This window comes from Panthera leo, chromosome F3 (assembly GCF_018350215.1).
Source record: "Panthera leo isolate Ple1 chromosome F3, P.leo_Ple1_pat1.1, whole genome shotgun sequence".
Lineage (NCBI taxonomy): Eukaryota > Metazoa > Chordata > Mammalia > Carnivora > Felidae > Panthera > Panthera leo.
The window spans coordinates 52,167,067-52,311,245 of NC_056696.1; the positions used below are offsets into that span (position 1 = coordinate 52,167,067).

General features: G+C 34.1%; 1 long non-coding RNA gene across 1 annotated transcript; it reads right to left on the minus strand.

Moving 5' to 3' along the window:
- Window positions 1-994: 994 nt before the first annotated feature.
- LOC122212382 lies at window positions 995-71,539 on the minus strand. The gene is made up of 3 exons (XR_006199120.1): window positions 71,257-71,539; window positions 1,448-1,513; window positions 995-1,220 (listed from the first exon to the last, which is right to left on the minus strand). It is a non-coding gene; the product is annotated as an uncharacterized LOC122212382 (long non-coding RNA).
- Between the last annotated feature and the right edge of the window lie 72,640 nt (window positions 71,540-144,179).

The window sequence follows — 144,179 nt, forward strand, 5'->3', positions numbered from 1 at the left end:
CTAAATGCTGAGATTACAAATATAAATAGGATATTGCTGTCATATTAGTGATGCTGATTAACTCTGGTTCTTATAAGACATAATCAAAATATCTCATTGTGTTAACAAATTACAAATTTACTTCTTATAACACAGTCTGACTATAGTGTTCAATGGAAAACATTACATGTGGTGTTTCAGGATCTTAGTTTCTTCTAAATTCTGACACCACTAACTTTCAGGGCTATACTCTCTGCTACCGTAGCTATAAATCCTATGTAGGTCTTTAAGTTTAAATTAACTTAAGTTAAAAATTAAGTTCCTCCAGTGCAGTATCTACCTTTCAACTTCTCAACAGATACATGTGGCATTTGGCTACTATATTGGAGAGTGCAGAATCATTTCTTCTTTAGCCTTTCATTCATATATAGGGCAAGCAAAGATAGTTCAGTGAAAAAATAACATAGCCTCTGCTATAGTCTAGTTTTGTAGTTACTAATCACTTACTCCATTTTCCTTAAATGGATAAAATTTACTCACATACATGCTTCCCAAGAGAGACATCCCAAGGACCCATACAGTCCCTGCTTAAAGCCCACATAAAGTTCCAGTCTAAAGCCCATACCTATTACAGACACAAGTCTCATTATAAGAATAAGCATCTAGGGGTGCCTGGGTGGCCCAGTGGGTTAAGTGTCCCGCTTTGGTCCAACTTCAGCTCAGGTTATGATCTCATGGTTTGTGAGATTCACACTGACAATGCAGAGTCTGCTTGGGATTCTCTCTCTCCCTCCCCCCCTCTCTCTCTCAAAATAAATAAATAAACAACAACAAAAAGAATAAGCATCTATCATAATGGCTAAATTAGCTGTGTTGTTTAAAGATATATTTAAACCCTGCAACTGTGATTCAAGACGAATAATATAAGTTATATTATAGAGGAGGTTACAGACCAATTGAAAATGAAATCACTGTTCTTCTTGATTAAAAATATGAATAAAGATTTCCACATAACTATAAACACAGGATGACTTTTATTTAAAGTGAGGGATAGCCCACATTTATTTATGTGCTCCTTTTCATCCCCATACACTTGTATGTCATGCTTATAAAAATACTGTTTAAGGGTATTACAAAAACATAAAGAGAACTTGAGGAGCCTTTTAGCTTAACCAAATGAATTGTATAGTGCCAATTTCTTCAATCATCCATCAACACTGATGTCTACATTGTTTCTGCTTCTAAAACCATAAAAGTCAGATTGCATATTTATTAGTGTGTTCTGTCTTTGTCTCATCAGAGTAAATATATTCTATTATTATGAATTAATTACAAGAAAATAGCATGTCCATTGTTAAAACTTTTAAATTAGTGGTTTTAAAATTAATACACAGAGTGGAATAAAAATATTACATTTTAATTGTAATCATTACATGAGGAAATATCAGAGAAAAAATTAGGCACTCACCAAGCAACAATGAAAAATGCAAAGATAACTCCTCTTGGTTATAGCCCACAGCTGCTCTTGAACATCCTGCAAAATAAACAGTCTCAATTATAAACTTGGCATGAAGAATAACGTTTGTGTGTTACAATTAACATAACTTATATGAGCTGATTTTCTCGGCTTTATGACCAGCAACCTACAGGTAAACAGAATATTCTACATTTAGGATGCAGTTCATAATTTAGAACCAATTAGCATTTAATACACAAACATTACTTAGTATGTTTACTTGAAATCTGGAAATATTCTTCAAGAAATAAGAGAATAAATAAAAACACAAACTATGCATTTTAAGGGTATATTTTAAATAATTACTAATTTGGTTTCATTAATTCATGCTACTCTCATAACTGATTTGCACATTACCAGTATAAAGTAATCATTTGAGAGCAAGTAATTTTTACACAAATGTAGTCCCTTATTTTCTTGAGTTGATTATTTTTAAAATTATACTGAACCTTAATGATAAAAAAATAATTCTTTATTTAAGCTATCTCTTTTAACTGAGACAAATTCAAACATAAAATATATTTGTAAATGGAATCGCTATTTAAAAAAACCTACTTGTGAACTATGAAGAAGCAAACAAATTAACCTGAAACTAATATTATACTGTATGTTAACTAACTGGAATTTAAATACAAACCTAAAAATAAATAAATACTCTTTAAATAGGAAACAAATAAATTAAATGCTGTACATTCATTTTCACATAGTAAGTTTACCTGCGAATATTCTTGCTGGACAAAATCAACAATAACATGAGCGGTTGGTATTACTTATTTAATCCTCTGTTAGCTAGGTCAATGAGATGCTTCTGATCAAGATGTTATATCTCAGTGAGTGAAAGAAAAGCTCAGGGCCATTAATTTTTATTTTATTCATTTTTTAGCTAATAATTTTAGTTGTCTTCAAGTTATCTATTCTCTCCATTTTTAGTTTAGTAATGGAAACTATCAACTCAAGTTTTAGTGCCAAACCAGAAAACCTTGAAGCTCAGTGTAACCACATCACTATGTTCTGTCAAATAAAATATGAACAGAAATGCTACGCGCCAACTTCTGTGTACTATCTTCAGAACAAAGCTGTACACCCTTCATTGCCTTTTCCCCTCCAGCCCTATATCTGAAGCCAAATGTGGGAGTGGTGAGCTCTTTCGACAGGATGGACAAAATCCATGCTCTGCAAAAACTGTGGGCAAACAGATGGAGAAACCCAATCACTCTCTGAATAACGTTACGAAGCAGAGCTGCCCAGTCTTAAGTACTCCTCCAGCAAGCTTCCCATAAATTTACTCCTCCCAGTCCTCTCCTCACTCTCTCCTACCCCTTCCTTTTCTCCAGATCATACATCACCAGCACCCAGGAAAACTGTCCAGCAAAACATAACTCACTAAAGAGGAACAGATGTGGAACAAACTGATATGGCAAAATCAAAATTCTCATAAGCAGGCAGGAGACAGAAAACTTTGCATTTCACAAGAAAACAAACACTTCTATGATAACCAGTAGTGGCAAAATAATTATGGAGTTCAGAAAATAGCTGCCAATTTAAAAAGAAAGGGAATAGAGGTAGGTTTTGTGTTGACTTATTATATGAGACATTGGAGCTGATAAAACAAAGTAGTGAAAGTCATTAAAAGGGAAAGATTCTTAAATTTAGATTTATTCAGTGAATACTGTGTATATTTAAAGTTGTGACAGAAAGATTAATTATGGATGGAACTTTAACTAGTATTCTCTGCCTATGAGAAACTGATAGTCTTAACTAAGTCATATTAGTACTTATATGAAAATCTTAGAATAGCTACAATTTTGATTATTATGCTTATACAGTAATTGATAATATTTGAGACTTGAAATATATTTTAAAGTACTAAAGGATAAATTACCTTATTCCTTGCCTTTGGCTATACTTAAGTTACTAAATTCGGTCTCTCTTATCCCATAGAGTAAATTTAACCCTCAATTCTTAATTGAAGCACGTACTTGAAGTGTTGAGTCTTTTTATTCAAAGCTTATTCATATCATAGCAGTAATTGTGATTGACTCAAGTCTTGTGGCTTCTCCGAAATTCTGCTTCCGTGTTATAGTAACAGAAGTGTGACTTCAATTTTCTCTTTTGAATTGAGAAATAATTGAGGACAGTTTTGAAAAGGAGTCAAGTGCTTGTTTTCTCTGAATAATCCCGCAATTTTGTTTTTTGAGTGTAGAATCATGAATGGTGTGTTTAATGCTGATGAGCAAATTGCATTCAAGCCAGAAATGTAAGAAGGATTGTAGATAAAAGAAATACAGTGGGTAAAAGCAGACAGAGCTAATTAATGTGGATCCATTCCAATGGAAAATTGTGGTTCTGGCAGTTATGAAAGGAAATATATGGATTAGAACTCAAAAACTCAAATGACAGAGATGAACCAAGATATTAAAATAAATAGCAACCATAAAGATAGAGGTATGTTGAGCTGCATAACCAGTTAAAATTATTATATGCATTTTATTAAAATGTATATTAGACTCCATTTTTTGAGCAAGTTATATATAGGTTCAGAATATTACTTATTTGGTGAATGAAAACACTATAATATTAAAAATATTATAATGGAAAAATCCAACTATAATTTCCTCATTATGTATAGTATATTAGTAGTAGTAGTAGTAGTATTTGAGAGAGCATGAGTAGAGGAGAAGGGCAGAGGGAGAAAGAGAGAGAATCTTAAGCAGGCTCCACTTTCACCACGGAATCCGACACAGGGTTCAGTCCCATGACCCTGGTCATGACCTAAGCTGAAACCAAGAGTCAGACTCTCAACTGACTGAGCCACTTATATGTATAGTATATTATTATTATTTTTTGTTTTTTTAATAATTGTTTAATGTTGATTTTTGCGAGAGAGAAAGAGAAAGAGAGACAGAGTGCGAGTGGAGGAGGTACAGAGAGAGAAGGAGACAGAATCTGAAGCAGGCTCCAGGCTCTGAGCTGTCAGCACAGAGCCCTATATGGGGCCCTAACTCACGAGCCATGAGATCGTGACCTGAGCCGAAGTCAGATGCTTAACCAACTGAGTCACGCAGGCACTCCAGTATATTATTATTTCTAAAACCACCCTAAACAATAAGTAGATATAACCCTTTAAAGATGTTTCGTCATATTCTTATGATATAAATAAAACTGTTCATATTTGAAAAGTAAAGAATAAATAGATAACAATAAGGGAAATAGCATGTGGTATGTATCCATGCTTTGTTTCCTTCATTTTTTTGTGTGAAGATGGGTGTATTATTACTAAAAAGAGTGCGGTGAAAATACTCTTTCTGAGGTATAAGACATTAATTGGAAAATGGATTTATCTTTGAATTCTTTAGTTTTCAGATGATTGGCAATACACCAGAAAAAAGTATTTCAAATGAAATAGAAGGAATATACCAACAACTATACAAGCTGAGTTGAGACGGTCTTTATGGTTACCAGATTATTAGTATTTACCAGATTTTATTACATATTTCATTTTAATATACATTCCTTATCAAAATAACATGGTCAAATTCTTGCGTTCTCTCTCCCTAATCTTATGTTACACCATTTGCCAAACTTCAGAGAAGAATCTTAGAGCAAATAAGCAAAGAAGAGAAAATGGCTGAACTTTACAGTTAACTGGTTGAACATTTATTTGAATTAAACATTTAAATGTGGCTAATTAACTCATTAACCTTTACATTAAAAATTCTATTTCACACTGTGTACTACACGGAAGTTCAGATGTGGTTCAGCTGTTACTTAATTAAATCTAAGGCCAAGATATTTTTTCAAAGATTCTCTATTAATTCATTTATTACAAGATTGTAAACATTCAGAACAATGTCTAGGCATATTTTACTATTATTTTATTATTAAATAAGTTTCATTTTCAATAATATACTTGTTTAATAATTTTACCAAGAGTACAAATCCTTTTCTATTAACGAAGAAGCATAATTATGAAAGTCTCATGGCTTTCAAATGTAAGCATGATTGGGAAAACAGATTCTTTATACCAGTTACACATTTAAATTTCAATTTTATACTCTTATTTTTGTAGAACAATGTTAATTTTTAAATTAAATTCAAGAAAATTTAATTGAAGGAATGGTATTTCATATAAACACAAGTATTTATAAATCAGAATTTTTCTTCAATATAATAAGAATTCTATAGGTTATTATGGTTACTATGTCATTATACAGTAAATAAAAACTATTCTCTTTCATAGTTTAAAAAACAGAAATATTGCAATCACAGCTTGGCTTCTACTAAACATCAAGATATTTATCTATCTCCATATGTATCTATCTATCCATCCATTCATCCATCTATCTGTATCAGATGTCTCAGGTATCTAGCTGCTTCTCAGAGTGTTTTCCCAAGATTCCCCTCACCATGTGACTGTATCTTTCAATAGTGAAATCATTTAGGAAAATTTCTTTTGTTATATAACTTATATTTTGTTATTTTTTAATGAAACATAAATAACTTATTTTAAGTTAAAGATTAGGAAGTATTTTCTAAATTTACCAGATGAATGAATTCTGAAAAACATAGATCCCCGGTTAATGAATCTGACATAGAAAATCTGAGAACAATAATACTAGCAGAAATATGCATATACAAGTCTCCTCTCATAGAAGATTTTTAACAATACATAATCTACCTAAATTGCTTATTAATTTTTAAATGTTTCTTTATTTATTTTTTATTTTGGAGAGTGGAAGTGGGGGTGGGGGGAAGAGAGAGAGAGAGAGAGAGAGAGAGAGAGAGAGAGAGAGAGTATCCGAAGTGTGTTCTGTGCTGACAGCAGTGAGCCCGATGTGGGGCTCAAACTCATGAACCATGAGATTACAACCTGAGCCGAAGTCAGACGCTCAACCAAGTGAGCCACCCAGGTGCCCCTAAATTGCTTATTTTTTAATGAAACCTGTTTGGATGAAGGATAAATGGAGTCAGTATTAAGTATTTTTTCTTCATTATTTTTTTATAACTGGAGGGGAAAAACTCACCAAATCTGAAAACAGCTACATTTTAAACAACATGTCTGCATAAAATCACATAACCTGATGCAGGAAAAATAAATACTTTAGAAAATATTTCTCATGGTTTTAGGTTCCAAAAGTTTTGAATTTCAGGTATATTTTATTTATGCTTGATTCTTGCTTTTATCTTTTTCATCATTAGTAAAGTTTACTATTAGGTATCATTTACTTTTACACGTCAACTTTTATCTTAACACAACTTGGTGGAGGTTGTAGACCTCCATGGGTTTTCAGACTTGTTGTTCACTTTTTCAATGAAATGGAGTAAAAAGCTTGAAAACTGAACTTTCATTATGCTTCCTAGACATCCTTGGGATGAAGTAGTAAAAATTACTGGGTAATTTTCAAGATATGAACTTAGACTATGGAGACGTGGCCAAGGGAGAAATAACAAATGACAAACATTAAAATAAATAAAAGTAAGCAGTATTTCTATTTCTTTGCTGTTCTTAGCATGCCCATTGAAAACTTATAAAGAAGAAAAATAAAACAACCTAAGAGAAAGCAAATATATTTCTTTCTATTTCTGTTAAGGGGAAACCTTTTATATTTTTCTGGACACCTGATTAGTTGTCAGAAGTGAAGACTACACATGTGGCTGAAAGCCAGGACCAGTATATGGAAATCAGAGGATCTTCTATTAAGACATGAGCCTCAATGTACCAATTCTCATGCAGAAAGAGAGGACATTTTAAAAGTCACAAAAGCATAACTTAGAAGATATGCACATTCTTGGAGGTTATATCAGAAGGTTAGAAAACAATACTGAGGATGGTATTCTGTCACTTCATTCTTACTACATAAGAACATGATGCCAATAACACAGATTGCACGTAAATGAAAGATTGTGACTTGCCCTTCTTATATGACATCCACCAAATCTCCCTTTCACAGGGTTTTAATTGTGATTTTAAATGGGAATGTTTGGAATCATTTAAGCCCTCCCTTGTAGTAAAATTATGCAATATATTCTACCAGGAGGACAAAAAAAAACACAAACATTGGATGAATCATTTCTGATTCCCTCTAACCATTTGGTAGCCTCATCTGTTTAGTATATCAGGTAATGGAGACTGACACAGACTATAGGGATTAACAGTAATTCCTCAAACACTTTTGTTATACCTGATACAATAAAGTCTACACAAAAAGTACCACAAAGGGTGGCTGGGAATCATAATGGACTTGGCAAGCATCTCTTCCCTTTCTTTTTTTTTTTTTAATTTTTTTTTTTTAACGTTTATTTATTTTTGAGACAGAGACAGAGCATGAACAGGGGAGGGGCAGAGAGAGAGAGGGAGACACAGAATCAGAAGCAGGCTCCAGGCTCTGAGCCATCAGCCCAGAGCCCGACGCAGGGCTCGAACTCACGGACCGTGAGATCGTGACCTGAGCTGAAGTCGGACGCTCAACCGACTGAGCCACCCAGGCGCCCCCATCTCTTCCCTTTCAATGTCAAAGTAGGCCAGGCCTAATTGTAATTTCATGAAAATTAAAGTATTATGATACTAATTTAGCTAGCAAATGACTTCTGAAGATTTAATTAACTATAGTGAAAAGGCAAAATAAATAAAATCTGGTCAAAACATTAAGCTTTTTTTAAAATAAGTCATATATTATCAGTGACACTATGTTCTCTAATATTTTTATATTCATACTTGATAGTATTTTCTGTGTTTGGAATAGTTTACTTTTTCTTTTTTTTTAATTTAAATTTTAGTTAACAAACAGTGTAATATTGGTTTCAGGAGTAGAATTCAGTGATTCATCACTTCCATAAAACACCCAGTGCTCATCCCAACAAGTGCCCTCCTTAGTACCCATCACCCTTCTAGCCCATCTCCTGCCCACCTCCTTCTATTAACTCATAGTTGGTTCTCTATAACTAAAAGTGTTTTATGGTTTGTTTCCCTCCCTTCTCTTTTTTTCCCCTCATTCCTATGTGTTCATCTGTTTTGTTTCTTAAATTTCACATATGTGTAAAATCATACGGCATTTGCCTTCTCTCATTGGCTAATTTCACTTAGCATAATACATTCTAGCTCCATCCACGTTGTTGCAAATGGCAAGATTTCATTCGTTTTGATGACTAATATTCCATTGTATATATATACACTACATCTTCCTTATCCATTCATCAGTGGATGGACATTTGGGCTCTCTCCATAGTTTAGCTATTGCTGATAATGCTGCTATAAACATTGGAGTGTAGATACCCCTTTGAATCTGTATTTTTGTATCCTTTGGGTAAATACCTAATAGTGCAATTGCTGGATTGTAGGGTTGTTCTATCTTTAGTTTTAGTCAATCTCCAGAGTGGCTACACCAGTTTGCAGTCCTACAAACAGTGCAAGAGGGTTCCTCTTTCGCTGCATCCTTGTCAATACTTGTTTCTTCTGTTGTTAATTATAGCCATTCTGACAGGTATGATGTGGTATCTCATCACGGTTTTGATTTGCATTTCCCTGGTGATCAGTGATGTTGAGAATCTTTTCATGTGTCTGTTAGCCACCTGGATGTCTTCTTTGGAAAATTATCTATTCATGTCTTCTGCCCATCTTAACTGGGTTATTTGTTTTTTGGGGTGTTGAGTTTGATAAGTTCTTATAGATTTAGAAACTAAACGTTTATCAGATATGTCCTTTGCAAATATCTTCTCCCATTTTGTAGTCTGTCCTTTAGTTTTGTTGATTTTTTCCTTTGCTGTGCAGAAGATTTTTATCTTGATGAGGTCCCATAGTTCACGTTTGCTTTTGTTTCCCTTACCTTTGGCAACATGTCTCGTAAGAAGTTGCTCCAGCTGTCAAAGAAGTTTCTGCCTGTGTTCTCCTCTAACACATTTTCAATATTTTGATTGTGAGTTTAAGATTCACTAAAAATTAGCCACAGACAAGATGAAGAACATGGGTTTTCATGTCTAGACATGCGGTCCCCATGTCCAACTTTGTCTTTTAAGATTTACCTTTTCTCAATATGATCTCTCTTTGATTTTTAGAGCTCCAGTGAATATGTTACAGTTATTCTGCATCAGAAACTGCTAGCTCTTTCTTCCCTTTTCATAGAGAATTCTATGGTTCTTGGTGACATGAGAGCTATAAAATGGAAGGAACCTGAATCTTTGAATGTCTACATGGAAGAAAGCCATCCATCAACCAGAAACACTTGAACTATTATGTGGGTCAGAAGCACATTCTACTTTGTTATGGAAATGAAAACAAATTTTGATGCAGCAGCTGGTTGCAAATGGGCTCCTATAATATCAACTACTTGATACTTGGAACTGGATTTGTTTTGGACTCTCCTTTGGTCTCAGTATCTAGCAGTGTCATATTCCTTTCATTCTTTTGAACAAATACTGCGAAAAATATAAATTCATCATACATAAACAAATATGTATTTGACTCCCAATATATTCAAATATCTAACACATATTTTTCAAAAAACATACTGTCTTTTCAGATATATATTACACATTTTCATTCCAAGTAACATTTTATAATTTGTTTACTTGTGAAGTCAAAACCGTGATTCTCCTGTGGATTAAGAAGCAAATCTAAGAAGTAAAATTAGAGAAACTTGGGCTGTTCTCCTCTAAAAGGAAACTTGAAAAATTGCTGTGTTGTATGGTGTCATAGTTGGTTGTGGGTTTGTGGACACTCTCAACACTTTTTCCTGCAGCCAAATTTCAGTAAAAAATAAAGCCATGTGTGAAAAGTGCAAACATGTAGTCTTCCTTTCATTTTCCAATGGTTTTAAATAGTCTTGTAAGTACAATAAAACCTTGGATTGCAAGTAACTTGCTCTGTGAGTGTTCTTCAAGACGAGCAAACATTTCTAATAAATTTTAACTGGATAGAAAGAGTGATATCTTGCAATACAAGTAATACACGATGCCAAACATCACATGATCACAACTGAGCCAATGGTTCTTCTCTCTCTCTCTCTCTCTCTCTCTGTCTCTCTCACTGCGGGATTATGAGTGATCATCTCCCATGCTCAAATGCTTGGTCTCAGGCCACAGTGTTTGGCAGAAATCAGTGATTTTTCAGAACACTGGAAGGTGTGCACAACTGGCACTAGTGTATTTTTTGTCACTTTAGAGCACGTATGGAGGACAGTCCTTTGCTTTTCCATGAGAGTAAGCTTAGGAATGCTTTGCTTCATTCTAGGTCAGGCTGCCTTCAGAAAAAAACCCTTTCCTCTGCTACCTTATTGTCAGTTAAATACAGTATATGACAGAGTTTATGAATACTGTACTGTAGTCAACATCCATGAGAGCACATACAATGGCCCCCATGCAGAAAAAGATTCCAGTGAGCCAACAGATAGCAGTGATTCAATTAGTGATAGTAAAAGTCATCCTACACAATAACCCTTCTCTCTCGTCTCCCTCACACCAGCCACAAATGTTTTCAAAGGTAATAGCAGGTTAATATGTGTATTTTTCTTTACATTTTGCATTTCCTTTATTATTTTGTACTATATTACAGTATTGTAATCATTTTTATATGAATATTTTTGGGTTGCGGAATGAATTATCTGAGTTTCCATTATTTCTTATGGGGTAATTCGCTTTGATATACAAGTGCTTTGGATGACAAGCATGTTTTCAGAATGAATTTTGCTCACAAACCAAAGTTTAAATGTATTTCATATTTTTGCCCTTAAGTGTAGCAGGTATGTCTACAGATGCGGAACTCCAATACTCATAGTGAAACTCTTTGATTCATTAATTCCATATTTTCCTTTTCTACTATTCTGCATGAAGATTCTATCATCCTCCATTTTTTTAAGTTTGATAAAAATATTGTTATTACTATTATTATTTCAGGTACAAAAATTAATTTTTTTATCAAGGTGAAGTGATCCTGATCTAATAACTCTAGCTGCAAAGAATTCTTTCTTTCCTGAAGGATAAATCATTATTTGTCTAATCAAAACACAGCACTGCCATTTTTTTAATCATGTATTTATTTTTCCAATTTCCTCTCCAAACAAGGTTGATTTATCAGTAGTCAATGAGGTATAAAGGAAAATCTATACGGGGTATTTGGAAAAGATTATGTTTATTATATAAGAAGGCGATTTCAAAGGGAAAAATAAGGATTGTGGCTTCATTTTTTTCTTCTTCCAGTTAAGCATATAGGAGTGATGGCATGATGTATGAATGTAAAGCAGCATTCTTATGACATTGAGAAAATGAGCAGAAATAAAAAGCCAATAGCCTGAAGATTAAAAAGTGGTATTGAAAGATTTCTCCTATTTTATTAAAGCCCACCTGTTAGAGTTCAGCAGTAATAAACCTGTTGTCAAAGAAAAGTTAACTTAAAACAATAAGTGAAAGATACCTTATGGAAATCTGGAGCATATTATTTAAAAGACTTTTCATATAATGTTTGTTTGTTCTAGGTGATTTAGGGGTGGTATAATGTAAATAAGAGTTGTTCTTTATTAGGTGACTTAGGAAGAAAGGAAAATCAGATCACTGGGTGACTTTGCTCTTAGGTAACAGGTACCAAAATGAAAAAGAATGGGAAGAAGGAAGAATAGGCACCCATGTTCTCCAGAACATGGGCATGCTTAATTTATTTTTTGATTGAGGAATGTTCTTCTATCTCTGCTAATATTTCCTGAAGATATTTATGTTTGTGTTTCCTAGATATTCACAGTCAGGGGCAAGCTTCCAGCCATCAGAGGTCAGCGGTCAGGTTCAATTTTGTTTGCTTTGTTATTATTTTTTTAATTGTTTCACTTTGTTGACATCTTAGAGCCTCTGACTAGCCTAGGATCATCTACTTCACTCTGTATGTTTGTGTGTGTTGGTAATCAAGAATAAATACACTTAGATCTCAAGCTACCACTTCAGTATTTGCTCACATAGAGCCTAAAACATTCTGAACACGTATATTCAGATGTTTGGAGATTTAAAAAAAAAAAAAAAAAAAAAAGAAGGGAAAATATGAACTGCATTGAGTCATGAAAATTAGTGATCAAATGTATAGTGCTCAAAATAATTAATCTACTATTGAATACTTTGGCTATTATGACAATATAGTATCTCTTTAACCATAGAAACTTATAACACACCCTTTTTTCTAACTGAAGTACAGTTAATATGCAGTGTTATATTAGTTTCAGGTGTGCAATACAGTGATTCAACAATTCTATACATTATTCCATGCTCATTATGATAAGTGTGCTTTTTAAATTTTTTTTTTTAACATTTATTCATTTTTGAGAGCTGGAGAGAGACAGAGCATAGTGAGGGAGGGGCAGAGAGAGAGAGAGAGGGAGACAGAGAATCTGAACCAGGCTCTAGGCTCTGAGCTGTCAGCACAGAGCCTGATGCAGGGCTCGAACCCATGAACTGTGAAATCATGACCTGAGCTAAGTTGGACGTTTAACCGTCTGAGACACCCAGGTGCCCCATATGAGTGTGCCCTTTAATCCCCACTGCCTGTTTCATCCATCACCACCCCCCCTACTTTTCCATGGGTAACCATTAGTTTGTTCTCTATAGTTAAGAGTTTGTTAACTCCAGTGGAATTAAAATTTTTAAAAATGAAAATTAATTTTGCTTTAGCTTTGTATACTAAAATATTAAACATGCATGCTTAAAAGATTTTGGGAGCTTTCAGAAATAATAATTAGGAAAACAAAGATAATTTTTTTCTATATGCCATTTTTCACATTAATCAATACTAAATATAAATTACATAGAATATTTAAAAATAAAATTAAGAGAAGAATATGCAAAGGGTTCACTTTTCTTCTTGATTGAAATACCTTAATTTACGGAAAGCTGTGTGAGTGTCCATGTGTGTTCAAAAAAGAAGAAAGTAAAGACAAATTGAATTACTTGACTAATCAAAAGTAGATAGTAGAAAAACTTGAAACTCCCAATAAATTTGTTAAAATTTATCATACAAATGCATTTTGGGTATCTGTTTTGGGAACCTATGATTTTTTTTCTCTCGCTATGGAAAAGATTTTCACATATTAAATTATCTGATATTATCCTTATATTTCTTCCTAACATGATTTTAGAAGATATAATTGCATTACTCCATCTCCATTTGTTTCATTCATTTATTCAACACATCTTGAGCTTCTGTTTATAGTCCAGGCACTACTTTTAGCAAGTGAACGTAAGAGCAAGCAACAAAATAACAAAACCCCTTGCTCACTTAACAGTTCATATTCCAGTATAATACCTTAATTAACCATTCACAAGTGATACTTATTGTTTGAAATTTTGTGTTGATATTGGAAGGAAATTGTGAAACTATATATATAAGCATAAAAATAATATAAAAATAAAATATCTTTTTATTCTAATATTTTATTATAAGGATCAGACCACAAAACGAAAATATTTTAGGATAATGTTTCTGGATTTATTTTGTTCAAAATTAGTTTAAATACAAATAACTGGACCTGCCCTTCTTACACATGATTTTTCATACTGTGCTCATATGAATGATATTATCAAGGAAAATATCTAAGATATTTGAAATCAATATAAGTAACTGTTTAAGAATCAATTTTTGTAAAACAGACCTCTACAGAGTGGGACTTTATGGGATAAACCATATCTATTTAAGGAGAAGAAAAAAGGAACACAATACAACCTTAAATGTTTTCTGGACATCCTATGATTATAAAAATAAAACTTTATTCTTGGCTTGTTTGTTCATAGAGTATGTATTGATTCTTTGCAGTTTCAATAAGATACCTGAGAGACCTATATGTCTACTATGAAAAAGTAAGTTTTCAAGGGTTGAATAAATATGCACATCAAAGACTAGAAAATTCAGTGTTTCAGAAGCATTAATAATTTATGTGAGGAATTACTGGATTATGTAGTTGAAAGGCCCAATTTGGCAAGTGATTGATTATGCAAGGTCTCAAAGAAATAGCTGAAGAAACAAGTATTCCTCCAAAACAAAAATTGAATATTCTTATAATTAGGAGGAAAGAAAAAAAGAGCTATTGTAAGATTTAGAGAAAGCATGTAGTAGACTATTTCATGGTGACGCCAATAAATCTGTTTTTGATGTTCATTCTCTTGTATAATGCCTCCCCCTTGGGTTCTGGGATATTCTGGTTTGGACCAATGGAAGATTAGCAGGCATTATGCATGCAGTGTTTTTTTTAGAAAAGTGCTTGCATATTGGAACTTATCCTCTTGGAATACAAGACCTTGCATTTTGGTAACTGCCCCCAAATTGCTGTATCAGGAGAAGTGTACTTAAGATGCTTTAATTGCATCTGGTCCTAATTTAGATGATGAGATCCTGGACTTCATGACTATCTAAATATCATAATTAGATGAAAACTTGATGGTTTTAGGATTGGGAGTGGGTTGGCGTGTTTTGAGTGTAGGAAGAAAATGAGAAGCCCTGCTTTGGATTCTCTGTCTCCCTCTCCCTCTTTCTGCCTCTCTCTCTCTCTCAAAAATAAATATTAAACAATTTTTTTTAAGAAAAAGAGAAAGAAATGAAACATTAAGATCCTGGGGAAGACTGTGGTTGGCAGTTAAAATGTTCCTCCCTCTTCTGAATCAGTCTTTCCACAATTGATACCCTTTGGTAGTCCTCTTCCACAATGTCTTGACTTTTGACATTAGCACACTGAATGCACATAGAAGCTTGAAAACTCTTGCCTAATTCCAGACATTTGTAAGAAAATGAAACATGTTTCTACAGTTTTTTAAAGCCATTTTTACTGCAGGTATGTTTTTAATGTTTTTTATTTTTTATTTTTTTTTATTTTTGAGACAGAGAGAGACAGAGCATGAATGGGGGAGGGGCAGAGAGAGAGGGAGACACAGGATCTGAAGCAGGCTCCAGGCTCTGAGCTGTCAGCACAGAGCCTGACGCGGGGCTCGAACTCACGGACCGTGAGATCGTGACCTGAGCTGAAGTCGGACGCTTAACCGACTGAGCCACCCAGGCGCCCCACTGCAGGTTATGTTTTTAAAAGGCATACCCAAAATATATGTAAAATAAAACAGATAAATTGAAAGAAAATGGAAAAACACATAATAGAAAAACTATAACCAAAATAAAATTGAGTAACTGTACTAATAGTAAATAACACAAGGAAACATTATTTGGGAAATGTGTATCATTATATAATGGTAAGTTGTTTGGTTCACCACTGACCTTCTACATAAGTGTATGTAGACTAATAACAAACTTTAAATATGTAAAACAATACTTGAACAAATTATGAGAATAATTAGTAAGGTAAAGAAGTAAAAAACAAATTTAATTTACAGAACACTAAACTACCCAAATTAGGGCATATTCAACACAGTAACTGCAATGGTGAATAACTACAACAGTCTCCATTATATATGGAAACTTTTTTTAAAAAATTATACTACATATTAGTTGCTAAAAACAACAACAAATTTAAAAGAATTTTGTGGAAGTGCCATCATGTTAGAACTCAATAATAAAAGAATAATCAGAGAAAAAATGGTGTGGAAGAAATTAAACAATAAAAGAAAAACTCAAGGAAATGAAAAGGAAAAAAATAATATAAATTAAATAATAAATTAAATGGGCCTCAGTACATGGTGAGAACATGAAAACAAAGGTGATTATTTTATGTTCACAGATGTATTCGAGAAACTCAGTTAAAAAAAAAAAGTCCTAAGTTTTTGTTGTTGTTGTTTTATTTTTGTTTATGTAGTCCTAACCTGTTCAGTTCTGTAGGAAAAAGAGAGACAATTAAATGGCAGGTAAAATAGGTGAGCAAAAAATGAAAGGAATTAAAAAATTGGTGGAGTAAAATAGGAAATAGAATTTTGTAATTGTTCTACTATAAGTAATGTTCAACAGTCTAAGAATGAGAATTTGGATGGGTAAGGATCCATGTGTGATCATTAGCACACCAGGGGTATTACTCTAGGGTAATATTCTTGTAACTCTGTCTTTCAGTGCATTTACTATGCTGTGTCTGGGCATGGATCTCTTTGCATTTATGCTACTTTGAGTTTATTGAGCTTCTTGGATATGTAGCCAAAATTTTTCAGCGGAACTAGGGCAGTGTTCAGCCATTATTTTTTCAAATATTTTCCCTACTTTATTATTTCCTCTTTGGTACTCCCATTGTATTTTGATACACTTTATGACATCCCACATTTCTCTGAGGCTATGTTCGGCTTTCTTCATTTTGTTTTCATATTGCATTATCTCTATCCATCTGTTTTCTGCTAGTTCAAATGTACCACTGAGTCCTTTAACGAATTTGTCATTTTAGTTATTGAACATTTCAAGTCCCTAATTTCCATGTTATTCCTTATTATAATATCTATTACCATATTCTCTATTTCATGGGAATTAATATATTCTATTATCATCATGTCTTCCTTTGCTTCTTTAAGCTTGGTTTTCTTTAGTTCTTTGAACAAATGTATAATGACTAATTTGAAGTCTTTGTTAGATCCAAAGAAGACTTTGTTAGATCCAAAGTCTCTCTCACACAGGAAGTTTGCGTTGCCTGCTGTTTTTCCTGTGAGTGGGTCAAACTTTGCTGTTTCTCTCCATGTCTCATAGTTTGTTATTGAGAAATGGGCATTTAATGTATGTTATAGTTAAGTCTAGATACTAATTCCCCTCCCCCTTCTCTGAACATTTATTTTGTTGTTTACTTGCATCTTGGCTAGGCTATTTTAGGGAAGATTATACCCCTTGCAACATCAAGTATTTTCTGTAGTTCTACAGAGAGCAATTCTGGATGTGCACAGTCCTTGGGATGACAGTGGTTTTAGCAGTTCTTTTTTTGACTATCTTTTCCTCTGATTTCTCGGTTAAAACTGTCTGCCTCATTTGGTATTAACACTTTCTCATTTGGTAATAGGCTTCACTAATTCCTGGTTGATTGCTCTACTGTTTGTAATGATGCCCTGGGGCATCAATTCCTTAGCAGTCGGGTCCAATTACATTTGAGCAGGGCTAGTTTTTGAGCTCATTTCTTGGGAGTTTTGTTCTAAACCCAAAAGAACTCTTCTTAGCTGTATCTATTCCTGATTCTCTCTGGTAAACTAGATGTCTAGCTAATAGTTACCTTGTTGCTCTTAATTAAGAAGAGCATTTATTTTCAAGAACACCCATAATTTTTAACTTCCCCTCATTCTGTTTCAAATAAATTGAGTGTCCTCCTGCAGTGTCCTCAGATTTGTCTTTTCTTATGGACTGCTTGTTCTCCTAGCAAAATCTCTGGGTCAGTTCCTCTATGTGCTAGGTGGGCTGATTGATACCTTTTGGTATTATGATTTATTCTCTGAGTGAACTAAGGCAAGGCAATTGGGGACCTTGCAATTTCAGCCTGTGTACTGGGGGGAGAATCTCCATCCAATGTGTAGAGGCTAGATGCAGGAAAGAAGCCCCAGATTCTTGGCCATACTCACCAAAAATCTAGTCTCTCCTAGTTAGAGTTGGAGAGGATGAGAAATACGGATTTCTGCCCCTTCCAGTCAGATACACTAAATTTTGAGTGAGAACTCATGGCAGAGGGATCCATCTTTTTGGCAACACCTGTATGGAATGGAACTTCTGTGTTTCACTAAGCTGGGGTAGGTGAGGATGAAGGAAGCAGGTCATAGTTCAGATGCCACAGAATTTGTAGATTTTCCTGAATAAATGTTTCCTCATTTGCTTTATGCCTTTAGGACAATTTCCAGGGACTTGTTTAAATAGTTATTTTTAGTAGCCTTCACCAGATTTGCTTGTTTTGCTACAGAGTATATCTGTGGAGTTTGTCAGGCTGCTATCTGGGAAACAGAACTCTGCCATTCTGGAAATCAAACTAAATAAGTTTTCATTAAAATTAAAGAGACAGAAGATACCTTGTTTTAACAAAGAGGAGGATCTCCAAGTAATGTCTTAAAGTTAACAGAAGACTAAAGTAACAAAGTTTATTTTAAGCATTACTCAAGCATAAATTTGTCTTCCACTTCTTTATAGATAAAAATAATATAGATACATGTAGATGAATCAATAACACTAGCTCTTTAAGTCTACTGAATAAATAAATTGTGTACGACTATAACTGAAGCAGGGTTAGGGAACAGTTTCTGAACTGATCAATGTACTAATTTAATTTCTACCATGACTGAACATCCTTTTTATAAAATATGCTTGTGTTCCAACTAAATCTTTGTGGAACTAGAAAATTTTAGTAATCTTAACAATTACATATGACACATAATTGTGTAACTTTTCATTATTCATATTTGTATTTTTGTATTATCAGCAATTGAACTGGGTTATTTGTCCATTGCTACCAGTGATAAAAATCTATTGTACTAGATCTCAAAAACCTGTTAGTTTTGAATGATGAAATATTGTTCATATTGGTAGATATATATTATACTCTGAATAGCATGACAACTCTCAGTGGTTTTTATATACTGTTTATTCAAGAACCAGCTTTTATATATGCATTTTTGCTCATGCTCTGGAAGTTACTCCAAAATAATTCCAATTATAGTGAGTCTTTTGTTCTTAAACCATCCCCATGATCACCTTTGTGCATCCATCTGTTGTGATATATTGACTCAGTCTGTCTACTGAAATGTGATTGAGTTTATTCAGTTGATATCAGAATGCCTGTAACAGTGTATTTACAGTTCATTTATTTCCGTGCTATCACTGCCTTGTGATTGACAGGTCCATGGCCACATGTACAAAAGTAAATCAGAATTCTACCAAGTATTCGGCCCAAAGTATGTTAGAGTTAGAAAATGCTTTGTGTTTGACCTATTATTTTCTTGTAAGTTTTGGGATATTGTCAAATTTAAATTTAAATTTACACAAAAACACACAGGAAGAGTAATTCTATCCTTACTGTATATACACTCTTCTTGGATAATGGGGGAAAAAAAATGAGCTGCAAGCTATGACAAAACTCCAAAGCTCCATGTAAGAAAAAGAGAAGAATTTGAATTTTTAGCCTTTAATAGAAACCACCATAAAGTACAACATTCGATATCAAAGCAAATGTATTACATTAAGAAAAATATTAAAGTATATGTAGATTTATAGATATTATCAATATTACTTATGGTCATAGTTGGATTAGAATAAAAGACAAGAAAGTTTAAAGTAGTAACATATATTTTCGTGCTTGTAATTGTGATTAAAATGCTGCTTAATAGCTAGAAGCCTTTGAACAAGTTTGATCTCATTTTCCTTATTAATAAGAGGTAGATAATAATGCCTATCTTGAGGTTTTTTTGTAGAGGTTTATATTACTTAATGTCTAACCATTTTCTAATCTTATAGAAATTTAGATATTTTATCACCTTTTTATTATTACTACAAAAATGACTAGTCACACGTTGTGCAATGTATTATGTCTAGAACTACTCGGTCTCAAATACATGTTAGGTACATGGTAGATATTCTGAGAATGTTAACTGAGTTCATGTCTGACACAACTACTATGTTTTAAAAGTGGCAGGGGGGTACCTGGGTGGCTCAATAGGTTAAGCATCTTACTCTTAATTTCAGCTCAGATAATGATCTTGCAATTCCTGGGCTCAAGCCCAGCATTAGTCTCCCTGCTAATAGCACAGAGCCTGCTTGGCATTCTCTCTCTCTCTCCCTCTCTCTGCCACTTGTGCTCTCTCTCTCAAAAATAAACTTAAAAAAAATAAAACTGGCAAGTTTACTTACCGAAATTAATTTGGGGTAAGCAAGTTTACTTACCAAATTAATTATTAAGTGGTATTTTAGAATTAGAAGTGAATCTAATATATCTACTTATCTTACTATTAGGCCAATGTGACCAAAAAGAAGTAAAGAGGATTTGATTTACTTATGGTCATATATCAGGCACAGGAAGAAATGAAATAGAATTGAGTTCTCCAAATTTTCTAGTCAAGTACTCTTTCATATTGTAGCACTGTAATTCATTGCAGATTACTTTACAGTCGAGTTAGTTGAATTACTGGTAGCTATGTTTCCTTGCTTTATGCTTATAAATTCTCCTTTAATGGAATTTCAGTCCTAAATATAATTTATGCAATCAGATAGAATATCTCCCTTTCAATACATGTAACCACTGGCGGGGGCAGATGGGTCCCTAAAATTGCTTAGGTGTTTACTACATTTTATACAGATTAAGATCGCAGATATTTGAAATTGAACAAGCAGTGCAACTTGAATTTAAACAAGAAGACTGTCTTTGTGTAGCTTTAGCCAGGGAATAGTTCTTGGGTTGTTGGAAATGAGACAAAAGGTGAGATTAAGATTAGAGATGGAATTGTCAGTTCAGTAAAACATAACAACTGTAATTTTGCCACAATTACTATTTTTTATTATTTTTACTTTTTAATGCTTATTTATATTTGTGAGGGAGAAAGAGAGAGCAGGAGTGGAGAAGAGGCAGAGAGAGGATCCAAAACAGGCTCCACGCTGACAACAGAGAGCCCAATGTGGGGCTTGAACTCAACAACTGCAAGATCGTGACCTGAGCTGAAGTCAGACGCTGAACCAACAAAGTCACCCAGGCATCCCTGTCACAATCTTTAATAAAACCCTTCCATTTTGTACTTTGCAGAAGACAAGAAAAGGATGCTGTGGGAAGGAAGAAGGTATAAAGGATGTTACAGATTTACCTGCACTGAAGTGAAAGAAAAAAAATCAAGTTAAATTAATGCAGTGATGATGTTTGTTATTTTGCCCTTGTCATCTTAATAATCTACATAGGTACTTTGATACAACTGCTTATTATTAAATGTCTGTTATGTGCCAGTCACTATTTCAATGTGGTGAGGATAAAAATAAAGAAAGTGTCTACCTTTCAGCATTCATAGCCTACTGGAGATAAGAATGCTTACACAAATGAATAAAGCAACTAACTAGAATTTAAGTAAGTTCATAAAATTATGAGTATTCATCTCTTTCGAGAAAGATGAAAAATGCTACTTGAGAAAGGATCTTTGGACCAAATATTGGATGTGAGTAAAAGTATTCTTCTGAGTCAGGGGAAAGAGGAACTTTTACACAGAAATAACAGTATGTCCATAAGCGTAAGCAACAAATAAAGCTGTCTGGCTATGAAATAATTCAGTTTATAAGTAGTTTTTCTTCAGATGGCACTGTGATGAATTAAGCTAAAATTCTGTTCAATTTTGTATTGAATAATGAATTTTGTCAATCAAAAATTTATTTCCTGGTTTAAAAAATATCAAAGTTTCTAAAACAGAAAAAGAAAAACAAATGCTTCTGTAGTGATACATTCAATGCAGAACTTTGAAAGTCATCAGGTTATATACATGCAGCCAGCCACATAACTAACAGCAATCCGTACAAACGACCCTGATTCCTCATAAAATTACTCTTCAAAAATCATGTAAGTTCAGTAAACTCCAAATGTATGTTCATTTTGTGTAAAAAAAAAAAAAAAAAAAGATGGGGCGTGTGGGTGGCTTAGTGGGTTAAGCGTCTGACATCAGCTCAGGTCATGATCTCCTGGTCCCTCAGTTCGAGCCCTGCGTCAGGCTCTGTGCTGACAGCTTAGAGCCTGAAGTCTGCTTCGGATTCTGTGTCTCCCTCTCCCTCTCTCTCTACCTCTCTCTCTCTCAAAAATAAACATTAATTTAAAAAAAAAATTAGGTAAATTTCTGAATTGTAAATGTGTTTGTCCCACACTTTCGTTAGAAACAGGTTATTGTGAAATTGTTTAATCTTCAATAATTTGAATGAACTAAACAGTGTTTTATCAATATTGCTTTCAGTCTAGTTTATGATCAGCTATGTTGTTTTCTATTGCCTATCAGTCTAGAGATTAAAATCAAGGTTTCTAAAAAAAGTAAATACTAAGCACTGTCTTCCTTTCACATCTCCCTCCAGTGAAATAAATGTTTAGAAAGTACTACATTAATTCACTAGCAAAATGTCATGTCACTGTACTAAAGACTTAGTATTCGAACATTAATCAAACTATTTAAATTGATAGAATATAATACAAGTTTTCCTAATCTGTTGGATTTTGTGGTATGTGAATGCACTCTAATGTAAAGAATACTTTGAGGTCTTTTTGTTATCTTTACAAACTAGATACAACAAAGAAGTTCCCTAAATACTTGAGCAATGTGCATACATACACCCATCTATTAATGTAAGCTAAGCTCTGCATAATGTTTACAACATATTTTATTCTCTATATTCATCCTTATGTTTAATATGCTTTTTGGAATTTGATTTTCCACTAATCATTATAATTATTGGAATAATACTAAATTCTGAAAATATAAATGGAAATTTTCACTTAGAGTTTTTCTTAATCTTTAAATCTGCTAATACCCTTATTCAAAAGTTCAAGTACTATGTGGCAATGAGAAAGAATGAAACATGGCCCTTTGTAGCAACATGGATGGAACTGGAGAGTGTTATGCTAAGTGAAATAAGCCATACAGAGAAAGACAGATACCATATGTTTTCACTCTTATGTGGATCCTGAGAAACTTAACAGAAACCCATGGGGGAGAGGAAGGAAAAAAAAAAAAAAAAAAAGAGGTTACAGTGGGAGAGAGCCAAAGCATAAGAGACTCTTAAAAACTGAGAACAAACTGGGGGTTGATGAGGGGTGGGAGGGAGGGGAGGGTGGGTGATGGGTATTGAGGAGGGCACCTTTTGGGATGAGCACTGGGTGCTGTATGGAAACCAATTTGACAATAAATTTCATATATTGAAAAAATAAAAAAATAAAATAAAATCATGGTCCTAAGGATGTCAAAAAAAAAAAAAAAAAGTTCAAGTAAATTCTATGTGTATACTTTGCCAGTAGTGCTACTTGTTGCAAATAAGGTAAAAAATTGTGTGAATGCATGAAGAATACTCAACACTATTACTACGCTAAACCTGTTTTAATGGAATTTTTTCTGAAGAAAGTGGACAGGACCTACTTGTTTCTTACTCCTTCCCCCAAAGGAATGTTTACATTACCAGTCCATTAGGAGTTTCAAAATGTTTCCTGAGGTATGTATTTTACTAGGTTCAACTATAATTAAAGACATCAATCTAAGGGTTCCTAGGATAAAAAATAAAGAGAATCATAGCCCTAAATGAAAGTGTAGGTTTTTGAGATCTTAAATAGGATCTATTTTAACTGTTATCTTAACTGTTTTAATGGGAGAAGAGGAAACAATCTAGATGACCCTAGGAGTTAAACTTCTTTCATGAAATAATAGAAATGGAAAACTTAAAACTTGAATTAAAAAATTCATTTGACACATGAAAAAATACACAACTGATCACGCAATTAGTTAATGGTAAAACTAGCTAGCAGATGTGACACTTAAAAGTAAAATAACCTGTAATTTTATCAGCAAAATGAGTTTACTTGGGAAATAGCAGAGGAATTACAAATCAGGACATGCAGACTATGGCAAACCATAGGCAAGTCTAGACAAGAAAGGAAAAGAACTTTATAGAGAAAAAAGGAGGAACCTGGGAAGGGCTGCTTTGAACAAGAAATCTACTAAGGAAAGCAAGAGTTCAGCATGATAATGGCTTCTCATTGGCAGAGCTGTGGCAGTCTCTCAGTGTCTATGCTGTTCCTGGGCAAGCTGAAAATATTTCTGTTCCCTGGTGAGGTAATGTGAACTTTTGTCCTGTCCAGGAATGTGACATAAGCTGAGACGGGAATTTGTGCATGAGTACTCCCTCTTCTTCAGGGCTTCCCTATTCCATTCTAAATGAGGTTTCCCTTTATTAATTTTCACAAAGACAATAGCATAATTTTTAATTTATATACTTAATTTATAAGTTAATAGCAATCAGATCAAAGAAAAGTAATATTAATAATACAGGCTCGGAATAATTCTGGCTTCCATGGTAAATCTTCTAAATCTAATGGGATTAGATTAAATTTTTAAGCATGATTCACCACAGAAGCAAAACTCTGATAATTATGTCTTTATAACCACCAAGTCTATGTTCCCAGTACCCAGTGTGTCACTAGAGTAGGTATCTAATCAGCCCTTTTCCAAATCTAAATTTTGATTTTAAACACATGAACTAGAAGAAGGAAAAAAAATCTAAAACCTCAAAGAACAAGTTTAAACAGGTTGACTGTTCAGGAGCAAAATAAGTGACCTGCTTTTTTGATCAATGGAGGAAGCCCCTGTGTTGACAAAAGAGTCTACAGATTTCTGTAGATGTAGAAATCCTATAAAATTGGTATCATTCCTTTTCAGCTTTTAGAAGTCTTTTTCAGGTAAGAAATAAATTGAGTTCAAATCATTTTTGTCAGAACACTGTTTCAAAAAAAACAAATGAGTGAATGTTGCATTCTCAGCTGTGCCACTGACTCTAAAGCTTGTTAAAGCAACCAAGTTTGCCCAATTCTGTCATTTAAATGTTGTCGTTAGGTTGTGATAGATGGAAAAGCATTTTCAAACTGTGTTCAATTCCCTGCTAGTTTTCCCCTTACTCAGAATTGTTTTCTATTTACCCAGATCAGCAAATCCAGAGACTTTTGTACAAATATTTATTTCGTTTTTCTTAATAATTACAATTTTCCTCTGTCTCCTGTACTCTTAGTGTCGGCATCTCACAGTTTAAATAATAGTCAATGCTAATATTTGTAAATACAATGGTGGCATGCATGCAACATTCTGTAGACTTGACTGCAGCATAAAATTATGAGGCACAATGCAATATATAGCCTTAGTTTAAAACTATAGTTTTTTAAAAAAATTTTTATGTTTATTTATTTCTGAGACAGAGAGAGACAGAGCACGAATGGGGGAGGGGGAGAGAGAGAAGGAGACACAGAATCCGAAGCAGGCTCCAGGCTCTGAGCCTTCAGCACAGAGCCCAACACGGGGCTCGAACCCACAAACCATGAGATCACGACCTGAGCCGAAGCCGCTCACTCAACCGACTGAGCCACCCAGGCGCCCCTAAAACTATAGTTTTTAACCTGGGTAGGCTGTTCTAGGATTTCAGTACAAGCTTTCTGTTCCATATCTAAACTAGAACTTGATTGTCAAGAATCAAGACTTTATATTTAATAAAATCATAATAATATAACAAAATAAATAGACTTCATTTTCATACTTACATGGGTTTTCTTATATTGGCTTTGTGCTAGAAATTTTACAGTGTAAAAAATGAAAATGTATGATCATTGATTCTTAATGTTCTTTTTCTGATTTTATTATATATAATGTCAGTCATAATCAACTATTGTACTAGGAGTCAATCAATTATAGTACCCTTTACAAGTGCTAACTAATAATTTTACTATATTCAATCTGCAATAATGTAATATATGTATTTTTAATAAAATAGCATGAAGCAAACCTGCACATGAAAATTGTCAATACACTTGTGGAGAAACAGGTGTGAAACAGACGAATTGAAGTCCTAAGCAACAGTGCAACAAGAAGATTAACTAATGCTTTAATTACCGTGATAAAAATAATTAAAGCAATAATACAGTTAAAATAATGTTGAATTTCTAGCATACAACAAAATATTAAAATACAGGGCCTTACCATTTAAAACAGTGAAAGCAGGGGTGCCTGGAAGGCTCAGCTGGTTAAAGTGTTCAAATTTGATTTCGGCTCAGGTCATGATCTCACAGTTCGTGAGTTTGAACCCCAGGTCAGGTTCTGCACTGACAGTGTGAAGCCTGCTTCAGATTCTCTCTCTCCCCTCCTGCCCTACTTGTACACTCTCTCAATCTCAAAGTAAATAAACTTTAAAAAAAGAAGAAAAAAATAGTAAAAGTAGCCTACATAAATACTATATAAGCAGGACATGGGTCTACTGATTTATGAAAACAAGGATTAAAAGTACAAATACCAGGGAGAATAGTGCAATCAGCACTACCTGGACAGAACCTGTGGCCAAACTAAGAAAAAGAAAGACCATGGACTGAACTGGCATGGTATACAGAACTGAGTTTTGACAGGGATTTCTCAGGCAGAGGTTTTTCCCAGGTTTTACTTGGGAAAAAATATAAGTGTGCTGGAAAAAACACCATATGGACTAACATGGCTTTTTCCCCTTTAGATGATGTCATTCCCCTTTTCTGCAGTCATTGAGCTAATTTGAATTATACAAGTAGTCACTAAAACAAAAGTGACTATATTAATAAAATTATGTTCATCTGGATAAGGCAAACTGTGTTGTAAAATAAACTCTGTGAAACACATGCTTTAGTATTTTCGCTTTTATAATGTATATTAATATAAACAAAATTTTGAACTAAATGTATTTTTAAATCTACAAAAATTTATGCATAAAGATGGTCTTTTGTCTGGTTAGAAATACCATCATTTTCCTTTATAGTTTTATATATATATATATATATATATATATATATATATATATATATACACACACACACACACACACACACACAAACGTACATGTGTGTTTGCGTGTGTGTGTATATATATATATATACACACGTATATATATTATATATATATATACACGTATGTGCGTGTGTGTGTATATATATATATGTGTATATACACATACATACATATATGACTTAAGGGATTGAAGCCAATAAGAATTATCAAAACAAAAATATAACCAGCACATTTTGAAGACTTTTTAATTCTCATTCCTACTTTTAAAGAAAATTTTAGAAAAAGTGCTTTCAGTATTTTCCTTTGCTTTTGTTATGATTGTGTTTTTCTAACATTTTTATCTGATAATGTGCCCTTCAACACAAGTCCAAATTCCACTAATTAAGATCCAGCTTAGTGTCCTGTCTTTTGTGGTCTTCTGCTATTTTTTGGCCCTTAATGATTTCTTTTTTCCTGGAAGTTCCTCCAAGTCCTCAAAGCTCTTGCTTACATGCAGTCTTATATTACTCTCATAGTTTGGGGTGCATTCAGCATTTTTAATAGTTATTTGTGCAGAACGATGTCTCAAGATTCCTAACATGACTCATGGTCTTGAAAAGGCCGTTCAAAATATTCACTTTTCCTCATGCTCCAGCAGATTTTTTTTTAAGTTCTTTGAAAAGTTTACCGTTATCCAGGGAGCCAAAGAAATAGCTTTGGTTACCTTTTAAAGAGTTATCAGCTAAGATTACAGTGTTCCCGCTCATCAATTTGCTTTCCCACACTGATCTCTGACTTGAAATTTTCAGGCTGTCTTGAAGGTCAAGTAACAAAATAGCACTATTCATTATAGGGAACATCACTCCTGCCCTTTCGTTTGGAGGACCCTGCTGTTCCATAGGTATGACAGCAAAAGGAGGGGCAGGAAGGCTCCATCTGCTTTTGACCTTTGTAAGCTTCATTTTAGTAGAAGCAAGGATTAATGTAGAGAAATGTCTCTTTTGAAAACATCTTGTTAAAATTTCACAATTCAAAAAGGTGTCCAAATGTTCTATTTAAAGACCTTTAATTTTAAAATAAAAAAAATAGATACATTATACATTCATTAAAGGCCTGAATTATTAGAAATTTAACAACTCTTCTCTCTCATGGGAACACTGGACTTAATATGTTCTTTTATATCCTGTTGTCAAGATAACTCAAGCATCGGCTTTATGACAGGACTTCAATCAGCATGAAGTTAAGTGTGACTATCTTCTATTTCTTTTTATAGAAAGAATTAATTGTGTTTTACATCTTTTAAGTGACAATTATTCTGATGGATTCCTCTCAAAATTTCTGTCCTCTACAGGCTCAGCTGGGTGACAATTGATGTTCTTTCTACAGCATCAAAATCTGACCTATAAGAACCTGACCTGAATTGGCATATGAGCAAGAAATGAAATTTCATTTTATGTGTATCATTATATATTTTGACTCTCTTTGTTTTATCACAATAGCCTACTCTAGTTAATTTGCTCTTATAAATTGGGTTAGCACACTGTTTTAACCTAGGATATAGAAGCATTACTCATTCAAATATGAAAGTTAGGTACTTAAGTATTTATGGTTTTGGAATTAAAGTCTAACAGCTAAAAGCTCATATTTTATAGATTGATCTTGATAATTCCCTAATACAAAATTATATTCACAATCACTCCATTAATATGCAAGCAGAATTTTCCTGAACAATTTGCTGCAATGTGTATCATAAAAAGAATGGAATCTATCAGCTTAATCTTCAAGTTTGATACCTTTTCATTTACTTCATACATTTTTCTAAAAGTTATGCCCTATTATTTTATTCTTTGATCATGATAGTTTTACCTTTGAATTCAGAAATAATATTTAGGTTCTTTCCAAATAGATTTTCACCTAGTTTCTAGGTTGTTGCTACATTTCCCTCTGGTCACCATATCTGGTCTAAGATGTCTACTGACATCTTAGAGTATGTAACAATATCTTGAGCATAAGTGGCTCAGAAGTTGCACTACTATTCTTTTTTTTCTTCTTAAAACTGGACAGATTCTTCAAAATTAGAAATCCTGAAGTCTTTCCCTTGCTTTGCCCTATAATCCCTTTTCTGAAATTCCAGGATCCTGAAACTAGTTCAAAACCATTCTCAAACATTATGTATTTGAAAAAAGGATGTTTTCTTTTTCTCAAAGTCAACTATATATCTATCTGAAAAATCATAAAGTGCCAACTAAGATAATATAACTATCAAAGGAATCTGTTGTATGTAAGTGATGATTCAGTGAATTCTATTCCCGAAACCAATATTGCACTGTATGTTGCAATCTAACTAGAATTTAAATAAAAATTTGAAAAGAAAAAAAAATGTAAGAAATTATTGGGGTGTCTGGCTGGCTCAGTCCATACAGCATGTGACTCTTGATCTCAGTATTGTAAGTTCAAGCTCCATATTGGGTGTAGAGATTATTTAAAAATAAAATCTTAAAAATATAAAATAAAATTATAAGAATACAGAATCATATTTAATTATATGAATTTGTAATGTACGGGTTTTTTAAAAAGAGTTGATCTTGTGAATTCTTGTCATATGGACATAATGTGTTAGCTTAAACTGTAATTTACGGATCTTTACTCAGCCTTAGACTAATATTAATTTAATTAGTACACAAACTTTGGATATGTGGGCAATTTGTAAGAAAAAGATGCAGATATTAGTTACTGTAGTTTTAGTGAGCCTTTGTTCCTTACTTTATATATAAATGACTTTACCTTGACAGCATATGCAAATGTCTTTAAGTGATGTAATATGTATGCTTATATTTTTCTACCTTAAAATTCATCAAAGTGATATAAAATGTGTGTGGAAAAATGAGCTAGACTGTTTTTGGTTCTAGTCTTCCAGTTTTCTCTTTGGTCTGGAAAAACAAAAGCTGCTTATTTTAGTACAAGAATAATTAATATAAATTGTTGAATTAATACTAAGTATAGTAATTTTGGAAAAACATAAACATGTATACATAATAATAAATAATATGGTTTGTCTTAAAAAAAAATAAAGGAATCTGGGTCCAACTTTCATTCTTTAAGTATAATACAAAAACATGATTACAACTGAGATTCAATGATGAATTTAGAATTCAATACTAATTTTTTTAGAGAATCTTTTTTCTGCCAAGATGTAAAACTAATGACAAAAACATAAGGTAATTTCAAATCTGTGAATTAAAAGAATGTCTGAAATGTTTATTTCTTAATTTAATATAAAATCAGTTGGGCAACGCTACTAAAAAGGAACCTGTAGCAAGCAAAATAAATCAAACATATTAGCTTACACCTTTATATCGGATTTCCATTTTATTTTGATAGGGAAAATGCCCAGATTTGACACTAATTCACAACTTAGTTTAATTAAGTGGGGGAAGGAAATGAATCAGGTAGGAAATGTATATACTCAGTAGAATCAAGGTGTGAGGACATAAACAGGAAGCCACTGTTATTTGAAGAAAGTATGAATGTGTATATGTGTGGTGTATCTGTGTGCAGGAATAAATTAAAGAAATAACAAAATCTGATTCTATTTCTTCATGAGTCATTTTTTGCCAGTCTGTCATTTATAAGAGATGGAAGAATTAGGCTGTCCTGCTGAAAGCTATATAACAAATAATCACATAGAAAGACAAATGTAAACTAGGGAATTTATAAGCAGTATGTAAAAAATATAGGAGTCTACAGTGGAAAAAATGGAAATCGAGTATATACAGAATAAGAAAATGATGAATAACTATAAATTACCTAAATATTATGCATTAAAAGAGAAGAAAGAGGAAGAACATACAATTGCATCATTTTCATAGTGATAAAATCAACATATACATGCGCCAATCCTGGATTTACAAATATATAATTGTAAAGTCAGTTTACATCTGTTAACACTCAGAGAAAGACTACAGTGACTAATAAAACTTGTTTTCTTGCTCTTAAATATCTGTGAAAACATCCATTTTAAAACTGTATTTTTATATTCTCCTGGAATCACCCAAAAGAAAACAGCAAAATGAGAAACAAAAATAAAATATAAAATTCGAAAAAATCAAGAGTATCTAAAATTTTGAACCCCAAAACGGGAGGAGAAGTTATTTCCAAAAGCTTTTGAAGGTCAAGTAATTTGTGTAAAAAATGTAGATCAGCATATCCTATAGCTACAGACCTTAAAAAAGCTTATACAACATACTTCATCAAGTAGCACACTCTGAAGTGTAAAGCAACAATTTTCATCTTTAAAAATGGAAAACAGTGCAAAGATTGGCCATGGGACTTTGCTGGTTGGTAGTTTGATGGGCAGGGGTTAAAGGAACACACAGGCTATTTATGTGTCTAGATGGGAATATTATGTCTCAGAAAGGGGGAGGAGAGATATTCCCGGTTGTGAGAGGCCCTAGTGCTTAATTTGACTGGCTGGGGAGATCTCATTCACATCCGAATAACCCTATAATATGAGGGAAATTCCAGGAATATGAACCTGCATTCCACCCAATGAAGAATCATCTGATTCAAGAAAAGAGAAATAATTCAAAAGTAACAATAGACTTGTACAAAGTAAATATAAGGAAATAGGATAAAAATGAAGAAAAAGAAAGAAAACTCACCAAAGGAAATATACTCTCCACAAAAATGCTGCTGTGGAACTGCTAAAATTCATCACCAAAATATCATAGTTAATTATATTGAAGTCATCATCTTAGTAACACAAGGGCATTATACATTTTTCCATAAGAAAGAAATGGTAAAAAGAAAATAAACATGAGCTGCTAAAATTCAAAAATGAAAAATTTTAAATGTCTTACAAAAATGAAGGCTAAAGTGGAAGGAGAACAAATGTAACAGAGATGGTTAAAATCGCAATAAGGAAAAACAAAGAACAAGACTAAAAAGTGAGCAAAAGAAAGTGAGGATAAATACAAAGAAAACCAAAATAATCAATAATTTTTTAAAACAAGATCCAATACACTCTTACCTTTTATCGCCTAATTGGTACAATAAAAATAATGGGAATAAAAATATATATATTTAGAGATTCAATTAATAGAAAAACCTTTCAGATATAAAAGAACACTTCAATCTACTTCTTTAAAGAGAACAGTATATTCTAGGAGAAACTGAACTAATAGCATCCACTATAAAATAAACCCTGGTAAGTTAACTGAATTTCAAATTTCATATATATGAATACTTTGGGCAGCTAGAAAAAAATTGATTCATCTATCAGGTGAAAGAATAGGCTGACCTTCAACTTTCCACAGTAATACTCAACGTTATAATGATTGTGAAAAACCACCTATACAATCTTCAAGGAAAGGAAGTGTGACCTAATAAATTTATAGCTAGCCAAACTACCATTCAAACATGAATGAAACAGGGACAAGGGAGCTATATTTTTGAACTTACAAGAAACCAGAGTTCCTAGGTAGTTCATTTGAACTGTAAGTTCATTTTGAAGAAATTCTTAGAAAACATATATCATCCATGAAGAGAAAAATGGCAAGTGAGCAGTCAAGGGGCACTGAATCTATTTAACTGCTTTATTGAGTAAGGACTAAAAGAAAAAGGGGTACTGTAGTTACAGTACATAAATGACTTTTGAGAACAATGATGAAATCTAAAAAAAAAATATGAGATGCTCTAAGTATGCTGATTTCCAAATTTTTAATAGCTGGAGTAGGTATATATCATTTAAGTACACAAATTATATTTAAAAGCATAAAGGTAAATCACATTGATTACAAATTTTAGCAAAACTAGAAAGCAGAAAGGGTGGAAATGAAAAATCTCACAGAAAAAGGAAAGATAATTTTCTTCCATCATATACTTTACTGTACCTTTTACATTTTGGCCTAAATATGCAAGTAACACCCATTCAAAAGGAAGAAAAAAATGAATTCATGAACAAATAATAATCAACTAATTAGATAACTAAATAAAATTCCTGAAATGCTCTGGAAAATACTGTACGCAAAGATTTCTGTATAGGCAAACAGGTCTTAATACTAACTATTACAACACTACATAATATCTACATCCTACTAGCAATCTTTAAACAACTATCCAGATGTGGCTCACAAGGCTAGTGGAGAGTAGATTCGAAGTTACTTTAAGACTATATAATTGAAATGTATTACTAACATAATGCAGAGTGAAAAGAAATGAGGTATTGCTATAAGGATACCTGAATTTATTCATTTACTTTGATTACCTATGTATTTATATTCCAATAACATTTTATTTCACTACTGATGAAAATATTAGAATCTCTTAAAATTTTAATACTTTGCTGTATTGCTCATACTTATTAAACTTTTATGAAATTTGTTTATATATACAAATTTGTTTAAACTAATTGTACTTTTCTCCTTGATTTACATAAATAAAGTAATGCTTTCTTAAAACACCTATGTTCACTCTAAATATACACGTGATAAGATGTACCTGGATTTATCTTTGTATCACCAAAATTTTGCTAGTACATTGGCATGTCATATAAAGTTGTTTTATGTGTTGGCAACATGGGAATTGTTTAGCTCAGTTCTGTTTTTTCTCACAGAACCAGTAATATAAACTGGACTTCTATAAACTGAAAATGAACTTCACGCCATAAATATACCCAAATTGATCTTATAAAAAAAATAGAAAATGACTTCTTAAAAATTTCAAAGGCAACCACTATATACTTCTATATGAAAAATGCTCTTTTTTAGAGGCTTTTTCTTCAAAGTTTGTTTTGGCTAAGACTTTTAAAATTATGAATGCTGTGAATTTTCCAATAAAAATATCTACTTCTTTGCCAGTAAATCCCTCACAATGAATATTGTCAGAAATTTTTCCTCTATGAGCTTTTGTGCTGTATACCAAATTGAGAGAGACATCAATATTTAAGTTGTCCAATTATGCAATTTAATGCATAGGAGTTGAAGAACTTATAATGGCAAATTCTAGGGGAGACAAGAGGTTACATGACAGCTCCAGGATCAAAGTTTTGATATGTTATAAATATTTAGTCATTATTGTCAAGTTCTAATATCCCACAAGAAAACGTACAGGGTATTGTCTATATAACATGTCATAATTATATATGTATATAAAATTGCTTTCTTCTGTTTAGTCACAACAGGAAATGATACTATTATTTCACTGCACCATTTTCAAAAGAGCTATTATGAAATACCTATTTTTCTAAATCACATACCTTAAATAACCTTGATGTTTCAGTGTAAAATCAAGAATGTAAATTCCATAAGCAAGCATTGTTACCTGTTTTGTTCATTGGCTGTATTCTTAAATAGTGTCCAATAACCAAATGTGTAGTGATGCAATGAATGTTTATTGAATAAACAAGAAAAAATCCTGAGCTCTTGAGAAAATGAGACTTAAGAAAGACTAAAGCACTATTAAGCCAAATCCCTGTAAAGCTTTATTGATGGAACATTTGGTTTTCATTACCAAACCAAGTAAACATACCTACATACAAAATAACACCAAATATGAGACAACTTTCTATTTCCCTAATGATGTATTTCCAAAAGCAAATTTTTGGCCAATTTTACTGTATTTCTATTCAGTGACAGGAGTAAAATTTAGTAAAATGTCAGTTTAGTAAATGTAATTATGCTTACCTAAGACAATAATTGACATTAATTTTATAATTATTTTATGAAAAAAAGCCTCTAAATATTTTAAGCTAATTTTTAATACCATTGTATTCTTCCACAACATACCTTTTTAAATCAAATGTCTATTATTTTATAATTTTTTAATGTTTATTTATTTTTTGACAGAGAGGGAGACAGAGTGTGAATGGGGGAGGGGTAAAGAGAGAGGGAGACACAGAATACGAAGCAGGCTGTCAGCACAGAGGTGGACACAGGGCTCGAACTCATATACATCAAGATCATGTCCTGAGCCAAAGCTGTATGCTTAACTGACTGATCTACCCAGGCTCCCCATCAACTGTCTATTATCTTAGACCATACACTGTTCATTTCTGAATTGTATTAAAAAAAAATCATTATTGGAATCTACATGATATTTATGTTCAGTTTCTTTTGTCTTTAGCTTTAAAATTCCCATCAAACACTGTTTTTTAGTTACATACGTCACCTCTTATCCCTTTCACTTCAGTGCAGTTTTTTTCATACATTTTTAGCACAGTTAGAATCATCTGGCACAGTCTACGTTCCATCTAGGGATCCACAGACACTGTGATTGATTACATCTTTTTTTTCTGTAGTTTGCACAAAATGAGGTTCTTTATGTTTTGATACATACATTTATTTATTCAGGATTCAATTCTGACATCTGTGTTTCTTCCAGAAATCACCCATATTAATCAAACAATGCAGAGCATTCCATGTTTGAAATTTTGCTCTCCTTTTGTCCATAGGCAGCTCTTAAATGACTAATTTTGTTCATATAAAAAGTTCCCTAGAGTGGCCACTATAATTCTAAACTCTACTAGGTAGGATCATGCCATTTTGAAAGATTAAGCATACACAAAAACATTATAATGAAGGCACACATAAGAGAATTCTGGGAAGGAAGAAGTATGGAATTAACCTGAGACAAACCCAGAAGAGTGTGGTAAACATTTAGGTATGTGAATTATTTGGTTGTGAATTCATGCCTCAGGTCCCCAGCCTAAAAGTTGTCTACCATGGGTACAAAGTGTAGAGAAAATATATTTCTGACTAGATTCTCACTGATAAAACAAAATAAGACTGAGGATTATTCTCCTAATGTCTTGAAAAGTAATTCAAGGCAAAGTTCTCCTATAGAAAATCAGTCTAAAAAGTCATTTTTGTTCATTAGTCCTTCAGTCTGGATGAAGACAAGGGACATTTTGAACCAAGGGTTGACCTCCCTGAAAACCATCTTTTATACATTCGCAACAAAAAAGGTAGAGGAGAGACAGAGTCATTAGTAACAGCAGATTCCACCAAAGATATGTTAAATCTGCCCATAATCAAAGAATCCCTGAAAAAGAAACAGCTTCATTTCTTGGAAAGAAAACAGAGGGTGTGGTGAAAAGAAATCTGAGCTCAGACTCAGTCCTGCATTTATCTCACCATGACAAAACACACCTTCACAGAGAGACACCTGTGAAAGGAGGCTCAAGGGACCCAATGGATCACATAGCTTTTGAGTATGTTTAGTAAGTTGTAATACTGAGGCAATAGATCTTGATGGGGTCTCTAGGACTATTGATGCCCCTATAAATAACACCATAAAATCCAGGTGCCCAAGTGAAAGTGAATTCATTAATCTTATTAATGTATTTATATTAGTGATATCTCCAATCTGGCAAGTCAGAGAAAGGTATTTTATTTTGGGTTTGGGGCCTGGGATAAGGTGAATTAAAGCATGGCGTTCCAGTTGGGAGAGGGATATTAGAATTACTTATGAAATAATAGCTTTATATTATTGGATAGCTAAGCAAGGGTCTTGAACTGATTTTTCATAAGCATTCTATTTGTGATTATGAAACTATTTGTTAGGACAAATTGGTTTACAAGAATTTACTGGTACAAACAGTAACATTCTGCTGACACAGGAATTAAGAAATGATGTGGGGCCTCAGTTTTTACCACATGGCTGGAAGCAACTAAACCAGGGGTTAAGTTGCACCAAACAAACAACAACAACAAAAAAAATTTTGAGGTTAAAATGTTAAACAGGCTATAATTCATAAGGGGTCTTAACAGGATACAGTGAGACATTTAGATTTTATTCTAATTGTAATGAGAAGTCATTGGGGAGATTTTAATATGATCAATCATTTTGCAATAAAGAATACACTGGAAAATCTTTAAAGTAAAATCTGAAGACTAAACTAACCTAGAATAATGCATATATATGAATAATTAAGTTTAGGTCTGCTTAATTTTGAGCTCTCTGGACAGCTGCTTTCACACTTATGACTGCCTCAGGCCCCTTGTTAGCAGGATGTTTTACAATTTAACAAATACTTAATTGTTGTACTTAAGAAGGTCCTCTCTCAGTGCTGAGGTATCTGATTCTCAGTTTTTATAATACTTAAACTTCTTCCCTCTGTGCCCATTTTAAATGTATGCAATTACCAAACTACATTTTAATCAGGCACTAAATTTTACTTTCTTCAAAATGTCTTGTTTCCATATATAACCTATCACTAAGAAAATTAAGTAGACTTGAATAGCATCTTATTTTCAAGAAAATCATGTAGATGATAAAGAGAAAATGCAGCACTGTGTGACCCTAGCCTGTTTATACTTAAAAATTGCACTGGTCTGTTAAGGAGCAATTGTAGGAAATAAATTTCCGAAAATAGAAAATGCACAAAATGTCTCCTAATTTTTCCTTCATTTGCTCATTTAAATTATTCTGAAGATTAAACCCACAGTAAAATTGCATCATAACTATTTGGCAAATTAAAATCTCCATTCATCCAAATGTAATGAAGAGTAACCAATAATAAATGTCAATGTTGATACTAAAAATGACATAATTTATTCATTTGACCCAAATGGCTAAAACTCTAAACATCTATTTATCTACAAATATTTGATAGTTTTTGATAGTACCTTCAACTGAGAGTCAGAATGTTAGAAGCATTTGCAAAATTTCTGCTCAGCAGGTAACTTTTAAGAAAGGAAAATCTGTAAAATTTAATTATTTGAAAGTTTATAGCAGCAACAATGATGAAATATAATATCCTAGTTCCTTAAAGATTGTTAGAGTATTCCTTAGCTTGTATTTTGAGGAGTGATTATTATACTGCATAATAAAAGTAAGAAAAGGAAACTGCATAATGTTCCTAGAGAAGTCTCTTGCTTTTCTTCCTCACTCTATTTTTTAAACTGTTTTCCATTTAACAGAACATTCAATGGAAAAAAGTCTTGGGGTGCCTGGGTGGCTCAGTAGGTTAAGCACTGGACTCTTGATCGGCTCAGGTCATGATCTCACAGTTTGTGAGATAGAGCCCCACGTGAGGCTCCACACTGACAGCACGGAGCCTGCTTAGGATTCTCTCTCTCTCTCTCTCTCTCTCTCTCTCTCTCTCTTGCTCTCACTCTTTCTCCCTCTCACTGATCTCTGCCTCTCTGTCCCACTCCCCCTTCTCAAAATAAATAAATTTAAGAAAAAAAATCCTGTGTTTGTATAGGTATATCTTTTCCATTGTATATTATTTCCAAATATTTTCTATTGTTACGAAAATTAAAGATTGCTTTTTAACTCATGTATTTCATTAATTTCTCTTACACAAAACTGATGGTGTATCAGTCAGGATGTTAGGAAACGTGGAGAAAATATAGTATTACAAATTGGTAATCCGCTATTTAAGAACCAAAAAGTCCAAATGGAAATACTGAGAGATCATATAGTAATTGCAGGAAGCTGCTATCACACCTAGCACTGGAGAACAAAAAGAAGAGTTTGAAATTATAAAAACTGTACAATTTGAATGAGCATGCCTACTGAGCTGAGATTCAGACTACTGAGAAGGGAAAGTTGTCGCTTGGCACAGGTATCTCTGAGGTGTGTGAAGGGGCTGGTTCTGGTAGAAAGTTGACTGAAACCAACTGTTCTGGTCACGCTGACAGGAGCCGTAAGCAAAGGAATGTTTCGCTTTACTTCTCCAGCATACCATTGTCCCTCTGGAGCTCTCAACTGGCCTAACTGTAACAAGAAGCCAGCATCACAAAGAAAAATACCAGAAGACAGGTCTGAAACTGAGAGACAGCATCTAATGGAAAGCAACTACTAATTTCCAACATATATCAGATTCCAGGAATTCAAATAGAATATAAAGTAAAATGAACAATGAGAAATTAAATCATCTTGGTGTTTCGGTTGGGTTCCCTGGAAAGTTGAATCAGAGATGGCCTTTAGTGTGCAAAATGTTAAGGAGCACACTTCAAATCAAAATGTGTTCAAAGGAGGAAAAGAAAATAGGAGAGCGTAGAGAGAAACTGAGTTGAGACACACCCTCAGCCAATTCAGAGTGAGCTTTGGAACTAGCATGATCCTTCAGTTGTTCCAAGTCGGTCCATGATGGACACATCTTTAAACTCTCTCATTAGTCAGTCACTAGATGTGGTCTGTCTTCATAAAGGATGTTACCTTATGCAGCCTCTGCAACGGAGGCAATCCCTAAGAAGGCTGAAGATTTCTGCCTGTAGGCTTCCTGCCTACAACTGACTGCACCAACAGTTGAGGCAATAGTCTGTCACTGGAAGATCTAAGTGACACCCTTAATGTCCAAAAAAAGTAAGAATTAACTCTTAACATCAATTATAGTTACTCCACCTATGCAAGGAATAGGATATAAAGATTGTGATGTGACTAAAATAGTGGCTATGTATAAAATGGTGACAATACGAAATTCTGGGAAGGATGCAGAGAAACTGAATCACTCACACACTGTTTGTAGGAATGTAAGATGCTACAGTCACAACGGAAAGCACTTTGGAATTTCCTTATAAAGCTTAACATACAATTACCATACTATCCAGCAAATACACTTGAACATTTATCTCAGAGAACTAAAAACTTGTGTTCAAATAAAAACCTGTAAAAGAACCTATAGCAACTTTATTTGTAAAAGCCAAAAACTTTGCAGGTGAATGGTTAGACAAACTAGTAAATGTAAACCATGCAGTACTTGTCAGTAAAAAAGAATGAACTATTATTACACATGTCCACATAGATTAATCTCCAGGGACTTAGGCTGAATAAAAACTAAACAGCATTCTTGAAATGAAAACATTCTGGAAATAGGGGTCAGTTTAGTGTCTGCCAGTGGTTAGGAACCAAGAGCAGGGAGGTGTTGGAGGGGTGGGTATGGTTGTAAAAGGGCAACACAAACACCATTGGTGTTATTGGGTCTGTTCAGTATCTTCACTGACATGGGCTACACAAACCTACACTGTTGTCAAAATTGTACAGAACTTACTATACACACACATACATTTGGGAATAGGAGTAAATCTAGAGAAATTTGAATATGATTGGTAGATTACATCAATTCCAATATCCTGGTTGAGATATTAAGTTTTCACAATGTTATCACTGGGAGGACAAAATGTATGAGGGAACTCTCTGCATTCAATATCTTAACTGTATGCTAAAAACTGTCATTTGCGGGGCACCTGGGTGGCTCAGTTGGTTAAGTGTCCGGCTTCGGCTCAGGTCATAACCTCACGGTTTGTGAGTTCGAGCCCCGTGTCAGGCTCTGTGCTGACAGCTCAGAGCCTGGAACCTGCTTCAGATTCTGTGTCTTCCTCTCTCACTGCCCCTCCCCTACTCACGCTCAGTCTCTCTGTCTCTCAATAATAAATATTAAAAAAGTTTAAAAAAAACGGTCATTTGCTTAGCATGCCATCATGCCATCTCCAAAAAAGCATGCCTTGATTTTATGATTATGTTCGTCTTGAGTACTGTCTCACATATATCATTCATTGTATTCTTCAATTTGATCTCAAAATAAATTTTAATTATTTTCCTTTTAAAATTAATTTTCTTTGCTTTCATACTCCTTTATTCATATATTCCTTCTATACAGCACAATACAATTTCATTTTTTTAATTCAAACTTTTATTTAAATTCCAGTTAGTTAACATACAGTATAATATTACTTTCAGGTGCATAATTTAATAATTCATCACTTACACACAACACTCAGTGCTCATCACAACAAGTGCCCTACTTCAGTTCAACTCTTTTAAATGCATACTGTTTCCTCCTCCTCCACTTGATATATTTTTTTAAAATCCTGATGATAGTAAAGACAATGTCTTACTCATTTAGCATCTGAAGAAAGTCTGACATTCACTAAGTTGAACTGAACAGAATTCATTCAATTTTTCAATAATTTATGAAGCACCTACAATTGTTAATCATGTATCCATATACTATAGATATTAGAGAGATAATCAATAAAAGATAAAAAGTCCCTTCCTTCATCTAGGATTCATTCTAGTGGGAGAGACAAATAATAATGAAGGAACATCTAATAGGTCAGTTACTGAAAAGAGCTATAAGGAAACAAATAGAAAGAAATGTTAAATTGAATTTACTTCATGAATGATATTGAGTTAAATACTTTTTCTATAAAAGTCAAGTTGACATGTTCATATTTCTGGGATTGCATTCTAAATGTGTGTCTAGTATTATGCATGATAGAAATATCACAAAATTTGTGACTGTTGGGGATTTTCAAAGAGATTTCAAATGGGTATGAGAAATCAGCAATCTTACTGATAAAGCAGCATAATGCAACAGACCACCAGATCATAATGTTCTTTTTCTATTTATGGCAAGGCCTTCTGGACTTAGAATACAATATGAAAATCATGATCAAATTATCTTCAGAATTTTTACCTCATATTGCTATAATTATACTATGCTAGATTAAAAAGTTTTTGGAAACAGAGTTGAATGAATGCAAATTCAGGGGATATGGGAAAAGGGTTTTACAAGGTATCAAAAGTTAAGAAAAAAGATATACTTGGTTATTTAAAACTTTGTATATCGGAGTAAGATGGCAGAATTGGAGGTTCCTAACCTTCCCTGCTCCCACAGACACACCAAATAGACAGCTATATATCAATCAATTTCCTCTGAGAAACGAGCTGAGTGACTCCTACACATGAGAAGAATAAGAATATACTCACATCAACACCATTAGGAAAGGCGAGACACACTTCACCACAAACCCTATCCCTGGCACAGCACCTTATAATCAGAAGGGAATCCCCAACTCTGCATATCAAGTGTCCCAACTTTTACAGCCACCAAATGAGGGCCTGGCTCACAAATCACCTAGCTTGTAGAGCCAACAAAGTTTGGCATTTGTGAGTCCCTCAGGATCAAACTAAACAAACATGCAATTTGTAAATGGGCACATGGAAACTTCCTGTGGCTATTTCTCTGCACTGAGCCCAGACGGAGCAAACAAAAAACACCCAGTACCTCTGACAACATATTTTCCCAACTGATGCCCAAGGGCAGGCTGCTAATCAGCCTGTATCTGGGAGCTAATTGGGATCCTCCTGGGAGCCTGAAAGAACTGCTGGGCACTTCTCCTCCAAACCAACTCTGCTTCTCCCTGCAAAGAACTTGTCCACAAATCTAGTGCCCCAACTTTTAACGCTGTCCCCTGAGGGCCTACCTCCCAAATCACCAGGCTCTGAGAGCCAGTGGGGTTTACTGTTCATGAGTCCCTGAGGACCACATTAAACAAAGAAGTTGTCAACTTTGTCAATGATATCTCAATAAAGCTAGAAACAACTTTATATCAAATTGTTTACTTTTTACCTTTGTTTTACTTTCATATTTTTGTTTAAGGCAGAAAAATTCATTAAAGAAGGATTTGGGGGGTAACTAACAATTATTGATAATTTGTATTTTTTAGAGTATCTAAGTGCTACCAGAATGAATAGCATAGATATTAATTTTTAAAGTGTCTGTTTTCTAGGGGCGCCTGGGTGGCTCAGTTGGTTAAGCAGCCGACTTCGGCTCAGGTCATGATCTCTCGGTCTGTGGGTTTGAGCCCCGCGTCGGGCTCTGTGCTGACAGCTCAGAGCCTGGAGCCTGTTCCAGATTCTGTGTCTCCCTCTCTCTGACCCTCCCCTGTTCATGCTCTGTCTCTCCCTGTCTCAAAAATAAATAAAACATTAAAAACAAATTAAAAAAAAATAAAGTGTCTGTTTTCTAATATTAAAATATATTGTGTAATAAACCAAAAACTTTGGGGATTAAAACAAGAACCATGTATTATTCCTATAAATGCACAGGTCTTGGCCCAGACTGACTTGACGGTTTCCCTGGTCTCTGTAGGAGTCAATCATATATGTAGAATGGTCTTGACTAGGAATGACTTAGTCTGTTCCACAAGTTTCTCATCCTTCAGGAAGTTTATGTGAGTTTATCCTCATGATGGAAGCAGAATTCTAGGAGAGACAAAGAATATGCAAGGCCTCTTAAGGCATATTATAATCTATTATATTCTACAGACCAAAGCAAAACCAAAGGGCGCTCAACTCCAAAGGGGAACACAGAGTCCCTCTCTTGATGGGAGAAGATGCACACTCATTTTTCAAAAGCATGAATACAGGAAAAATACGGAAAACTAGGGTGATTTTTCCCATCCAAAATGTTTGGAAAATAGTCCAAACTAACAAATATTTGGCTATCACATCAGAATCAAAATGTAAAACAATTTGGCAATATGTTTTTTATTTTATTAAGAAACAACTAAAATAACTATTTTTATTATTTAAATAAGACGCAGTTTAGTGGTCCCACATGGAATGAAGATTATACCTCTCTAATCAAATTTCATACCTATTAGCGTATTAACACACACACCAATAATACATGTGACTATGAATTAAAATGTATTCCATATATCTGTCTTCTCCCTAAAGTATAAAATTTAAACAATTAGAGGATATTAAAAACTGAATATAGGTGCAACCTAACTGGGTTCATGAATTCCAATTCAATACTCTATCATTTTGGTTCTCATAACATCAGTGCATGACGATGCTATTTACAAAATTTGTAAAATATAATGGCTGTAATTAGCCATATATATGTATAATTCGTAAGGGCAAGTTGCAAACATTTTTGGTATATGAAGCAAATCTATTTTTCATTTGCATTTTTGCAATGACTATTCTAAAATAACTTTTATGTCTGTTTTAAAAGAATCAAATTTAGATTTGTATATCATTAACAATACTGAAGTAATTTACTTCCTTAAATATACTGTGGGTTAAGAAGACCAGTGATTTACTTATCATCACCAGTTATTTCAACAGTGTCTGAAATGCATCCAAGAACAAGCGTTAGAGTGTGAAAATAGGCCATGGTCACGCTGTTCCACAGGAAGCAATTTTAAGTAGCTAACACCAATTTTAAAAAAGGGTTCAATATGAAGAACAGTTTACCAAAATCAGTCCAACTAAGATACAACAGCCTTTTAGTCATTTTCCTTAGCAAATTCATTTGAGATGTAATTTATTTCATTTTGAAATGTTATATATTGAATGGCTATAATGTTACAAATTTTTAAACTAGACTTAAAATGAATCTACTTGAATAATTTAACAATAATCTTATATTTTTAGACAGCCTAATAAAAGTTTTTCACCTTTAACGTAAGAAAAACTTTCACTATGATCTGAAAGTCTCTTTGTAATGTAGTGTTAACAAGATCTAAAGTAATCAGGGTCTTATTTGGAGATGGTTTGGGGGACAGACTGGAAACACAGATAGGAGAGGCAAAGTCTCAAATAATTAAATCTGTGATATGTTAAGAATGAGCAAGAATATGAGGAAATTAAAGGTGACTGATAATTCTGGTTATGGGGTAGAAATAGGGAATTAGTGATGGAGACTGGCTGGAAGGCTAGAAGACCAGACTAACCATGATGAATCATCAAAATATCTTTCCTATTTATGCTTATTTCTATACTACTAATGAAAATATGTTGCTTCTCTATGATTCAAGTTTGTTAAACTATTTTGGCCTTTTCATCTGAATCTACAGATGTGGAATTCTTACCTGTAAGACAAAGAAAGAAATTATTTTCTTAAAGATGTTTGTACAAAAGTTATGCAAACTGAAAACAGGGAACATATTTTTGAAAATCAGGCTGCATACGTATTAAATTATATATGTTCAATTTTATTGGTTGTTCATTTTCTTCACCGAATTCTAAATATTCTGTAAACACAACAAAACTAGGATGTTCAATACACAAAAATTTTATTTTAACCTAAAACTTGGTGTTAGATAACCAACCTTATGTAAAGTATTCTGCATATACAATAATAGCCAGTATTTAACTGGCATTATATATAAATGAGGTCCTAGGCCATATATGAATTTTCTTGTTACAAATATTGTTAGAGGGATGGGGAAGACTACCATAGTTTATGCTAAGTCAAGTCCAGTGCTTTTAGTATTAAATGGAACTAGGAAGGAGCCTGGGTGGCTCAGTCTGTTAAGTATCCAACTCTTGATCTCAGCTCAGACCTTGATCCCAGGGCCAGGAGTTCATATTATGAATTAAAGTTACCATAGTACTGTTAACAAAGATAAAGGAGAGAGAAAACTCCATGAGACTATAGCAACCTTCATCCAGGGATAGTGAAAGTTTGTTTCCACTAAGTAAAATGAAACAACAGGGTACAAAATGAAAGTTATTAAAATGTTCACTGTATCTTGATTTAATTTTTTTTAATGTTTATTATTTTTGAGGGAGAGAGAGAGAGCAAGCAGAGGAGGAGCAGAGAGAGAGACACAGAATCAGAAGCAGGCTCCAGGCGCTGAGCTGTCAGCACAGAGCCCAATGTGGGGCTCGAACCTACAGACCACGAGATCACGACCTGAGTTGAAGTTGGCCACTTACCCGACTGAGCCACCCAGGCACCCCAGTGTATCTTGATTTAAACTAATTAATCAGGCACCTAGGTTGCTCAGTTGGTTAAGCGTCCCACTCTTAATCTCGGCTCAGGTCATGATCTCATAGTTTGTGAGATGGGACCCCACAAAGGGCTCTTCGCTCTCTGCTTAGGATTCTCTTCTCTCTCTCTGCCCTTCCTCCTGTTTGTGCTCTCTCTCTTAAGATAAATAAACATTTCAATAAACAAACAAACTGCAATTATTAAGTATTGGAATTACATAAACAATTTTTGAACAGGAAGAAGTTTGTATTCCAACATCCTCAATGCTACTAACAAAAACCCTAAGTAACAGAGAAGAAAAATGACTTATCCACAATCACACATCTGGATTTAACTTAGAGCCAACAACAGAACTAGGGTCATCTGATTGCAGAAATCCTCTTTCGGAAGCCTTAGATTTTTACATCATTTCTCAGCATCCACATATTTTTAACTATTAGAAACTTAACAAATGCAGCCATAATATTTATTTTGTGGGCAAATGTGAGGAGAGACAAGTGAAATTGTGTTTGGCAAAATAAACAAGTATCTAGCACTCAATAAATATTTGTCTTCTCTTAACCACTATGGAGATAATAAATAACAACTCATGAAAAGCTCAAAGTTTGAGAGGAAGGCTAATGAAATTCTCAAATTCAAGTGTGAACCCCATGATAACTAGAAGTTTACTGTGGCATCAGTTGATCAAGGAGAGTGAACCTGAAATGTTATTGAAGAGAAGATGTGATTTGTTAAAATAAATGGATATGGGAGCTCCATAAGAAAGCATTAATGATACTCTGTATATTTCTAACATCTTGAGTCTACTTTTCAGCCAATCAAAGACATCCTCCTGAATCACAACTAATTATGTTAGGACTGAGTAACTTAAGGAATGTGCCACAAAAGTGGTGTTCGTTTGAGCTGGGTTCAACAACCTTTCATTCCCAAACCATCACCCTATATAATAACCTCTATTGCAAGCGTTCCTGTGTGTCAACACTGCTCTTAAAATGAAAATCTAGGTAATCATTTACAGATAGTCTAAAAATGTCTTAATAGTTTATACTGTATGAGAATTCAGGGCTACAAATGAACATACATGAAAAAATAGCATGTTTTTTATTATTTGACTTATAAAATACTTACTCAGGACACTACAATTTAAATCTCCAAAGTAAGTGCAAATATTTATCTAATCCTTTTTTTCATTTAAGCTATTTGTATAGAATGAAAACATGCTGAAATAAACTAGACCTCAAAGATTATTAAAAGATTTGGCTAATTTTTTGTTAAATATTTTATTAAAAAATTAAAAGATTTTTCACTTTTTGAAGTTGATTTTTAAAATTTTTTTTTACATTTATTTATTTTTTGAGGGATATAGACAGACAGAGCACAAGTTGGGGAGGGTCAGAGAGAGAAGGAGACACAGAATCTGTAGCAGGCTCCAGGCTGCTAGCTGTCAGTGCACAGCCCGATGCGGGGCTCGAACTCACAAACCGTGAGGTCATGACCTGAGCTGAAGTCGGACGCTTAACCGACTGAGCCACCCAGGCATCCCTGAAGTTGATTTTTACTTATTGTTGAGTTTCCATCTAGAAACCTATTACTTTAGCACTTAACAATATCCTGTGCTAAATTCAAATGTTGGGTTATTCTAGATTCATCCAGAAATATGTATTCCAAAGGTTTTATAAGATTTAAAGATTCTTTTAATAGCAGGATACAACACAAAGACGCTTAAATGAAAAGCAGACCTCTGTTACTTGCAGCTTTAAGTTAAAAGAAGGTTATCAAGTAGGGCCACATAGAGGTTGCATCACAGAATAGGGTAACAGCAAGTTGGAGTTATAGGGGGCAGTGTATGTATGGCAAGTATAAATGAACTAGCTAAGGTTTCACAGGCTCCCTGTGGTTTGGCTAATTTTGATGATTTCCCACTCTTCAGCAGGTAGGTGTTGCTCTAGTTGTCTAGTACCTGACCTAAGGCAATTAGGGAGGTGACAGTGGCCCTGTAGTCTAACAACTGACTGATAAGGTGGTATGGGATATGGACTTAATCAGACACGCAAAAAGGATAAGGTTTAGTCAGAGCCTCAAAACTGAGTCAAGATAGTATTTAAAAAACAAAAACAAACAAACAAAAAACTATCATACATCAAATGATTATCCATATAAAATTATAGACAACAGTCCCCAATTCTGTGTACTGGGAATAAACCACATAAACGAAAAGTGTTGAAATGAAAGTGACTTAACAGACTAGAGGATAAAACCTAAAATATGAACAAAATGCATGTTTTGATCTGAATAGAAGTTATAGAAATTACAGATCCCCTCTCCAAGTAAAAGAAATATAATCATGTAGCTACCCAAAAAGTTAGTGATGACAAGCAATAATAATCCATAATTTTCTCAAATATTATATCCTTCTCACTTTATAAAACACTGAGAAGCTAAAATATACTTTAATCTAGCTTAAATATACCATGTGTGGCCAAAGCTAAAAATCAAAACTTACTGCTAGTTCTACTTATTTTAGGCCAAGTTGACTAAGGTATTTTTTACATTAAAATGCATCCATTTTATTTATTTTTTTTCATCTTTTAAAGGTTTTTTTTATTTATTTTTTTTCAATATATGAAATTTATTGTCAAATTGGTTTCCATATAACACCCAGTGCTCATCCCAAAAGGTGAATGTACATTTCAACAAACTTTGACAAATTCATTCACCTGTGTGAGCACCACACATTAAAATACAGAAAATTCCATCACCTCCAAAAGTTCCTTGAGTGCCTCCACCTCCAGTCCCAGGTAGCCAATCCCATGTTTTTTGTTTTTGTTTTTGTTTTGTTTTGTTTGACTAAAGATTAGACTTCTTTCCTAGAATTTCTTACAAATGAAATAATTCTATCTATCTGTATACTCTTTTGTGTCAGGATTCTTATACTCAGTATGTTTTGACAATTATCCATATTACATTAAAAAGTAGTTAAAATGTTTTTATTAGTAAGCATATTCTATTAAATGGATATGCCTCAATTGGTTTATTCATTTACCTATTAGTAGATATTTGATTTGTTACCAGATCTTGGCTATTATGAATAAATCTGCTACAAACATTGTGTGCAAGTCTTTGAATAAAGATAAGTTTTTCTTTTTCTTTTGTAAATACCCACTAATGAGATTGTTTGCTCAGATAGTATGCTTAATCTTATAAGAAAATGGCAAACTATTTTCCAAAATGGCTTTAACGTTTTACATTCCTACCATTAACATACAGTAGTTCCAGTTGTTGGTTGTTCTGTATCATTGCTCCAAACAGATGTTCACAGTTTTGTTTTTGCTTTTGTTTTAGAATTTTAGTTATTCCAGTAGATGTGTAGAGGTAACTAACAATGTATGGCTTTGAGCATTTTATCATGTGCTTAATGGTCATTTCTATTCCTTCTGTTGTATTCTCTTCAAATATTTGTCCATTTTCTGTTGGTTTGTTCCATTTTTTTCTAATTATTAAGCGTAAGAGTTTTCTATATATTCTGAATAAATATTTTTAGTAGTATGTTTTGCAAATATTTTCTCTCAGTCCATGGCTGGTTTTGAATTTTCATAACAATGTGTTTCTAAAAGCAGACTTCTAATTTGTCAATTTTCTTTTGACTTTTATAGTCTGAGTTTTTATATCCTAAGGAATTTTTGCTACTCTTCTGAGGCCAAAGAGATTCCTGTTTTCTTCTAAAATGTACTAGATTTACTTCTACTTTAAATTTACAATCTATTTAAATTACCTGGCTATGTTTAAACATGCTAAATTAAACTGCTAAATGTATAAACAGATTAGAAAATTACACAGAATTTTGACAAATTTTGAAAGGTGAAACTGATTTCAAATTTCACAATATCATTAGGATTCTTGGGATAAATATACAAAAAATATTTTAAGAATGTTCAAATCTTTACTGTTCCAATAAAACCCATTCATGTAAGGAAAATGTTACTGAACAGAGATTGCATTATTTACAATTCAATAAATCCTAGCTCATAAAAAAAAGTATGTTGGAGAAATAAATACGGTAGCTAAAGCATGAATTCTATGGGGAAAAAAGGGGGGTGAGGAGTTTGAAGTTCAGGTCAGTCAAGGTGTACCATTAATTATATTTATAGTTTATTTTATGTGTAAATAGAAGCAAAAAAAAAAACCAGAAAAATTCAAATTTTCAGATGTTACAAATTAATTTAAGCTGATACTCTTTTTAATAATGATTTAAGATAAACCATTCTTGGGGTGCCTGGGTGGCTCAGTCAGTTAAGTGTCTGACTCTTGGTTTTGGCTCAGGCCATGATCTCACAGTTTGTGATTTTTGAGCCCCACATAGGGCTCCACGCTGTCAGTGTGGAGCCTGCTTGGGATATTCTCTCTCTCTCTCAAAAAAAAACAAAAATTACATATATATATGTGTTATATATATATAACACACACATATATATACATATATATACACATACACACACCTACACACAAATAAACTTTTAAAAAATGTTAAAAAGGATAATCAAACCATTCTCATTTTGCTTTCAGTTCCCCTACCTGCATAATATAACTACATCAAAGAGTATCAAACTGAAAGTTTTGAATAAGTAAAAAATACCAGAAGGCTTAAAACTTCATCATTGCATTCACTAAACATATGGCATTCCTTAAATCTATCAAGCACTATTCCAGGGGCAAGGCAAACAGCAGTTAAAAGCAAACAAACAAAAAACCCAAAATTCCATTCATTGTGGAGCTCACACTCTAGATGATACGGGGCTCAAAATCTGTTCTTCAAATATGTCACAATTGATAATACTTTTTAAAAACATTACCTTCCTTCATAAATATTGCATTAAAATACACACATACACAATTTTTCAATAGATATTTCAAAGCATTAATGCTAAAAATTGATAACAATATTTTTTAAATTATTAATTATAAATCCAAAAATTGTAATCCATTCTCCAGTGCCTAAAATAATTTAACTACAAAGTAAAAGTGCTTATATTAAGTTTGATATATGAAAGTTAATTAGCACTTATATAATGAAAAATTAAGATACATTTTATATTTTAATAGTACTGTCAATTTGTTCAGTTAAAAATGACAGGTGCCCTCTTTTAAATATAATATGTATGAGTGGGATGAGATATTTAAAATTTTCTTAAACTAAGTTGATCTGTATTTCTCACTGATAGGTATTTTCTCCCAGATTTTTCTATATGTATTTCTCTGTTTGCTTTTATAACATTTTTATTAGCCAAGAAATTAAATATTTCACTTCAAATGTAATCCACATCAGTATAGGATGTATCCATTTCTATTTCTTTTCTAAAATTGACATATAACTTTGTGTCAGTTTAAGGTATACAATGTATTGCCATCATAGTGTTAGCTAATACCTCCATCTTTTCACATAATTATCATTTTGTTTTTGTGGTAACAAAACCTAAGATCTGGTCTCTTAGCAACTTTGAAATATGCAGTACAGCACTGTTAAGTTTAATCTCAATGCTATGCATGAGGCCTCCACAACTTACTCATTTTCTAACTCCAAGTTTGTAGCCTTTGACCAGCATCTCCCATATTGCCTCACAGCCCCTGGTAACTACCACTCTATTATCTATTTCTACAAGTATTCATCTGTTAACCAATACTTAGGTTGTTTCCATATCTTGGCTATTGCTGCAACAAATATGGACTACAGATATTTCTTTGATATCCTGTTGTCATTTTCTTTGGGTATATAGCCACAGATAGGATTGCTGGGTCATGTGGTGGTTCTATTTTTTTTGAGGAACCTCTATAATGGCTGAACCGATTTACATTCTGATAAGAGCAATGAGATTTTCTTTTTTAAATTTTTTTTTAATGTTTATTTATTTTTGAGACAGAGAGAGACAGAGCATGAACGGGGGAGGGTCAGAGAGAGGGAGACACAGAATCTGAAACAGGCTCCAGGCTCCGAGCTGTCAGCACGGAGCCCGATGCGGTGCTCGAACTCACGGACTGTGAGATCGTGACCTGAGCTGCAGTCGGCCGCTCAACCGACTGAGCCACCCAGGCGCCCTGAGCAATGAGATTTTCTAAACATAATATTTTGTTAATTGACATTAATCCCAATGTAGAAAATGCAAATGCAAATAAAAATAACTTAGATACATAGGAATTCAGATTTGATGAGAGATACAATAGAAGATATACAAGAGCTAATATATTTAATAAAATATTAAGAAAAAAGAAAACTTCGGAATATTAAGATAAAAATCTAATAGTCTTTTTCTTTGTTATTTATATAATTTTTATGAAATTATATAATATACTCGTATTTTCATTTATGTTCACCAATAACATTCTATATCGCTTTAGGGCCCACTTAGTAAAATGAGATCATTAGTATCTCTACTTTTTCATCACAAAATCTTCTTTCCACCTTCCAAATTTAGCAGTTAATGCTTTTACATTGTAGAGATTTAGACTATGGTGCTTAAGTTTTCATTGCTTCAACAGTGTCTATTTCGTGCTGCCCATTGTGCAAAGTATATAAAATGGGGAATGACAAAGTTTCACAAATATGAACCTTTAATGAGACTGTCAAGGATTCAAACCATTTTATATTTTTTCAACAGTTAAGTATTTGCATATTTCCCTATGTTTTCTATGGTTTTGATATGCTTCTGATTAATGGATTAAAACCAAATTACAGTTTAGTCTAGTGCTAAAATATTAAGTTTTGCATGATGAAATGTCTGCTTGAATTTTATACCCATTATCAGTATTGGAATTTAAGGGTTTCTTTTAAAAAAAAAAAATTAAAGTTGGGTTTTAAGAGGGAGAAACAGAGAGAGAGAAAGCAAACAAGGGAGGGGCAGAGAGAAAGGGAGATAGAGGATCTGAAGCAGGCTCCTAGCTGAGAGTTGAGATTCCAATGTGGGACTTGAACCCACGACTGTGAGATCATCTCCTGAGCCAAAGTTGGATGCATTAATTGACTGAGCCACCCAGGCACCCTATGGGAATTTAAGGGTTTCAAAATCAAACCTATTCTTTCAGATTAAAGTTGGTTATTATTAGAGATCCCTTGCATTCATATATCACATTGTTAATTATAATAATTGACTATTGAATAATTTGAAACTTAAAAAGGAAAAGGAAATCTAGCACCAACTTTATCTGCATATCTAGCAATATGATCTTATTATTATGTGGGAGAAAGTGATATTATACAGGTACTAATAACCTCAGTTCATGAATACATTCATTTGTTCATGAATAAAAAGGGGTGGGAGAGGTACACAAGATCACAGTGGTCTAACATTCAAAACACCTGCTGGGTCATGCCATGTACTTTTCTAAATAAGTTCAACATTAGGAAAGTTATAGAAGATTGGTTCTCCCAAAAACTTACTGCTGAGGCAGCTAACCATAATGAGCACAGAAATCTTCAGGGATATTAAGAGGAATTACTTATCCAGCTGATCAAATGCACCAGCATAAATGAAAGCTTAAAATCTAAATGGTAATTCCACATAAGATCAAAGAAAAAATTTTATCCAGAAAGATTTTAAATATATAAACTAACTTTGAGGCAGAACAACATTTCTAACGCTTTAAACAGAATAATTTTACAGAAAGAAAAATTACAGATGAATCCAGAATTTCAGAAAGGTTACAATGGAATCTTTCCAGCGTCTATAGAAAATCATAGCCAAAAATTAAAAAAAAAAAAAAAAGTGAAATAAAAAGAGAGAATACATCCTTGGTAGCCATGAAAAGAGAAAATTATGGAAAATGAAATAGTTTCCTACGGGGACTGACGAATGCACAATTTTGAATCCATGCTGTTTCCTAGATATTAAAACTAAATATAGTACGTGTGCTCTAGTGCATCAGAGATAATATATCACAGTGTGAAGTTTCAAGATGATTATGTGTATTCAGCTTTTTTTTTTTTTTCTGGATATTGCTATGCCTTTGCTTTTTTCATTATCTGAGAGCACGAAAGGCTGTTTTTAGGAACAAGCAAAAAAAAAAAAAAAAAAAAAAGTAAAGCAATCCAGGTGACACCATAATGAAATGTGCAGCAAAGTAAAAATCCCATATTGGAAAGCGGGCTGCTTTTCAGACCCAGGACTGATTATGTTGTCGGATGACTAAATACTCCAGGGTAGTTCACTCCAGCAGCGGGGGTGCAGTCCAAATCGCTCATGCGCCAGTTCAGCCATATGATATCATTTCTGCCTGATTTAAGACAACCTACTAACCCAAACCCTTACTCTGAGTTAAAGTAATACAGATATATCAGCAGGAAAGGGAAGTAAGGTATTACAGGTATACACATTTAAGGAAAAATGAATACCAAAGAATTACTTGGTGTGACGAAAATATTATGATACTGTGCTATGAATCCTTCAACTACCCCAAATAGCATTATGAAAATATTTAAAACTAAATATTTGTTTCCTCCATGACTTATAAAAGTAAAATGACAGAATTTTCTCTAAGCCAACTTAACAAGGGGAGATTAAAAAAAATGGTCCAGGTGTTTAATAATAATATAACCTATTATTTTTAGTAAACCTATTATTTTTAAGTAAAATGAATGCATAAAAGGCAATTTAGTAATGGAAATATGATGCTAATTAACTTTCAGATAACACACTTTTAAGCATAATTTTCTTACTCAGGCACACATACCAAAGCAGAAATTTTAGTTTTCCATGATCATGGACAGAAGCTTATTATTAATATGTTTTTCCTTTTCTCAGTCTTGTCCATGAGACAGAATTCAAGGCTCATGCTGAGACTATGCAATATTGTTCCCTGCAAGAACCGATTTTGTTCTGCCTCAGAGGCAATATGTTTTTATGCTTAATTTTGCCCTGGGTAACCACAATGCTTGTTTATGTCCTTAAAATGCCTTTTAAAGAAATTGATTTCCATGAATCATCAATAAATCATGCTTCCAAATCTAATTCTCTCAGTTATGAGCTGAGGAAAAAATTTACATTTTCTTGCTCTATCACATGTTTATTAATCATGATTAAGCAGTAGCATTTAATCACGTGGGGGAGATATGCAAATATATCTCTCTTCATATTTCAGCATTACTTTAATTATATGCTTTTATTTAAAGTTTTGTCACTAGCATAGGATCAGTTTGGCTCTAAGTATAAAAAAATTACGTTTACAACATAACAAAATCATGAAGCTAATTTTTTTCTTTTGAACAAATAACAGAATAAAACAAAGCTGTTTCCAAAACAGTGGAAGAAAGGACCAGCTCCAGCAGCTGACAGGAGAAATAAAAATAAAATCCATTGTCCACCATTAATGGTTTACAACATTGTTATATTAATTTTCATAGTTCACAAAACAGTGGGGCACTAGAGAGAAAATCTGTATGTCAGAGTAAATGATATAATAAAGTTGTCAAAATCTGCATTTTGAAGATAAAAAATTAGAGAGGTACCATGAAGTAAAGTTGCCCATGTCCAAGTCGAAAAAAATCATTAGATATTTAGATATTTAGCAATATTTAAAAAGGCAGAATGATGAATAATTTCTACATAAAAAGTTTCTTCCATTTAAAGGAAAGAAAAGAATATGAATATATAAGGAGTGAAAAAATAGAATGAAAAAAATAGAACAGCTATTTTGTTATTTTTAAAATGTGTTCAGTATTCATCTGAATATTAAATGCTTTCAAAGATATTTTACTGTTTTTCAAAAATGTATATGCTCATAAAAATCAAATATATAACAGAGATGACTCATTTTTGAACATCCCACTAAACATTATTATTCCTTGTTTTCATAAAAATCAATAAAGATATATATATTGATGTAATTAATCTGCCAAAAAATGATACATGATATTTTGTAAACTGTCTTTACAATTCATCAAATTTTCCATGGTCATTTTCCAACAGATATTTTCCTGCATCATTATTTATATTGTTTCAGTGACATTCAAAAGGATATGTTTATGTTTTTCTTAGCAATATCCTACTGATGAGCAATGCATTTTCCCCAGTTTTGCTATTAAAAATACCTTAAAATAAAACAATTATTTAATATTTACTAAGGATTTGACTTTGACCTCATGACTGACTTCTATGGTCATGCTTTTAACCTTGTCATAACAAATAACAACGAGCTTTCCAAAATTTCAATTTCAAACATCACACTCACTGTCCACCATATTATATGTTTCTAGCAAATGTTCTTCAGAATTCTGGCCACAATATTTTATCCCCACCAAGATTTAAAACCCATTGATCTACCTTCTTATGGTGTTCCACCCCAGGTATTACCTCCTTCCTGTGTTTTAATTCTACGAGCAATCAGCATGGAAACAGTGGCTTGCATTTTACTCTGCTTCCTTATGTACTTATACTTCCTTGGTAAATCTACTATTCTGGTTTAATGCAACTCTCTTGCTTTTCCAAGCCTCCATGCACGAAGCTGAACATGGCTGGAGGAAGACACAAACCCATTCTCACTTGTTTCGGTCGATAATCATGATAGAAACCATAAACAGATTCATCATACTGTCTGATATTACTCTTAGTCTATTTTCTTTCCTCTTCTCATAGGCAACTTTCACACTTTTTTCTCCTTAAACCATAAAAACCTCCTCTTGCCATCTATAGCTAAAACAGCAGAGTGCTCCCTTCATCTGGAAAATTGAAGCAATCAGAAAAGTTGTTCCACAAGCTTCTACCACATCAATACTTTAAATCATCAGTAGCCATGTACCCATCTTTTCTGCAATTACTGGGACCTTATTGTTTAAACTCTACCTTTAAACTAGATTCCTTCTCCTCTTCCCTACTCAAGGGCCTTGCTCCTACAATTTGATTTGCTCCCTCCTTTCTCTACAAAAAGCAAACAACGAAAAAAAACAACCAAAACAACCACCACTACATTGCCCAATTTCTCTTCCTGGCAATACAGTAAAATTCTTTACTTGCTATCTCCAATCTATAGTTGCTAACTCTGATTTTTCTTTCCCAATTCTCTTACCCCAGTCGAGTTTCTTCCTCACGACTATTTTTAAATCACTCTTGCCAAAGCTGCCGATGATCCTCAAGTTGCTAAATTCAGTAATTTCACAATGTTGCAGGAATTACTTTTTTGCTTTTATATTTTTATACATATATATATATATATATATATATATATATATATATATATATATATATATTTATTTATTTTATCACAGCTTCCAGGATCCTAGTCAACTGACTTTTCTCCTTCCCTTTTGGAAACTCTTTCTCAGCGTATTTTTCAGTTTTTAGATTATCCCACTTTTTAAATGTCAAATGACCTAAACGTTAATGTTTTACCCAGTCTCTTTTCTACATATACTTATTCCACAGGTGATTTTAGTCAGCATTATGGAATGAAACAATTCGCATGTTAATGACTCACATATGCATACCTTCAGGCCAGACCCCTCTCCTAAACTCTAAGTATTATATTTGACTACTTCAATGCCTAATACATACCACATATAAACACTGAGCTCTTAATATTCCAATCTCCCAATCTAACTCCTCCTAGAGTCATTGCATCTGAGTTAATGCCAACCACATGGTTCCAGTTGTTTAGACCAAAATAAAGGTCATCTTTCATCCTCTCTTTCATTCTCTACATCTAGTGTAAATCTAGTAAATCCAGATGACAATATCCTATAAAATATATCTGGAATTTCACCATTTTTATTCTGCACACTGTCTTCATCCTCCTCTAAAATACTTGAATCTCTCTTTTTAAATTTTTTTTAATGTTTATTTATTTTGAAGAAGAAAGAGAGAGAGTGAGCAGGGGGAGGGGCAGAGAGAGAGTGAGACAGAGAATCTGAAGTGGGCTCCAGGCTCTGACCAGACAGGACAGAGCCCAATGCCAGGCTCGAACTCAGGAGCCATGAGATTATGACCTGAGCCGAAGTCAAGCGCTTAACCAACTGGGCCATCCAGGCACCCCAAACTTGAATCTCTGACTACATTATTGCAGTAGGCTTTTACCCAGACTTCTGTCTTAGCTTCCTGATCCTTCTTGACATAGCTGCCAGAATTTTAATGTGTAACTCAAAAATGGAATCATGTTTTTATTTTCTTTACACACTCTCATGACCTTATATAACCCTCGTAGTAAAAAAAAAAAAAAAAAAAAGTAGTTATGAGACCCTACTTGGCCCAGGTCCTCATCACCACAACAATCTCCTCTCCTATTATTTCTATCCTTGTTCATTCTACTTCCATGATCCCAGCCTCCTTCTCACTGTTTCTTGAGAACACTGGGTATGCTCCATCTTAAGCAGCATGTCTTACAGATCTTTATTCAAAAATTCATATTCTCAGTTACATTTCCCACTGTTACTCTATCAAAAAATTCCACACATATCCCTAACTTATAGAATTATTCCTTCATACTTCCTTTATCTTTATCCCTTGTCAATAATATAGTAATATATGTAGTGTATATGATTCCTATTTTTCCTGTGTGTATCTGACTTTACCATCTAGAATAACAACCCAGAAGAACATAGACTTTTTTCCTGTTTTGTTTACAACTGTTTCCTGAACTGTGGAAACAGTGCTAGACACATAGTGAATATGCAATTCAGTTTGAGTGAATAAATAGCTGTTTCCTGCATTAATTCCACTCTACTTTACATTAATTATTCTATAATATTAGCCCCAGAACTTATATCTCAGGTTTGTTACAGGAGTTGGTAACAGATGTACTCTGGAAGTGTTATGTGGATGTTGAGAAATATAAATGTATAACAAATATAAAACCTTTACAAATTGGTGTTTTATGTCCTTGAAGCTTGGATGATGAGTCACTGAGGCAATAACCAACATCAAAATCAAACAATAGACATCACTGAACACTCTACAGAGACACCAACATCTGAAAATCCAGGAGAGAATCCAATGGGCCAGTAAAATTATAGACAGAATTTCTGAGCTAAAGAGATAAACACAGAAAAGTATGGTGGGAAAGTAGAAAGTATATGGTTGCATGAAATTATCTCTTAAATGCATTAATATTTTTATTTTCCAAGTAGGTCATGCTTCCTAGAGTTGGCCTGGTTAAATCATAAGGGAAATTATATACCGCATGGAACAGAGGAATCCTTACATCCTTATTAGAGGAATATGTTTATTTTAGTCTTTTAATAACTAGAACTTTTTTTTCACATTCAATTAAATATTTGATTAAGGAGAAGAGTCACACACATGCAAATGGAAAGTTCATTCTGTATATATAAAAGACATTTAAATGTATGCAGGGGAGAAATAAGTAATGAGGGATATAGTCTTCCTCTAAAGAGAGAAATGAAAATTTACTTCTTGATCTTTCCTTAGCACACATGTTGACAATGAAGAGAGAATAGTTCTACTTAAAATAGAATTCACTTTGGAACATAGAAGATTACTTAGTATATATTATAAAGTCCCTGGATGGCGGGACTCTTAAGACTTGATTCAATAGCAGTAGTATACTTTTGGTTTATGCAACAGGAGAATTCCTTGGATAAAACTATTTGATGAAGATTGATTTAACAAGAACCATTAAGTGAAGAAAAGACTGGAGATAGGAAAAGCAGAAAATGTGGTCATCAACACATGAGACATGGGGAAATGCATACTGACTATAGTATGAAACACAGAAAATGGACTGAGGGACAGGGAGAGGGAGGAATCAATTTGGCTTAGTAATTAGTTCATTATGGGACAAAAAGAGCTAGTAGTTACAGGTAACTTTAATTCTAAGTAACTTATCAAAACACAAGATACTTTGCTTTGTCTTGTTAAAGACACTATTAATAGTAACAATGTTAAAAATGAGATTATATGCAAATCACATTCACATACACATTACATTTTTATCTCAAAATATTCCCTTGATTTAATTAGTTCCATGCTCCAATGTGTTTCCAATAGAATTTTTAAAGAAATAACAATTTTATCTAATGATATATATGTGCTTGAATTTTGTAGTTTCTCTGAAAGAGAATATAATTCTTCAAGATCATTCCCAAATGTATTGATTACATTTCCATATCTGATCAAATTGTAATAAGACATTTAGAAATGTTAAGTGTCTTTTAAAGGAAAAAGTTTAAGTGAAAATTTGGTATATTTCTGTTTCCTAGTGAATAGAATACCTAGAGTTGCTTTCTTTCATGTAAAAGATGCCCTTTTCTCAGCTGTAAGCCTCCTTCTCAATTAGTGATTAAAAAGAGTCCTAGGGAGCCATCATTGTCCCTACAAATCAAGTAACATAGCTTCTTATCCTTTTGAGACATGTTTTCTAATAAGTAACAAACCAAAATATTAAAGATATCACTTATTTTTTAAACTGTGTGTTTTATTTAGAATATAAAATCAGCCAATACAAACAATTCCCAGTCAATATCTAAAATAACCAGAATGGATTTCCTTTCAATGTTAATGGCATTATACACACCTGACAGTCTGACAGTTTCTGAGAACGTATCTTCAGTAAAAGTATGAGTGTTGCTTTTGAGATAAGGATGCTTACATAATGTGCAAAATATGTAAAATGCATTATTTCACTAGTGTTTACTAATCTATTATTTAATTTCCCATACATCAGGGCACAGATTAAGTTTCTTCTTATACAATACCTTTTGTGCTTCATGGCTGCTCAACCTAAAACTATCTTCTCTAGGAACCTGGCATGACCCGTTCCTTTCAGTGTTCCAGGTTAAATGTCACATCCCTAGAGAGGTCACAATCATCCACACTATTTAAACTTCTCAAACTCACATGTGTTATCAAATCACACATTCAGATATTTTATAAAATGAATTATAATATATATTTATATGTGTTTATATTCCCATTCTTATTATTTTTCTTCATTAGCAAAACATTTTTCCCCTTCAAGGCACACATACACAAATGCTTGACCCATTAACCCATTATCTTAGGCTCTACCTCCAAGGTATTTAAATATTGTTACTGAAAGCCAAAAATGTGAGTAATACTGAATTTCACAGCAATTTAGTATTTCTACTTTGGTCATATTTAAGTGAAATATCACTTTCACTTACAATAAAAAATCCCGTATGTTCCTATTTTAATGTAAAATTTCTAATGCATTGATTTGTTTCCCCTCTTTGGCGCAGTGGGCTTTGCCTTAATTTTTCTGCTCCTAGAGTAGATTACAAACTAAACATAACCAACTGCTCTATAAAGACTTCATTTCAAAGTGTGTCCTGGTTTAACTTGGAACCAAACCTGAATTAGAATTATCTATAACTCAATGGAAATTCAGTTCTACTCTCAGAAAAGTCACCAAAAGACATTCCCAATTTCACCTTCCCTTCGGCCTTGACAACCACTATTCTACTCTCTACTTCTATGAATTTGACTACTTTAGATTCTTCATGTAAGTGAACTCACACAGTATTTGTCCTTCTGTAACTGGCTTATTTCACACAGAATAATTTCCCCTAGGTTCCTCCATTTTGTCACACATGGGAAGATTCTTTTATTTTTTAAGGCTGGCTCTTATTCTATGTATCACATTGTTTTTATCCATTTACTCATCAGGGGACATTTATTTAGTTCCCATATTTTGGCTATTATGAATAATACTGTAATAAATATGGGAGTGTAGATATCTCTTCAAGGTCTTGATTTCAATTATTTTGGATATATGCCCAGAAGTGGGATTGCTAGATCGTATGCTAGTTGTATCTTTAATTCTTTGAGAAACTTCCAAACTGGTTTCCATAGAGGCTGCGCTATTTTACATTCCTAACAGTGGGTTTCCAATTTCTCCCCATCCTTGCCAAAACTTATTATCTCATTGTTTTGTTGTTGTGGTTTTTTGTTTGTTTGTTTATTTTTTGATCATCGCCAGTCTCACAAGTATGAAATAATATCTCATTGTGCTTTTGGTTTGAATTTCCCTGATGATTAGTGATGTTGAATATCTTTTCATATATCTTTGGCTATTTGTTTTTCTCTGGAGAAATATTTATTCAAGTCCTCTGCCCATTTCAAAGCAATCTTGAGAAAAAACAAAGCTGGAAGTATCATATTTATGATTTCAAAATATATTGTAATACTGCAATAATTAAAACAGCATTATTCTGACATAAAAATAGATCTATGGAACAGAACAGATAGCTCAGAAACACACCCACTCATACACAGTCAACTGATCCTCAACAAGGTTTTCAAAAATACACAAAGTCAAAAAGGATGGTCTCTTCAACAAATGATTGTGGGAAAACTAGATTATCTACATGCAAAGAAATTAAGGTGGACCCTTATCTTATAAAATACCCACAAATGGTTTAAAGATTTAAACATTAGTCCTGAAACTATAAAATTCCTGGAAGAAACAGGAAAAAACTTTCAAGACCATGGTCCCAATGATGATATCTTGGATACGATACCAAAAGCACAAGCAACAAGAGCAAAAATAAACAAGTGGTCAAAGGAAATAATCAACAGAGTGAAAAGCAACTTACAAAATCAGAGAATATATATGCAAACAATATATCTGATAAAAATTCAATGCACAAAATATAAAAGGAACTCCTACAACTCAACAGCTAAAACTCCACCTCTTGATAACAGGAATTTTAAGGTTATCTCTGGTCATTTCAAAACCATCACACATATATTTTCACATATATTCAGATACATATTCACATGCTATGCAATTTGGGCCAAATTTTCCTAGATTACATTATTTCTTCTGATGGTTTCTGGCACTAATAGTATTTATTTCTGAATTCCCTGACTGAGGACAAGAAAAAGATGGGAGATAATGTAGGATGCCCATTTTTATAAGTATATCACATACATATTCATTCTAACATACAACTTAATCTTAAACTAGGTCTTAATCTTAAACTCATAGGAAAGTAATGAATGAAAACCTTCCTATCAAAATGATAGAATATGTTTGATGACACAATGCACTCAGAAAAAGTTACTTAATATTTTATAATACTTTATCTGGAGAATAAACTTACATGTATCTTTCACTGACTGCTCAGGGTTTTTTTTTGGAACTGCAATGTTGTTACCTTGTTTTTCAATTTTTTTTTTTTTTTAATGTTTATTTACTTTAAAGAGAGAGAGAGAGAGCTGAGCTCTTTCTGGGGAGGGGCAGAAAAAGAGGGAAACAGAAGCAGGTTTCAGGCTCCTGGCTGTCAACACAGAGCCTGATGTGGGGCTCAAATTCACGAATCGTGAGATCATGACCTGAGCCGAAGTCGGAAGCTTAATCGACTGAGCCACCCAGGCACCGCTGTTGCTACCCTTCAAAAATAATTTTAAACAGTAGAATAATAACACACTTTAGCATTTTTTAATTTTCTATTTTTAAATAGAAAACAAACACAAAACAGATCTAACAAAATTTCACAGAAACTTCACAGATATACTTTGATATATACTTCCCTCAAAATTGAGACAATGCTATGTCTAAGAAATACAAAATTTCTACATATGACAAAGGCTTTGACCCTCCAGGTTGACCACATAAAGGGATTAAGGTCTGCATCATCCTAGCCTCAGTTCTGCTGGAATTAATTCTGCTGACATTAAATGAATTTGCACTACCAGGGCTTGAGCAGTGACATCTGCCCTGTTTGGTTTACAGCAAGTTTTTCATGTCCTTTGTCACATTAAGTTGCTCCTCAGTTTTTAAGTTTAATCATCTGCATTTCCCTTGGAAATGTGATAATTTACCTTGGAAATGTGAGGAAATAATTATAATCATTTGGTTCTTTCACATTTTTCTTTCTTCCAGAAAGGTGCCATATATGAGGAAACACCCTAAGGCATTGTTCATAAAACGTAACTACTGGGAAAGTGGCATGTTAGATAAAGGGTAAAGCTGAATGCTTTTTTTCATTTATTTGTTATCTCCAGCTTTTCTTAATTTAAATACCTTAAATATTTTGTAGTATTAGTCTGTCTCAGGAACTAACATTTTTAACTGAATTTCATTGTCTTTATTTTCTTCTTGAACATAATTTTGAAATACTATAATACTACACTATGATTTCTATACTGCTAAAATAATGTAACAAAAAGGTGTCTGATTTTATAATTGTAAGTTGCATGTGTTCATTTTTAAGTAACATACTAAATTTTGATTTTCAATCATTTTTTTAAACTTTTTAACGTTTTATTTTTTGAGAGACAGAGCATGAGCAGGGGAGGGGCAGAGAGAGACACTGAATCAGAAGCAGGCTCCAGGCTCTGAGCTGTCAGCACAGGGCCTGATGTGGGGCTTGAACCCACAAATGCAAGATCATGACCTGAGTCGAAGTCAGATGCTCAACCGACTGAGTCACCCAGGTGACCCTTCAATTATTTTTTAATGCTGCTAAGTCAACATTGAGTCTTCCTTTTAATACCACTCTCAATATAAGAAAATATTAATTTAATAGCAAATCCAACTTGAGTACTTCAGTTGGTCTGAACTTTTCAACTTGTTCTTTCTAGAGTCTATGATTTCCTCTTTATTAAGAATCACTCATCAAAAAAATATTGAAAGAGGAAGGAAGGAAGGAAGGAAGGAAGGAAGGAAGGAAGGAAGAAACATTTGCCACCCTGAAATGGATTGGCTTCATTTGAAGGCTCAAAGTGAAAAATACTTAGTAGCTTTGGGGCATGGTGTCCCCAACATCACTTCTGAATGAAGTGCAACTTCTGTTTCCTGACTTCTAAATTAAAAAAATAAATTAAAAAATAAGTTTTGTTTTGTTTTATTTTGTTTTTTACTTATCCCCACCCCCAAATTAATAATGACTGACCTGAAAGCAATGTCATTACTGCATCCTACAAACTTTACCACTTATAGGGTTTTTGTTTTCTATTTAGAAATTGAAATATGAGTTGCATACTGACATCCAAATAAAACAATTAACTGAACTCTCATCAACTCAGGGTGATATTAGCGTAAGTCTCAGCATCTTGAACTATAATGGTAGGAAGGTGACATGAAATATTTTAACTGATAACAGAAAGTTGTTTCTAACTTATTTGAATACATAAATTGCTTTGAGTGGTGAGCAGTAAAGAAATTGCAGTTTGTCATGTTACTTTCCCAACATTTTAAATATTAACTGGTCTCATAAACTTTGTGTAGGAAATAATATATACTCCTTCTCTAATAAAACAAATTTGCAAGTCAATATAATTCCAACATTTTCAGAAGTTGAAGATTTATCTTAGTAGAGAATCAATTTTAGAAAAAATTACAAGATTTTTTTTTCTCATTAAATGCATGACTCATTAGTAAGGCAACATGAATTTAGGAACATTTCCTTCCCTAGAAATAATATGTAACACTTATTTTGGGGATGTTGTGCATACTTGTAGAAACTGTACTGTGCATAATTACACTGGGCATGCATATAAATTTTATAAATTTAATTTTAATTATCCTGTCAGCACTGTAAATTAATCAATGTTACCTCAATTTTTTATTGATGAAATTCATGTCCAGAGTAAAAATATAACACCATCCTCTGAACCACCTTCAAGCTAAGGGCAAGTCTCTAGAGAAGGGCAAAGTTGTAAACCATTAGCCCACAAGCAATGTAGCGGTAGGACAGGGACAATGGCATGCTACTGATGGCATTATTTGGGAGGGAAACCAAAAGCCTTTACAAGGGGAGGAGAGAAAGCCACATTCAGTCTGTCATCCCTTCTGTAATCAGGCAATATATCCACTCAACCAAGATTTATTGAGAACCAACTATGGGTCAGCTACTATACTAGAAACTATGGATATACAGACTAAGAAATATAGTTTCTGCCCTGGAGGATTCTTCAGTGCAGTTGAGAAGTTTAGAGTACACAAATAATTACAACAAATTACAACAGTGAACTGAAATACTAAAGTAGAGGAATCTACAGATTTCTCTGGGGGCACAGACAATGTGGAAATTTCATCTTCCAATAGGTACATTTTCTCAGATCCTAATCCTTTAGTTTTCTAATTTCCTCCACTAACCTTTAACTTGTGTCTTTACATATTTTAGCTGTCTAAATAAAGGACCATCTCCTCTTTGCACATTGAATCAACATCTCTTTTAATTACAATAGAGTAGCGAACCACAAACTTATCTCTTGAACACAATGCATGCATGGCTTAAAAAGAGGGTTCATTTTTTTCCTTAATTACCAGAAATTTTAATGCCTTTTCTAAAATATATCCCAATGTTCTTCTTCTGAATCCTTTTGAGAATATTTTAAAGGTAGCTATCTATGTTTTAATGAAACATTAAGAATTTATACATTTTATTTTCCAATAAAAAAAGATGGCATATTAGTCTATGCCCCAAAGCCAAATATCAGTTAAAATACCTTAATTGCTGCGATAACAAGTAATATAGTGACTAATTTGTTTCTGTATCAAATCATTTAGTGTGGGTGCATACAATTTTAGAAATAACCACACTTTTGTACACAATTGACTGTGCTCTCTTACCGTATTTCAAGTGATTACTTATGATTGTACATAAATGAATCAATGAGTTTTGTAGACTAAGTGACATACGGCAGCCCCAAACTATTCATATCATCCCTGATGTTTGTTCTGAATAGAAGATTTTGGAAATTAGAAGTTGGCAGTAAAATAAATATGAGGAACCATTTAAAGTAGTCCAGGCATCTCTTACATCTCACAGTGCATATTTTGACACTTGCTGGAACCTTTAACCTTTGTTTACAAGACATTATTTAAACTGAATTTAACATGGAACATTTTTTGACAAAATGTCTAATTAAATATTCTTCAGAATCAGTGATCATGGGATACTTTTTGGGATAGGTTATTCTAAAACAATTTTACTTTGTTTACTGTTTTCTATCCCCTAGTAATTTCTATTTAAAACACATAATCAGTACCAGAAAATATAACCAGGAATCCAATCCAATCATCTATAGCATCCATGTTCTTTAAGTAAAAGCATAGTTTTTCATCTTAGTTTTTCATATTAGTTGAGATACTACACAATGCAACCACAGTGCTAGCTGTGGGAATATATAAATATCGGTGAGAAACCTAGTCAATGAACCAAATCTAGTCACACCAATTTGTTCGCTTTGTCTTCAGTTGCTCAACAGCAGGACTCAGTAGTTGCAATAGACACTGTATGGCCCACAAAGTCAAAAATATTTACTACCAAACCCTTCAGAAAAAAGTCTGTTGATACCAGATCGTGAATATTTAGGCATGGCTTCTATCTTCAGGATGGTTAACATCTAATGAGTTTTCTCTAATAAACCCTGAGAGGTGGCTTTCTTTCCATAATTTTGAGATTTGCGAATAAATAGATAGATAGATACATAGATTTTTAGTTAGAAATTGCATCATAGATAGTTATAGATACATATTTCTCATTCATGATTCATGTTGATGTATACTCAGGCTGATATATACCTGGAGGTGTGTATTTTTAATGTATCAACAGATATTTCTAAACTCCTTTTGACAGTTCCAAATCAAAATGCTAACTAATGCCACATCTGTTACCTCTCAATCATTCTTAGATTTCAAGCTGTGTAATATTGATGAATAAAATATACGACCTTAAAACCATATCTACTTTGGGCCAATACCACCCAACCCTACTGCTGCTGTTACATTTTTCTTTAAACATTTTATTTTATTTATGTATTTGTGTATTTATGTATGTGTTTATTGAGAAAGAGTGTGTATGCGTTAGAGCAGGGGAAGGACAGAGGGTGAGAGAGGGAGAGGAAGAAGGGAGGGAGAGAATCCCAATCAGGTTCCACACTCAGCATGGAACCCAATACAGAGCTTGATCCCACAACCATGGGATTATGACCTGAGCAGAAATAGAGTCCAATGCTCGACCAAGTGAGCCACCCAAGCACCCCTTTTTCTTCTTTAAAAGCATATTCCCCAGATTAAATTATGAAAATATTTAGAGCAAGGACTGTGTTGTATTTTTGAATTTTTATTGTGTAGTATAATCATAAAGACTCCATGAATACTTTTAGATAAATTAATGGATTTGTGACAGATTCATTAGCTATGGATTAGTAACTAAAACTATTAACTTGGTTGGTATAAATTTAAATAATCTAGATGTGAAAGATTTGATATTATATTAATGCCCTCAGCCATTCATTTACTTTTCAGTCAAATGTATGGCAATCACTTTTGCATTATGTATCTAAAAACTGTAAGTCACTGCTAAACTTTGAAAAGATGAGAGAATTTTGCTGAAATGTAAACATTTTGCTTTGCCATATGTTTGCTAGTTGTGTTAATAGATTCAAATTAAACATTTAAAAACATCTGAATAAATTCCCTTCCTTTTTTTCCACTGACAGTTCCAAAAAAACCAAAAATTAACTACGTTAACATAATAAAAACGTGTTAAAATGAATTACTGGAATCAGAAAAATTCACTGACATCTATACTAAGGAAATAGCCAATCCTCCAAAAAAGAAAACTTTGAAATGAAAATTGAATTTTTCTTTCAAACATCTAGTTTCAAATGTCCAAAGGAGACAAAGAATCTTATAAAACAATGGTAATTTAAGGAATGTGTTATTAACACGGTAATATATACTTTATATTATTCTCTATGCTACATTACAAAACAAAATAGAATATAGTTAAATAAAAATTTAGACTTTCAGATTTTAGATATTATAAAATACAATAATCAGGCATCTAGTTCTTATTTTTTAATTAAAATACTCACTATTACATAATTAAAATTGAGCTACATAAGGAAAACAAATGATACTAGATTCCCAAATCAAAAATATTCACAAGGGACACATTAGAAAGTTTCCTGAATACTAGGACAATTTTTTCCTAATACTTAAAGTTATTAATATAAAAAGGACATTTAAGCACCAGGACTATAGAATGTGTGTTGTTTCTAAGTGTTATCCCAAAACTGGGTATCCGGTATCCTGAAAATATATCTGGACATTATTCTCCATCCAGGAAATTTTAACTTACCTATCAATTTTTTTAAGACCTTACATAGGGCAATAATCTGTCTAGGAATTACTATATTGTGTAATTGACTTCTCTTGTTGAAATGTCATGATCTTTGAAGGTTAATTTTGTGCTGTGTCAGACACACGGTTAGGTATAGTAAACAGATCCAAAGGTAAACAATATTGTTATTGCCTCAAAGAAGCTCATCATAAATTGGGGATGAAACAATATATAAACAACATTATGGAAATATTTACTTAATGCTATATAACATCCTTTTCCTCTGTATCACTATCAAAAATAACTCTCCACATAATCTTTATCAAATTCTATACTGTAATATTCCTTACTACTTATTTCAACTCTAAATTAACATCAGTATAATTGTCTTCCTTGCAAGACTCTTCATTATGGCCTTTTGCATTGCCACTACTTAAAATAAGGACAAAGGGGCGCCTGGATGGCTCAGTCAGTTGAGCATCTCACTTGATTTCAGCTCAGGTCATGATCTCACAATGAGTTTGAGCCCCACATTGGGCTCTGAGCTGACAGTCCATTAGCCTGCTTGGGATTCTCTCTCTCCTCTTCTCTCTGCCTCCCTCTCTCTCTCTCTCTCAAGTTAAATAAATAAATTAAAAAAAAAAAAAAAAAGGGACAAAGTATATTTTGCTCATTGATGTAGTCATCATCAATGCCCAGCATAATAGTAAGAATTCTGTCCAAGAATTAAATCTCTGAGATACTAAGTCATCTTCATGCAAATAATTTATATCCCTTTTCTCACTTCATGTCCAAATTCCCACTTGCATCTTTGCAAATATAATTAACTTTAACATTACAACTCTATTTAATATCTCACATTCTTTTATGATTGTTGCCATATCTTTTATCTCTACATAAATTATGAATTCATCAGTGTGTGGCATATATCATTGATTATTTCGGCGTTACTGTTATTGATGAGAAGTCAACAATAACTCTTACCATTGTTCACATGTACGAAACATTTTTAGCTGTTGTTTTTTTCCCCCCCTTCTGGTGGTTTTCAAGATTTTAATTAATTTTCTACAGTTTTGACTACTTTCCTCAATATTCTTATGATCATATTTATACCATTTGTGGTTTGTTCAGCTACTGTAATCTAAATGTAAGGTTTTAGCTTTTTATTTTCCAAAAAGTTTTCTCTGTCCCAATGTGTTATTTTTGGTATTGTCTCACTCAGGTCCCTCAAACTGTTCATTTTTCTTGAATCATTATCCTTATGTTCCTCAAATTGATAATTGCTACAGATCTGTCTTCAATCTACTGCTCTTTTTTCTGCCATCTATAATTTTAGTTAATTCCAGGATTTATTGTCTGTTCATTATTATTGTCTCTGCTTATGTGATGAGATTAGCATTTATAATTAATTCAGATCTTTTTCCTTTAATTATTTATAATGGATGCTTTAAATCTGTATTTGCTTAGTCTAACTTCTACACCATTTCAGGTTTGTTTTTTATTGACTGCTTTCCCACAACTATGGATTACACATATATTTCTGTTCCTTTGTATGATCATTGATGGGGGTGGGGTAAGCAACAGCTTTATTGAGTTAATTAACATACCATATAATTAAACCATTTATTTAAAGTTAACAACACAGGGGCACCTGGGTGGCTCAGCTGGCTAAGTGTCTGACTTCAGCTCAGGTCATGATTTCACAGTTTGTAAATTTGAGCCCCACGTCCGGCCCTGTGCTGACCAGAGCCTGGAGCCTGCTTGGATTCTGTCTCATTCTCTCTGCCCCTCCCCCACATGTGCTCTGTCTCTCAAAAATAAATAAATTAAAAAAATAAATAAAGTTAACACAAATTGTTTTTATTATATCCACAGTCATGCCATCACCGTAATCACTTTATTTTCATCACCCCCAAAAGAAACCGTGGACCCTTTAGCAGTCAGTCTGTTTTCCTTCACTACTCCAATTTTATTCTCTATAGATTTTCCTATTCTACACATTTAATAAAAATAAAACCATACATGACCTCTTATGACTGGATTTTTTCATTCAGCCTAATGTTTTTAAGGTTCATCCATGTTGTAATATATATCAATACTTCAATTTTTTTTTTTTGGTGTCCAAAAAAAGGAGATATTACTTATTTTGCCAACTGAAGTTATTAAATATGCCCAAACCCCTACTATATAAATCTTAATTTTATAAAGACATTGTAACAGACACACACACACACAAAGTTAGGACATAATCCGTAATAAAGGGTTTCTAAAATTTTCTTAAATTAGGTTCCATGAAAAACAGCATTTTTTACTGTGGGCCATTACAAAATTCCCGTGACACGTGGTCATTCAGACCCTGTGGGGTCCCCCTTTCCTCATCTGTAAAAGCCAAATTGGACTAGATAACTCATCCATTTCTCTATTCAAAAATAATAAAATAAATAAAATAAAATAAAACTCAGCCATTTTCCCATTCAAAAAATAAAATAAAAATTATACATACACACGCACAGCATTATGGCTCTAAACGAATCTCTCATTTTATAGTCCATTATCAGTAAATTCCTATCTACTAGTTGTATTAATCCCAGACAGTGGACGAGGCTAGGGTTGCAAAACAAAGTTCAAGACCAAAGACTGTATGGAGGTGGAGGGCTCGTGGGTGTGAGAGGGACTGGTCTTTGTGTTTTAGGGTCTGGCTTCACAAAAAGAGGTGGCATTTGCGAGGGGTCGGCCTGGCAGGGCAAGTGGGGGGCAAGGCTAACCCTCAGACCAGGCAGCTGCAGGGGGTCATGGGCTAAGGGTGGGGGATTTTACCTCCGAGATGAGCTGCTGTCTGGGCGTTTCCGGAGACAACCGAAGGGAGCCCCATCTGGTCGCGTGGAGGATCAGGGAGGCCAGCCCCGAGAGATTTCAGCAAAAGTCTCAACTGAAGGGTGCCCCACCGCAGGGAGGAGCCGGACTGCAGGCTGTTTTGAGGCAGAAATATATGCAAAAGTCACCCTTAACGCCCCACAGACTCCATGGAATAACTGACTTCCTTTCCTTGGAGCTGTGACACCTCTCCTCACCGCCACTCTGGCCGTCACACCTCCTCTGTCTCACCCGCTCAGGGCAGGGAGCATCACCATAGCTCAAAACTGGGTCTGTTTAAAAAAAAAAAAAAAAAAAAAAAAAAAAAAAAAACTGGGTCTGAGAAGACCTTTCCCGCCAGCACAACTGCGTTTGCAAACAGACGCTCGCCTGAGATCCCGCGAGATCTCTCCGCTCTGTTCCTTAGGCAGGAAATGCGCAAGCGCAAAACTCGGCGGTCTTTTCCTTTTCGCGAACGAGGCTTCGTTTCACAGGTACTGGATATTTTCTTTATTCATCGGTTTATGGACAGTTGGATTGTTTCCACTTGCTGATGGTTAATCGTGATTATTATATTTACGAGCCTTCATATGGAAGTTTCTGTGAACTTATGTTTTTATTTCCTTGGGTAGATTCCTAGGAGTACTATTGCTAGGTCATGTTAACTTCGTGTTTAATTTTTGAGGGACTGCCTATCTGTTTGTCAAAGGGACTGCATATTGTACATTCCTATCAGCAATGTATGAGGGTTTCAGTTTCTCCACATCTTTACTTGTTATCTGCCTTTTTTTTTTTTTTATCATAGCCATCCTAGTGGGTGTGAAGTTGTATCTCATTGTGGTTTTGGTTTGCATTTGCTGGGTAATGATTTTGAGCATCTTTTCTTGTTCTCATTGGCTTTTTGTATATCTATTTTTGAGAAATATCTATTCAGAACCTTTGTTCATTTTTTAAAGGAGTGTTTTGTCTTTTTATTAAGTTGTAAGAGTTCTTTACATATTCTGAATACCCAGTTTCTTTTTTTAAATATTTATTTATTTTTGAGAGAGAGAGAGCGAGAGAGCGCGAGCAAGCAGGGGGAGGGGCAGCAAGAGAGAGGGAGACACAAAATCCGAAGTAGGCTCCAGGCTCTGAGCTGTCAGCACAGAACGCAAGGAGGATGGGGTGCTTGAATTCACGGACCAGAAAATCATGACATAAGCAGAAGTCGGACCCAACCAGGCACCCCCTGAATACAAGTTTCTTATCAGAAATATGATTTATAAACATGTTCTCCCATTCAGTGGCTTGTCTTTTTAGTTTTGGGGGTTTTTAGAAGCACAGAAGTGTTTAATTTTGATGAAGTCCAACAGATTTTCTTTTTTTTTTCTGATACTTGTGCTTTTGGTGTCATATCTAAGAAACCATCGCCTACTCCAAGGTTATGAATATCTGCACTTGTTTTCTATTAAATATTATATACTTTTAGGGGCACCTGGGTGGTTCAGTCAGTTAGGCATCCAACTTGGGCTCAGGTCATGATTTCACAGTTTGTGCATTCAAGCCCTGCGTCGGGTTCTGCAATAACAGTGCAGAGCCTGCTTGCGATTCTCTCTCTCTCCCTCCCTCTCCCTCTCTCTCCCTCCCTCTCTCTCTCTGCCCCTTCCCCACTTGCATAAATGCCCTCTCTCTCTCTCTCTCTCTCAAAATAAATTTAATTTTTTTTTCAAAACAAAATTAATGAAAAGTGTTATATAATTTTAGATAATATTATGTAACATTCTTTGATCCATTTTGATCTATATTTTGTATATGACGTGTGGCAGGAGTCCACTTCATTGTTTTCCATGTAGCTATCCAGTTGTCCCAGCAGTGTTTGTTCAAAAGACAATTCTTTCCCTCACTTATCATTTTGGTGCCTTGGCTGATGATAGTTGTTTTTGTTTTGGCTGTGGTTGTTGCAGGATTCTTTACCTCAATATCAGGGTTCCTTGTTTCACAGCTTCGAAGAATGAAGAGGTGGACACAAAATAAAATGAGCAGCAGGAAAAAGTTTATTAGAGTTTAAGTTTAAAAAGTAAGAATAGTATTAAAGCTTTCTTTGAAGAGAGGGGACATTGGAAAGTGAATACCCTGACTATGGACAAGGGACTTTATTTTATAGGATTTGGGTCTGTTCCTCCCCCCCACCCCACTTTCTTGGGGTGATAACTGTAGGTGCTGAGTTGTTCATTTTTGTAGGAAACATGAGGGGAGAGGAGGTAGTGTCTATTACATTCTTAAGAAAAACTTTAAGGCTGAGGGACCTTTTCTCATGATCAAACCTGAGGAAGTTCTTTTCATGGTCAGATATTCCCAGCACTGTTATAAAATATGTGTGCTTTCCTTCATTCAGGGACCTCAAGTCCTAACCTTTCCCACCCGACCTTTTTAACCCCATCTTTCCTTATCATATTGTTTTAAATTAAATACTGGACATTGTGAAATCTATCCTGTAGAAATGCAGAATTCTGTTATCTTTTTCTAAGTATTTTTATTTAAGGTGGCAGTTTAGTTATTGTTTAGTTATTTTTATTTAGTTAGTTTACTTATTATTTAGACTTGTTTTCATACTTTGTTGTTGTAGGCCCAAAGTGTTTTCCTAAGTCTCACTATTTGAGCACTCAAATTTCACAACCTTTCCTAAGGAATTTTTTCAGGACTTCGGTTTCAGCTTTGTTAGGATGTGATTCTTATTCTGAGGCCTTTCTGACATCTCAGCTACATGTTAAGGAGATCTCTCTAATGGTGGGGCCAGATGTCCACAGCAGCAGCTTTTTGCAACTTCCCCGTGACCAGCACTGCTTCATTGCTACTCAGCCCTTCCAAGGCTGGTGTCTGGTAAAACTGTGTATATATTTCCCAGCCCTTGTACACCAGCATGAGTCTTCACCCTGACCTGTGGAGCTCCCACTGTACAGAGTGCTGCTCTCTCTGATGCGTCACCCCACAGATTACAGCCACTTCACTCTAATTACTCAAACTCTAATTAGCCTCAAACTCTAATCAGCCTCAAACTCTAATTACTCTCTCCTCAGTTTTGTGGGATTTCATTCTTTTTTAGGATCCCAACTCTATGGTTGAGTGGGAACTTACCTATAGGTATGTAGCTGAGAATTTATGTGAAACTCAAACTGTTGAGTTTCCCTTACAGGCATATCAGCACCAAATTCTGCCTGTTCCCATTGCCTGAAAACAATTGTCTTCTCTTACCATTCTTTACAGTGGGAGAGTTAATCTGGACACTAGTTACTCCAGCATATGATGGATACGTTTAAAAAAAAAAACTTCTTTACAATGGGAATATATTTGTTTCATTTCTCTAAATACTCAGAATCACAAAATAATATTACTTATCCATAGTATTCATTCCATGAGTCATTAGTGATACGTGATGAAATCCTCTACCATGTTTAGTATCCTGGAAATTTTTATAATTCTACATTGGAAAGAGACTTAGTACATTTTGTAAAATTGTAAGAGAGGATGATAATTCTGAAATGACCGTAAAAATTACAGCATACCTGTTTCAATAGCAAAAATTCAAGGAAAACTGAAAACTGCCTGCTGTAAATTAGCTGAATTATTTGAATGCAATTCAAATGACTAGAAATCACTTAGTAAAGAGTACAAATAATACTGTTACAAGAATGATAACAAGGGGGAAATTATTCTAAAGAAGTGGAATTCTCAGCTGGAGGAGATAATTAGGTAATGAATGGTTAATTGGTAGAGTAGGAAGTTGGTGTGTAGGTACATAAAAGTAGATTAAAAAGTCTCAAGAGAGACAAAGCAAGGGAGAAAGCAATTTAGCATATTAACCAGTATCCTTCCTCCACAATTCGTAGACATATGTTATAGCCTAAGATATCAGAGGAAAACTGATACCTCTCATTTATTCACTAAATGGTAAAAATATAGCATTAAGAAATTAATTAAATAGCTATTTAATTTAACTTGACCCTCAGCTCGTTAATACATAATACTATAATTTTAAAAGTAAAAGACTAGCACACTGAGGTTCAGAAAAAGGTAGCACTAAGTGGAACAAAACTACTAAAGGAAGGCAACCAGAAGATTCTTAAGACTAAACATGTATAGTCCACTAAACACTATAAGGCCACTACTGATCTCACCAGACATTGTACACAGTAGAAATAGCACATTGTCTAGTAGAATACAAAACATTCCCCTTTCCAATAACCCCTTCGTGTAGTATTTTCTTATTTATGAGACGCAATAAATGGCCAAGTTGTTTGAAATTCTGCTTGCTGAGAAATGATCTTTGATCTCCCACAGACTTTAGTTTCTCTGAACTCTCTTTCAGGTGAAGGTGTTCATGGCCAGATCTTTAGGCCTTGTCTACAAACTGACAGTCTGTTTGTAGGGTTATCAGAAAAAATACAACATTCTGGTTAAATTGTATTTTAGTTAAATAACCTTTGGAGGAATGGTATAAATGTGTCCTAAATATTACATGGGAGTAATGTAGTATACTACATTATTATAGCATAATAATTATACTATAAATTATTCATTATTCACTGTTTATCTGAAGTTCACATTCACTGGATGTTCTGTAATTTTATTTGCTAAATCTAGTAAACATACCTATTGGATAAATGCATGCTGGTTTTGGAAGGCAGCAGCCTGGAAGTTAAAACTGTAGGCCTAGAGAAATTAACCTTTGTTGGCTATGATTAATTTCTTCAACTTTAGAAGGGGATAATTGTAGTATCTGTTTAATTGCTTATTGAAATGATTAAAAGATTTAAAGAAAGTGACTCCATAACAATGCCAAGACTTCACAAATAGTAAGCCCTCGAAAAATGTAAGTTATCTTTCATTCAAAGACACTTAAGAGAATACATATATATATCTTTCCAATATTCAAAGATTGTTTTCTCAACATATTACTTCTCTATTAAGATATTGAAGTTTCCCTTTCCATCATAACATTCCATGCAAAACTGTGTAATATTTATAATGTTTACCATACTTAATACCTATAAATAATTTTAGCCATTTGGATAAAATAACTTTATCAAAACTATGAAGACCCAATGTTCTAGGTCAGTTTTTAATCTCTATTCCATGTAAATTCATTGAACTATTAGCATATATCATTGTGTAACCCACAAATTTAAAATAATTATTATTCAGTGTAGGTCACACATCTAGTAAAATACTGGTTTCATCTTATTATGTTGCCCTCAAGTCCGGCGTGTGTGTGTGTGTGTGTATGATGGAGAACTAAATGTAGTGTATCATAGACTGTAAGAACGAGCATTTGACTTTTTCAGCCTCTAGAATGAGAAATGGAAAAAGAGGAGCTGGAAATAGTTTCCAGATAATCAGTATCAACTGCCACAATCCTTTCTGCACATTCCCCTTCACACAAGCCAACACCATAATCTTGTCCTCATTTGTGATTCTTCCTGTTTCCTCATACTTTACTATTATGATTCTTTTAAATTGACTTTACCAAATATATATCTGAAATTTGTGGTTCTCTCACCCCCACTACAATAAGTTAGTTAAACCTTTCTTATTTTCTACCTGGCTTTTAGTCCTAATTCCAGACTTATACTTTTCATAACCATTCTCCACATGAACGCCATAATTATTTTTTTTTTTTAAATAAAATCTGATCCTGTAAGTCCCCCTGCCTACCCCTCTTTTGTGCTTCTTCAATACGTTCAAGATAAATTGCACATTCTAGATCCTGGCTTCTAAAACCTTAATAATTTTTTTCTTTGTTTTCTTCTGCAGACTTATTTATTAATTATTTTACCACAAAGTCTTTCCTCCAACTATTCTTCCTTTTTCTTTTCATGTTGTCCAATATGTCATATCTTTGATTTATAGAAATTAAGTAAAATAGAAACAAGTTACATTTTGTGAATAATTAAAACCAATTTCAGGTCAGTAATGAGCAAGCTCATAGATTAACCTTCATGGATACTACTTCCCCCAACTTTTAAACATATTTACTCTCATTTTACAATTATAATTAACTTTATTCAACAAGAAATCTGGCCTTTGTTCTTGGTTCATGGGAAGTGACCTTTAAGCACTTGGAATATCATAATGAGAATGTCTAATAAGAATATCTTTGTTAGGGGCGCCTGGGTGGCTCAGCCAGTTAAGTGACTTCGGTTCAGGTCATCATCTTGCGGTTCATGAGTTCAAACTCCACATTGAGCTCACTGCTGTCAGCGCGGAGCCCGCTTGGGATCCTCTGTCTCCCTCTCCCCTCCCCTCTCTTCCTGTCCCTGGCTCATGCTCTCCCTCTCTCAAAAATAAATTTAAAAAAATTTTTTTAATTAAAAAAAAAAAAGAATGTCTTTATTTACATTGGGATCTTGGGCTACAATAGGTAGTCTAGCATTGTGACTTATTGTCACACAGTATTAGTCCAGTCTCTGGAATGACTGGAGGCTGAAGTCTGCAACATGCGGGATCAACCATGGCTACATGACAAAGCCCTAATAAAAATTCTTCCCTGGTTGGCAGTATTCTGCATATTGTCACTCATTGTTGCCAGGAAATTTAGTACTATCACTCTACTGGGAGAGAACAACTGGAAGCTCTGTGTGGGGAACCTTCCTGCACTCTGCCCTGTCTGATTTTAATCTTCATGCTTTCACTGTACTAAGCCATAACTGTGGATATGACAGCTTTCAGGGAGTGTGTAAGTTCTTCAAGTGAATTATCAAAACTAAAGGTAGTCTTGAAGACTCCCAGACTTGCAGTCACTGTCAGAAGTGAGGGCGTTCTTAGGGACTTAACTCGACAATAAGTTCATTTTTTTTCTACAGAATATATATACATGTATGTTTCTGTATGTGTATGTATTAATTTATGTATATTTCCAATATTCAAAGAGTATTTCCTCAAGATACTGCTTCTGTTTTAAGTGTGAAACTTTACTTTTCCATCCCATCCCGTATATGCCAGACTTCAGTAACCCACTAGTGCTAACTCCACATGAATACGATTGTGTGTTTATGTATAGTATATACCTACTAGGTTATGAATCCCTAATGGCTAGGACTTTAGCCTTTTCATCTTGGAATATTTACTTTTAAGCATCTGACACATTTACAGGCATACTTCAACTCTCTGTTGACTAAGTAAATGAATCTATAAATAATACCCTTAGAAAATACAAAAAAAAAAATGTAAGCTAAATTTTGCTTACATGACAAATAGGACATTAAAATCAAAATATTTGGAGGCACCTGGGTGGCTCAATCTGTTGAGCATCCAACTTCGGCTCAGGTCATGATCTCGCGGTCCATGAGTTCGAGCCCCGCATCGGGCTCTGTGCTGACAGCTCAGAGCCTGGAGCCTGCTTCGGATTCTGTGTCTCCCACTCTCTGCCCCTCCCCTACTCATGCTATGTCTCTCTCTCTCTCTCTGTGTCAAAAATAAATACACTTTAAAAAATAATAATAAAATAAAAAGATTTGAACAATACAATTTAAAAATTGAAAATCATGACACAGCTTGAGTTTTTATGATATAGCCTCCAGTTTTCTTCTTAATCCTCATTGTATAATTACCAATAGTGAAGTTATGAATCATTCAGGATGAAATTAAATATAAAACTCATGGTTTAAATGTTTATTTCAGCTCTCTGATTGGAAGAGTACTAAAGTTCACACTTACTCCTATTGCCTTAATGCTTAAGAGAATACTAAAATGAATCATTGATTTCCTGCTCTCAGTTATCCACATTGTTGTGTAATGCCTTCACCTTGAGTGTGAACAGAAGATGTGATTTCCGTCTAACCAATAGGATGTGGAAAAAGTCAAAGAATTTTGCAGAGGAAGAGTGGTCCCACTTATCTACAGGGTATACATTCCAGGATTCTCAGTGGATGCCTGAAACCATAGATAGTACCGAACCCTGTATATACTATAACATATACTATGTTTTTTTTCCTGTCAACACATGCCTGTGATAAAGTTTAATTTATAAATTGGCCCAGTAAGAGATTAGTAATAGTAGATAATAATAAAATAGAACAATTATAACAATATCATGTAATAAAAGTTACGTGAATGTGGTCTGTCTCTGTCAAAATTTCTTATTGTACTGCGCTCCCCTTCTTCCTGTGATAATGTGAGATGATAAAATGCTTACATGATGAGATGAAGTGAGGTGAACAATGTAAGTATTTTGACATTGCATTAGGCTACAATGACCTTTTCGTGGTTGATCAGAAGAGGATCATCTGCTTCCAAATCACCTTTGACTTTGGGTAGCTGAAACTATGGAAAGTGAGACCACAGATGAAGGGAAACTGTTATTAAAATCCCTACTCAGCTAATGTTCAGGAGAAGGGATATTTTTGGGTATGGGGTCCAGGCACTATCTGAAAGAAGTATCAAAACTGGAAAGATGCTTTCCTGTTGGCCATGAAGAAGTAAACATCACTCTGGTGAACCACCCATGGAGGAGGATCTCTGGATGCTGAAGACCTCAGTTTTGTCACTAAAAAGAACTGATCTCTGCTTACCTGAGTTAAGCAAAGGATCCCCAAGCTCAGATGAGAACCCAACTCAGACAATATCTTGATTTCAGTCTTGTGAAACTCTGAGCAGAGGAACCAGTTAAGCTGTGCCTGGATTTGTGACCCAAAGAGATAATAAATGCATGTTGTGTTAAGCCACCTAATTTGTGGTTCTTTCTTATGTAGCTTAGAAAACTAATACAACCTTTTAGTGCTACGCAGGAATAATTATACTTACACTTTTGTACATAGGCTTTTTTATCTAGTCTAAACCTTGTTTGCTTTCCCTCTTTCTTAAGATACATTAAATTAGGTGAAATGTAGATGAACAGAAAAACATATTTCATTCTTAGTTTTATCTCACATCTATAATTTTTCTACAGACTAAATTATAAACATCCAGAGTGTTTACCATTATTTGTATCCAAGATCACATATCATTTGGCTAAGTTCATAGTATTCAATAAATATTTGTTGATTATTGAAACAAAAAAAAGAAAAAGAGCTCAGTTGACTGTACTTTTCATAATCATGTAAATATAAAAATGTTAAATAAAATAAGGTAGTTAATTGACAATTTTGTAATGCTAATTAATTTAAATAAAGTAAAATGATACCCTTTTCTGAAATGTCTCATAACCTCTTCATTTATATTTTCTCAAAAATTTTTACTTAATAATATATTTCTTTTTTAAAATATGTATTTATTTATTTTGAGAAAGAAAAAGGAAGGGAGGGGTAGAGAGGAAGGGAGAGAGAGAGAATCCCAAGCAGGCTCCACACTATCAGCACAGAGCCTGATGTGGAGCTTGAACTCACAAACCATGAGATCATGACCTGAGCTGAGATCAAGAGTTGGATGCTTAACCGACTGAGCCACCCAGGTGCCCTTGTTTAATAATATATTTTATATAGTTTTATATTAAGTTTATTATGTCCTATCTTATTTAGTTTGAACTTTAGAATTCCATTCTGTTTTTTTAAAATTTTGACCAGAAAATTTTGAACTACTGTATTAATTTAGATTTTTTGTGTGTAGCAACATTTTTATTTATATTGATGTGATATACTTTTTGTTAATATAAGTTAAATATTATAAAAATGGGCTCCATATGCGCTTTTGGAAATTTTTGAAGTCTACTTCATTTGCATATGAATGAGGCATTTTGAAATTTAATTAGTAGTCAAATTGGAATTCCTCTTCGTGGCGGAATATAAAGTTCATATGTAAAAATTTAAGATCTTAATACTTAAGAATTTAATAACTTAAAAGTCATGCATAAGCAAAGTAATATGTCTCTATAATTATTATTTTGTTAGGATGCTAATATGAAGTGTCTATTTCATATACAAAAACAATACTAATAACTCATGGCAATGAAATTTGAATTTTAAGTATACTATGTTAGAGCCTATAGAAAGATAATTATGTGAACTAGTCAGAAATTTAGGATTAAAGATGAACAGAAAACTATAAAAATAAGTGTTTCAGTTTATACACATATTTATGTAAAATTGGCCTTCGGCATAAATAGAGGATATAGAAAAATGAATGTAACATTAATCTAGTTTAAAAAGAATTAAATCATCTCCCTAGTCCTGACATCCTATAGCTAATTTAAACTATACACATTTATACATTTCAGGCTTCAGCCTTCAAAGTTCAAAGGTATAAACTCTAGTTGCATTTTGGCAATTATTTGCCAGGAGTTTAAGCAAGAGAGCTTTGAAATCTTGCTGGGATGCTGTTTATATATTAACTGTTTTGACATGTAATGTGATTAAACCAGTGAGTCTACAAATCAGTCTCAAGGGAAGAACATACTTTGAACATCTGTGAAATTATGTTTCAATCATTTTAAATTTTATTTAAAATTAAATAAGGTGTCTTGAGAGTCCCCATTATCCTTGTTACTTATTCCTATTGCTGTCTGTCTGCATGTGAAGGCCACAGTTCTTTTTTGGTTGTTCATTTCATTTTGAGATGTCAGGATCAGACAAAATTCAGTTACATCTAAAACCAGTTTACTCTCCCTGTGAAATAGAACACTGCTCCTGAATGTCCAATTTATGTGCTTTACCCTTACTCAGTATCAAATATAATTTTTATTGTATTCTTCTACATTGTAACCTACAATCAGTTGTGATGTCTTGCTATTTTCTTCCCTCACATTGTCTGTTCAATCTGTTAGCTCTGTTCACAATACACACATAAAAACACACACCCAAACAACACACACACACAATTCCCATTCTTCTGCTCTGAGAAACCATTCATTTTAAATGGTTTAGAGACTTTCTAACTGCCTCTAGCTCTCCCCTATAATTTATCTTACATGTAACTATCAAATTAATCTGATAAGGTAAGATTTTCTTCATGTTATTTTTATACTCAAACCAAAGCATTGGTATTGGTTTAACTTAACATGGACCATTTTAGAGTATGATCCCAGCATCATTCCTAATGTATATTTTTGTACTCTGTATATCTATTTAGTCCCATTTTATCTCATATTGCAAATTTTGAGCTTTAAATGGGCTTTTTAACTGGAGTGGTCATGAATGGAATTTCAACATTTGGTTTTGGAAACTGTGAACCTTACTAATCACTGCTAAAAGAAATCTTAACAAGATACAGACAAGAAAACACATGCTTCTCACATACAACTTAGGAAAGCAATTACTATCCTGTTATCATAAGAATATCCTTCCTAAATAGGAAAAAGAGTTCTCTTTAACAAGTGGTATTGGGAAAAGTAGACAGCTACATGTACAAGAATGAAACTGGACCACTTTCTGACACCATACGCAAAATCAACTCAAAATGGATTAAAGACCTAAATGTGAGACCTGAAACCCTAAAAAAATCATAGAAGAGAGCACAGGCAGTAATTTCTCCAACATCTGCCATAGCAACATCTTTCTATATATGTCTCTGAGGCAAGGGAAATAAAAGCTAAATTAAACTACCAAGATAACATCAAAATAAAAATCTTCTTAACAGTGAAGGAAAAATCAGCAAAGCTAAAAGACAACCTACCGAATGGGAGAATATACTGGCAAATGACATATACAATAAAGGGTTACTATTCCAAAATAAATGTATATAAATGAATATACTTCAGCACCCCAAAAACAAATAATCCAATTAAAAAATGGTCAGAAGATACGAACAGGCATTTCTCCAAAGAAGACATACAGATGGCCAACAGACACATGAAAAAATGCTCAACATCACTCATCATTAGAGAAATGCAAATCAAAACCACAATGAGATATCAACCCACACCTGTCAGAATGGCTAAAATCAAAAACACAAGAAATAAGTGTTAGTGAGGATGTGGAGAAAAAAGAACCCTCATGCACTGTTGGTGTGAATGAGAACTGGTACAACCACTGTGGAAAACAGTATGGAGTTTCTTCAGAAAGTTAATAATAGAACTACCATATGATCCAGTAATTTTACCACTGCGGAGGATCCTGGGAAGATGGCGGCGTAGGAGGACGCTGGGCTCACCGCCCGTCCTGCTGATCACTTAGATTCCACCTACACCTGCCTAAAGAACCCAGAAAACCGCCAGAAGACTAGCAGAACGGAGTCTCCGGAGCCAAGCGGAGACGAGAGGCCCACGGAAGAGGGTAGGAAGGGCGGCGAGGCGGTGCGCGCTCCACGGACTGACTGGCGGGAGGGAGCCGGGGCGGAGGGGCGGCCCTCCAGCCAAGCAGAGCCCCTGAGTCTGTCTTGCAAAAGCGGAGGGGCCAGATGGAGTGTGTTCCTACAGCAAGTGGGACTTGACATCTGGAATGTTATAAGCTAACAGCTCTGCTTGGAGAGCGGGAGGGCTGGAGGACAATGGGAGGGAGAGTTGCTGAGCCCCCGGACGACAGAGCTCAGTTTGGTGGGGAACAAAGGCACTAGCCAGCACCATCTCCCTCGCCCATCCCCCAGCCAAAATCCCAAAGGGAACCAGTTCCTGCCAGGGAAATTGCTTGCTCCTCGCAAACACCCAACGCTGTGCTTCTGCAGAGCCACCCCTCCGGCAGCGGGTCTGACTCCCTCCCGCTGCCACAGGGCCCCTCCTGAAGTGGATCACCTAAGGAGAAGCGAGCTGAGCCTGCCCCTCCTGCCCCCGTGCACCTTGCCTACCCACCCCAGCTAATACGCCAGATCCCCAGCACCACAAGCCTGGCAGTGTGCAAGTAGCCCAGATGGGCCACGCCACCCGACAGTTAATCCCGCCCCTAGGAGAGGGGAAGAGAAGGCACACACCAGTCTGACTGTGGCTCCAGCGGTGGGCTGGGGGCAGACATCAGGTCTGACTGCGGCCCCGCCCACCAACGCAAGTTATTCAAGACACCACAGGGGAAGTGCCCCACAGTCCCACACCACCCCAGGGACTATACAAAATGAAGAAATGGAAGAATTCCCCTCAGAAAAATGTCCAGGAAATAACAACAGCTAACGAACTGTTAAAGGAGTTAAACAATATAACAGAAAGTGAATTTAGAATAATAGTCATAAAATTAATCGCTGGGCTTGAAAACAGTATAAAGGACAGCAGAGAATCTATTGCTACAGAGATCAAGGGACTAAGGAACAGCCAGGAGGAGCTAAAAAATGCATGGAAAAAGAAGAAGCTGAGAAAAAGAGAGATAAAAAAATCCAGGAGTATGAGGGGAGAATTAGAGAACTAAGTGATACACTAAAGAAAAATAATCTATGCATAATTGGTATTCCAGAGGAGGAAGAGAGAGGGAAAGCTGCTGAAGGTGTACTTGAAGAAATAATAGCTGAGTACTTCCCGGATCTGGGGAAGGAAAAAGGCATTGAAATCCAAGAGGCACAGAGAACTCCCTTCAGACGTAACTTGAATCGATCTTCTGCATGACGTATCATACTGAAACTGGCAAAACACAAGGATAAAGAGAAAATTCTGAAAGCACCTAGAGATAAACGTGTTCTAACATATAAAGGGAAACCTATATAAGACTCGTGACCGATCTCTCTACTGAAACTTGGCAGGCCAGAAAGGAATGGCAGGAGATCTGCAATGTGATGAACAGAAAAAAATATGCAGCCGAGAATCCTTTATCCAGCAAGTCTGTCATCTAGAATAGAAGGAGAGATAAAGGTCTTCCCAAAAAACAAAAACTGAAGGAATTCATCACCACTAAACCGGCCCTACAAGAGATCCTAAGGGGGATCCTGTGAGACAAAGTACCAGAGACATCGCTACAAGCATGAAACCTACGGACATCACAATGACTCTAAACCCATATCTTACTATAATAACACTGAATGTAAATGCACTAAATGCGCCAACCAAAAGACATAGGGTATCAGAATGGATAAAAAAACAAGACCCATCTATTTGCTGTCTACAAGAGACTCATTTTAGACCTGAGGACGCCTTCAGATTGAGAGTGAGGGGATGGAGAACTATTTATCATGCCACTGGAAGCCAAAAGAAAGCTGGAGTAGCCATACTTATATCAGACAAACTAGACTTTAAATTAAAGGCTGTAACAAGAGATGAAGAAGGGCATTATATAATAATCACAGGGTCTATCCATCAGGAAGAGCTAACAATTATAAATGTCTATGTGCCGAATACAGGAGCCCCCAAATGTATAAAACAATTACAAACATAAGCAACCTTATTGATAAGAATGTGGTAATTACAGGGGACTTTAACACTCCACTTACATAAATGGATAGATCATCTAGACACACGGTCAATAAAGAAACAAGGTCCTTGAATGATACATTGGATCAGATGGACTGGACAGATATATTTAGAACTCTGCATCCCAAAGCAACAGAATATACTTTCTTCTCGAGTGCACATGGAACATTCTCCAAGGTAGATCACATACTGGGTCACAAAATAGCCCTTCATAAGTATACAAGAATTGAAATCATACCATAAATACTTTCAGACCACAATGCTATGAAGCTTGAAATCAACCACAGGAAAAAGTCTGGAAAACCTCCAAAAGCATGGAGGTTAAAGAACACCCTACTAAAGAATGAATGGGTCAACCAGGCAATTAAAGAAGAAATTTTGAAATATATGGAAACAAACGAAAATGAAAATACAACAATCCAAACGCTTTGGGATGCAGCGAAGGCAGTCCTGAGAGGAAAATACATTTCAATCCAGGCCTATCTCAAGAAACAGGAAAAATCCCAAATACAAAATCTAACAGCACACCTAAAGGAAATAGAAACAGAACAGCAAAGACAGCCTAAAGCCAGCAGAAGAGAAATAATAACGATCAGAGCAGAAATAAACAATATAGAATCTAAAAAAACTGTAGAGCAGATCAACGAAACCAAGAGTTGGTTTTTGGAAAAAATAAACAAAATTGATAAACCTCTAGCCAGGCTTCTCAAAAAGAAAAGGGAGATGACCCAAACAGATAAAATCATGAATGAAAATGGAATTATTACAACCAATCCCTCAGAGATACAAACAATTATCAGGGAGTACTATGAAAAATTATATGCCAACAAATTGGACAACCTGGAAGAAATGGACAAATTCCTAAACACCCTCACTCTTCCAAAATTCAATCAGGAGGAAATAGAAAGCTTGAATAGACCCATAACCAGCGAAGAAATTGAATCAGTCATCAAAAATCTCCCAACAAATAAGAGTCCAGGACCAGATGGCTTCCCAGGGGAGTTCTACCAGACATTTAAAGCAGAGATAATACCTATCCTTCTCAAGCTATTCCAAAAAATAGAAAGGGAAGGAAAACTTCCAGACTCATTCTATGAAACCAGTATTACTTTGATTCCTAAACCAGACAGAGAGCCAGTAAAAAAAGAGAACTACAGGCCAATATCCCTGATGAATATGGATGCAAAAAATTCTCAATAAGATACTAGCAAATCGAATTCAAAAGCATAAAAAGAATTACTCACCATGATCAAGTGGAATTCATTCCTGGGCTGCAGGGCTGGCTCAACATTCGGAAATCAATCAATGTGATACATCACATTAATAAAAGAAAAGAACCATATGATCCTGTCAATCGATGCGGAAAAGGCCTTTGACAAAATTCAGCACCCTTTCTTAATAAAAACCCTCGAGAAAGTCGGGTTAGAAGGAACATACTTAAAGATCAGAAAAGCCATTTATGAAAAGCCCACAGCTAACATCATCCTCAATGGGAAAAGACTGAGAGCTTTTTTCCTGAGATCAGGAACACGACAGGGATGTCCACTCTCACCGCTGTTGTTTAACATAGTGTTGGAAGTTCTAATGTCAGAAATCAGACAACAGAAGGAAATCAAAGGCATCAAAATTGGTAAAGATCAAGTTAAGCTTTCACTTTTTGCAGATGACATGATATTATACATGGAAAATCCGATAGACTCCACCAAAAGTCTGCTAGAACTGATACAAGAATTCAGCAAAGTTGCAGGATACAAAATCAATGTACAGAAATCAGTTGCATTCTTATACACTAATAATGAAGCAACAGAAAGACAAATAAAGAAACTGATCCCATTCACAATTGCACCAAGAAGCATAAAATACCTAGGAATAAATCTAAGCAAAGATGTAAAAGATCTGTATGCTGAAAACTATAGAAAGCTTATGAAGGAAATTGGAGAAGATATAAATAAATGGAAAAACATTCCGTGCTCATGGATTGGAAGAATAAATATTGTCAAAATGTCAATACTACCCAAAGCTATCTACACATTCAATGCAATCCCAATCAAAATTGCACCAGCATTCTTCTCGAAACTAGAACAAACAATCCTAAAATTCATATGGAACCACAAAAGGCCCCGAATAGCCAAAGTAATTTTGAAGAAGACCAAAGCAGGAGGCATCACAATCCCAGACTTTAGCCTCTACTACAAAGCTGTCATCATCAAGACAGCATGGTATTGGCACAAAAACAGACACATAGACCAATGGAATAGAATAGAAACCCAGAACTAGACCCACAAACGTATGGCCAACTCATCTTTGACAAAGCGGGAAAGAATATCCAATGGAAAAAAGACAGTCTCTTTAACAAATGGTGCTGGGAGAACTGGACAGCAACATGCAGAAGGTTGAAACTAGACCACTTTCTCACACCATTCACAAAAATGAACTCAAAATGGGTAAAGGACCTGAATGTGAGACAGGAAACCATCAAAACCCTAGAGGAGAAAGCAGGAAAAGACCTCTCTGACCTCAGCCGTAGCAATCTCTTACTCGACACATCCCCAAAGGCAAGGGAATTAAAAGCAAAAATGAACTACTGGGATCTTATGAAGATAAAAAGCTTCTGCACAGCAAAGGAAACAACCAACAAAACTAAAAGGCAACCAACGGAATGGGAAAAGATATTTGCAAATGACATATCGGACAAAGGGCTAGTATCCAAAATCTATAAAGAGCTCACCAAACTCCACACCCGAAAAACAAATAACCCAGTGAAGAAATGGGCAGAAAACATGAATAGACACTTCTCTAAAGAAGACATCCGGATGTCCAACAGGCACATGAAAAGATGCTCAACGTCGTTCCTCATCAGGGAAATACAAATGAAAACCACACTCAGATATCACCTCACGCCAGTCAGAGTGGCCAAAATGAAGAAATCAGGAGACTATAGATGCTGGAGAGGATGTGGAGAAACGGGAACCCTCTTGCACTGTTGGTGGGAATGCAAACTGGTGCAGCCACTCTGAAAAACAGTGTGGAGGTGCCTCAAAAATTTAAAAATAGACCTACCCTATAACCCAGCAATAGCACTGCTAGGAATATACGCAAGGGATACAGGAGTACTGATGCATAGGGGCCCTTGTACCCCAATGTTTATAGCAGCACTCTCAACAATAGCCAAATTATGGAAAGAGCCTAAATGTCCATCAACTGATGAATGGATTAAAAAAAAGTGTGGTTTATATACACAATGGAGTACTACGTGGCAATGAGAAAGAATGAAATATGGCCCTTTGTAGCAACATGGATGGAACTGGAGAGTGTTATGCTAGGTGAAATAAGCCATACAGAGAAAGACAGATACCGTATGGTTTCACTCTTATATGGATCCTGAGAAACTTAACAGAAACCCATGGGGGAGGGGAAGGAAAAAAAAAAGAGGTTAGAGTGGAAGAGAGCCAAAGCATAAGAGACTCTTAAAAACTGAGAACAAACTGAGGGTTGATGGGGGGTGGGAGGGAGGGGAGGGTGGGTGATGGGTATTGAGGAGGGCACCTTTTGGGATGAGCACTGGGTGTTGTATGGAAACCAACTTGACAATAAACTTCATAAAAAATAGTGTAAATAAAAGCAAAGGATTTAAAAAAAATTTTACCACTGGGTATTTATCCAAAGAATATTAAAACACTAATTTGAAAAGATACATACACCCATACGTTTATTGCAGCATTATTTACAATAGCCAAATTATAGAAGCAGCCTGTGTCCAAATGACTTTCATTCATAGACGAAAGTATAAATAAGAAGTGATATATAGATATATAGACATAATGGAATATTATTCAGCCATAAAAAAATATGAAACTTTCCATTTGCAACAACATGGATGGATCTAGAGAGTATAATGCTAAGTGAAATAAGTCAGAGAAAGACATACCATATGATTTCACTCATATGTGGAATTTAAGAAAACAAACGAACGCAAGGGAAAAAAGACAAAGCAAAAAACAGACTCTTAAGTATGGAGAAAAAAACTGATGATTATCAGAGGGAAGGTTGGAGGGAGGATGGGTGAAATAGATGAAGGGGATTAATAGTACACCTATCATGATGAGTGCTGAGTAATGCATAGAATCATTGAATCACTATATTGCACACCTGAAACTGTATGTTAACTATATTGGAATTAAAATAAAAAATTTTGGAGCACTTGGATGGCTGAGTTGGTTAAGCATCCGACTTCAGCTCAGGTCATAATCTCACAGTTCCTGAGTTTTAGCCCCACGTCGGGCTCTGTGCTGACAGCTCAGATCCTGTGACTGCTTCAGATTCGTGTCTCCCTCTCTCTCTGCTCTCTGTCTCTCAAAAATGAATTAAAATGTCAAAAAAATTTTTTAATTAAAAAATTTAAAAAGAACAGGTAAGAATAAACATCCATCATTATGTTTAATTAATCAATTACTGAGAAATATTCTTGCCAAATCTTATATTTTAAAAGCAAGCCTTATAAGACATATGGGTCTTAGGTATTGCTGCTGTATGCATGGCAATTCTGTGATTATGACCTATGACTAGCAATGTCACATGATAGCACGTGTATATATGTTCACCACAAGGCAAATTTAAAAATAGTATTTCTTTTCTTTTTACATTTTTCTAAATTGCTTTAATTTCTGGTATAATAGAAGACAGCCAGTTTCCCGTATCTGCTTCTTCAGTCAACAACATATCTTTTATGATATGTTAATTAAAAACAGTATTTCTAATTGCCCTAATCTGGAAATGACCTGAAGACTTATCAACTATAGGATAGATACATCATACCATATTAAGATAATAGAATACTGAGGGGCGCCTGGGTGGCTCCATTGGTTAAGTGTCCAACTTTGCCTCAGGTCGTGATCTCACGGTTTGTGAGTTTGAGCCCCGCATCAGGGTCTGTGCTGACAGCTCAGAGCCTGGAACCTGCTTCAGATTCTGTGTCTCCCTCTATCTCTGTCCCTCCCCAGCTTGCACTCTGTCTCTCTGTCTCTCTCTAAAAAATAAATAAATACTTAAAAAATTTTTATTAAAAAAAAGATAATAGAATACTGAATACTATAGAACAAAAATAAGCAATTAGAAAAGTAAGACAACAATGAAGATCATTTATTTGGAACTTTGAGAAAAATTAACTCTATATAGTTCCATTTATATAAAGTTCAAAAAAAGACAAAACTTAACTGTAGTTTTAGGAGTGAGGATAATGGTTACCCTTGGCAGGGTGATAGTTGTTACTTTTGGTTTGGAGTGTGTTATTCTTTCCTCTAAGCTCATTTGATATTTACCCTTTCATCAGCTGGTGACCCCTCACATTCTCTTCTTTGGGTTTGATGTGCTCAGATAAGTTGTTTCAACAAGGCACTTTTGAAGAAAAATATTCCCAAATATTCAGAAAATTTTTTAAAAAGCACATGCACACACAATTCTTCTTTGCCTTGTCCTGTCCTTTCATAACGTCATCTATACATGCATAGATCAATTCCATCAATATGTATGATTGTACACTTACAATTTTAAAGCACTGAACACAGTCCTTGGAATACAAAAGCGAACTCTCTGCATTCCCAGTCTTGTTTTATATGTTATCCTAATAAAGTACAAAATCATATTAACTAATCGCAATTTAGTATATTAAATTATGCATAAAGTAATATAAGAACATAGAGAACTGTGCTGAAAGGTCATCCTAGTGAGATAATATTTGAAATGGTGATTGTCCTCATCAGGAAGATGAGAAGAAAGCTAACCCAGGCAGAATAACAAGTTGTATTAAAGGCACAACGACATGTAAAACCACGGAATGTTGGCAGAGCACTGAACTGCATTACATAATGGCGCATGGGCTGAAGTAGAAGGTAGGAGCACAGGATGAGTTTGGGACCATAGGAGAGTATGAATTTTGTAAGTCTTGGGGCTAGAAAGGGCTAGAAGCGCGGTATTCATTTATTTTCACTGTACCCTGAAAAGTATGTCATTCCAGTTTAGTGTGACTTGCCACAGGATCCACAGATACAAAATTAGCCTTTTAAATAAAAGATGATCTCCGGACGTTTGATCAAATTTAATTAAAAACAGTATATTGTAATGTTGTAATAGAACCTAAGAATATAAATTAATAAATCAAAACCCTTCACAGTTTAGTAAGAGAGATAAACAAGAAAACAACTAATCATAATACAACATAACATTTGTTTCACCACAAATTATTGGCAAGTTCGACTAAAGAAATTAAAACACAAAAACTTAGAGAAACAGAAAAATGCGTGTGAATAAGTATAAAGATCAGAAAAGTTGGGGTGCCTGGGCTGAGCAACCAACTCTGGATCTCAGCTCAGGTCACGATCTCATGGTTCGTGGGATTGAGCCCCGAATCAGGCACTGTGCTAAGCTCAGAGCCTGCTTGCAGTTCTCACTCTCACTTTCGCTTTGCCCCTTCCCCCCCATTCTCTCTTTCTCAAAATAAATAAAACTTAAAGACTTCTAAAAATAAGAAAAGTTAATGTATGTAAATAAAGAAGGAAGAGAAAATTAAAGAAGGAAAATATGCTTATGCATAAAAAATTATCACTGTTTAAAAAAGATACAAAATTTGAGATATTGGAGATCAAGGAGGATTCCTAGTTACAAAAGTGGATGGCAATGATGCTATGATACTTAGATTTTGATTTCCTGGTTATTTATAACCTCAAATAAACCAAGTAGCAAGTTGTTTTTAACTAGTTTGGGTATAGAAAACTCATATCTCAAATGTAACCCAAGAAATGATGAAATTCATTGAGACTGCCTCTAAGGTATACCAAGTTACTAATTTCCAGTGTCACTAATAGAAAGAAGGTCGTTCATTGTAGGAGAAGGAAATGGGTAGAGGGACAAAGATAGTGATTTTCAACACAAAGAAATAATTTCTATAGTGGATTTCTCAGCCTGCTTCTTATCTAAAATTTGGGGTCAGCATGCACTTTTGATGTTCTTATCCTTTCTCTGCCACGCTGACAAGCAATATTTTACATAGAGGCAACCCCCAACCTGAGTTTCAAAGTAAGAACATTACGTGTCACAGACCTAACCCACTGCACACAGACATGTAACATCAGCAAGAAGTACACTTTTCTTATTTTAAATTCCTAATAATTTTGGATTTCTTTTGTTATCGTATTATAATCCAGTTTATTCAAAACTGACTCATCCACTAAGCATAGTAGACACCGTACCTAAGGCTCATTGTGGTTTGGGGACACAGAAAAAATACCTTATTTTTTAAATCAGAAGAAAAAATATAATAAAATCTGGACTATACTCATCTTTATATCTATTTTTTAAAGCTTTTATTGATTGGTTTTTGAGAGAGAGAGAGAGAGAGAGAAAGGTGCAGAGAGTTTGGGAGACAGAATCGCAATCCTGATGTGAGGTTCAAACTCACCAAACCATGAGATCATGACCTGAGCAGAAATCAAGAGTTGGATGCTGGGCGGCTAGGTGGCTCACTTGGTTAAGCTTCCAACTTCAGCTCAGCTCATGATCTCACAGTCGGTGATTTGGAGCCCTGTGTTGGGCTCTGGGCTGACAGCTCAGAGCCTGAACCCTTCTTCAGATTCTGGATTCTGTCTCTCTCTCTCTCTCTCTCTCTCTCTCTCTCTCTCTCAGTGTCTCTCTCCTCCTCCTCCTCCTCCTCCTCCTTCTTCTTCTCTCTCTCTCTCTCAAAAACAAATAAACATTAAAAAGAAAAAAAGAGTTGGATGTTTAATCGATTAAGCCACCCAGGCGCCCCAATGTATCTATTTTCTTTAATGGAGGAAGGGACCACAGAAGTCCTAGGGCCCACAAACTTCTTAATATGGCCCTGGGCCTATTCTGAGTAACACACACGTGTGTGTTAGAAGTTGAGTGTGGTCATAACACAAACATAAAATAAGCAGATAACTGGTTTAGCGGTCAGGTCTTGAGGTGGGAAGGAAATTACAGAAATGAAGAAAGTTTATTTATATTACATATTTTTTAAACATTTAGTAAAACTGTCAGTTGTGATAGTATGGAAGGCAATTTGTGAACTTTATAAGCCCATAGTGTGTTAATTTTTATTGGCTATATTTGTCAAATTATTAAGAGAAAGATGAACTTAGAAAATGTTACTTCTATTTTAAAACAGAAATGTAGTAGGGGTCAGGTTAGGGAAGAGAGAGAAAGTAACACATAACACAAAATAAATCAAACAACAATGTAGAGGGAGGAATGAGTGTGGATAGGTTTGGCTATTGGCACATGGACCTGAGTCTTGGTATTGGATATTTTCAAGTGCCTTTAGATATTCTAATACATAAATACATTTGGCAAATTCTAAGATTATATTTATATTATATTTATTTTCTCATAAAGTTTTTGGTTTTGTTTTGTTTCGGGTACATAGGCTTTTAGAATGATAATTTGATAGTAGGCATAGAGGTTTTGTTTTGTTTTGCTTTGCATTGTTTAATGTGTGATTTGATGCCTTGGTTCACGGTCCAGGATACTTTAGGATTCTTTCTTTAATTATACAGTCCAATAAGTTCACCACAACATTTTAATTTTGTAGTTACTTCCTCCCTTCATTCCTTTATAACAGAACATAGAACTAAAGGGTCTTTTGTTTTGTAAATTTTGGCTTCCTTTATTTCAGGATTTTTTTTTTTTGAATGCAGTGTTAATATGACCTCTTTATAATTATGGTTAATTTTTTGTGTCATCATTTCATATTTTAATAGGCCTTCTATTTCCCTTTTCATGTGGTCCCATTGTTTCATTTCTTATTTCACAAGTTTCATATTGTTTTTAATCATTGAAACTAGGAACAATTGTGGAGATGCTTGTGGGCTCTTTTATGGATATCTGTGTGTGTGTGTGTGTGTGTGTGTGTGTGTGTGTGTGTAAGTCTTTTTGTTTATGTCTTGTTCTCAGCAGCAAAATGACTTTCCCCCCACAATTTATTGTCCGAGTTAGAATTCTTCCACAGAAAGAATATACTGCTTGAATGACTGATTCTTTACCCTGCTCTCTCTCTATGCCAAAGTGCAAGACAGCTGACTCTAAGTAGGAGTTTCTTCTCTTCCTTGGAGCACATTCATTCCCCAGCCCTCACCCACACCACTAGGTTGAGGATTCTACTCATACCTGTTATTATTCCCATTTTATAAATGAGACTATTGAGGCTTAACTTCCATAAAATGACAGGAAAAACTATAAAAATTATCAAGAACTAAAACTGAGTCAATGATCCCATTTTTCCTATAATGATGTTATTTCCATCCACTCCAAACATGTATATAAATTTGTTCTTTTACTCAAATATTTTCCACTGATACTAGAGAACCTATTGATATGACATACTTATTGGAAAGTCCAGATTTGTGGCATTCAGTTTAATGTTACAGTACCCAGATTCCCCAGAGTGAATATCTAAAATCTTGGCCATTGATAGGTTCTGACTCAACTCAGATACTCTATATGATATTCTGAGGTCAGAAATAAAAAGTTTCCTTTACATCTAAGACAAAACAGAGATTTAATCTGATTGAAGCAATTATAAAGCCATGTAAAAAAAATGTTTAGTCGGATTGAAAAACCAGGTTGCCTAGAGCAAGTCAGGCTGTGTCTCACCTTCATCATTGTCATGTCAGCCTGTTCTGAAGAAACAGGACCAGCATGCTGAACAACTCAGCCATTATTCCAGATATCCAAGATTTATTTTTGTAACTGTGTTACACATCAGATATTTACCAAATAGCAAAATGCTTAGGAGATAGACAGCTTCCTTTCCAGGATGCCATCTCATCTGTAAGAATGACTTCTTATGCACCAGTGAAAATGGAAAGCAGTGGGTCAGAACCCATTGGGATTAATAATGTGACATAACAATTGTCTCTAATGAAAGAAAGGTGCCTAAGAAATAAAAATTGGGAATATAACTATTCTAAGGTTTTTTTTTATTATTTCTAAATTTTTGGCCTATTTTTATTTGTGGCTGTTATGGCAAAATTACCTCAGTGTGGCATTAAAACCTGGTCTGTAGATCACCAACAAGAACATGCTTCCTTATATCTTTTTTATGACCCCCATATACCTGTTTTTTTTATTTCACCTCTGTCTAGATATATATGTTTATAATATGAAAGTATTGACTACTCTTACAATTGAAAAAGTGGAAAGGATAGTTGTATAAGCAAAAACAATTCTTTATCACTGTATATACCCATTTAAATGCTATTTCCTTTAGATTTGGTATGTTACAATCTTCCCAATATTTTAGTGGTATGAATAACACCCACTTGCTTAGCTCACAATTTTGGGGGCCAGACATTTGGTTTAGTTTAGCTAAGCAGCATATCTGCTGGGCTTGATTTGAGTCATTCATGCATTAGCAATCATCGAGCAGTCAGATGGCTCTACTTACATGTTTGGTAGTTGGCTGTCAGCTGATTCAGTGGTAGCAATTGTGCATTTCATGCATCCAGTGTCTCTCATCATTGAGTAGGCTGGGCTGGATTTGTTTACATACTGTTTGTTAGAGAGTTCCAAAAGTAGCAGGCCTGAAACCACCCCCCCCCCCATTCCCAATGCTTTGTACATTCCTGCTTTGATCATAATTATAATGTCTCATTGGCCAAGAGAAGTCCTAAGTCATATGGCAAGCTCTGATTCAGGGACTGAATTCCACCTTTTATGATAGGGTAACAGTTCTTTGGCCACAAATAAGAGATCTCCAACTCAAGTTTAAGCAGTAAGGAAATATATTATCTTGGGTATCAAGAATCCCAGAGATAGAGTATTCTCCTAGGTGACTGATTTGGAGGCTCAAAAATGGCATCAAGTTTCTTTAGGTCCTTCTGCCTCTCCTCTCTGACATCCACAGTGTTTGTGGCATGTAAAGGCCTACAACACAAAGGCCACAGCAGTTCCAGACATCACTGTCATAAAGAAAAAGCAAAGGCAGAAGGGAAATAGTCTTTCTGAGGTCTCACTATCCAAGGAACAGACGAAATTCCCAAAATCCTCCAGTGACCTTCTTTTGTGTAACTTTAGCTATACTGATGCCACAAAACCATTCCTTAAACAAACCTTTCCTCAGAGATGATATTACCATGACGACCTTAGACTGAACACCTGGTAAGGAGTGGATCATGGATTAATTCAACAGATTTTTATCATATACCTACTATATACATACATTAAACCAGGCACTGGGGACATAGCAGTGAATGAAATACTCCTACCCTTCATGAAGTTTTTAGAGTCTAGTCAGAGAGCATATAATAAACAAATAAGTATAGGGCACCTGGGTGGCTCAATCAGGTAAGTGTCCAACTTCAGCTCAGGTCATGATCTCGCAGTCTGTGAGTTCAAGCCCCTTGTCAGACTCTGTGCTGACAGCTCAGAGGCTGGAGCCTGCTTCAGATTTTGTGTCTCCCTCTCTCTCTGCCCGCTTTCACTCTGTCTCTCTCTCTCTCTCTCTCAAAAATAAATAAACATTAAAAAATAAAAAATAAGTATATAATACAATTGATAACAAAAGCTACTGAGGAAAAAAAAAAAGGATAAAGAGGATACAGAGAGCCAGAGAATGGGAGTGGAGTTTCTGTCTTGTATAGAAGAATTAGGCAAGGCCTGATTGTCCGGTTCACCTTTGCTCAGAGACTTTGAGAAATGAGATAACATGTCACATAGATATCTGAGGGAAACACTTCCAATGCAGAGGGAAAAGGACTTGCAAGGATCAAGCTTTGAAGAGGGTTGTTTGAGAAAAAGTAAAAAAGCCAGTGAACCTGGATCGGAATGATCTAAGAATGGAGTAGTGGAAAACAGTGCAGGTTAAGAATCATATAGAGCCTTGTGGACTGTAAGATTTTTGTATTTTCCTCTGAGTGAAATGGATGGGAAGCCATTTGAGGACTTTTAAATGAATTGTGACATATCTGAATTTATTTTTATAATATCGTGCTATGATTCTAACAGACCATATGGGACAGAGGCAGAAGCAGCAAAACACAAGTATTCCAGTTGAGCAACAATGGTGGCTTTGACCAAGATGGTGATGTTAGAGAAGTGTTCTGGCTCTAGGTATGTCCTAAAATGGAAACACAGAGAATCTGATGACAGATTTGATGTGCACCGTGAAAATAACTTCTGTGCTGTAACTTCCTTAGTTAATAAAATACCTCACAGTTTTGTTGTGGGGATTTATGATATATATAATTGTATTCAGCAGTTTATTATATCCAGTCTCTCATCTCATTCCCAAATGATTATAATTCATTGTGTTTGTATATTGAATTTCTAGCTAATAGGCATTTCACGTACCGTAAGTCTCCTAAATAAAGAAGTGAAGGTGGATTTGGGTGATCTTGAGAAACAGAGTTTAAAACAGGACTCAGAAAGACAGGAGAATGCAAACGGAAAACAAGAAGACAAATAAAGTGTAATGAGATAGAAATATTTGCCTTTATCTGACTTTTTTATTGTTCTGTGCTATTAATGATGGATAAATTAACCATATACATATAAAGCTTCAGAGACAAAAATACCCTCTTCTTTGTCAAGTTTCATTTTGTTTTTTGTTTTGTTTTTGTTTGGTTTTTTAATTTTTTAATGTTTATTTTTGAGAGAGAGAGAGAGAGAGAGAGAGAGAGAGAGAGAGCGCACAGATGCACACAGGGGAGGGGCAGGGAGAGAAGGAGACACAGAACCTGAAGCAGGCTCCAGGCTCCAAGCTGTCAGTGCAGAGCCTGACATGAGGCTCGAACCCACGAGCAGTGAGATCATGACCTTAGCTGAAGTCAGACACTTAACCAACAGAGCCACCCAGGCACCCCTGTCAAGTTTCAGTTTGAATGACCCTTCACTTTCCTGAGTGTCCCGAATAGAATACCTGGAAATATGTGCACATCTAATTCACTGGGCTAAGTCATATGATTTTTTGCTTTGGCCACATCTTTCCCAACAAGCAGACACTAGTGATGCCTCTATCACTATGTTACTCTGTCTTTTGTAAGCTCAAATTTGTGTAATGTTACTTATTTTATAAAAGTAAATGATATTAATATGACAATTGATCATACTAAAATTTATGATTAATTGATCTTTATAAATATAATCAGTTGTTACACTGGTATACTTCAAGTGTGTTACAAAAATCATTCCTGTGTCTTAATTAGCATATGATTTTAGAAAGTTATCATGTAAATATATTCCTATTTCTAAGGATTTGGTATTAAAGTATATTCAAATCACTTTGGGACACCTGGGTGGCTCAGTCAGTTGAGCGTCCGACCCTTGATTTTGAGTCAAGTCATGATCCAAGGTCATAGGATCAAGCCCTATGTCGGGCTCCACGCAGAGCATGGAGCCTGCTTAAGATTGTCTCTCTGCTTCCCTCTGCCCCTCTTGCCTGTTCTCTCTCTAATAAATAAATAAATAAATAAATAAATAAATAGTAAAATAAAAGTGGCTTCAGTCTAGTTCTCACTAATGAATGGAATATTTTTCTTCCCCTCAGTGATATAATGCTTGATTAATATGGTCACATGAATACAAGGGTTTAAATGTCTTTTCAATGAAGCTCATTTTTATGGACATAATTTGGCACATAAAATTTATACTTGCAAAATACTTTTAAGAGCTGCTTTGTACAAAAAGCAGTGTTATGCCCATTACTGTTGTTTGTTTCCTTCCTGATAGGGAAAGTTGCCGTGTCACTCTTACTGTAGGCATGACTATAACTCATTTACTTTTGTTTGTTTTAGAAATTATTCCAGCCAGGATCTGATTAGACAAACTGGTGTGTGTGTGTGTGTGTGTGTGTGTGTGTGTGTGTGTGTGGGGGCACGCACACGTGTTTAAATTCAGTCCAGCAAATCAAGACCTGAAGCCACTGGAATGTTTTAGATTATAGATCACAGCAAATTTTCAGCAACTAGATTTCATATTCAAAGACAGATTTTGGCTGCTAACTCTATGGTTCATATGCTGAGATAAAATCTGGCTATTTAGAAGTTGGCCAGGCTGTTTCAATAGATCAGCACTGCTAAATATCTTGAAAAGGACAAAAGAAGACAGCATAACATAAATTCTGCTTTTTCACAATGACACCAGAGCCATGGAACTACATACATTTTAGTGTTTAGAGAAAGAGTGAAAAATATGTGTTAACTTTATTTCTAGAATTACGTATATTCCTGGCAGCAAAGCTGGAATAAAAGGGTAACACGTGAGTATATGACAATGATTTCAATATCCAAACCCAAAGAAGTTGAGCAATATGAAATTTCCAGTAGTGAACCATTTCTGACCCTCAACAATGCTAATTTCCTATGGTTCAATCTCAAATATGTAAAGTTCTAGGATAATATCCACCTCTAACTTACTAGTGCATATAAGGAGAGTATATTTCTGAAAAGGTAGACATGAAAGTAAAATGCAGTTGTGAAAAAGTCATCAAAATGTAAAAAACTATGTAAAGCACTTGTGATTATAATTCTCATTCCTTTAAAGATTTCGGGTTACTTAATATGCAACATACAGATTTTTCAAAGTACATATTATGTTTTCTTCACGATGTGAAGATTACAGAATGATTTACATTCTATAATATGCACCGCTGATCTTATGCAGTTTGAGCAACCAAGTTTATCCTTAGCAATTCTCCTTCCCTTCAGCAAGGCTCATTATTCCAAGATACAAGAGAAAAACACTTGTTTTTTTTCTTCCTTGAAGCCTGTTAAGGGTTGTTATAGCTCCTATGTTAGATAACAAGAAGAAAACCTAGAGTTTGTTGATTACTTCAAATTGGAAGGCAAAGCAACATTTCAGTCAGGTGCCTAAATTTCAGTTCACTGCAAACGGTCTATTAAGATTAAAACATGGAGAAGAAAGAGGAAGTGGCAATGGGAGGTTTTCAGTTCCTTTGTCATTGCTATCAGAGAAAATTCAGCATTATGTTTTATTTTAGCCAACTGGAAATTATTATATTTGTATGAAAACTGAATGTTGGCTTTGGTTCAAGATAGAAAAAAGATGAAAATTCAAGGTGCCATTGAAAGAAGCAACCAAGAAAACTACAAATCACTTACTATTTAATATATATATATATATATATATATATATATATGCGTATATATATATATATATATATATATATATATATATATATTTCTATTCAAAATGCTTTTCAAATAATCTCTTCAATCAAGTGGTCACTGGGACATTCACTTAATTAGTACAGCTACATAACTAACTTCATCACCAAGCAGCGACTTTACAAACCAACAGAGGAAAAGCAGGCACTGCCTTTCCCCCATGGTTTTATACTCTAACTAATGCCTTTGACCGATCTTTATTCCTAGTCTGTGCATCAAAATGATACTTTGTTCATGAACGTTCTTTATCCCAAAGAGAGTAATGGGGTTAGAGTCACCTTATGACATATGTGAAATGGCCCACAGCCAGCTTAGTGCACTCCAGAGAAACAGAGAGACTAATATTGTGGTTTTTGATGCTGGTGAGGCAAACTATACTTTTGTGCTGACTGAGTGTTTTAGACATGACTTACATTCTCTGAGTCTAGGGTCACATCATTCTTATTACTGCCTTCAGAGTTGTAGTCAACAAAGATGAACACAATAGATGTTACCTTTTATACCTTAAACACTAGCAGGTGCTTTTCTCTTATAGGAAATAGTCATAACCCCATCAAAACAACTTAAAAATTTATTAATATCGCAGTAGCCTAATGAACAGTTAAGTATATTTGTAAGTTTAGAACATAAAACATTTTCACTTTTTGAAGAATTGCGTCCCAACCAACAATTCAGGGGAGACATCCTTCACATAAGGTATAAGCTATAAACATGTGGTTGTTCTTATACTACTGTCCAGAGTATGTCCTCAGTAAATTTTCCAGGGGTGCTCAATACTCAGTACAATGTAACAAGTTGGTATTAGAATCGGGTCTTCTGCTTCTTCTGGGGCAATAACAAAATTCAAGAAATATTCCTGAAGAATATGAGCTCTAATTGCATGTTGGAAAGTTTTTCTGAATAAAAAATATATGTAAGCAGTAATAAAAGGGGTGAAAGTCATTATGGATCTAAAAAAATATATAAGACAGTATGGAAATTCTTTATTTGAGGGTACATGCTGAAAATATATATTTCACTATAAAAATTAAAGCTTGAGTAACTCAGTTACTTGAACAAACAAGAACTTGGGCTGCAAGGAATATTGGGAAGAGATAATAGAAGGAAGAATCATCCAGTAGAAAAAGAAGGACCATGAGCTAGCAGTGGAAAAGATCCAGTCAGTGGCAATAAATCCATCAGTAAAAATTCCGTATCACTGCTCCTTGGAGTCCACACACATAATCTGCAAGTAACCCCTTTTTAATCAGTTGGATTTTGTGATTTTCCTCTCTTAAAATAAATAGCAGAAGCCAAAAGAATACTTTTATTTTTACTTGAGACCATGTGAAAGGTTGCTTATGTGTCTTGATCAAAGGTAGTGTCTCTTGTTCACAAAAAAAAAATCTATAATATTGATTATTCCTGTGGAAAGAAAATACAAAACAACTCCCACTTTAGGAGGAGAGCAGAAAAGTTACTTTGGCACATTTGGTTCTATGTTTATGGTATGCCTGCTGGCCTAAAATTATAAATTTTCAAAATTTACTTAGAAAGTCCAGCTAATGAATTTCTTCCCTTTTGTAATCATTCCTTAAATTATGTAAAGTAGGTTTGAAGATGTTTTGCCTATGGAGAATTCTAATCTGCAGTGTTGTACTAGAGGTTAAGAAACCACTAATAATTGCCTCCCAATTAATCTTAGACAATTACAGTCCAAGAGATAGTTTCATGTTTTAAATGGTCTCTCTGGATACTTATGTTCAGAGTTTTAGAGTGTTAGTTAATTTTTTTTCTTTTTATTTCCACTTTAAAGTAGAGCAAAAGACTAAAATATTATATTAAAAGTAGAAAAATACAGCATTATAATGGAAGAGCAGATTGAAAATCTGAAAAGTCTAGTTTATTTAATAGGCATAAATCTTGTCTTTCATTTTAAAAAATTCCTTGAGAGTATATAAAGCTGCCTCTAGGATTTCTTGACACAGTCACTATTTTCAGACTGGTATTAGTAGTGGGAAGGGACTGTAAGAGAGTTTGAATTCCCAAGGACAGAGATCATTCAACTGAGAGAATCTGATAAAATTATTTTCGATTAACAAATATTTTGTCTTCGTGAAATATGTATTTTTACCATTCAGAGGCATACTTTTAAAAGCCTTTTGTGTCATTTTTCGTGGATCTTACAACAGTGCTACATGGAGACTTTATTGTCAGGAAACTGGTGTGCTTTTCCAAAAGGATGTTATAGAGATTCTACTTTGCAGTTGAAAATCATACAGAAATTGTTTAACTATAATACTATAGAAGTGATGTATTTACAGAAAAAAAATCTTTGTTTTTTTATTTCTTGATGTTAGTGAAAAACATTTATTTAGATAGAAAATGATTTCAAGTGACATTCCAAATGTAAGCCTTTAAGAAATCCATATATTAATGAGTTGTTAAGAAAATGAATTCCAAAAACTTTTAGAAAAGTAAAGGTTAAGAATTTCAAAGTTGAGGAACATTTAATTGTGACAGTTGGGTTAAAGATCTTAAATGTGAACTGTTTTCTTTTTCATGTTAAATGGCATCATATTAAGTAATTGTGGGATGTTCTCATCATCAACTTGCTTATCTGAAAGTATTTTCAAAGTGATTTTTAGACAGCTAGTAATACAGTTTGCAAACCTGGAGTTAGGCTACACTTTTAATAGTTCTTTTTTTTTTTTTTTTTTACTTCAGTGTAAATAAAAATATGTTTTGTATTCTTTTTTGTATTAAAACTGGATAGGATTATATGAGTGAAAAATCAGGTTTAGTCTTTATAGATCACTAATGATGGATTACATTACAGTTTCTAATCCTGTTTTTTTTTCACTTAACCTCCAGTTTTTAATTTCCTCAAAATGGAAATGAATCCCAATAACACCCATTTAAAGTAATTGTAAGAGTATCTGATAACTAATTTTGGTGAAAGAACTTTAAAATGGGTTATAATAAGATAAAATAAGTATTATAAAATCCAAAATAATTTGGACAATGATTAAAAATAATTTGGAAAATGATTAAAAAGAATAACATGCAATTCAACATGATGCCATATATATAAATATGAAGATTTGTTTAGTTTTATTTAATGTTTGCAAAAAGTATTCATTTCCCAATGTTTTTGATAATTTAGTTCAGAAGCTAACAGTGCTGATGACATCTCAATTTGAAAGTCTTAATTAAAACACTTACATTTAAAGTTATTTAAAGTAATTATGGGTGCTTCAAAAGCAGAAAAATTATGGAAATGGTAAATGATTCCTGAGACTCACATTTATGAGGAGGAAGAAATAATTTTTGGCATTTTGAAACAGAATAACCAAAGATACTCTCCATAAACACTAGAAATGTCTATAGGCTTTCAAAATGATAAGCATGTCCACAGATGTACTATATGTGTATTTACATACGCAATGTATGCAAAATATTGTACTTTAAATCTAATGTATTTATACTTTCATATCTCTTCATATGTATATATATATATTTTTACATATATACCTATATATGTATATATATATACACATGTCCCCATGTATACATATATATGTATATATATGTGTGTGTGTGTGTGTGTGTATACGTATATGTGTGTGTGTGTATATATATTTGGTTTTGTATGCTTATGCATGTACATACATCCATATGGATGTATACTTATGTATATGAGAAATGTATGAGAGCAATGATAGAATGGAAGAGAGGGAAAATTGGGAATATTTTGTTATTATAAGGTACTCATGTTGCCAGAGAAGTGGTACAGTGCTATTTGAAACTGGACTTGGATTATTTGTAGTTGTATACTTCAAATTCTAGGGCAAACACCGAAAAAAAGTGAGGAAGAAAAGCATAACTGATAGACTAAGAAAGGTGAAAATATGGAATAATATGAATTCTTTTCATTCTTGACAGATGACCATGTCATCTGAAAACACAGTTTTATGTCTTCTTTTGAAATCCTGTATCTTTTATTTCCTTTTCTTGACTTACTGCTTTAGCAAGGACTTGTAGTGTGATGGTGAAAAGGAGTGATGAGAGGGGATAACCTTGCCTTGTACCTGATCTTAACAAGAAAGTTTTGAGTTTCCATACATAAAGTATGATTTTTCTGTAGATACTTTGTAGTCTTTATAAAATTAAATATTCTCTTCTAGTTCTAGTTTACTGACAAATTTTAGCATGACTGGAAGTGAATCTTGTCAAATGCTTCTTTTTTTTTTTTTGCATCTATTAACCTGATCATGTGATTTATTTTTCTTTATTAGTCTGTTCATGTGATGGATTACATTAATTCATTTTCAAATGCTGAACCACTTTTGCATACCTGGGACAAATCCTACTTGGTTGTGGTGTATAATTTTTTTATACTTTTTAAGATTTGATTTGCTAACATTTAGATGAGAATTTTTGCATCTATGTCCATGAAATGTTGGTCTGTAGTTTTCTTGTAACATCTTAGTTTTGGTGTTAAGGTCATGTTAACTTCATCCAATGAGTTAGGAGATATTCCCTCTGCTTCTATTTTCTGAAAGAGATTGTAGGGGCACTAGGTGGCTCAGTCGGTTGAGCATCTGACTTCAGCTCAGGTCATGATCTCATGGTCGGTGAGTTTGAACCCCACATCAGGCTCACTACTATCAGTGCAGAGCCTGCTTCAGATCCTCTGCCTATGCCTCCCTCTCTCTATGCCCCTCCTCCACTTGTGCTGTCTCTCAAAAAAAAAAAAAAAAAAAATTAAAAAAAGATAGTGTAAGTTATTGGCATAATTTCTTCCTTAAATATTTGAAAGAATTCACCAGTGAATATCGATCCACTGCTTACTATTTTAGATTATTGATAATTTTTTTTTTTAATTTTCACTTTAGATAACATACGGTATAGTCTTGGCTTCAGGACTAGAATACAGTGATTCATCACTTACATACAACACCCAGTGCTCATTCCAAAAAGTGCCCTCCTTAATGCTCATCACCCATTTCCCCCACTCCCCACCCCCATCAACCCTCTGTTCTCTGTATTTAAGAGACCCTTATGGTTTGCCTCCCTCTCTGTTTTTATCTTATTTTTCTTTCCCTTCCCCTATGATCATCTGTTAAGTGTTTCAAATTCCAGATATGAGTGAAATCACATGATATCTTTTTCTGACTTATTTTGCTTAGCATACTACCTTCCAGTTCCATCCACGTTGTTGCAAATGTCAAGATTTCATTCTTTTTCATCACCAAATAGTATTATATCTATATCTATATCTATATCTATATCTATATCTATATCTATATATCTATATATCTATATATACGTATATGTATACATATATATATACGTATATATACGTATATATATATATATATACGTATATATACGTATATATACGCCACATCTTCTTTATGCATTCATCAGTCAATGGACATTTGGGCTTGTTGATAGCACTGCTATAAATATTGGGGTGCATGTGCCCCTTTGAAGCAGCATTGTTGTATCCTTTAGATAAATTCCTAGTAGTGCAAGTGCTGGGTCATAGGGTAATTCTATTTTTAATTTTTTGAGGAACCTCTTCACTGTTTTTCAGAGTGGCTGTACCAGTTTGCATTCCCACCAACAGTGCAAGAGGGTTCCCCTTTCTTTGCATCCTTGCCAATATCTGTTGTTTCCAGAGTTGTTAATTTTAGCCACACTGACCAGCGTGGGGTGGTATCTCATTGTGGTTTTGATTTGTATTTCCCTGATGATGAGTGATGTTGAGCATCTTTTCATGTGTCTGTTGGCCATCTGGATGCCTTCTTTGAAAAAGTGTCTATTCATGTCTTCTTCTCATTTCTTCACTGGATTGTTTGGTTTTTTGGGTATTGAATTTGGTAAGTTCTTTATAGATTTTTGATACTAACCCTTTATCTGATATATCATTTGCAAATATCTTCTCCTATTCCATCAGTTGCCTTTTAGTTTTATTGATTGTTTCCTTTGCTGTGAAGAGTATTTTTATCTTGATGAGGTCCCAATAGTTCATCTTTGCTTTTATTTCCCTTGCCTTTGGAGACATATCAAGTAACAAGTTGCTGCAGCCGAAGGATTCAATTTCTCTAATAGATACAGGCCTATTCAGATTCTCTATTTCTTCTTGAGTGGTTTAGAGAAAATTGTGTCTTTCAAGAAATTGGTCCATTTCACCTAGGTTATAAAATTTGTGGGTAGAATTTTTCATAGTATTCCTTTATTATCCTTTTAATTTCCATAGATTTTGATGTCCCTATTTCATCTCTGATATGAGTAATTTGGATTCAATCTCTTTTTTTCTTACTTAGCCCAGCTAGAGGGTTATTAATTTTATTAATCATTGAAAGAATAAGCTTTTGGTTTCATTGATTTTCTTTACTAATTTCTTGTTTTCAATTTTACTAATTTCTGCTCTGTTTCTTATTTCTTTCCTTCTGCTAGTTAGGTTTAACTAGCTCTTCTTTTTCTTGGTTCCCAAGGTGAAATTGTAGGTTACTGATTTTCAATCTTTCTTCTTTTCTAAGTATTTAATGCTATAAACTTCCCTTCAAGCACTGATTTTATTTCACTAAAGCAAACACAAATGTGTTTTCATTTTCATTTAGTTCAAGATATTTTGAAATTTCTCTGAGGGCTATTTCTTCGACTGATATGTTATATACAAGTATGTTGTTTAATCTCCACTTATTTGGGGGATTTTTTGGTTATTTTCCTGTTCTTGATTTCCAGTTTAACTCCATTGTGACCTGAGGGCAGACACTATATAATTTCTGTTCTTTTAAATTTGTTCAGGTGTGTTTTATGGCCAAGAATGTTAATATATCCGTGTGTGCTTGGGGAAAAAAATGTGTGTTCTGCTTTTGTTGGATAGAAGAGTCTACAGATGTCAATTATACCCAGTTGATTGATGGTGTTGTTGAGTTCAACTATTTCCTTACTGATTTTTGGTCTGCTAAAATCTGTCCCATTTCTGGGAGAAGAGTGCTAAGGTCTTCAACTATGGTAGTGTATTTCTTTCTCATTGCAGTTCTATCATTTGTTGGTTCATGTTGTTTGACATATGCGCTAAGCACATACATGTTAAAAATATTTGGTCTTCTTGGGGGATTGCCCCTTTATCATCATTAATTTCCTTTCTTTTTTCCTGATAACTTTCCTTATTTCAAAGACTGCTCAGTCTGAAATTAAAACAGCCACTCCTGTTTTCCTCTGCTTAGTGTTAAAATGGTATATTTTCTATGCCCATTTACTTTTTAAAATCTATATGTGTCTTTATATTTATATGCAATATATAGTTGGGTTTTGGCTTTGATCTACTATGACAACCTCACTGACATTCAAATTGATTTTTGATACAGTTAGATTAATGTCTACCATATTCATTACTGCTTATGTTGCCTTTCTTCATTCCTATTTTTATCTTCCACTCTTTTTCTGCATTTTGTGGTTTAAGCTGAGGATTTCATATTATTCCATATGATTCAAAAGAATCAACATAAAAATTCCTGGAACAAATAAGCAATTTTAGCAAGTTTGAAGAATACAAGGTTAATATAGAAAATTCCGTTGCTTTTCTAGATACCAACAATGAAGAAGAGGAACATGAAATTAAAACCACAATACCATTTATATTAGTAACAAAAATGTTAAATACTGAGATATAAATATAACCACAAATCCAGATATACAGTGAAAATCCTTTAGGTGATATTATAATGATAGGTATATGTCATTATACATTTGTCCAAACCCATGAAGTAAAATAAAAAATGGACTTTGGGTGATCATGGTGTTCCAGTGTAAGATCTGGTGTCTGATACTGATAATGGAAGAGACTATGCATGTCTAAGTACAGGGTATATCTGGAAAATTTCTGTATATTTCTCTCAATTTTATGTAAAACTAAAACAGATCAAAAAAATTAAAACCTTTAAAAACAAAAGAACCCAGATTTGAGAAAAGAAGGTTAATTGTTAACTTTCAGAATGCTGACTTTTAGCACAAAATACTGACTAAAAAGAGTAAATAAATGCAAAGTTCTTCACATAAAATCCTTTTATTTGGGATTTTTAATGCAATCTAATTATCAAATGAGATATCAGAAAAAATAACAAGAGAAAAATTAGACAAGGGAGATTTCCAGACTCAATACCTGGGGCACCTGGGTGGCTCAGTTGGTTAAGTGTCTGAATCCTGATTTCTACTTAGGTCATCATCTCATGGTTTGTGATCAAGCCCCACACTGACAAAGCAGAGCCTGCTTGGATTCTCTCTCCCTCTCTTTCTTCCCTCTACCACATGCGCGCGCTCTCTCTCTCTCTCTCTCTCTCTCTCTCTCAAAAGTGAATAAATTAAACAAACAAACAAACTTTGAAAAAAGAAAAAGAGAAAACTCACAATACCAGTAACACTCATTACATTCATATGCAATTGCTTTAAAAAAATATTTTACCAAAGGAGGAATAAAAAATTTCTTTTTTCGATAAAGTTTTATCAGTAAGAGATAAAAATAAATATGATTTTTTGTTGAGGTATATCATCCTCATGAGAAAACTCAAGTATAGGAGATTCATTTCCTTCTGAGTAGCTTATTAAAAAGTTAGCTCAGCTGGTCTGATTTAGCTCTCCTGAAGAAGAGATTAATGCTGTGAAGGCATTTCCTGTTTTTTTGTTTGTTTTTTTTTTTGGAGTGGGGGGACCATTTCTTCAGTGATTAATCCCCCCTTTTTGTTGTCAAAAACTAGATGTTTCTCTCCTCCCCTTTCTCTACAAATATGCTGAACATTATGGGAGCAAAATCCGTCTCTGGGATCCCAGTGCTTAGGGAGTCCAGTCCAGCTATGTCCATCTTAAGCACACTGCTTCATCACTTATTGAGATGGCTGGGACATTATTTTGGCTCATTTTTCTCTTTTATTAGTTGTATTTAAAGTACAAACTCCCTTTGGTGTCTTCTTTTGCCTGCATCTAGCACAATTAACATGCACCGGACTAGCTATTAATGTTTGTTCACAGGGTATTGATAGGAACAAATGGAAGTTATAACACAATATTTATTTCTCAAGTTCTAACTTTTTTTTCATCTTGACCAATAAAAGGTCATTTGTGTTTTTATATGACACATTTATGGAAATTGATGGTGTGAGCAACAGAATAAAGTTTCATGATCTAAAAATCATGCTGATAGTAATGTAATTAGTAAAAACCAAAACTAGAATATTTTCATATATACAAGCTTCAAAATACACTTCTACTTAACCCATGTGTCAAATAAGAAATTATTTTAGAAACTATGGAGTGTTTAACTGAGTAATATTGAAAAAAAATACATTATTGGATAGTTTTGATTGTTTTTAATGCCCCTTATTGCACACAGCTCAAATATGTTTAACAGCGGCTTGAAAATAGCCCCCCCAAAAGCCTCATTTGTCATAAATGTCAAAGTTCCAATGGCTTGCATTACGCAAATTGTGTGTATGTATGGTAGCACATAAAAGCAACCACAGAAAGGAATAAATTAGAGTGATTATTGTACGATTTACAATTAAATAAACCACACCACTAGAACTGTGATTCAAAGAGTACTTGCCGTTTTGTTGAGCACTACCCCTTACAGTCAGCCAGTTGTTTATTTTCCATGTAAATTGCTTTCCTGAGTGCTCTAACAGCATATATTAAAAATAAGCAAATAAAAAACTCAATAAGCATAACTTTAAAAAGGTAGAACGTTTTACCCTCCTGTGTTTTAAACTCAGACTGAAAGATTTTCAAGAAGTTTCAGATGAATCCTATTTTAGTCTAGCTCACATAAAATACTCTCTAATTCTGTTTATTGCACTTTGATATATTCTGTAGTATAATTATTAAACAAACTTCATAATAGATATTGAATTGAAAAATATTAGAAATCCTGATTGAGCAATCCTGTAATTTGTGACATACTAATTTTAATGATTTAAACTTAATTTTTTTTATTTTAAATTCAAATTTAAATTAAATTAATTGATTTAATTAATGTTTAAGTGACTTATTCACTTAAAAATTAGTCAACAGTACTTTAGTTCTAAAATACTCATAGATATACATTTTGATTATGTACAAAATATATTCAAACTACTTAGTAGTGAATGTTTACCAACATTATCAAAACATCAAAACAATCTTTTAAAATAATCCCCATTAAAAGATCAAACTAGTATAAGAATAAATTGTCACTGTAAAAAAAATTGCTTTGGGAGAATGAAAGGTTTCAAGAGGAATGTAATAACTGTTGAATATCTCAAAGCTAAAATGCCAAGGAAGTTCATGTTAAAAATTAAAGAGCTGTCTGTATAATACAAGACATGTTTGAAAATTTCAGTACGAAAAACACATTTTATTTTAGAATAGTTTTAGATTTACAGTAAAATTGTCAAGATAGTATAGAGATACCCCATATATCCCACACACAATATCCCCTATTTTTAATATCTTACATTAATATAGTATATTTGGCACTATTAAGGAACAAATACTTATACATTACTCTTAACTAAAGTCTATATGTTATTAAGATTCCCTTCATTCTTACCTAATATTGTTCTGTTACAGAATACCATCCAAAATACCACATGGTATTTTGTAATTATATCTTCTCGTGCTTCTCTTAGCTTTGACAGTTTATCAGACTTTCCTTGTTTTTGATGACCTTGAGAGATTTTTGAGGACCACCGGTATTTTGAATTAATCTGGGTTTATCTAAATTTTTCCTTCTCGTTGGAATGGCATTATGTATTTGCAGGAGGAAGAACACAGATAAAGTGACATTGTATTATATCATATTAATGGCACATAATATCAACATGACTTATCACTATTGATGCTAACCTTGATTACTTGGCTGAAATTGTGTTTGAAAGGTTTCTCAAATGCAGTTATGCTCCCCTTCCCATACACACACACACACACACACACACACACACACACACACACACAGCTATATTTACAAATCTACGTGTATACCTATGTATCTGAAAGGAAGTCACTATGTGAAGTACACACTTAAGGAGTAGGAGTTGTGTTTCTCATCCTTGAGGATGAATTATCAACATATATTACTTGCAGTTCTTTTTCAGAAGAGATTTGTCTATTCTTTATTTATTCAGGAACTTATACTATGTCTTATATTTATTTCAAACTTTAAGTTATCATTTAATATGATTTTATTTATTTTGTTCAAATTTTTTCACCTTGGGTCATTGGGAGCTCTTTCAGTTAGCTCCTCTGTCCCTTTGACATACCTCAATCTGTGTGTGTGTGTGTGTGTGTGTGTGTGGTCACTTTCTTAATTTGTGGAAAATCTAGTCTCATTTTGTACAATTCCAGTCCAAGCCTAGAATCAGATACTTGTCCAAGGAGGTTTTCTTTCTTTTAATTAAGAATAATACTAGAAACCAAAACCTCAGTGCATTGCATGATCATTGCCAGCGGGCTGTATTCTAGATTTTCTCAGCTACATACGCGCACGCACATGCGCTCGCGCGCGCGCGCGCACACACACACACACACACACACACACACACACCTGTGTATATACATACATCTATACATGTTTCTGTAACCATCTGAATTTGTAACAAAGTAAACATGAGTTTGTGCTAATATGTCTAGCTATAATCCATTAACACTTGGATCATTTTAGCCACATAATCTTGCTTCTCTGTAGTCATTTCCATCAGAGATAAACCTGGCTTCTATTAATGCTATTAATTTACGTTTTTGTTCATTTCCAGTATAAATGTGTAGCCGTATCAGAATTGTTAACATGTAACTCCACAGGAAATAGCTTTGTGAATGAGAGCACAATGCTTAAGCATAAAGTTGGGGTGTTTTTGTTGTTGTTGTTGTTGTTGTTGTTGTTGTTGTTAGGTTGTTTTTTGGTTTGGCTTTGTTTGGTTTGGTTTTACCTTTAGTTTTAATCCATTTATTTCCAGAATTACTTACATAGCAACTTTTGCTCCATTCCTTTCCATGAGATTGTTTCATACATTTGTAATAATTAGTTTCTTTTTCCACATTTTATATTTCTACCAGGGATCACATGAACTCCTATTTAATTTTTATATACTAACAGTCACTCTGTTCGGTAAAGCTGTTTGGGTTTTGACCCATACATAGTGCCATGTATCCATTATTATGGTATCATTGGAATGGTTTCAGAGCCCTAAAATACTTCCCGTGCTTTACTTATTTAAATCTTTCTTCTCCTCACGCCCATACCCATGACAAGCACTGATCTTTGTAACGTCTCTATAGTTTTGCCTTTTCCAAAATGTTGTATAAGTGAATTGTGTGGTATGGAGCCTTTTCAGACTCCTTTCTTTTACTTGGAGATATGCATTCAAGTTTCCTCCATATCTCTTGTGACCTTATCACTCATTTTTTTTTATCACTGAATGATATTCCATCATATGATTTATTGGGGCTTGTTTTTCTAGTCCTCTATTGAGGAACATCTTGGTAATAGCACCTTTGGCTATCATGGATAAGGCACCTATAACTATTTGCACACAGAATCTTATTTGGACATAAGTTTCAAATCATTCGGTAAATACCCAGGAGCACTGTTACTGAGTTGTGCAGCAAGATTACATCTAGTTTTATCAGGAAATATCAAATTGTCTTCCAAAGTGGTTGTACCATTTTGCAATCCCACCAGCAGAGAATGAATATTCCTCCTGCTCCACTGAATAGTCAGCAATTGGTCTTGACTCCTTTTGGATTTTAGCCATTATTATATGTAGGTAGTGGTATCATATTACTGTTTTAATTTGCAATTCCCTAATGTCAAATGATGTTTCTTACCTTTTCATAAAATTATTTATTGTCCACATAACTTCTTTGGCAAGGTACCTGTTAAGATTGTGGTAGGGTCCCCTCCCTAAAGAGAAGAAAAAAAAAAAAAAACCTCAAAGCAACCTGGCTATACATGTGACAATGTCCCTCATGACCTTGTAACATGAGACCACTTTATCAGACTGCATGTTTGTGTGTTACCATATATGGGAGACAAATAAATAGAAAATGTATAAAAAGCTACACCACGTGGCATTCGTGGCTCAGTTCTTCAGTATGAACCCAACTGAGCAGTAAAAAAAGTTGCTTCCTGGAAAGAAAAGACTTGGAGTCACGACTCTCTCTGCATGAATCCTGCTGCAAGATCTTTTGCCCATTTTTTGATTGGGTTGATATTTTCTATTGTTCAGATTTAATAGTTATTTGTATATTTTGTAAGCAAGTCCTATAGAAGATACATATTTTGCAAGTATTTTCTTCTAATCTGTGGTCTGTGTTTTCAGTGTTTTAATAGGTTCTCTTATACAGCAGAAGTTTTTAATTTATTAAAGTCCAATTTATCACTTTTGTCATTCATGTGTCATGTTTTCTTATATGGAAAAACTTATCACCAAACCCAAGTAAATGTTCGTTTAATCCTACATTTCTCTCCAGAAGTTTTATAATTATGCATTTTACTTTTAGGAGTGTGATCAGTTGTGAGCAATTTTTATGAAATTAGCTGTCTAGATTCAGTCTAGACCTTTGTCTTGGTTCTCTTTCTTTCCTTCTTTCTTTCTTTCTTTCTTTCTTTCTTTCTTTCTTTCTGCATATGGACACCCAATTGTTCTACCACCATTTGTTGAAAAGATTATCTTTCCTCCATGATTACCTTTGCTTACTATAAAAATATGTCGACTCTCTAATTCCTGTTTCAGTGTTTTGTTGGCTATGCTAGATAATCTTCCTTTCCATATAATTGGGAAGAATTGACTTTGTAACAGCACTGAATTTTTTGATCCCTGAACATGGAATATCCCTCCATTTATTCTAATTTTCTTGGACTTCTGTCATCATTGTTTTCTAGTTATCTGCATATAGATGCTCTACACAGATTTATATGTTAGATATATACCTAAGTATATCATTTTATTGGCGCTATTTTAAACGGTAAATTTTCATTTCAAATTCCAAATGTTTGCTGCTGGTATGTGTGAATGGAATTGATTTTGTATATTTATCTTGTACCCTCTGTTCTTGCTATATTCATTTATTTTCCCGGGATTTTTTTTATTTGAATCTTTGGGCTTTCCTACATAGGCAACCATGTCACCCATGGATAAAGACAGTTCTTTCTCTCTAGTATGTATAGTAATTTTTTTCTTTTCTTATTTCATTGCACTAGTTAAGAATTCCAGTACAGGGGCTCCTGGGTGGCTCAGTCAGTTAAGTGTCCAACTCTTGGTTTTAGCTCAGGTCATGATCTCATGGTCATGGGGTCAAGGCCAGCATCAGGCTCTACACTGAGCATGCTTGGGGCTTAGGATTGTCTCTTCCTCTCTCTCTGCCCCTCCCCTGCTCGTTCTCTCTCTCTCTCTCTCTCAAAAATAAGTGAACTAAACATATAAAAAAAGAATTCCAGTACAATATTGAAGAGGTATAGTGAAAAAGAACTTCCTTACTTTTTTCCCTATCTTAGGTGGAAAGTATACAGTCTCACCATTAAGTATAATGTTAGGTCTAGGTTTTTTGTTTGTTTGTTTGTTTTGTTTTGTAGATGTTCTCTATCAAGTTGAGTAACCTCCTTTTTATTTCTAAATTGCTGAAACTTTTTATCACGATGGCTGTTGTCTTTTGCCAAGTACTTTTCCATTTCATTTAATATCATTATGTGATTTTCTGCTTTATCTTTTTGATGTGGAAGAATACATTGTTAGATTCTTATGTTTTGAAACATTTTTACATAACTAGAATGAATCCCACTTGTTCATGGTGTATAGTTATTTTTTTATAAATTGTTGTATTCAGTTTACTAATATTTTGCTGAAGATTTTTGTATTTATATTCATGAGAAATATTGGTCTTTGGTTCTGCTTTGTCGTAATATCTGTTTTACGTATCTCATGTCATTTGTGTAATGCTGGCCTCATAAAATGTGTTGGGAAGTGTTTTACATGTTGAAGAATGTGGTACTTTCCACGTTCATAGTATTCATAGAAGAGAGGGACATGCTGTACTTACAGAAGATACAAAGAACTCATTGCATCATTTCCTAAGACCAGGAATGAACACACATTGAAGTGCTTCTATTACCAGAAGAGGAAGACAATTGTGAAAACCTGTGGTCTGTTCATTCCTTTGTCACATATAGTGTTGAATGGATCCTGTGACTTGCTTCTCCAACTCTACCTTGCCATAGTTCTCCTTCAGATAGTTATAATCGGACTCTTCTGACGTTTTTCAAAGAAACTTTGCCTGTGATGCAATTTTGTTTATTTGCAGCAATCTTTACTTAGTACTCATTATGTACCAGTTCATAAATCCGTCCCTACTCTTTGTTGACACAATCTGTCTCTACTGCGCTAAAGATGCATGTGTGCTGTATTCCCCCTTGTGTCTGATTGCTCTGCCATCTCAGGCTTAAGTCAGATGAAGGATTTTCTTTGTCCAGGTTTCTCTGTGCTCTGAATGGGGAGGAGTGTCCAGCAGCTCAAGCAGTACTCTCCCCACCAGGGATAGCTAACTATCATTTCTCCTATAGCATGCAAGGAAAAAAACATTTCATCATATTGAGTTTGGATTTTTTTTTCTTAAGATCTCACAGTATATCTTGGCTGAAGGGTATACTCTCACTATTAATCTGATTTTGACCCTATTCCGTAAGAAGTGTAACCATGGCTATATTTTGCTAAAAGTGTATTCACTGAATATCTAGGATTGTTTTCTTTACAAGGGCCAACTTCATTGGCTTAAAAGGAGCCATTGTGTAGGAGGAAATCATTCCCACATAGTTGCAGGATAATTTATGAATCCAAATTCATTTGCCACAGATATGTTCTGTGCCAATATTTTATATCATGCCTAATAGGGAAAGCAAACATGTACTGCATATTCAGTGTATTTTAGCCAGCATGCCTCATCAATTGGAGCCAGACTGCCTCTTTTTAAATCCCTATGCCCCTTAATGGATACAAATTTGAGGCAAGTTCTTTAATTTCTCTGTTGTTCAGTATCTTCTTTTGTATAATGGGGATATTAATAATTTTATTTCCTTAGTTGACTATTAGGATTAAAATAATATATATATGTGTGTATATTAAATGCCTAATACATATATATGTATGTGTGTATATGTGTAAGTATATGCATGTCTAATAAACATACACATATATAATGTTCTGTTATATGTGTATGTTTGTACATATGTGTGTCCATGTGGGTATATGCACATTAAGTTCTTGTTTGTAATTCCTTGAAAGTAATAAATACTATATAAATCTTACCATAGACAAAAAGTAAGTAATAACAGGTAAATTTTTTAAAAGGTGAAAAAATTAACTATACTCTAAATGCAACATGTAACTAAGCTCTTAAATAGCAAAACAATAATCATAGATAACGCATGCAGGGTGTTAGAATAGATGCTAACCAGAATTTTAAAATAACATTATAAACACAGAATCCAAGAGAGGAAATGAGAAAAGAAAGCAAAATGTGTTCAATTAGATATAGTAAATTTAGAATATTCTCTCCTTAAACCATTTATCAGAAGTTACCAAACTTAAGCCTCCATCAGAGTCATTTGGAAGACTTGTTAATACACAGATTGAAGGATCCACCCCACCAGAGATTCTAATTTAGTATGTGTGGGCTGCATTTCTGTTTCACATTTGGTTCTAATGCTGCTGGTCCTAACCAGGGAACATAACAGGAGAATCATGGCTCCCACCACAGCTGAAAACGTAGATTCCACAAGGAATATCATAAGAAACAAATGGGAGAAGCACACTGATTCAAATATGTTTTAAATAGCTACAGGGACACCTGGGGGGTTCAGCTGGTTGAACGTCTCACCCTTGATTTCATCTCAGGTCATGACCCCAGAGTCATGGGATGGAGTCCTGCGTTGGGCTCTGTGCTGATGGAACCTGTTTAAGATTTTCTCTCTCTTTCCCTCTGACTCTCTCCCCCGTTCACTCTCTCTCCAAAATAAAATTGTATGTATGTGTGTGTAAAGTTATATATACGATATATATTTATATTTTATACTATAAATTTTATACTTTATATTGAATATTTTATTTATATCATATTATATTAATATGCTTATATTATATTAATATGATTATATTATATTATATTATATTATATTATATTATATTATATTATATTATATTATTACATATCCACAGACTTGGGGGCTCCTATATTTTTCGAGTAAGCTCACCTCAGTTCTGTAGATTATTTCTATTCTCAGATCTCTCACAAAAGATATAAAATAACTGATTTCACGAGTAGAATACCAGCCTTCTGTAACAATGATGTGGAGCTTTATGACATTTTCTTATTTAAAAATGGATGGAAGCTCTATTCTTACTGCTCTAAAGATTGGTTAACATCCATATTCATTTACATTTAAGCAACTTAGGACTTGTCCTGCCTAGAGACCTGAAAATAGTCTTTTTTTTTTTTTTGAAAATACTAAATTTTAGTTCCTGGCTACTAGATTTGTTGATATGTTTTAAATGGAACTAATGTTTTGGGGATTTGGGAACTAATGTGTTTTTTTTTAATTTTTAAAAAATTTTATTTATTTTTGAGAGAGTAAGAGACAGAGCACAAGGGAGACACAGAATCCAAAGCAGGCTCCAGGCTCTAAGGTGTCAGCACAGAGCCTAATGTGGAGCTTGAACCCATTAAGCATGAGATCATGACTTGAGCTGAAATCAGATTATTAACTGACTGAGCAACCTAGGCACCCTTTGGAACTAATGCTTTATAACCATGACTTCCTGCATAATATAAGCATATTTAATTTTAATAACATGGTTATTAATAAAGGTTTTGTTTCTGTAAAGTTACTTTAGAAATGAGTTAGAATTCTGCAAAGATACTTCAAAAGTTAAACTACTATCAAAATCATAACTAGCTTTTTTTGTAGAAATTAATCAAATCTTAAAATTTATATGGAAAGATACAAGACTCTAATTAGCCAAAACTATCTTGAAAGAAGAAAAAAATAGAACTTTCCTAATTTTGAAATTTACTATAATTTTTTTAAAACATTAAGATTTACTTTTAAGATACAGTAATCAAGACTATATAGTACTGACATAAAGATAGGTATGTAGATTAATTAAGAGTCCAAAATAAACTCATGTTTATTTCCAATTTCTATTTGACAAGTGATTCATACAAGTCAATGGGGAAATAGTCTTTTTAACAAATGAATCTGGTATAAGTGGATTCTTTATGCAAAAGAATTAAGTTGTACCCCTATCTTGCACTATACACAAAAATAAACAAGAAACAACTTATGAAGCTAAAATGTATGCTAAAATTATGTAAGCCTTAGATGTGAATAGGGGAGAAAATCTTCCTGATCTTGGATTAAGCAATGATTCCTTAGGCATCATCAAAATTAAGTTTCGTACAATAATACAGTCAAGAAAGTGAAACGCTAACACATAGAATGGAAGAAAATACTTGCAAATTATATAACGTTGAAGGATTTGTATCATGAATATATAAAGAATTCTTATAATTCAGTATTCAAAAGACAAACTAATTTTTAAAAAACAAGCAAAGGACCTAAGGAAGTATTTCTCCAAAAAGATACACAATTGGCCAAAATCAAATGTACAATATCATTAGTCATTAAGGAAATACAAACCAAAAACCTCACTCAAGTACTGTTCAGCACCCAATTATAAGATGCCTTTAATTATATCTAATCTATAATCTAATCTATATTATATCTAATCTATAATCTATTATATCTTTATTTTTTTATTTTTGAAAGAATTAAAAAAATTTTAATGTTCATTTATATTTTGAGAGACAGAGAGAGATAGAGCACGAGCAGGGAAGGGGCAGAGAGAGAGAGATAGACAGATCTGAAGCAGGCTCCAGGCTCTGAGCTGTCAGCACAGAGACTGATGCAGGGCTCAAACCCACGAACTGTGGGATCATGACCTGACCTGATGCTCAACAGACTGAGCCACCCAGGTGCCTGTAATCTATGATATCTAATCTATAATCTAAATGCCTAGAATTACAGGCATTTGATTATTGGGTGGCAATCATCAAAAAGATAGTGATAAGTGTTGGTGAGAAAGTAGAGAAATTAGAACCCATATGTACTGCTTGTAGGAATATAAAATGATAACAGTGATTCTGGAAAACAGAATGGCAAACTCATTAAGCAGAGTTTCTGTAAGACACAGCAGTTCACTCCCTAGTTATATAATCAAGGGAAATTAAAAATGTGCTCACATAAAGATTATAGCAGCTTTATTTATAAGAGCCCCAAAATGGAAACAACCCAAATTTCTAACAACTGATGAATGGAAAAATAAGATATGGTATATCATACAATGAAATAGTATTTAGGTATGGTAAAAAATGAAGTAGAGATGCCCACATATATATAGATGAACCTTGAAAGTACTAACTCAAATGGAAGAAACAATAAAAAATAACACATTTTCTACCATTCCATTGATAGGAAATGTGTAGAATGGGCAAAACTATAAAGTAGGCTAGATTACCGAGGACTGAGTAAGAGGTAGGAAGGAATGGGGAGTGAGTGCTAATAAATAATATAATATTCACTATTGGTGATTTTAAAACATAAAAGCAGAAATAAAAATTTAAAAATATTAAATAAATACATATATAAATAAAAAATGAGACGGGAAGAGAAAAACTGAGTGGACCAAATGATCAATTATAGAAATCAACCAAAATCTCTACAACAAAGGAGGCTCATGGGAGAAAGTGGCCTGAATCTTTATCTAGTAGTGTGGTTGACAAAATATTTTAGATAGCCTTTGTTGAAGTGGAGGCCTCTTTGAAATGGGTAAGTCTTTGAAGTGGGTGCCTCCACTATCAAAGCTTAAACAAGGCACTTGCATTACAAAAAGAAAGCCAACAGTCGGAGTTTACACTGCAGACATATAAAGTCTCTTTTTTCCTCATAGATGCAATTGTTCTAAACTTCTACATGAAAGAGATTTCTTGTTAAGTATAGCCAGCTATGGTTTATTTTCTTTGTCTTTGTGTAGATCTTTTCCCAGAGGGCACCTCACTTTAGTGGTAGTTATCTGGATGTGCTTTGAAGGCAAACATTTCTAAAGTCTTTATTCGGAAAATTGAAACATTGCTAAGGACAAAATTTTCATGAAAGGATAGGTTTCCTCTGGAAGTAGTGTAGTATATTTTACATCATAAAATGTCCTTTTTCTGGGTATCTACCTGCCTTCCATTAAGATCATGCACTATTTTAGAAAGTAATTCACAATTTTTTTTTTAATTTTTTTTTCAACGTTTTTTATTTATTTTTGGGACAGAGAGAGACAGAGCATGAATGGGGGAGGGGCAGAGAGAGAGGGAGACACAGAATCAAACAGGCTCCAGGCTCCGAGCCATCAGCCCAGAGCCTGACGTGGGGCTCGAACTCACGGACCGCAAGATCGTGACCTGGCTGAAGTCGGACGCTTAACCGACTGCACCACCCAGGCGCCCCAGTAATTCACAAATTTTGGCTACCATTCAAAATCTCTAGACTTTTTTTTTCCTCTTTGCTTTTATGTTTGTTTTGCTTTGTTTTGTTTAACAATGGAGAGAGAGAGAGAAGTGTCAGATCCAGTGGTTTCATACAAAATTGCTTAAAGAATTACCAGATGGCTTTTCCCTGGCTTGCTCCTGTGTTTTTCTATTTGTTCCTTGGATCTCAAATGCCCTTGCTTGAGGTACATTAAGGGCACCCATAACCAGTCTATGAGGCTTGGCTAAAAAACCTATTCCAAGAGCTGTTTTCAAGCACAAGTATATTATTAGTTGGTTTCTTTTGAAGTTTCCATTATTTTAAAACATCTCTGAGGAAAAAATGTCAGCTTTATCCACTGATTTGAAAGCATACGTCCTCACATAAATATGCATATCAGTGTTTAAAGTAGTTTTATTTACAATCACCCTAAACTGGAAAAATAACAAGATGTTCTTTGATAGAGGAATAGATAAACTGTGCACATCCATACAACAGGAAAATAAGCCAACAGGGTGCAAAAATACACAGGTGAAATGAATACATATAACTAAGTGAAAGAAGCAAGTCTGTGTTATACTTATTGTGCAATTCCAATTGTATGACATTTTGCAAAAGACAAAAGAAATATAGAAAATATCAGAGTTTGACGGAGACTTAGGGGCAAGGGAAAGTTTAAATAAATGAAACACAGAAACATTTTAGCATGGGGACACTAGTCCCATGATATTACAATAGTGGATACATAACAAGGCATTTGTCAAAGCCCATAGAACTTTACTGAATGTAGAGTGACTCTTAATGCATGAAAAATTATTTAAAAAAAATTTAGGAGGTCAAGGGATCCCAAGATACAATGCAGAATGTGAGGAAAGACTCTAACTGTATTACAAATGCACATGCAAAACAAAACCTCAGCAAGGGAATGGGAGAAAGAAGTGCTGACCTAATTGAATCTGGAAATTAGTAAAGTATGCAAGACAAAAGTAAAAAGAAACCCTACAGAAGCACTGTACTCTAGTTGATGAAATAGCTTTCCATGGGACTATGGGCTATTAATTATGATAATTCTCTATCTATTTATTTGAATTAAAAAATTAAGTAAATGGATAATGAATGGTTGCAAACAGGCTTCTCACTGTTGCAATAGGTATCAATAGACAAAGGTGGAAAGCTAGAATGATCCCTATAATAATGGATTATCATTTGGTTAACTAAATGGATATCTGTATAAAATCATGTTTTAGATTATTATAGATACAAATGGTAACATCTAGAAGTATGTACAGAAATGTGTCTATAAATAAGTTAGTATACCCACATGTATTAACTTCTGTCAACTGAAAAGGCATAGGAGCAACAAAAGCCCAGAGCAATGAAAACACCTGGCAGCCAGATGCTGGTTTCCAAGAGCATTTTCCAACAAAAGGAGCCAATGGTTTCTGGAGAAATGGCTGACCAGGATAGAAAATACAAGCATAAGCCAGAATGTGGGAAAATATTTTTAAAAAATCATAGTGATATATGCCAATGGGACCAAGGGACCAACTCAAAGAGCTCCAGTGGCCAAAGCTAGAACAACTTGAATCATGTAATAATTAAGTAGTATTGGATTATAACCCAAAATATTAAATAAATACATATGAGTCTATACTGATATAATAATGAGTCAATAAATACATGGAAAAGACAAAACAGATTTCTACTGTAGAAGAATTCCAAATAACTGATGTAAATATTCAGTAGTCAAGGAGGTCAGACATAAATTCTTGCTACTTAAGTTTGGACTGCTCATAGTAATTTCCTTCCAGAGAACACAGCATGGAAATGGGGTAGAAAAGAGTAAATTTACAATGGAGAAATATGGTAACATTATCTTATGGTCAGCATCAACAGTGATGTCATGTTGGCATATACCTGTGATATGTGATGAAAATGGCACTTTATCTCTGTGGTCTTCCTCCCCAAAACCTGTAACCCTAATATAATTATGAGAAAAATGTTAGGACATTCTGTAAGAAACCTGACCACTATTCTTAAAAGTTTCCAAGTGTATCCATGACAAGAAAAGTCAGAAACTGTCACAGTCAAGAAGTTAAGGAAACATGATGATCAATGTAATGTAATGGTTTCCTGGAAGACATCCTCAAACAGAAAATAAACAACAGGTTAAAACCAAATACATCTGAATGAAGTATGTAGTTTTGTTAATAACAATGTATCAACATTGTCTAAGTATAACAAATGTACCATGTTAATGTAAGACAGTAATAGGAGTAACTGGGCAAGGGGCAGAAGGAAATTCTCTGTACTATCTTTTCAGTATTTCTGCAAATCTAAAACTGTTCCAAAGGTAACATTTATTTTTCTAATGGTAATCTGACTTAATTTTTAACATCTACATCATACTGGTCTTCATTGGTTTAATCATAGTTGCTCAGAAGTAAGTCAGCCAAGTAGTTTTTAAAAAATTTTGTACTGACTTATCTTCACAAGAAGAGTCCCAGACTCTGCTGCACAGAAATATCTGAAACACAGTCAGCTAGAAGACTATAACACAGGAACAGTATTTCATCTAGAATTTAAATGTCTAGTGGAAAGAATCAATAATACCCTGCTAGAGTGACAGCCTTGAGTAAGGAGCAAATAAATTTTGAGGAGGAAACAAAGAGAAACATACGAAGACTAACAAAGCTGTGAAAATTCGGTTAATAAATTATGATTGTCTCCAAGAACGCCAATCTCTAACCATATGTAAGTCTTGGAAAATTAATTTAAAAAATGGACTTTCTAAAAATGTTCTGTATTTTGACAATAGTGTTTAAATGTAGTGAAATGGTTAGCTGAAGTTCTGAATATGTACAACACATTACAATGAAGTCTATTAAGTTAAGCCACTCAACTCCTGCAGAAGGCTGCAAAAGTGTAATATTAATTTGTAGAAACTTGAATTGGAAATGTGATATCACTATGTCTCATTCTAGCTTCAGTCATTATAATTGGAATGAAGTCTTGTTATTTCATTTTCAGTTTTTCATTAGAAGCTTTATAATAAGGATGAATCATTAGCATTTTAATGCTTTTGTGAATAAAATTGTTGTTGCACTTGCTCTTGGACATGAGCACAATCATTTCTCAAGTGCTCTTTCTCCATTATAATTAAAGATTGTCTACTTGACAAAAACCCTGGTCTCTGAAATAATAGAGACTGTTGCTTTTAAGTACTACATTATTATTCAGAAAGCATTTTGTACCCATTTCTGATATCTTTCAGTATTTTCCCCCAAATTATCAATGCCCTTTCTTAAGCCCAATGGACATTTCTCATACCTTATCTTTCTTGTCATCTCAGTCACCTTTGACACTGAAGACTCCTCCCTTCCTCATGAAACACTTTGTGTTTCAGAATCTGTGACGATTCTAGATTTCCTTGTACGTAGCTGGATGCACATTTATTTGCTGTGTATTTTATTTTCTTCTTCTCATTGCCCCAGTTTTGGTTATCTTCAGGTTTCTGCCCTGGGCCCTCATTCATTCAGTTTTTACTTTATAGTGCATTTTTGAACAATCACATTAGCTCCAAGGGTTTGTATCATATTTGATCTTAAACTAGCATTTGTCAAGCAGAACAATAGTCAGAATCCATGCACTGATTTCAGACAGAAATGGATTTAAGTGTTCGCTTTTCAACTAACTTTTGCATGAATCTGGTAACTTGCCAAGCCTTAATTTTTTTCTATAAAATAATCATACTAATTCTACTATCATTCAGTTTATAAATCATACCAAATCTTATATAAAACGCCTTACACAGAGCATCTATTTCAATTCTCACTTTAACATTATAACATCATCAGGAACTTAACATACAGATTATAATTTGAGGAATTTGCCAAAGTAACTTACCTGTGATTAGAACTCAGATCTGAATGAATGAGAGAATGAGTTATTAATGTCTGCTTTAGACGTTTACCATAGAAATACTGGACATAAAACAGCAATACTTAACCTGTAGTATGTGTGTATGGCGAGAGGGGGAGAGAGAGAGAGACTCATGCACCAAAGTACATACTTAAACTCTTCAGTAAATATAAGCTAGATACTCATTCAACATAAAATGAAACTATTCAGTAGACTGTTTCCCTAACTATTCCAACTTGTTTCTCCTCCTGCATCCCTTCACTACCCCTCACTAAGTAGTAAAGTTGGATCGCCTTTTTCTGCTCCCCCTCCATCCTTAAATCCAACTTGCCAGGTCCCTAAAGTGCACCTTATCAAGATTTTACATATATTTACTTCCTCCCTTTCCACTGCAATTCCCAGAGTCAAAGCCACCACCCTTTCACACCTAGATACTTGAATTATATTTTACCAAACATGCCCCTTCTTTGTAGTCTTTTTGTTTTTTAATTAAATGTAATTAATGTCAAATTTCTCTTCCTCCTTCAAAGGGCAGAAAATATCTCCTCCCTCCAACCTCCGTTGCTGTAAAGCTAAAATCAGATCACCTTAAAGTAATTTACAATGTCTGTGTTTGGAACCTGGGTTAAATTTACAGTTTCTTTTCACATTACATACTAAATTGACTTAAGGAATAATGATTTTCCCACAATGAGAACTTCTAGTTTGCTTTTTGTTTTATCTAGAAGAAGACTATTGTCTACATCCTTAACCTTGCTGGCTCTTACTTATAGAAGAAAGCACAGAGAAGGAAAGCACAGTTTCTGGACCTGAAAAAGCTGAGTTCTATCATGTTATAATCTTGATTAAGTTACTTCACCATTCAGTGTTTTGGTTTCCACATCTGTAGATGAAGAAAGTAATATGTGCCTCACTGGTTGTTCTACTACTACATGTTTTAAGATTTTACTAAAACAAAATTAGCATTTATACTGGTACAAGAAAAGACTCAATAAAAAAAACTATCATTACATGTCTAAAATCCTAATGTATACTTTGGTATATGTTTTATAAAGATGTTACATGTATATTAAGTACAAGAAATAAGTTAGTAAATAGTAGTCATCAATTTAATGTTAGAAAAATGAAAGAAATACAAACATATGCTGTGATATATCAGTGAAAGATACTGGGATGAATCCTGGCTGACCATCAAAAGATCAATTCAGTTTTTTTCCCAGCATACATTTCTATATACGATCAATATTTAGAAAAAAAATTTAAGTGAAGAAGTAAATGAGTTGCTCAGTACTTTTATATCTGGTTGATGAAAGTATGGTAACATGTTAATACATTTCAAATAAGTAGTTTTTGTATCATCTTTGTTTTCATAATAAAAGACAATCTTATATTTTTCTGAATTTATATGTAATACATAAAATAAATGTAATGTTCTTAAATGTATGCAAAAATACTTTTTCATAAAAATGGGACACAGATTTTGCATAATAAGAGAATAGGTACATTTTATTTATTGCTTACACAAATATTTACGTTAAGGTATGAAAATTGGAGTATGCCTAATTTTGCAACAAATGCCACCATTCAAAGAAAATTAATTGTGAATTTAATATTTTTTTAGTCCTGTTATATACTGATGTGTGTACACTGAAAATAAGAGTGATTAATTCCTTCATAAGCTAGTGTAAATGAAAGAATAAAGCTTTTCAAAAAAAGATTAGAAGCTAATATTATCTCTTCTGAAATTTTGACCTTCTTTACTTGAGATTTTCATTATTCCAAGTCAGCAGGGAGAGTGCTAATTACTCATTTAAAGATGCTAAGGTGGCTCTGGGAGGTAGATGAGAAGAAGGAAGACCCTACTAGAAAACATGTCCCCTACAGGGACTACTTGTTAGCAGCTCTTTCCTTTGAAAACCTCAGAGGGAAAGTTTTTTAACAGTTGGCCATGAAAAAAAAATCTATTAACTGATAAGTGGAGACAGTAAGCATTACTAGAGAGTTAATGTTAAAAATTATTTCTTTGGGTCTTTCCATTGACTCCTGGAGCCCTTAATCGTGCACAGGCAGGTGTTTATAGAGGGGAAAGTCCCATCAGCAGTCCTGCAACCTTGCCCCAAGCCATCTACTTTTTTTTTAGCCTATTTTTTAAGTTATTTATTTATTTATTTATTATTTATTTACTTATTTGGAGAAAGAGCAAAAGCAGGGGAGAGGCAGAGCGAGGGAGAGAGAGAGAATCCCAAGCAGCCTGGAGGAGTTTCAGCTGGAATCACAGCTTCTCCAGGGAGTCTAAGTCACCTGTTTCAACTGTCAATCTAAGGCATAAGAGAATGCCTTGTTCTTGATGCTCTTTGAACCCCCGCAGAACCTGATTGTCCAGTCTCAGTTCTATACTTTTAGAAGAGCTACCTGTGTTTTCGCCATGCTCAGCAGAATAAATGAGCAAACATATATCCCAGTGTTTGTGCCTCTCCCTACGATATGAACTCATGCTTCCAACAAGAATATGGAACAGATCAGCAAATTTTACCCTCAACTCAACTAGCACATACTGTTCAAGGCATAAATTAGAAAAAGGGCAGAAGAACAGTAAGCACATTGTCATTTGCACAAAGGTATCAGTAGAAACTATCTCACTCATTTTGAATTGTTTGGAATTGACAGAAATGTGTGAAACTAATGGGAAAAGGTAGAAAAAATGTTCACACAACTTTCTTTTTCAAACAATGGCTTTAAAATATTTTTAATTGTGGTAAAATACACAGAACATAAAATTTAATACCCGGACCATTTTTAAGAACACAGTTCAATCACATTAAATTCTTTCACATTATTGTGCAACCAATCTCAAGAACTCTTTTTTATAATGCAAAACTGAAACTCAGTGTCTATTAAACTTTCCCCCATTCTTCCCTCCAGCTACTGCCTGGCAACTACTCTTCTCCTTTTTACTCTTATGCTGATTTGTTCAAACTCTTCCCCCATTTGAAGGGTGAGTTCATACAGCGGGTTCATAACCTATTAGTCGAATCCTTAGTGGTTGGTATTTATCTTTTTGTTACTGATTTATTTCACTATAAATCAAGGTTCATCTATGTTATAACATGTGTCAGAATTTCCTTCCTTTTTAAGGCTGAATACTGCTCTATGGTGTATATACACTACATTTTGTCTATTCAACCATTAGTGGACACTTGGGTTGCTTTCACCTTTTGGCTATTTTGAATAGTGTTGCCATGTACATGGGTGTACAAATACCTCTTTGAGACCCTGCTTTTCATTCTTTTGGGTATATATTCAGAAGTGGATTTGCTAGACTGTGTGGTAATTCTATATGTACATTTCTGAGGAAGGATTATACTGTTTTCCACAGTGGCTAGACCATTTTACGTTCCCACCAATAATGCACAAGGGTTCCAATTTCTCCACATCTTCCACTTGTTAGGGGCATTGTTTTTGTTTTGTTTTGTTTGTTTGTTTTATAGTTGCTCTACAAGGTGTTATCTTGTGGTTTTGATTTGCATTTCCCTAATAAGTGGTGTTGGGTGTATGTGGTATAAGGTAAGGGTCCAACTTCATTCTTTTGCATGTGCATATCCAGTTTCCCAACACCATTTGTTCAATAGACCATTCTTTCCCCCCTAAACGGTCTTGGTGCCCTTGTCAAAAATTATTTGATCATATATGCAAGGGTTTATTTCTGGGCTCTCTATTCTATTCTGTTGGTCTAGATGTCTGTGTTCATGCCACAGTGTTTGTTTACTGTAATTTTTCAATAAGTTTTGAAATCATAAATATGAGATACCAACTTTTTTTTTCAAAATTGTTTTGGCTATTCAGAGTCCCTGGAGATTCCATCTGAATTTGAGTGAGTCTTCCTATTTCTGCAAGAAAAATGTCATTGGGATTTTGGCAGGGATTGCATTAAATGCGTCGATCATTGTGCATAGTATCTATATCTTAACATAATCAGTCTTCCAATTCATGAACACAGAATGCCTTTTCATTTATTAGTGTCTTCTTTAATTACTTTCGGCAATGTTTTGTAATGTTCAGTGTACAAGTTTTTGGCCTTCTTGGTAAATTTATTCCTAAGTACTTATTCTATTTGATACTATTTGATGGTATTCTTATTTGATGCTATTATTAATGGAATTGTTTATTGAAATATAGTTGACATATAGCACTGTGTAAGCTTAAGGTGTACATAGTGTTGATTTGATACATTTATATATTGCAATATGATCACCACCATAGCATTAGCTAATACCTCTGTCATATCACATAATTATTATTTCATTTGTATTGAGAACATTTGAGATCTAATCTCTTAGCAACTTTGGAGTATATAATACAGTTTTGCTGACTATAATCCCAACACCATATAGTACGTAGGTCTCCAGAACTTATTCAGATAGCTCATTTATTCACACAACTTTTAAGATTAAGCATGAATACAGAAATTTGCCTTTCATGGAAGAAAAGCTTCACTAAACATGATTAGATTTCAGAATAATTGAAGTGAGATGTTGAAAATGAATCATGGAGACACAATACCTTAGAGGTGAAGAGATATAAAGATCATCCAGTCTAGCCTTTTCATTGTACTGATAAAGAAACTTCAGCCCAGAAATATTTTTTTGCCATATAATGAGTCATATTTATGGGTCACCTGTATAAAATGCTTAAAAAGCTCGTACTTTTTCCCCTCAGAAATGTTTATACACGTATATAATTTTATATTTAATATGCCTTCTCTATTATACTTTTCTGTCCTCTTCCGTTCTTTTTCTATAATCTCAGTTTTAGTCACATCCTCAGCTGTGGTAAGCATTGACCATACTGGCTGTTGGAAGTAAGATGTGTAGGACACAAACTCCTCTTAATGAATGTACTTTATGCCACTATAGCTGTCAGAGATGTAAGCCAGTTATTAATATGCAAGTCAATGACTTCTGTTCCTGAAACTATTTGAAAAGTGTATCATTCCCGTATTGTTCCCTCTTCTGTGTTCATTTAACACTCCACACATCAGGATGACCCCTTCTTTGGTCATGTCATGATAAATATTTTTGGCACCTCTTAAGTAATCTAGGAAATTGTGCTTATGCCTGACTGAGGGACCACTTCCTACACTACTGAATAAAAAATCCTTCCTTGGGGCATCTGGGTGGTTCAATCAATTAGGCGTTCAACTTTGGCTCAGGTCATGATCTCATGGTTGGTGGGTTGGAGCACTGCGTCAGGGTCTGTGCTGACAACTCTGGGCCTAGAGTCTGCTTCGGATTCTGTGTCTCCCTTTCTCTGCCCCTCCCTTGCTCATGCTCTGTCTCTCTCTCTCAGAAATGAATAAACTTAAAAATTTTTTTAATCCTTCCTTTTTTATTCCTAATGGGTTTACAAAGTAATCCTTTTACCTGTAATCTCCAGAATCTTTTGCAACTTAGTCTGTTCTAAATCTCTAAGAGCATTATTTTTTCCTCAGCTCCATGCTTCTCTCTTTTAAACTTTTTCCTTAACTCCTTAGCCAAAATTGAATCAAGCGGATTTTATGTTACCAGGATGGGAAAAGATATATCATGCAAGTAGCAACCATAACAAACTTGGGGTGGATCTACTAATATGACACTGCATAGACTTTAAGTAAAAAACTGTTTCTAGATATAAATAGGGAAATGTTTAAATGACAATGACACATCTCTTAAGGAGTCATTCTTTAGTGTGTTGGGAAGGCAGCTTATAATTGAGTGAATTTTTATATATTATTATTACGCTTCTTTTCTGTACCTTTTTGTTTGCTCTCTGATCTTTCTGGCTGATGGAGTAGCAGACCAAGGCAACCAAGAAGTAAGGGCAGGCATGGGTAGAATTTGCTTCTATACCAGGTGCAAGGCTGACCGCTAGCCCAGGCAGTGGTTTTTCGTTCATTCGGCCCTGCTTATTAAGGTTCACCACTAAAGTTTGAAAATACGGCTTTCTAGTATGCTTGCTTAGCTTTTATCTCAGTGTACACATTACTCCTGGGATTTCCTCTGGTAGGGATTGTAGGAGTGGTTGTTCCAGTTTTAAGGTATAGAACTCTTGCCATTTCTTAATTGACATCCATTTATTTCAATTATTGAATCTATTATGTACCTGCATCAGTATTTTCAAATGTTTTGGGCTGTTTGTTAATTCATTGACACGTGCATGCTTGTGGCAGGAGGAACTTATTGCTGCGCAAATGTTAGAGACAGTAAAGAAGATTTGAGAAAACAGAGAAAGCCAGTATATTACCTTATTGGAAGTCTTGTTAAATTGCCTGCTGTCTCATTTTGGTTGACCAAATTAGGTAAAGCCAGAGAATCATTAGAATTTAGTGTGTATTTTAACTCAATGTGAGTTTATCAGTCAGTTATTAAAATTGTTAATGGAGGTTTATAGGTTCCAATTATAGACAAACACTTAAAAGTAATTTTGGATATCAAATTGGAAGTCCCAGGCATTTCATTTCTGCTGTGAAAGGAGAATATCTTAATGAATTTGAAATGAATTGACTTGCATACACTAGAATGAACATTTTTTCTAGAAGCAACAATGTATTATTCAAAGGCAAACTTCTTTGTTTAAACATTAAATGTAATTTGTACTAATAATACTTTACTTGAGGGTATTATGTTATGGAAATAATATATGTATTTATATTTGTTTAAATCAGAATCTCTTGGTATACAAGCTTTAGTTTAGGAATTTATTAAAAATTAATGAAATTTGCGGCAGTCTAAATCAGTCGTTCTTAACCAGAGATGGTTTTGCTTCGCAGGGGCTATTTGGCGATGTCTGAACATATTATGTTGTTACAGCTTGGGGTGGCGTGGTATTCTCCTTGGTAGAGGCCAGAAATGCTATTACAGATTTGACAATGTAAAGGACAGCCTCCTGCAACAAAGAATTATCTGGTCCAAAACATCAACAGTTTCAAAATCAAAAAACCCTGCTCTAAATTGTATAGCATACTTGAAACCAGCTTTAGTTTGATAGGTGGCCCCAAACTTAATATAACATTCTTACATAAACACTGCATTTTCTGTTCAATTTTTTTGTTAACTAAAACTGATCTAAAAATTAAATATTACTTTTATTAAAAAAGAAACTAAGATGACAGATTTTCAAAAAGATTTTTGTTTAAAACTAATACATAAGAATAAAAAATAGTTTTTTGAATAAAATAACCCTGAAGAAGATATATTAAAATATATATTTTTTAAGTTTCATCACAATAATGTGTGCCAACAATGACATACCTTTAAAGAGAAGAAAATGTGATATTATCACTATATATATCCACACAAACACATACATCACATTACATATATATATGTATATAGAATGTACATACATATAATGTGTATTTATTTATAATACTGTTATAAAAATATATCCATATAAAAATTTTATTTAAATGACTTGCAACAAACTTAAGGGAATACACAGTAAGAAAAAAAAAAAAAAAAACTGGAGAATGACCAAGATCAATAACTAGCTGTCATAAAGGTAGAATTGAGTGACTCATGTTTACTTTACAGATCTGAACCTCCATGGAATATTTCTTTTATGCTGTCCTTCAGTATTCCTAGACAGAACAGAGATCTCAAAAACAATTTAAAAATAGTATACTGCCCAATTAATTATTAATTGAACTTATTCTTCCAGATTTATTTCTGAGCACTCCACCTATAAATCTTTTCCATTATTTCTTCATTTGGCATTTTACTTCTATACTCACTATGATATTTGCTACATAACTGTGTGAAAATTATTTGGATAAGGAACTATTTCTCAACATGCATTATGCATTTCTTAGAAAAATGGACCACATCTTGTTTATTTTGTTTCTTTGAAAGCTAGTATGTTTATGCATACATATATATATATATATATATATATATATATATATATATATATGTATATATAAAAATAAAGTTATATGTATATAAAATAAGTTATATGTGTGTGTGTGTGTGTGTATATATATATATATATATAATAAAGTTTTCTCTGTATTTTCCTTCCTTCCTCCCTTCCTTCTAAATTGGCTGAATATAATATATGTGTTTTATTCAGCCAATTTAGAAGGAAGGGAGAAAGGAAGGAAAAAACAAAGAAAACTTTATTTTTTAAGGCAACCATTAAATTTTTTCTCAAACTCCCTGTTCAGTCAATATGAAGAGAAAAGAGGGAAATTTAAAAAAAATTTAAAATTTTAAATGTGACCATTTAAAAAAAATGGTCACAAAGGGGCAAAAATGGGAACATGATGTTATCTAGAATGTAAGAAGTTACTACTTCCCCTAGGCTAGACTCATGAAATTAAAATTACTGCTGTTTGAGCCCCGCCATTGTTGGTAACATTGCTGTGGCCTTATGAAAAATGATACTGGGGCCAGTATCATTGACACTGCTGGAATTGCACACAGCCAGAAGGATTTTCTCTCCCTTTTGCTTTCAAAACTCTTATGAATGCTTCCTGGTCAGATCTTAGACTCAATCATCAAAGAATGTTAGATGTCATGAAAGACATGGATGTGAACACAGACCTCTGATGGTATACCAAGATGCTATACCAAGATGGTAATAGTCATTTGCTGTATGTATATGTGGATTATATATGTAGAAATTATCCAAGGAAATTCAACAAAAAATTATGAAATTGACATATCAGGAAAAATTTAGCAACAAATTCTCCAATATTATTTTAACTCTCGAATATATAGAAAGGGTATGCTTCTCTCAATATTTTTCTTTTCTATAGAAATCTCTATTTTAAAAATATTAACTTGTATATACATATATAATATAATATAATATAATATAATATAATATATAATACATATGTATATTTTTAAAATTTCCTATAACCCATTATTCTCTTGTCTCTGAAAATTTTATATAGAAAGCTAATAATTGTATATTCAGGAAACATATATATATCATTGGGGAGGACCAAAATATATAACAATGAGTAATATACAGAAGTGGAATCTAAGAAATTATTTTTCTTTATTAAATTGCAATACAAATCCTGTGTAGTAGAAGATACCAGAGTAACATATCACATTTACGAGTTTTTGTATGAATTCCTTGGAAGCCAACATTGCCTGGTAGATGAGCATGACAGTAGAAATGTGAACATTCATAAGATTTGTCCCAAGGTCATTTTGCCTTAAAAAGTATTAAAGCTCCTAAAAATGATATTTGTCTATTGCAGCAGCAGAATAAGCTCAAGGTCAAATAACCGCATTTCTTCATTTTTTTTAAATATGAATCTAAACCTTACAAGAACTGAAATGCTTAAGGACATCAATAAAGGAGGCATTTTAGAATAAAATCTTTGAAGGATGGTTCCACTGTGTGAAAAGGAGTCGCAATCATTCAATTGCCTGTGTGTTTATCTTCTAAAATGTTCCCAGATATTATATCTTAAAGAACTGAAATTTGAAACAAAAGAAAGTGCCTAGCGTTTAGAAATTGTGTTTTTAAGTACGTAACGTATTGGAAGAATTCTGACTCATGCAAGGGTTAGAAAAGTTTTCATTTCTTCTTTCTTTTCTGTTAGCTATGAGAAATCTTGATCTAATTAAAAGTGAAGATATAATAAATGCTCCTTTTTTAATATATCTGATTTTTAAAAATGAGAATGAAATTTTATTCCAATTTTACTTCACCACAAATAAAATAAAGATTGGAGCAAAATATCCATAAATACGTATGTATTTGTAGGTGTATTGATAAGTTTTGTAAAAGAAATCTCAGAAGTTGTGTTCAATTTTTATTTTGTAGTTATAAGTGTAATAATTATTTATAGGTAAATATCTGTATCTCCTTATAAGAATGATGATTGTTGAAAATAGTATTGTTTTGACATTACATATGTATATATTCTTTATGAAAATTGTAAGAAAGATAGATACATCTGTTGATCAATCTACCTACCTACCACTTGAATTCAACAAGAAATACTTTTCAAGAATAAATATCTTTCTTTTAATAAAGATTTTAGTTTTAAGTAATCTGTACACCCCATGTGGGGCTCAAACTTACAACCTTGAGATCAACAGGTGCATGCTCTACCAACTGAGCCAGCCAGGAGCCCCATGTTAGATTTTAGAGAGAAAATATATCCTATATGATACTTTATAAAGAAAAACATTTTCCATGCAAATAATTTATAAGTAGCAGTGGGCCATATTTACAAGAAGTTATTTAGAATTAGATATAACAGCATCCAGTTGTCAGAATGTGTATCGTTGTGCCTGAGTTACTTTCCAACACTGTTAGAAAGCCACTTTGCTTTTGTGAGTACAGCAAGCTTAAAATACTAGGTATTAACAATCCACAACTCCTGGGGGCTTTCAAAGACTGAGAAGAAACACACACACACACACACACACACACATATATATAAATATTTGTGTGTTTGTGTGTGTATGTATATGTATATACATACACTATACCTCCATTTTCTTTAGGAGGAAGAATTCTAAACCATCTATTTTAAACTGATTCCCAGTGTCTCCCTAAAGGAATAAACTTCAGTCACTTACAGTCAATTAGCTTAATAATGAATACTTTGTCTCTATTGTCTGGGGTTTTTTTCCTTCCTTTATCAGTTCCCTGCTCCATAACTTATGTTCCTTGCATCTGCCAAATTGTTTATGCATGTCATTGTGTAATGTCAAAGAATTTACCAGCCTAATGATAAAAAGGATAGTGTTGTTGATGAATATTCCAGGATCATGGGACCTCTAACATGCTATAATTTTATAATTACTAAGAATCTCAAATGTTCTGTAGTATGGGGATATGGTGAATATCTACATAAGAACTTAATGAGATGTAACAGATAAAAGTAATATCTCTCATATTTAAAAGTTAAGCTGACAATAGTAATTATAAGACTATGTAGCTGGTTGTGGTTAAGTATCATTAATGCCCTGAAAAAACAAAATTAAGGTCTAAGTCACCCCCATGGTCATATCTGAGTGTGGTATAAACATCACAAGGCCTTTGTAATAGCATATAATGACTCTATCTTCTGCAACTGGAAAGCAGACTGGCCTGAAAAACCAGTTCCAGAAACTGACTATTATTAAAAAAGAAAACAACAGATCCAAAATGGCATCAGTAAACCAAGACTTAATACCTAACCTAACTGCAATTTCAGTCCGCCAGAAATGTAAACTTTTACCGGGCAATGTGGGGATTTTTCTGGTCAGCACTAGAAAATTTACTGATAGAACCTTTTCCTTTCTCCTTAGAAGGGCAACCTTGTCCAAAACAATGGATTATTTGCTAACAGTTTTCTTTTTTACACTCCCTCCCTAACCTTTAAAAACCTTTCCTTTTCCGTAGCCCTTTGGAGCTCCCTTCATCTTGCTGGACAAGATGCTTCCTAAATCATGAATCAATTAATAAAGTCAATTAGATCTTTAACACTTACTTGGTTGAATTTTTGTTATTTTACAGTGTGATAGCAATAGAACAGAAGCTTTAATTCACAATCTCAGGTAAGTCTCCAGAGCCAACAGAACATGTCTAGGAGTGGATTTTGAGGGAGCTAGGTAAGATGGAGGATGAGATAGAGAGGAATAGATAAGAAGCTATTTCTCCTTTGGTTTTTCTAACCAATGTGGTTTTTTTTAACTGGTGGGTTATTCCTACCAGTGGAGCATGGTAGTGCTGGTTGTTCCCCATCCTTTTTTTTTTTTTTTTTTTTGGCTTCAAACTTCTCTTTTATTTAACCTTTATTTTTTATTTTTTTTAACATGAAATTTATTGTCAAATTGGTTTCCATACAACACCCAGTGCTCATCCCAACAGGCACCCTCCTCAATGCCCATCCCTTTCCCCTCCCTCCCACCCCCCATCAGTCATACAAAGAAAACAGATACCATATGTTTTCACTCTTATGTGGATCCTGAGAAACTTAACAGAAGACCATAGAGGAGGGAAAGGAAAAAAAGTTAGAGAGGGAGGGAGCCAAACCATAAGAGACTCTTAAAAACTGTTCCCCATCCTTGACATACATTTGTTCTTACCTGAAACTTTTATTTAAACAATTTTGATGATTTATAAATAGTAATGTATTTTGGTTTTATTTTTAATTTCTCTAATGTGTAATGAATATAATCACCATTCCATGAATATTAGCTATTATAAAATCAACAATGTGAAATTCTTGTTTAAGTCCTTTGCCTATTTTTGGTCTACTTTCTTCCTTATTGATTTATATATGCTGAATATGAATTTTTTATTGGATATATGCATTACAATTTCTTTCCTTCTGGAACTTATCATTTCACTTTAATGGTATTCTTTTGCACCAATTATACAGGATTGGATACTTGAAAATACACAACTCTTTAGGAGTTACTCATCTAAGGCTTTAAGAGAGGTAAAAGTGAATTTCTTGATGAGGCATATTCTCAGGATTATGACTCAGGATTTTATACACTGACAAATACACCTGGGCCTAGTACTAATTCAGAGCTGGAATTGCTACTGGAAGCATGGACAAATCAATGACTTATAATTAATGAGGTAAAGTGATAATATTAACTTGGCAGAGTATTAAAAAGGGATCAAAAGGCCCAAGGAGGTAAACATGCCAGTATAAGTTTATTACTTAAGACCAGAGAACAGATAGCTATGTTTCCCAGGAAGCAGTAGAGACATTCTTTTCCATAAAACAAATACTAATGTCTGTTATACAGACATGAGAATCACTGAGAAGCCAAGGTTGATGGTAAGAGTGATGTTTTAGAACTTATTTCACTGAAATAATGGGGATAATAGGATTCTGCAATAGCAGAGGGCAAGTGATAACATTTTATATTCAGAAATAAGGTGGACATATTATTGTAAGAAGTCTTTGCCAGGAACAAAGACTCCCAGGAGTTTGTATCTGTGGCTAATATATCATGGCGTTCCTAGTGGCAAAATAGATGGGTAGCCAACAAGGTTATGTATTAACCTATATAATCTAAAACCCATGTCAACTAAATAGGAAATTAGGGCACCTTAGCCAGTTCCCAGATCTGAACTAGTTTCAAACCCTGAGCTCTCCAAATTAAGTAGAGTGAGGGTCATCTGAAGAAGGACCCCGTAACATCAAAGGAAGAGTAAGGAACAGAAATTTCCCTGGTATTTCACCCACAGGAAACTTTAGTCATTTATCAGGGAATGATTCACTGGAAAAAATAGAATTCCCAACTATTTCTAAAGCTTCTGGATACATGGCCTGATCTAACACTAATAAGATGTCACAATGACTCATGAATGGAGTAGCCATATTGGTGGGAAAAGAGGCTATTCGTGGATCTAACGACATTGAATTTCCTCTCACAAAAGCATATCTAGCTGCAAGTGCTACTGAATGCTCAAACCCTAGGAAATATAGAGACTAAGCCTGTGATACTGTACCAGCCCATTAGGTGGTAACAGCCTGATTATATCAAGCCCCTCCACCAGAGAAAGTGAAGGCATACATATTTATTAGAATTGAAACATATTCCGAGTATAAGTGTGCTTCTCTTACTTGTAATGCCTCAACCAGAAAATTATCTGAAGGCTCACCCTAGTGTCTGTTTTATCATCTTGGGATCTTACCTCTAGAAGTCAGACTTCCCAGCCTCTAGAACCATGAGAAATAAATGTCTGTTGTTTAGGTCACCCAATCTATGGTATTTTGTTATAGCAGCCTGAGCTGACTAATACAGCTCCCTAAGGATAAAGGTTAAAATGGCCTACTGTAGGATTGACATCCTATAACATACAATAAATACTTGAGCCATCATATGTATTCTCAACAACAGAATACATATGTCTGGGAACCAAGAAGTGGAAATTGGAAATGGCTCGTCTCCAGTGGCTCACCTGGGGAATTTATCCTTCCTGTCACCTCAACTTTAATCAAAACTGGTCTTGAAGTCTTGTTTTCAATGGGAGAAACAGTTCTACAATGAGTACAGTAAAAGTATGGCTGCTGTCTAGGAATGTAGTGAGTCCTCATATCAATGAACAAATAGGAAAAGGGAGGAGTTACTCTCCTGGCTGGGTAATTAATATGGAGGGATTTAATATGGCGCACAAATGGATCAGGGTGATGAAAAAGGGATACCATACTTGAGGCTGATAGTGCCAGACTCAAACCCTTAATAAATTTCAACATGCTTCAGTAGATTTCCAGCTGCTTGCGTCTTTTTCCTCTGTGCTGAGGAAGGTTTGTCAGCTCATGACAAACCTTAAGTGCCTGGAAATGAACAGCCCTTGGATCATTTCTCAACTGTTGACTGAAAGGGATTGGTTTATGCAAGTTAGCTTCTTCATGCATCCAACAGGATAATTCTGACAAAATATAATTTCATTTCCTGAAGTTTCCCTAGGAGTTTAAATTCCAGTCAGTCACTATGGATGTTGACTGAATCAGACATCCTTTGATGACTGCCTCCCTTCTTTCAAATGCTCAGCCATTACCATGGTTTCTTGCTTTCCCAAATAAAATATTTTCACCAGAATTCTTTTTTTTTTAATTTTTTGTTTATTTTTATTTTTGAGAGAGAGAGAGAGAGAGAGAGAGAGAGAGAGCATGAGCATGAGTGGGGGAGGAGCAGAGACAGAGGGAGACACAGAATCCAAAGCAAGCTCCGGGTTCTGAGCTGTCAGCACAGAGCCCAACATGGGGCTCGAACTCACAGACTACAAGACCGTGACCTGAGCCAAAGTCAGACACTTAACCAACTGAGCCACCCAAGTGCCCCCAAAATTCTTGTCTTAGGGATGGCTTCTCCAATGACCCAAACCAAGACACTTTATAGCACATCATACACCCTCCTAAATAAAGCTGTGACCTTCAGCACTTTTTTAAAGTATTGTAAGCCTGTGAAAAGGAGAAAAAAAAATGCCATGGTCCTTAAGTGGTGTTTTTATGATTTAAAAAGCAAAGTGAAATAAAGTGAATACATTTTATATTCAATTGTACATTATCATGAATTGCTATTATCTTTTTAAAAATCATTGACAGATCATTTGAATAATCTCTGGGAAAGGCACCTGGGTTGCTCAGCTGGTTAAGCATCAAACTCTTGATTTTGGCTCAGATGATGATCTCACGATTCATGGGATTGAGCCCTGTGTTGGGTTCCACGGCTGACAGCACAAAGCCTGCTTGGAATTCTCTCTCTCCTTTTCTCTCTGCCCCTCCTCCCACTTCTGCATTCTCTGTCTCTCTCTGTCTCTGTCTCTGTCTCTCTCTCTCTCTCTCAGAAATAAATAAACTTTAAAAAAGAAGAATATCTGGTAAATGGAAACAATAAAATGTATAAAACATACTATACCTAAAACAAGGTAAGGCCCCCTGATTGACACATAACTTTCCAAGGCCTATCTATCTATCTATCTACCCACCTCTCCATTTATCATCTATCTAGTGACCATCACAATTGTAAAGTAATAATTCCCTCCCCAATTTTCTTCATGGAAAGCATTAAATATATAACTGAAGGAGCAGAGGAAAGAGAAGTATGGATTTTTCCAAATGACTGAGAAGCACTTGAGACCCTCTTGGTCATTATTTCCTAAATTATGCTCTGTGGAAACACTAGTCTTTGTACAGCTCTTAAAACTGAGTAAAGTAAAAGACTATAAAAGATGCTGTATTTCCCCTCACATCACTTATCCCAATTCTTGCTCAAGTATTCACAATGCAAATGTGAAAATCTGTTTTAATAAACTTTCATATTTTTACTTCTTAAATGTTTTCTGTATTCTTCCAGCTTACTTTATCAAGGATTTATAAATGAGTGTGTATGTGTAAAAATGTATAATAAGTTCTCTAGACTTTAGAAAGTGCTGCTGTTAGTACTCAAATATTGGGATTCAAGCAAATCTCATTAATGACATAAGTCTTACTATCTCAAATATCATTCTTCTGTATGTTCCATGTATGTAATCCTATAAATCAAGCATGACAATTATATATTAAGTCCACATACTTGCCTATATATAAAAACATATTAATTGACCGATTTTTATTATTTTAGAATGCATTCAAGGTATCAGTATTTTTGTGGTCATAGTCAGATAATCAACTACTATTATCTAAGCTACCTCAAAATTTACTTAAGTGATTGATCTAAAAGAGAATTTTGTGTTAAGTATTTAATAAACAGAGATGCTATTGGGAATGTGTAGAATATAGCTCATGTTCTTACCATGAATAATTTGAAATTTTCTAGAAAAACAAGATTATATGAAATTATGACAGCACAAAAGTTGCAGTTCAAATTAAATGCTAAGCATCATTCTATATAATAGAAGGGTACTAATTTTCTTAGAAAATCAATATCAATATAAACTTCAATATTTACCCATTCTTCTCATTTATTCTTACTAATATAATAGTAGCTAATTATTTTGAGTCTGTGTCATTCTTCATTTACTCATATTGGACTTCTCCATAGCATAATTCAAACCATATTTCCCCTGGATACAATGAGAACTTTCTTCAAAGGCACAGTAATCTTCATGTTAATGTAGCTTGGAATTTCAAGGGCATACCTGATATAACAATGTGTTGTCATAAATATTTCTGACATTTATTCATTATAGTTACTTTAAAAGCAAGTTAATATTTCAAAAATAAATTAATAGTAACATCATTTCTCAGCTCAATTATAAAATATGCTAATGTGTCAGACATTCTTAATGCATCAGGATTAGCTGGGGACTGCTGTAGCCAAAGTAAAAAGAATTTTAAAAAGCAGTATTCCATGGTGAATAATTTAACCATATGGTCATTTGGCTTTGATTTAATTCAGCAATGGATGCTAGGAATTTTATGGTGTATCTAGAATACATATACTATTTCTAAAAAGGACATGTTACAGGAAAGGAAATATAAATAGTATGATGAAAATTTCATGTATTACATTTCTTTCCAAATTTTACCATGGCCTTTTCAAATTCTCCAAGGAAACATATTTCCTTTGGTCTATTAGAAATGACTTCTCCAATCAGAGAGTACTGACAGTATTAATGTGTGAGAGTTAGATTTTGGATGAATTTTGATAAGTCAGAAATTATCAGGGAAATTTCTCACAATTAAACTTTAATTATGCCAAGATACCAAGAGAGAGAAAGAGAGAGATAGAGAGGAAGATAATCAGAGTTGTTATGTTATTACAGTATAAATCTGTCCTGCACTAATGAAACAAATTCTTAAAGTTTTCTCTGCAGGTACATTTTGAAAAAATCCAGCAACAAATATTTCATATATGTATGTGCATGTTTGTGTTAAAGTGCATATTTATATATTTTTAATATGAGTGTGTGTGTATATTCACACACACACATACACACACACACACATACACACACATTTGTTTAGGGGTCAGCAATTCTGTCTTCTGCAAATAAGAGTTTGTCCATGAAACCAAATATTCACTTGACCTGGTTGCCCATATTAAATCAATGTAGTTACTAATACAAGGTAATGTAAAGGGAAGTTTGGGATTTTCATATGTACATCTGAGACACAAAAGCAGGTCATAACTAGAGAGAAGACCAGTAAAGTTCTGTGAGTGGCCTTTGATAAAATTTAGGCTCTAAGCTGTATAGATTCCACTAACATTTTGTGTTAAAATGTAGCAAAATTTAACAGTGTCTCTTTGTGTAGGATATATCACTTCTTTCAGCATCTGCATATTCGTTTATAAAACAGGGACAATAATTCCTGCCTAATGTTCTTCATGGTTTTGTGTCAAGAAGTGATAGTAATTGAAAATACCTCAACAAATATAAAGTTTTTTTTTTCCTTCTATTTTTGTATCTGGCTGTATTTGTCACCAAAATATGTTAGGCCTACATGAGATAGTATGCAATAATATGTTGAAGTGAAGAAAATAAATAAAAGACATAAAATGGGATTACTATTGAGAGAAAACATGAAATGTGTTTTTAAACTGACACTTACAAATGAAAAGCAATGGCAGAATGAAAATTCAGTGCAGGCACTGACGTCCTGTGGTTGAAGAAAGCCATAGAGAAAAATCCCGCCTGTGTGTCATCATCTTGTACAGAATTCTGAGCAGTTTCAAAGTATCACTGGGACTGTGAATATGCTACTGATGTGATTGAAAGATAAAACCATCAAACACCAGATTCAAAAACTTCCCCTCATAATTATCTATTTAATTGAAGCAACGTGATACTTTATCATCCTTTAAACTATCATTGTTAGTGGAGTCCATTAAGCCAAACAGTAAAGATCAATGCTAATTTTAGGTAAAATAGTTTGCTTATTTTTCCTAGAAACTATTCTGAAACCACAATTTACTAGCTGTCTTTTGCCCCCCTTTTAATTAATTTCGTGTTATGTCTTCCTGCTGGTGTTCATTTTCACTGCCCTTACTGTGGGATAGGTGTTTCCCCCCCAATTGTTGCCAATGTCACTCTATTCACAAGGTGACACTGCAATAGCAGCTTTGTCACCTAAATCAGCATGACCATTCCCTCTGTTGACCAGCACACTATCATCTGCCATTTCTCATGGTTTGGTCCTAATTAAGAACTTTGCGCTCAAATGAATTTTAGTGCACTGCGTTCAGGTTTGAATAAGGAGAGGAGTGGATGAAAGTTGCTTGATTAGAAAGAAAAAAATAAACACATGCTTTCCTTATATCTCTGTCTTCTTCCTTCTATTTCTTATTTACACAGCATCTATTTTCCCCCACTATGTGCTGTGTGGGTTAATCCCACTCATTCCTCGATGTTCATACTTCAAAGCAATCAGTATTGAGGTGGTGAGGAGGAAGAGGTAAAGCAGTGATTTATTAAGCATTACCCCTCAGAGATACAGGAAAATCAGTATATTTGTGAGATTCCTCTGCTATTTCAACTGTAATATTATTTTTGCCGT